This window comes from Castor canadensis, chromosome 4 (assembly GCF_047511655.1).
Source record: "Castor canadensis chromosome 4, mCasCan1.hap1v2, whole genome shotgun sequence".
In the NCBI taxonomy this organism is placed as follows: domain Eukaryota; kingdom Metazoa; phylum Chordata; class Mammalia; order Rodentia; family Castoridae; genus Castor; species Castor canadensis.
In genome coordinates this window covers 73207362-73332691 of record NC_133389.1, presented here as the reverse complement: position 1 = coordinate 73332691, position 125330 = coordinate 73207362, and the positions used below count along the sequence as shown (strand labels likewise).

The following is a 125330-nucleotide window of genomic DNA, read 5'->3' as shown; positions in this document are numbered from 1 at the left end:
CATTTGTTAATAGATCTAATTATGAAACAATTGAATGTAATTTACACTTATGATGAATGGAAACAGATTAAGGTTACTAATGCTTGTAATTTAATTAGACCTGATTAACATAACCTTTGACAAACTTTTTTCTTGAAAGTAGTGGCAGAAGAGGTGTGGCAGAGAACAGAACAGAAGCCTTTTATTTCTTTACATTAACACTATAATAAGAATCATCCTAAAAATGTTTAAACACATGCATGTTTTTTACATGTTTTAAATTAGGTATGCCATAAATGTCAATTTAAGCATGCATAGATTCAAAAGCTCAAGAACATGTGAAAATCAATGTCCACAAGTACATTGATTAGTTTTTTTTTTTTTAATTTTAGGAGCAGATTTAGATGTGTCCCATTCTGTTTTTTTAGGACTCAGTTTGGGCAGCTTAACAGCTGAGGCAAGAGTCAATTCTAGGAGAGTATTTTGTGTCAGTCTCATTCTCCAATAAAACTGTTGCCATAGCTATCAGACTTTTGTCTCTAATAAGTTAATCATAAAATGGCTATACACAAAACTTACACAAGGAAACACAAAAAAATTACATTAATTTTGAGTGCATGCTTAGATATCGAAGGCTTTAGATTTCCCTCTAGAGTTTGTTTTTAATAATTTTTAATAATAGTTTACCTTGGGCTATATAACGTAGTGTTGGCATCCCATATCCCTGTCAGGACAAAGGATACAGGATGCACAGGGGGTTTTACAAGTCTACCATCTTATTTTATGCTAAAAAATTCACTTTTAAATTAGAATTTGTATGACAGGCTGGGAAAAGGGCAGAGTGCAAGGTAAAAAGGATTATATCTCCATTGAGACTGGTGACAGTAAGCATGGAAAAGGTAGAATGAATTAGCCCCTCAAGAGTTAATTTTAGGTAAGAGGCCCAATGAAAAAAGTCCAAATGCCTTATTGAATGTGTAGCAGAACTCAGGAAGGCTGCCCCTTTGTCTTTAGTTAATGCCATGACTTAGAGAACTGAGATTTTACTTTTAAATACATGGGGCATTTTAGACAGAGAATCAAAATTTTATATTGGTTTCTCCAGCCTGTGCTCACAAGAGTCTGAGGTTTTGGGTCCATCATCCCAACTGCATGGTGCCTTGGCCAGGAGAGTGAAACAGGCCAGCCCAGGGTCACCACTGCAGTGACCTGCATATGACTTGATCCCCCTCTTGGTCTTGACATGTCTGCAATGGGAAAACCACTCACCTCAAAAACAAGCCTTAAAGGAGAAAACTGTTAGTAGAGTGTTTATGCAGACTTACAGGCTTAGATTTAGGTGGGAGACCAGGAAACCAGGAGAGAAAAGTAGTTCCAATCATAGCCTCCATTCAGGGCCCAAGAGTGAACCTGGGAAGAGCTGCTGCTGTCCACTGCTTTTCAGGTTGTGATAGTAGAGATCTGGAGTCAAACCTATAATTTCCAACAGTTTGAACAAAGGGAGGGTCAGGACTTGTGATAAAAGAAAGGCTGAAGATAAGAGACCTATTGCCATTTGCCATTTTTCACAATAAAGTTGTCAAGGTCTCAGAGGACGTTTGGATTAGAAGTTTTAAATTTTGGCCATTTAGAGGAATTATCTAATTTGTTTTGAGGTCAAATTTTTATAGAAAAACAAATGAGGTTTTTTGGTTTTTCATCACCCTTTAGGCCCAGTTTAGTAAGATTATGTAGAAGACACCCAAAGGTAAGTCAGAGGAAATCTTTGAGTGGGTATTACCCATGGCTGAGGTTAGGAAGTTTTCCCTAGGGTGTCCCCCTGAGAAACTTGCAAAACCGGAAAAACAAATCTGGGGCTGTAGGAAGATGTCTCTAACCTATGTAGCTAGGGGCCAGACTCACAGGGGCCAAATGGCCAGAAAGGTGAGAGGGAGAAATAGGAATACTGCAGGTAAGAATGGGTGGAAACTGACACAAGGAGGTGACATGGGATGCCAGGCAGAGAGGCCAGGTCTTACCTTTCCCTGTAGAAATCAAGCCAGTGTTGAGTATGTGGAGTGGAATTGGCAAAGGGCCCTGCAGGGGGTTGCAGAGGAATGGGAAGTTAGGAGCATAAATATGAGCAAATGATCAGGCCCCAGAGCAATGTGACTATTAGGTAGAAAAAGGCAACTATCAATGTTTTTTGGGCCCAAGACCAATCAGAAGGAGTGGTTGCACCTAGTCCTAGGCCAAAAACAATTGTCAGTAGATGGGGAGGCTCAGCAAAAAATATAGTCATGTTAGAGTCATAGAGGACAGTGAGGAGGGAAAGAAGGGAGAGACAGAGAGAGAGAGGTTTGGAGGGAGGTCAGGCAGTCTGGGGATAGAGGTGAGCACCAGCCGCATCTTTGTTGGGAACTTACATGCCTCTTAGCTGTAGTGCATTGACTTCAAGTCCAACTGAAGACCCCACAGGGGTGCACCATTGACCACATGAGGATTGCCACAGAAGTGTGGTAACTCCAGAAGGGCATTACCCCTGCTCAAAATTCTCTCCAAGGTTTTTAGCACCAAATGAAAGGAAAGTGAAGAAGCTGAAAAGAGAGCCATACTGAGAAAGAATCTGCGACCTTCATAAGCAGCAGGTCTTTATTAGGGAGAGGAGACCTGAGAGGGACCCTCAGCCAGCAGAGTAACACTTGAGAGGGGCGAGAGCATGCCTTTCTTACAGGCTGAGGATTTTAAATATCCTGTGGCAGGAAAAGGGAGGTGGGAGGGGGATGGGCATTAGATGGTTGGGAAGGATGATGGGGGGAGGTGCTGGACATTAGTGGGAAGGTCATTGGGATTGGACAGGTATGCCTGTTGTTTTCTTGACATTCCAGCATTTGCATTGTTTCAGTGTTTCTCAACATTCCAGAGGTAATACTTGTTAAACACTGGCTTATAGGAGAGATTTTATGTTTTATCAGGATAATTGTTTATAAAATTTATTAAGCTTCATTTAAAAGCTATACAAAAGTTTACAGGGCTAAAGTTATATATATAATACAAAGTGACTAAATTTCAGTCAATAAAAGGAAAAACAAGTCCATTTGAGGTACTTGGCAACTGTCTTCATAAGTTTGTAAGAATTGTAAAAGCTTTGATTTTTGTTACTGGTGTTCACCTACATCTATGCAGCTGTGATGTTAATTTTACTGTCTTTAAATGTTAAATGCATTTAAATTCTCTTAAGTATGTCTTTCAAAATTATAAACAGTGCCATTTAATTAAGGATTTGACATTGGTCACCCATAAAGTATATCAGTAATAAAAAAAATTGTAACTTATTTAAAATTCATTTACTCTAAAGACAAAATTTAAAGGGGAAATTTATTGTATTGATAAACTGTCATCTTTTTACATTAAAATACAAGTTGTAAATATATACTTGAGATAAGTGTAAGGAACTGTCAAACAGAGACCACAGCACATGTAGAAAACAAAGATTTATTGGGGGCCAGACTGCTGGGCTGACTTTCAGGTTCAGAGTGCAGCAACCCAGGTAGATTGGGTGGTGGGCTTTATAGGAGGGACCATCCATCAAAGGGGGGGAGGGTATCTGTTTCAGAGAACTGGGTTGTTGGGCCCTGATTGTCAGTGATCACCAGGTGGAACTTCTCGGTACATACAGCTAGTTGAAAAACAGGAAGTTTTCTGCAGTTTTGTAAGCAGGGAGATTTTGCAAGCAGTTATGGGCCAGGGGACCTGGTTTCAATGATAGCCTCAGGACTTTCCACCTGCCCTATGGATGTCAAAGACCTAACATTCCAGCCTTTTGTTGGTAATATGGGCACCAATCGATCTGGCTCCTTCCTGCTGAGTGGGGGCATTGGGGAGGGTCTGGCTGCAATTTATGAGATCTCCAGGGACTGGAGGTGGGTGGCTTCCCTTTGGCCTCATTTGAAGATAAGGCCAGTTGTTAGTAGGCCGGAGAGGGTTGTAGTAGCATCTGGTGGAAGGTCTGTCTGCTGAGCTCCCCTAGGTGATCCTGGAGGCATATAAAAAGGCAAGGGATGATAAGGAGTAGGGAGAAAATTGCTGCCAAAGTTCACAGTAGGGGTAGGAGCCAATCGGTGTGTTCCCTGAGAAGTTGTCTTAGAAGGTTAAGGTAAGGTAAGTAGTCAACCAGAGGGGCTGGGTCTGTTGGGGGCAGATTGCCCAAGAGAAATGGGCAGCCATGCATGATTTCAAAAGGGCTTAAGAAAGAGGGGCCTCAGGGGGTAGCCCTGATCCAAGTCATTGCCAATGGCAAGAGCCGGGTCCAGGGTAAGTGGAGCTCAATAGACAGTTTTTTTTAGATGTCCTTTAAATATTCTATTTATTCTTTTCATTTTTCCCAAGGACTGGGGATGATAGGGAATGTGTAAATTCCCTGTTACTTCTAGAGTGGAGGAGACAATTTGGGTCACCTTAGAGATAAATGCCAGGCCATTATCTGATTGTAGGATCTGGGGTAATCCAAATTGGGGGATAATGCCCTTGATTAGATGAGTAGATACTACTTTAGCAGGCTTCTACCCACCCTGAGAAGGTGTCCACCAAAGTTAATAGATACTTAAGCATGTGGGTAAAATCGACCTGTCAGTCTTCTCCAGATATAGAGTCCCAGAGCTGGTGGGCCAAGAAGGTTGGGGGTGGTTTGAGACCACCCTGAGGAGAGACCTGGGCACTCAGGAGGAGCCATCCCTGTGATCCTGGTGTGGCTCCCAAGTTGGTGATTTTGGAGGCTTCCTGGGTTAGTAGAGCTGCTGCAGCCAAAGTACACAGGCAGGGCTGTCAGCCTTTGATAACCAGGTCGAGCTGTTGGATAAGTAGGCTACAGGGGTGAAGGTGGGACCCTTCATCTGTCCCAGTACTCCTAAGGCCATTCCTCCTTGTTCGGTGACATACAGTTTGAAAGGGTCTCCTAGATTTGGAGAGAGAGACCTGGGGCCTGAAGAAGGGCATGTTGGAGTTTGAGAATGGTAGTTTTAATGGTTTTAGCCAGGTCAAGGGGTTCTGTTAGAGGGCCCCTTGCAGCCTCATAGAGAGGCTGGGCCAAGAGAGCTAAATTGGGAATCCATGTCCTTATGTAGCCAGCCAGACCTAGGAAGGAAAGTATTTCTCCTTTTGTAGAGGGGACCACTAATGACCTTATGTGGGCATTACAATCTACTGTAATTGTTCTGGAAGTTGGTGTAAGGAGAACACCCAGGTATTTTAACTGAGGCTGGGAGAGTTGAGCTTTTGGGGGTGAAATGTGATAGCCCCATTGTGCTAGGAAATTGAGTAATAAGACAGTATGGTTTTGAAAGCTGGTGAGGGTTGGACTACAGAGGAAGTGATCATCTACATACTGGAACAGAGTACTAGGTTGGAGGTCAAGGGTGGATAGGTCCCATGCCAGAGCCTGGCCAAAGAAGTGGGGGCTATCCCAGAAACCTTGGGGAAGAACTGTCCAAGTTAGCTGTTGGGCCAGTCCTGAGGCTGGATCCTCCCAAGTAAATGTAAAGAGATTGTGACAATCTGGGTGGAAGGGGATAGTGAAGAAGGCATCCTTGAGATCAAGAACAGAAAAGTAAGTGGTGTTTGTGGGGATGTGAGATAGTAGTGTGTAGGGATTGGGAACCACAGGATAGGTCGTAAGTATAGCTGAGTTAATGATTCTTAAGTCTTGAACCAGTCTATATGACCCATCGGGTTTTACGACAGGGAGGATAGGGGTGTTAAATGGAGAATGTGTAGGCTTAAGAATTCCCTTATGTAGGAGCTTATCAATGAGGGGCTTTAAGCCCCTCTTATCATTAAGAGATATAGGGTATTGAGGTCTACTTGGGTGTAAGTTGGGGTCTTTGAGATATATCATGACTGGTGTATGGTGGGAGGAGACAGAGGGGGAGGAGATATCCCAGACAGTCAGGTCAACAAGATCAGGGGGCAAAGGGAAAGAGTTTGGGGTTGGCGAAGGAGGACAGTTGCTGAGTACCATCAAAAAAGGGACATGGGAGTGGTCCGGTGTGGTGGATGGGGGTCTAAAGGAAAAGGTGAAGTGAAATTTGGAGAGAAGATCCCTTCCCAACATAGGAGTGGGGCAGGAGGGCAGAATATGTAAGGAAAGAATATGTAAAGGGAAAACCTGATATATGGCATGAGAGTGGACCAGTAGCCTTTGGCTGGTGGAAGAGACAGTCCACCCCCACCACGGAGATCTGTGAAGGATAAAGCTTACCCAAAAAGTCAGGTAGCACCAAGTAGGTGGCCCCCTTGTAAGGAAATCAGTCTACCTGCTACTTGGACAGTTACCCTGGGCTTCTCCAAAGTGATCTTGAGGGGGGCTGAGGTCCCAGTGCTGTGTCAATCTTCTGCCACCAGGCCCAAGAGGTCCATGAGGCCTTTAGTCTGGTGGGAATGGAGATGGGAGACTGACCTACCTTGTGGAGGCAAAGAGGGGCACTCGACCTTCCAGGGTCCAGTCTGGCCACATCGTGGACAGGGTCCTGGTGGCTGGTGAGGTGAAGGGCAGTTTTTTGCCAGTGTCCCATCTGGTTGCATTTTAAGCAGGCCCCTGGAGGCATGCATTGTCCAGCCTTTTTTGAAGACAGAGGAGGTGGCCTTGGGGCAGCCTCCAATAGCTGGGCCTTACTGTGGTCTGGGGCCTCCTTTCAGATGTTAAATACCTTAAATGCCATTTTCACAAGATCTCCTTGTGGGGTTTGAGGGCCATCCTCTGCCTGTTTAAGTTTTTTCCAAATATCAGGGGAGGATTGGGAAATAAAGTGGGAGTTGAGAATAAGCATTCCTTCCCTTGAGGAAGGGTCAAGCTTAGTATAGCGGGTTAGGGTTTCTGTCAGGCATCCCAAAAAGTCAGCAGGGTTTTCAGTTGGATGCTGGATATCTTCTCTAAGTTTATCAAAATTAAAGCAGATTGTAGCCCCACCAGGAGGCAGGTGAGCCTATAATTTTGGGCAGCCAGCTTGGTGGGATCTTGATAGTCCCAATGTGGGTCCTCGCCTGGCATTGTTGTGGATCACACTGGGAGAGTGAGATCAGTGCGATGTACATCATTAGCATGTGCCTGGGCCACCAGCCAAACTCTTTCCTTCTCCAAATTTAGGGTAGAGGAAAGGATGACATATATGTCATGTCATATGCTTGGGTTAGATATTTGAATTTTTTTTTAATGTAGGAGGCTGTATCATTAGAGAAGGAGCCAAGCTTTTTCTCCATCTGTGAGAGATCAGTCATAGAAAAGGGCACATGGACCATGATAATACCATCAGCTCCTGCCACCTCCTGGAGAAAGTATAGATGGGCTGGCTAGGTTTGGGAAGAGGTGTGGGAACACGTATGAGACACTGGCAGAGAAGAGAAGACACTGGGCGTAGGAGGGGTCGAGGTTGATGCAGATTCAGGGAGGACTGATCGTGCAGGGTCAATAGTGACCACCATGGAAGGGGAATACGGTGGTGGGGGTTTAGACAAGCTGGCGGAGGATGAGGGAGGTGGTGGGTTAGAGCAGCAGGAGAATGGGGTAGAAGAAGAGGTCGGGGTGGAGGGTTTGTGAGAAGAGGAGCTGGGAGGTGGGTGGACTGAGTCACTGAGGTCATAAGTAAGGGAGGAATCTTCTGAAGGGGGTGAGTGGAGGGGGGAGACACAGACTTTGAGGGAGGGTTTGTCACAGGTGAGAAGAATTTGGAAGGTGTGGCAAGATTTAATAAGGGAGGATCGAGATGGAAGATAGAAAACAGCTTGGACATATGGGAGTTTGGACCATTTGTCATTGTGGTGGCAGAAGTTGTCCAGGTCAGTAAGAGTGTGGGAAGTCAAAAGTGCCATTTTCAGGCCATTGGGATCGAATGTCTACTTTGTATTGAGGCCAAACAGTGTTACAGTAAAAGATTAATCACTTGGGCTTAATACCCTGTTGGAGACCAAGTTTCTAGCTATCAAATTTAGAGTGTGTGGTCCCCATGGTGTAGTTGGAAGAAAAGAAAGAGAGATAGAGAGAGTGAGAATGAGAGAGAGAGAGAATAAGAGAAAGAGAGTGAGAGAGAGTGTGTGAGAATGAGAGAGAGAGAGAGAGAGAGAAAGTGAGAGAGGTAGGTGCCTTGGTGAGTTTACTCATCAGGCCAATATAGATCTAGGTCAAGATCTAGCCTCCCTTATGTGACTCAGGCAAGGACAGCAGAATTGTCCAGTTGCTGTTTGGTTAAAATAAGCTAGAGGGGACTGTTGAGCTCTCACTCTAGGTGGAGGAAAGGAAGACAGAAAGCACAAAGGTGGAGGAGAGAGAGAGAGAGAGAAGTGCCACCAGAGCAGATTCCCAGAGGCAGGCATCCCTGACCTGGGTCACCATCTGTAGAGAAAGCCCAACTGGTTAGCCAGGCATCCCTGAGCTAAGCAGCGGGCACCCCAGCGGGTGTAGGAGCCATACCTGACCTAGCACTATGATTTCTGAGAGAAACAAAACAGGCAGCCCCGAGGAGGGTGACACTTACTGAGTCCGAGGAGAGGAGTAGATTAGATGGAGAGTAGTGGAAGGGAGTCTAGTGGTGGGTGGGAGAGCCAGCAAGGCAAAATGGGCTGGGATCTGAAGTCCATAGGCACGTGGGGTCAACTAGGCAGTCTGGGTCTGGGAGAGGGCAGGACACAAAAGCCAAGGGACTAGCCCAGGGCAGGGGGCATCCTGTTAACCTCTCTCAGGTTTCAGCACCAGATGTAAGGAACTGCTGAACAGAGACACAGCACGTGTAAAAAAGAAAGATTTATTGGGGGCCAGTCTGCCAGGCTGACTCTTGGGTTCAGAGTGCAGCAGCCCAGGTAGATTGGGTTGTGGGCTTTATAGGAGGGACCATCCATCAAAGGTGGGAGGGTATCTCTTTCGGAGAACAACTGGGTTGTTGGGCCCTGATTGTCAGTGATCACCAGGTGGAACAGCTTGGTACATACAGCTAGTTGAAAAATGGGAAGTTTTCTGCAGTTTTGCAAGCAGGGAGATTTTTGTAAATAGTTATGGGCCAGGGGACCTGGTTTTAATGATAGCCTCAAGACTTTCTGCCCACCCTATTGACATCAGGGACCTAACAATAAGGAGGACTTAATAGTACTAATTAATGCTGTCAATCATAATTATTATTCTAAAATGCATATACAATAAACATTTAAAAACATTCTAACTTTAACTGTTCTCTGTTGATAAAATTAGGCTTACTTACAGCCAAAGGTTAAAAAGAATGTGTCGTTAAGTGCAGATATTTTAAATAGGCAATTTAATTAGAGTTTTTATTCTAACAAGTAACTATTTTCATTTTTAAATTAACAAAACTTTGTTCTGTATAGCTCAAAGTAGTATGTCAGATTCTAGACTTGTTTAAGGTTCTTTCCAAACTGTAGTTTGGAAATAATGTAGTTTCCCCTTTATGAGGAAATCCAGGATCTAATTATGAACACCTGTAGTAAACTGTCTTGGAATCCTCTAGGGAAGAACATTTCACAGTGGTTCTCCTGGTTAATGCCCATCCTAATGCCTGTATTTCTTGCTCTCCTATTCTTAAGCTTCCTCCCTTGTATCATAAGAACAATACAAGGATTTCTTTTAGACCATATGTCTGCTATTGTTAACCAAAAATTTAACGAGTTGTACCTCCAGGGATACCAACCTCTCCAAAACTGCCCGGAAAACTACTGTGAAGGTCCCATCCAGGACGCCACAGGAGCCTGAGGATCCTGCCCCACACAACGCCCCCTGCCAGCAGGAAGCAGTTAAAGAGACCTATGCTTCGCCCCAATTCCTGATCCTCAGCCCCTACCCTCATCATTATTAAAGAAAAAATGGGGGAATGATAGAACAATAATGCCGCCATTTTATAAATTAGCAGCACCTCATGGAAAATGGAGCCATTCCCTCCCCCTTAACAAGGTTTCCCACGCTTCCAAAAACAAGCTCCACTCAAGCTCCACCTCCATCAGGGACCCCCGGTGTATGCGCCAACCCCTTACCCTCCCTCTCCTATAAAAGGCCATGCCTGGCCTGAACCCTTTCCCTTTTGTCCTTTCTTCTTCCTGCACTACCTCGTACCTGCCATTAAACCCTGCCCTTGGATGTGAATTTTCTTTGTGTGGCATTTTTCCTAACAAACTGGACACTAACAAAGCCCCTCAAAGCTTAGAGGTTTACTGCTGTTTGCCCTAGCCCTAGTAATCCTAAATTTAAACAAGCCTCTAAAACTAAAAGACAGGACATTATACTCAAAGAGAAAAAGTTCTACAACCTACTACTAATTCTCCAAAACTATCAAGTGATGTCATACTGAGGGAGGTTAACAAAACCTTTTAAATCCTACCTTAGCTTGATTCAATTTGGACACCTGTCTCTCAGGGGGAGATGCCTTTTACTCCTATAACAGATTGCTATTTTGAGCCTGCTTGTTGCATGTAACATGTCTTTGTGTTCCATTTGAGAGACCCTTTAGAGAGACCATGTGGTCACAGGGAATGCTGCCACCATGATGAAGCCACCATGTGCTCAATGCCATCTCGCCACCGCCTAGGGACAGGTGATGCCATTTTGCCATCCTCTAGGAAAATTACAACTAACTTGTGGTTGAAATTCTCTATATTAATACAGTTTATATACATGTTGTTTTTCTGCATTGGTCTGTTAAGGATTGGACGAAGGGTAGACTGTATTGGAGAACTCTTATAAACCATTTAGGAATCCAGCTGACTAATCTACTAAAGATAATGACAAAAATGATTTGTTTAATCAGAGTACACTCTAAATTAGTGTGATTGCTTTGTGTGTTATTGTGTGTATGTCTTTATCTCCTGTCAACTATGGCCACTTAATTTTTACTTTTTAGAGCTCATTATGCGTGCTTATATTCTTTGGCATGCCTAGATCATAATATCTGTGTGGTGTGTGTGTGTGTGTGTGTGTGTGTGTGTGTGTGTGTGTGTGTAGATGTCTTTAGGATGCTTCTTAAGCTACTTTTGTAAAGTTAATGTGTACAACTGTCTCAAAAGTTATCTAAAGTTCTAATTCCCACCAGGACTAACTATTCTCTGCCTTAGAAATGAAACAATTATAAATAATAATCTCAATCTGTTTCATTTACATTTTTACATTTATCTCTTTTATAATTAGGTTTATTGTCCCATATGTTGTAGATTGCTATTATTAAAAGATGGTTTAATTCAATTTTCTTCCTAAGTCTTTTAAAATATAAGGTTACTGAGAGTTTTATTAAAAACAGTGTTATCTAAATTTAAGTTTTTACAAAGGTTGTTCCAAGATATAAATTGAGATCTTAAAGCTTATAAGTTTATATATGTTTGATTGGGTTGTCTATAATTTGAAGTTTGTCTAAAAATCTTCTAAGGTCAAAATTTAAGGTAGTAATGTGTGTTCAAAGAAATGGGTTTCTTTTTTATTAAAATAACTATTAAGATCTTTTGGTGCTGTAGACTGATATAAAATTTTACCAAAACCAAACAAAAGCTCACCCTCCAAATATGATAATAAAATCTTAAGTTTTTAAGAGTCTACAAAAAGATAATTAATCCAAAAATACTAAATTTTGCACATCATTAACGCCCAATGACTGAGCCTGTTATTTTTGGACTCCAGGGACTACATGGTAGTTAACAACAACCCTGCCATGGGTCCCACGTCATGCTGTTAGTTAACATCAGCAGTCTAGGATTAATTTCTTAACAATGTGTAAGTCATGGGTCTCAGTCATTGGGTCACCTAACTTTATATTTACCCCCTTATCTCTGTTCCTGTATCTAATCATTTGAGATATTAATCTTAATTGGTTTATTATTTAAAAAATGTACATGTTTCCCCATTTTTCTCAGTTTACAAGCTGACTACAACCCCATAGCCTAATATTAAAACTAATATGTGCAACAAGTTTCTATCAGCCAAGCTTACCTTGGTGTGATTTGGATTCTGTACTGGTTACAAAAGTTCATATTAAGATGTTTCCCTTTTAACAATCAACAGATTGTACTCCTTTATATTGTTATCTTTTTATTTTACATGTTGATTTTGGTATCAGCCTCTTCGTCCAGTGTATAATAATTCTGATGTTCTAATAGTTGGGTTGGCATTCAGGATCAGCATCACAGTGTACTCTGCCACTCACTGGCTCCAGAGATGTCTGAAAGAAACAGATCAGAGGGATCTGTATTGAGGCTTTCAAAGTACCAAAAGGATGTTTTATGGGTCTCAAAAACTCTTGTTCTCTCTCCAAAAAGGCAATTTTTCCTCCTTTCCTTTTCCTCTCTCTCCCTCTCCACCAGCCAGCATAGGGAATCCCACTGAAGAGCCCTTGTGCAGAGGTGGAGTGGTGAATGGATTTTCTCCCTTTCCTTCCATCTCTGTCTTTCCACCAGCCCATGTAAGGGAAGTCAACTTATTAACTTGGCTGTAAGCACTGGGAAATACTTTGATCCTACTAGCCAAAAATAAGATGACTAGTTCTTGTCATGGCCTATTTAAAATTACTTATTATCCTTTACATCCTGCCTACACCCTAAGATATTTTTCTAATAACACTACATAAAATACTGCTAATGCCTTGTATCTAAATGTTGCAAAGTCATTTACAGAGTTAAAAATGTATACATGTAAACAGCTACAGTTCTTTTATCTAAGGTACACTCTATCTAATAAGGTCTTTAACATTCTGCCCTTTATAACAAATGCTAAAAGTTCTGCCACTTAGGCCTGACATCTGCCACTTAGGCCTGATATCTGTTTATCAGCTAAACATTCATTTACCTGACATCTTCATCATCTAAACATTGGTTTATCTGACATTGCTAGATAAATATTGTTTTAAATATATGATATACAATTGAACATCAAAACAGGGGCTATATAAAATTTCTGACACTGCCTTCCCCTAACCATTGGAAAATTTAGGGTTATTAATTGTCAGTACTGTATTCACTAACTTGTTACTTCACCTAACCAAAATTTAAGGTTTAAGTTGTAATTAACCTTGGTTACTTTAAGTTTTGTCATTACACGTTGAGCACATGATAAAAGTGAGAGCACACAAGGGAGGGGTGAGGATAGGTAAGACAACTAAAAAATTAGCTAGCATTTGTTGCCCTTAATGCAGAGAAACTAAAGCAGATACCTTAAAAGCAACTGAGGCCAATAGGAAAAGGGGACCAGGATCTAGAGAAAAGGTTAGATCAAAAAGAATTAACCTAGAAGGCAACACACACGTACAGGAAGTTAATGTGAGTCAACTCCCTGTATAGCTATTCTTATCTCAACCAGGAACACTTGTTCCTTCCTATTATTACCTATACTCTCTCTTCAACAAAATTAGAGATAAGGGCAAAATAGTTTCTCCTGGGTATTGAGGGGGTGGGGGGTGAGAGGGAGGGGGTGGAGTTGGTGGTAAGGGAGGGGGTGGGGGCAGGGGGGAGATATGACCCAAGCCTTGTATGCACATATGAATAATAAAACAATAAAAAAAGTTTTGTCATTACAGTTCTGATCCTTCAGGAGCATTTATAGACAAGGCCATAACAAATGGCTCTGACAAATGCTTACTATCAACCAGGACAGACATTCTTATATATAGGGGTTGTTTTGTATTTTCCTTGTAAAAGCTTTACAACTTTTACCTACTGACACTTTATGACAATTTAAAGGTGTCAGTGCATCCCCTATGGGACAAACAATTAGATTAATTAAGCCCAGCCTAAGAGCCTTTTTTGAAATAGATCTTTTTGTTGCTTAATTTGGCCAAAAAGATCACATTGGCACTGACTTCTGATCTGTTTGATGTGTTGCTTCCCCTCCTATGTAGGACAAAATCTGACTTTCTGGACTTACCAGGAGAAGCACTCCTGTCTCAAGAAACAAAACTGGCAAAATCTTCAGAGAAACAGTTTGAGGACACGACCCCCAAGTGGTCAGCATCCCCCAACTTCTCAGAGGAACAAGTGGAATTTAGCCACCTGAGACAGTTCAGAAGAACTGCACAAATGAGGGGACTTCTCCAGATCCAGATGGAGTCAATTATGCCAGACCTCTAAAAGTAACCAAAGCCGAGAGATTTTTAAAAGGGGGGTTCTTATGCATGTGCTCTAACATTTAAGCCTTCTAGGCTTTCAGCAAAAGGCAAACTCATGTCTTTGGCCAAGGCCTTCTGTTTAAGCAAAGGCAACCTTTCAATGGTATCTAACTTCTGCTTAAGGATGCTTGTGAATCTTCTTTCTGTATAGAACTGACTCATTGATGTTTACTCTCTAGTTGGACTGATACCTGCTCCTTGGTACACCTGGTCCCTAATATAGTCAGCCCACTATAATGACATCCAAAATAGAGAGATATCTAAGAGTTAAAAATAGGTACAGGAATGAACACCTATAGGCAAATTAACCATAAGACTGTCACTTTTCAAAATTACTTTGTCCTTCCTGCCACACCTGGCAATGGTCCCATCTGATGCTCCTATCATTGTTGATGTTCAGGTCAGGCTTTCTAAACCAAATTTCTCTCTTTCAGGATAAAAGCCTTTAGGACCCAAATCATGAGGCAACAAGGCTATAGATCCCTACAAATGAATGAGATCTCCATGAGGAACTTTAACTATGCTGGGCAATAATTCAGACACCTTGTGCGCCCCAAGGGAAAAAACATAGGAGAGACAATTTCCCTTTATAGGCAGGGTCTGCTGCCCCTTGTTAGCTCAAAGCAGATATTGAAGTTGGATTGCCCCCACCCTTCAACAACCCCCCAAAAATTTTTTTTGGAATATTGTCTCTCAGGGGAAATTTGAGGCAGGCTAGAAGTTGGAAATATGTAGGGCTCATGTAGGTTGCCCAGGTATGGCCCAGACCACCTGCACCTCACTGAGAACCACCCTTGTTCATTATTGGGTGGGAGTCTCCTGGATCTTCCCTCCCCATCGGTTATTGTAGGTTTTAAAATCATCTAAAAAAGAAAAGCGCACTCTCTCTGCCAGCGGACTCCACCTGCACCCCACCATGCTCCCTTTGTATTTCACTTTCCCTAACTTAATAAATCCCATTTACATCCACATTCTGCTTGGAATTTTTTCACACTGGAACACAAGAACCAAGGTCTTCTGAAAACACTGTTTTGCCCTCAAAAAGTCCATGCAGTATCTCACTGGCATGGGAGGGGATTACTCCTTTCTGCTATCCCTGCCACTGTGGCTCCTCTGAAGAGTCATCACAGGACACAACATCCCAGCTGACTGTCAATGGCATAGTTTGTTCCATAATAGGTTTATGGACCAAACGTGAGTCACACACAGTCTCTGCCTTGAGGGAGCTTGCTTAGCAGCTGGGAGGGCAAGAAAGGTATGCAGCAAGCCCATGGGCAGAGAGGAAGTCTTTCCAAAGTCCCCACAAAATGCCAAGGAGATTCCCAGAGAGACAGGGGAGGAAGAGAAGGGGGATCCCCAAAGAAACCTGGGATTTACAGATGGTTGGGAGGATGCAGAGACCACAAGTAAACTGAGGCTGAGGATGGTGGGAAGAGTCCAAGGTTCTGGAGGCATGATGTTAGGTCTTGGGTATGAGGATATGAGTTGATCAGGGCATTATCAAAATGGGCTATTTGCTGCCACCTTATGGCAAAGCTCGGAGAAAAGGAAAGTAGGATAATGCAGTGGGTTTGGAAAGACATGGCGCAGGGCCAAGTGAGTGCCCAGCCAAGCAAGTGCAATGGTTACTGGCACAGTTTTAGTGCCCACCACTGACCCTCCCTGCAGGTCACTTTGCCTTTGGGTGATACTGGCTACTTATCTGTGAGGCAGGGCTAAGCCCAGTCTGTGCCCAGGGCAGCAATGCAATCTCAGGGGGCTCCCCAACTCCACACACCCTCAGACCACTCAGTGCTTTACCTTCACTCACGGCACTTTCATCTTTGAACAGGAGACTCCCTATCCTTGTCTTCTGTGGACCCACCCAATACCAGGCCCAGACTGAATACAAACTACTTTCTGCACTCTGTTGAAACAGTTTGAAAAGAGGAAGGTGGGTGGTGCTTAGGGCTGTGACCCATCAGGAGGACAGCAAGGGGCAAGCAGATGCCAGAACTGGGTGTGCTATGGAAGGCTTGGCTTTCCTCAGATTCAAGCTTCTCTTCTGCAAAATGGAGTGCCCATTTCTGTTAGATGGTATGTCAGAGGTCTTAGCACTGATGTCCCTTGTCCTGCCCCAGGTGCCCTCAGAAGCAGCCCCACACCCAGCCTCTAGAAAGTTCCTTTCACCTCCCAAGTTTTCCTGAAGCATGTGTTTGTCTTCAGACCACCTGCCATCTGGGCTCTAGTCCTGCTCAGACTCCTGCCTTCTGGGACACCTCTATACCCCATATGGGAGCCTCCTCTGAGGCCATCACCAGGTTTCTTCCCCTACCCACTCTGTTCACTCCCTCCAGTTTCCCTACAAAATTCCCAATCTTAGATCTACATCTCTGATCATATTGGGGAGTACTACTTTTCTTACAGTTTTTTTTTAACTTGGTAAAATTTTATTTTTCATTTTTGAATTTTCACACTTTTCTTGATCATTCCATGTAGGGTGAATCTAGAACTCTTTAAAAGACACACAAAAATCTAATACATCAATAACTGGGTCTTTTCTTTCTTGCTATACTGTTTTCACAACCATGAATGTGTTTGCTAGGGACATAACTGTCTAAGATGCTAAGAATACTGGTAAGGAAAAACAAAGTAAAGAGCTACCGGACACACAGACAGGTTTGATTTCACGCTTGTTTTCAAGTGCCAAGTATTAACTGCACATTTTTCTTCAGCTAGAAAGAATGGATTTTTTGTTTGGTTGGTTTATTTTAAATCGCTGCATGAATTTTTCTTGTCTCATTTCTGCGGATGGGCAAACATAAACTCCACAGCTACATGGAATGTCAAAGGTTAAGGGGCGACACTGTGAGACTGACATGCCTGGCTTCTCTACTCTCCATTGTAGTGTCCATGCAACTTCCCTGCATTATAGGGCCTTGTTTAGATCCGTCTGACAGCTGAGCTGGATGAGCACACTTGGGAGATCTGGTGACAGGCACTAACAAGCAGTACCACAGCTGCATGCAACACAGGGACAAATCATGGGTACCTAAAAGTGCATTTTCAACTCAGATCGTGGTATAACTGTGTTGAGGATTGGAGGATGATGGGGCGATGGTGCTAGGAGCTCCTCCCAACTCTTTGAAGCAAGGCTTGTTTACCAACGTGCTTGCCAATGTTTCTCACTCCCTGCCCATACAGCATAAAAAGTGAACAAAAGATAGACAAAGAGAGGCTCCCAAAGGAAAAGAATGTTAGGCAGCAAAATGACATAAATTTAAAAAGGGAAGAGAAAACCAGCAATCAACTGTCCAAAGGGATATAGGAGGATGTTAAATTTCAAAACTTAAATGCCCCAAGCCAGGAAGAACTCAAAGACTGAGCATTCTTCAAGTAAGAGGCCATCTTCACAACACTGTTCTTTAAAGGCATGATGAAATGTGTTGAGATTATTTTAAGTAGGTGGAGGCCAGTGAGGCAGAATGATGGCAGGGATGAACCTAACCTAAGTGCATTGTAAATGTATACAGAAATGTGAAAATGACACCCTTCTATAACCAATATATGCTAATGAAATGTTTTTTTAAAGGCATTACTCCAGGAAGCAGATAAGACCATTCATAAGACACACTGCTTTTTTTCCTTTAGCTAACTAGTAATAAGGAAAATTGATCCCTCTGTCTTTACAACTTGCAAATCAGCAATGTATTTATGAAGGAAAGGAGGTTTAGGACACACGTAGAGCACCATGACTTTTTCATGGTGTCACACATGGTTCTGTGCCACAAAAATGTTCAATTTCAGGCTGAGTTTTCTTGATGGAACATACTGTAGACATTTGTGGTCATCAACTTTTGAGTAGCAACAATCCAAAACTGGTGAGGTGTATATAAGCCCTGACCCACAGAGAGAAATAAATGTGAAATACCATTAAAGTTGAATGCCAAGTGATAAGTGCCTCACTGAGTCCCAGCGTCACAATTAATCTTTAGAACTTTCTGTACAACTTTACAACAGAATTGTATTTCAGTCACTATTTTGATATCAGAGTAAACTTTCCAAAAGTTACACATAATTCAAGTTTATTTTTATACCAGTAAGAGTCCTTCTAAGTTACAAAACCCCATAACCACCATGCTCAGCTTGAAAAAAACCAATTAAACACACAGTAATCCTGTCAATGTTAATTGAAATCAAAACTTCAGAATGTTGTGGCATTTGTGTGGCCAATCTGAGTTTTAGATACAAATACCAGCTGTTTATCCCATGGACCATTTTTTTCCAGGCTGAAGCTGTGAAAATTCAAAAGTCAAGGCACAATATGTATTTTTTATTGCACAGAGGGTACGCAGAGTGACACTGAGCAGGTCACAAAGCATGACACCCTCCCTGACAACCCCTTTTCCTCTGACGTTTATGGAGCAAGATTGTCCCTGAGTAACCACGTGATGAGGTGCTGTCTTTGTAAGGTCATGCATTCAGTGTGCCCACCTCAGCAATTGCTTCATCAAATGTCATTTTGTTATGGTGGTCTAATCTCAGGTGTGCTGAAGTAGTGTCTGCGAACTTTGTCTTGTGTGATCAAAGCATAAAAGTCACAAAAAAACAGAGTGAGCAATCGAGCAGAGTTTTATTTAAGCATAGAGGAAAAGCTAAATTTTATTTAAGCAAGGAGAAAAAGAGTAGAAAAGTTTCCATATACACGGGAAGGATCTCAAAAAGACTGGGCCCTGAAGGCTCTTTGTCTAGGGGTTTTTATAAGGATTTTATTTCCTGCTTGGAGGGAAGCTGGTTGTATCTCTGTTTTATTGGTTTATTCATGAGATGTATGCCATCACCAACCAATGTGTTCCATGGGGACACTGTGCATGCCCCTCTTTCCCTTTCCAAGGGGCCCTGAGTTCTGGTGGGGCATCCTATCAGGGCCCACCTAGTCATGTGCTGTTTATGCATTAGCAGTTTCAAGACTCCAGCCAGCAGTTTCAAAATTACCCATTCCTCACTCCTGCTTATCTCAACTCCCAAGCTTGCAGCATTTTCAAGGCTTCTTGGCCTCTCTGCCAAGGACCCTTGCCCTAATCTTCCTGACCAGTCTCTAATTCTTGGCTTCCTGTCTCAATTTTGCCAGTCTGAAGGCTTCTCAGTGGAGTTTAGAATCTCATAGGAAAAGATGGAGAAATTTGGTGTCAGAAGTCACGTTGGGTGTGTGGGCTGCATTTCTTTCTTACCAGTTTCTAGCACTTCCTGGTAAGCCTGCTAGGAGTTCACACAGTGGTTTGCTTATTAACTTCAAATGCTACCTTGAAAAGGCACCTAAATTGCCTCTTTTCATCTTCAAGTAAAACACTCTACTTTCTGGTTGTATGGCATTAGAAAGAAGGTATTTGTCATTACAGGTGTCCTGTGGCTCCCCTCCAGACTCTCACAGCACTCTCCCATCTGCTGCTTCTTGTTCCTCTCTGCTTTCTGCTCAGTGCTAAAGATGACATGCCAGGAGAGCTTGTGGGTGACAGACGGAAAGTCGGGCCCTGTTCTGCCACTGCCTTCATGGTGTTCCTCCTGCTCAGCAAGTTCGGCTCTCTGCCCAGCTCACTGGCGCTCATGGCAGCCCTGGGGGCTCTGTACGTGTCTGCTCTTGGAAGGATGATTCCCTGCACCTCAGCAACCTTAAGGTTTGTAAAAAGGCCTCGTGACAAGCCTGGACACGGAGAACCTGAGAGGCTGAATAACATGCTGAAGATCGCACAGCTAGAAACTACTGCAGGCAGCAATGAACAAAATGTACCTGCCTCCACCCTTAGTGCTCTTTCTGTTTCTGGACTCACAACACTTTAGGCAGGGGCCAAAATCTCTAGAGACCCTGCCTAGGGAACCGGAAGGTGACAGGCAAAGGCCTTCCAAGGAAGGTCCCTGAGCAATGTCCGCTTCCTTCCCAAGCCCATTCCAACCCAAGTCCTTCTTTTGGTTCTTAAAAAAATGTGTTAAAATAAATTTACCATTTTGACCTTTTTTGTGATAGTGGGGTTTGAACTCAGGGCCTCTCCACTCTACCACTTGAGCCATGCTCCCAGCCCTTTTATACTGTACTTATTTTCCAAATAGGATCTACTGCTTGTTGCCTGGGACACCACGATCCTCCTATCTTGCCTCTGCCTAGCTGATTACAGACATGCACCACCACATCCCACTTTCTGTTAAGATTGAGTCTAGCTGACATTTTTCCCTGGACTGGCCTTGGACTTTAATCCTTCTGCCTCTACTTCCTGTCTAGCTGGTATTAAAGGTGTGCTCTACCATGCCCAGCCCCATTTTGACATTTTAAGTATACAGGTTAGTAATATGTATATGCACATTGCGTTCATCTCTAGAACTTTTTTTTTTGAGGTAGTGTCTCTCTATGTTGCCCAGTCTGGACAGGAACTCTTGGGCTCAAGTGACCCTTCCACCTCAGCCTGTCAAGTGCTGGAACTGTAGACATGCACCACTACCCCTTGCCATCTCCAGAACTTCTCATCTCCCTAAAATGCAACTCTGTTCCCATTTAATATGGACTCCCTTCCCTCTGCCCCTAGCAACCACCATTCTACCTTCTGTATCTACAAATACAACTTCTCTAAGTACCTCACATAAGTAGAATATATAATATTTTTCCTTTTGTGTTTGGCTTTTTTCACTTAGCATGTCTTTATGGTTCATTCATGTAACATGTGTCAGAATTCCATTCCTTTTCAAGGGTGAATAATATCCCATTGTATACAAACACTACATTTTGTGTAACCATTTATTGGTGGATGGACACTGCATTGCTTCCACTTGCTGGCTGTTGTGAATAGTGCTGCTATGAACATGAGGGTGCAAATATTGCTGTAAGACCCTGCTTTCACTGGGCACCAGCAGCTCACTTCTGTAATCTGAGCTACTTGGGAAAAATCAGGAGGATCGTGGTTCGAAGCCAGCCAGGCAAATGGTTTGCAAGACCCTATCTTGAGACCTATCTCCAACACAAAACAGGACTGGCAGAGAGGCTCAAGTGATAGAGTCCTGCCCAGCAAATGTGAGGCTTAAAGTCCAAACCCCAGTACCACCAAAAAGAAGAACCTGCTTTCGACTCTTTAGGGTGTATATCCTAAAGCAGAATAACAGTCTATGACAAATGCCATCATACAGCCATTTGACCATCTCTATATCTCTACATCTTTGGAGAAACATCTGTTTAACAACTTTGACCCATTTTAAATTAAGTTGCTTGAATTTTGTTGGCCAGTTGTAGAACACACACACACACACACACACACACACACACACACACACTCTAGATCTTATCCATTACCAGATGGATGTTTTCCAAATATTCTCTCCCGTTCTGTGAGATGCCTTTTCATTCTGTTGATCAAGTCCTTTGACACATTAATGTTTTAATTTTTTTTTTTGAAATCTGCCAACCGTTTATTAGAAAGAATGTAGACATTAAAAAAAATCCCCACTGTCATGAATATAAATTGAGGTTTTTCAGCACAATTATAAGCTGAATCAAAAAAAGAAATAAAAAAAATCCAATAGTGTATTAACATTTTCTCACTCATTTGCCATACTGACAGTGCAAATACAAATCTGGTCTAAAATGTACAGACTCTCAAGCAACAATATACAGCTTTCTTCCTCCTCCATGCTAAGAGATGGAAAAGCTTAAGGGCCAAACAATACTAAATGTATCAGCTTCAAAGACCATCTAAGTTAGGGCATTCACTAGTTTTAGCTAAGATACATCTGGAACACTGACAAGTGATCACTTATGTACAATAATGTGAAGGAAATTTTTTTTTGAAAAATAAACTTCAGAGGAACAATCTGGAAAGAGACACCAGAGGAATGGCCAAGTTATCAGTTTAAAGTATCAGCCAATTGTTTCAGCCACTTTTGAGTCTGTGTTCTAGAATCTAACATTTAGTTATCTTTCTCTAAGCTGAGAGCTTCCTATCAAGTCAGTAACTATGTTATGAAGTAAAGGAGACTTAGTGAAATATCTTTATCACAACTGCTGTATCAATTGCCTAGGACTCAACAGCTTCATGAAGTCTGGGATATGTTCATGCATAAGGATGTTGCCTTAGCTGACTTAAAATTGCCCCATACAATGGTACATTATCAACCCTTAGTGAAGCCTTTAAAAAAAAAAACCAAACAGGTTGAAAAATGGGTTATAGGAGGCAAAAGCAGCATTTGCCTTTAGAGCTATCAATTCAGGAATTTCCTCAATTATGAAATCTTGCAGAAGTTATCTTTCTTTCTCAATATCCAGGTGATGACAATATTTCTTACTCCAGATCTGGCATTTTTTCATCATCACTGTCTTGTGAATCATCATCTGCTCCATCTACTTCTGGTAAATCTACATCCTCATCACCACCCATGTTGTTCATCATCTCAGAGAAATGATCAAAATTAGACATGTCTTCATCTGAATCACCTTCCCAGTCTTTCCAATTATTGAAATCCACACTAAGCCAATTAAGCTTTGCCCTTTCTTTTGTTAACCTAGGCCATGACTGGCCAGATTCTCCTTTTCGTAAACAACATAAAATTGATCAGTCCATTCTTTTATGCTTGGAATCATTTGGATCAATACAGTGAAAAAGATCAATTTCATTTAAATGTTTAAAATTATCACTTCCTCCAAGACAACTGAAAATTAGTTTGGACTTTTCAAAGTTTACATTAACATCTTTACTATCTTCAACACAAAATTCAATGAAGACATAGTCCCTTTGATCGTACCATTTTGCAGAAGCAGGCTGCATGGTGAATTGGGCAGGGGGACCCGGCGAACGAGTGGGCGGACCTCTCTGGCTTCGGCTGCTGCAGAGTTGACTCCTCTCCGGTGGCAACTCTCAATGTTTTAAATTTTGACGAAGTCCAATTTATCTATTCAGAAATGAGACTATGGGGCCCACTCTCTACTGTCTTTCAGTATAATTCTTGAATTCCTCGCAAGTGCAATAAATGAAGAGAAAAAATACGGGAGGCACAAGTAGGAAAAGTTGAAGTCAAATCAGATTATCCATATTTGCAGATGATATGATCCTATGCTTAAAAGACCCTAAAGACTCTGACCAAAAAAAAAAAAAAAACTTCTTAGAACTGATTAATGCCTTCAGCAAGCTAGCAGGATACAAAATCAATATATAAAAATCAGGAGCTTTTCTATATATCAACAATGAACAAGTTGAGAAAGAAATCAGGAAAATAATCCCACTCATAGTAGCCTGAAAACATATAAAATACCTAGGAACAAACCTAACTAAGAAAGTTTCTGCTGGGTATTGAGGGGGTGTGGGGAAGAGGGAGGGGGTGGAGTGGGTGGTAAGGGAGGGGGTGGGGGCAGGGGGGAGAAATGACCCAAGCCTTGTATGAATAATAAAACAATAAAAAAAAAGATCAACCATCACAGATATACAATACTAAAAAAAAAAAGAAAGTTAAAGACCTCTACAATGAAAACTATAAAACATTGAAGAAAGAAACTGAAGAAGACATTAAGACATAGTTGTATTATTGAATCAATAGAATAAATATTGTTAAAATAGCTATATTGCTAAAAAACAATCTATAGCATCAGTGTGATCCCTATTAAAATCCCAATGTCAGTCTTCACAAAAGTAGGAAACTTAATCCTAAAATTCATAAAGAAACACAAAAGACCCTGAATAGAAACAATCTTCAGCAAAAGAGCAATGCTGAAGGTATCACAATACCTGACTTCAACTATACTGCAAAACCATAGTAACAAAAACAGAATGGTACTGGCACAAAAACAGACAAGTAATGGAACAGAAGAACCATAAATAAGCCCACACAACTACAGTCATCTGATTTTTGACAAAGGAGCCAAAACCTTACATAGGAGAAAAGATAGCCTCTTTAACAAATAGTGCTGGACAAACTTGATGCCTATTTGTAGAAGACCCCTATCTGTAACCCTATACAAAAGTCAAAATGAATCAAAGATCTTAATGTAATTTAAGACCTGAAACTTTGAAAGCAGTAGAGGAGAATACAGGGACCTACAATAGGCAATGACTTTTGGAATGGGACTCCAATTGCTTAAGAAGTAAGAGCAAGAATTAATAAATGGGATTACATCAAATTAAAATGCTTCTGAACAGTAAAGGAAACAATTCCAAACAAAAGATAGAATGTGAGAAAATCTTTTCAGGCTATTCATCAAAAGCACTAATATCCAGAATAAATATATAGCTCCAGAAATTAAACGCCCAAAGAATAATCCAATTAATTAATAAAATGAATTGAATAGACAGTTCTCAAAGGAAGTGCAAATGGCTAATAAAAACATGAAGAAATATTCATCATGCTTAGCCATAAAGGAAATGCAAACTAAAACAACACTGAGAATCCATCTCATCCCAGTCAGAATGGCGATCATCCAAAAAACAAACAGTAGCAAATGCTGGTGAGCCTGTGGGGGAAGGAACCTACTTAGGTGGGGTTGTAAATTAGTGTAGCCATTATGAAAATCAGTGCGGAGGTTCCTGGAAAAAAATTAAAATAGAGTATGATTCTGATATATCACTCCTAGGCATATATCTGAAGGAATGTAAGTCAGAATATAGTGGAGATAGTTGTACTCCCATGTTTATTACAGCACTAGTCACAATAACTAAGCTAAGGAATTATCCTAGGTGCCCACCAACAGATGAATGGTTAAAAAATATGTGGTTTATATTCACAATGGGGTATTATTCACCCATAAAAAAGAATGAAATTATGTCATTTGCAAGAAAATTGATAGAACTGGGGATCACATTGAGCAGGGTAAGCCAAGCTCAAAAGACATCTATCACATGTCTTCTCTCATATGTGGAATCTAGACCTAAACAATAGCAACAAAGTGACATGATTGTGAAAGAGGGACTGTTTGGTGGGGGACCTAACAGGAGGGGGATTAGAAAAGAGAGAGTGATACAGGTGAATATGACAGAAGTAATATCTATATATAGATCTATAGCCATCTATCTATCTATCTATCTATCTATCTATCTATCTATCTATCTATCTGAAAATAACAGTGAAACCCTTGCCAAAGGGGATGGAGAAGTAGGAAGAGGTTAACCAAAGTACATTATATGCATGTGTGGAAATGTCACAATGAAATTCCTTGAACGATTAGTTTACACTAAAAAAGTGTGCTAAAGAGTGGTATTTTATGGATTCTTGCTGGGGAGTCTCATTCACAGCTTAGATGAGTTAGATGTTGAGATTGTGGACTTTGAGCTAATGAAATAGTAATATTTGGGTTTGGATGATGAGATTTTCGTTTTGATCGGATATTGTAATGGAGTGAAACTCTCGAAAACTTTGGAATGTGGTGAATCCATTGCCTTTGGGAGGAACACGTCCTTGGAGGCTGGTGGGAGGGGCAGGGCATCATGGCCCCTCCCACTGACCTTGCAGCTCCCTGTGATGGCAGCCTCTTGTACACCTAAGGATTCCACCTCGGGATCTCCAGTTCTAGTGCCAGGTGATGTGGCCTAGGGACTTGGAGCCCCTGGACGCACAGAGGCGGTTTGCTAGCCGCCAGCGGTTGGCTCCGCGTGCTGCCGGCTCCTACGCAGAGGCAGGTGCTGACCAGCCGAATGGGGGGCTCCAGTGCCCAGCAACCAGGCCGAGGTGGGCGGGGGGCCTGCGTCCTGGCCTCCTTCCTGCTCTGGTTGCACCTCGAGCCCACCAAGTCCACCCCATCTTTGTCAGAGGGTAAGTGGTCAGGGGCAATGGTGGCCCCAGACGAAGGAGGCAGTGGTGAAGTAGTAGGAGGTGGGGTGGCTGGGGGAAGGTGTGCCCTTTGACTGAGTGACCTCTGTTTTTTGCTGGATCTTCTCCTCAGTACAAAGGCCAAGGTCCTATAGGAGCCTGTCTGGGTGGTGATCCCACACTGTCTTCATTGGGTTAAGTGGGAGAATGCACCCACCCAAAAGATATAGCCCTGAAAAACAGTAACATTCTCCGGCCAGCCTTCAGTTCTGGTCTTCAAACAGAGGCATACTACTTAAGTGAAATAAAGTCTGAGAAGACCCTAACCCAGGATCCACCTTCTTGCCTGGACCTCTGCTTTAGGGGGCTACTTCTGCCTAAGAGGCGGCCTTAGGATAGTGTGTGTGTGTGTGTGTGTGTGTGTGTGTGTGTGACAGACAGTCCTACCTGGGAAGTGAGAGGAGCGGCTGTGGTGCCCCTGGGTCCTGTTGATGCTGACATTTGCGGCACCAAGGGCTAGCATCCTGAACGTAGGTGCTTCATGGCTGGGATTGTCTCCACAGTATGTGGCAAGACCCGATTCCATGGGAAGATCTTTGGTGGTCAGAAGGCAGAGCCTGAGCGGTGGCCGTGGCAGGCCAGTCTGCTGTTACGTGGCAGTCACATCTGTGGAGCAGCCCTCATTGACAAAGCCTGGGTACTCTCTGCGGCCCACTGCTTCCAAAGGTGCGTCTTTCAGGGCCAGCTGTTAGGAGGGGCTACAGGAGAGAGGCACAAAGTGGGCTAGAGAATAGAGGGCACCCAGGCTTTTCCTGCCAGGCTTTATTCTGGGGTAATTATTGTTCACAGGTGTCCCAGTGATGGCACCCCATACCCTTGAGTCAGCAGTATCTCTAACGGTGTGCCATCCTTGTTTGTCATCTGACACCCATCTTCTGCCCATCTGTGTTCCATCTCCCAGAGACTACACACTTCATCTCTCAGTCTGGATGCCCAAGATAGTGTTGTGGTCACAGTGACATGCACATTAGTTTTAAATAGCTACCTGGAAATTCATTCATTCTAGTTGATTGTCAATAACTACTGGAAAACAGATTTTAGTTCCAAAGTTTCCACCTCTAGTTTTTTTTTTTTTTTTTTTTTTTTTTGATAGTACTAGGTTTTTAGCTCAGGGCTTTGTGCTTGCAGGGCATGTACCAATTTAGCCACACCTCAAATCCTACCCCCCGCAGTCTACTCTTTATCTTCCAAGAGCATTAGAAATTAAAATCCTACCCCACTCAAGGGGACTTTGGTATATGTCGGTTCCAGAAGATGTCAGCAGGTCCGTTTCCTCTTTGTATGAATGGTAGTATGTCCTGTTCTTGGCCACACACATAACACAGGCTCCATGGTAAGTCAGAATGACAATCCCAGGTCCCAGGTCCCAGATCAGGGCAGTGGTGGTCAGGAACATTGTGGAGAGTCACCTTGCCTCCTCCAGCCAGGAATCTCCACAGGCAATCTAGGGCATACCTACTGGAGGCTCCCTGGGTCCTGGCCACCCACACACTCCAGGACTTTCCTTTTTAGAGGTGTCCTGGGACTCTGTGTGTCTAACCTGCAACAGGAGTTTCCTGTCATTTCTGTAGTATTATGTACTTAGAGCTGTGGACAATACCACCCCACAGGCTGGAGTGGAGGTTGAAGCAAACAGTCTTTGTTTTAGGAGAGTAGACAGAGAGTCAGAAAACTGGGTGACTCCTTAGAGATATCCTAGGCTCACTCTGGGCCCAGGGGAGTAAGGAGGACATCACACTGCCTTTGAGGATCCATGTGGGTTCCACGCATATATTTAACACCCACCAGCACCAGGCCTCACAAAAGGTCCATGTAGGGGATATGCAAGGTCAATCTGAAAGCTTCTCATCCCACCAGGGAAGTGAGGCACAGGCCCAACACCCATGGTAGACTCTGCAGGTATATCAAGGGAGATGTGCAGGTCCATCCAGAGCAGGGACTTGGAGTTGGTAATGGTTTGGGGGACAAGGATTTGGGCATGGGGGGTCTGGGCAGGGGAACCACATAAGCAAGACACATGGATCAGAAAGTCTCTCATACTCAGGACAAACAAGAAGTTTCCATGGACTCCTCTGTTTCCCCACACATACTTGCTGAGTGCCTAGAGAAAGGCAACCCTTGGCCATAAGAGGGGTCTGGTCAGGGCTGGAAATGAGGCAAGGCTCTTGTCCTCCAAGATAAATGGTGCAGCTTAATGTATCCCCAAATGTTTCTTTCTAGCAATAGGATTTTCTTCTTCTTGGATTCTGGGCATGCTGGAAAAGCCACCAGAGGCTTTCAAAGGGCAAATGTCCTGAGGCTGTGGGCAGCTCTCCAGACCACCTTGAGAGAAGGGTCATTCCAATAGTAGGAAGGGAGGAGAGAAGAACCCCTGAAATAGTGGGGAGAGGAGGCCTAGTTACCAGACAGGTGGGTGGGCAGTCAGGGCTCTGGCCCAATATTCAGAGAAGCCACTCCCCAATAGGTCTCGCAACCCATCTGACTACCGGATCCTGCTAGGGTACAACCAACTAAGTAAGCCCACCAGTTATAGCCGGATAATGACAGTGAATAAGCTCATTGTCCACCCAGACTATGACAAGTACCACCGCCAGGGGAGTGACATCGTCCTGTTGCAATTGCATGTTCCTGTGGAGTTTAACTCCCATGTGCTTCCGGCCTGCGTCCCAGACAACAATACGAAGTTCACCCTTGAAAAGCCCTGCTGGATAAGTGGCTGGGGGATGATCACTGAGGATAGTGAGTACACAGGGAAGGCAAAGAGGGTGGGGGGATGTGAGGCCATCACGGGCCTTTCCAGTACTAAAACTTCCTCAGTCCATGCTTCCAAAAAAATCTGCAGTTTTTTGAATCAAAATTTAGGCTCTTTGACTTTGAGCCATTCAGGATTCCAGGGCCCTAAGGGCAAAATAGTTTCTGCTGGGTATTGAGGGGGGGAGCGGGAGGGGGTGGAGTGGGTGGTAAGGGAGGGGGTGGGGGCAGGGGGGAGAAATGAACCAAGCCTTGTATGCACATATGAATAATAAAAGAAAAATGAAAAAAAAAAAAAAAAAAAAAAAAAGGATTCCAGGGCCCTGAACGTGGTTGATCCTCCCTGACTCCAAGGTTCTGTGAGGGTCCAGCCCCTGAAGGGCCTCACCAAACACCTCTTGATCATCATTGCCCTAGAAGGTACTGGGTGTCTATCTGTAAGGAAATGAGCACAACCTGCCCTCTGTCCTGAGACAAGCTGGGGTGTTTATGGCTGAAGAACATTTGCCTCTGTGAACCTCACTACTCCTCCTTACTGCAAGTGAGACTTGTTGGTTGGCTTGTACAGGATCCCGGGTACCTGCAGATTCTGAATCCATGGGTTCAACCAACAGTGGACCAAAACCATTTAGGATGGGGGAAGGAAGAGAAACATCTTTTTTTCTTGTCATTAATATCTAAATGATAGAACATAACAACTACTTATATAGCATTTGCCTTATATCAGGTGTTCTAAGTCATCTAGAGATGATTTAAAGTATGCAGAAGGATGTGCACAGGTGTTATGCAAACACTATGCTATTTGATGTAAGGGACTTCAGCATCTGCAGATCAAAATCCCAGAAGCACCTGAGGATAGCAAAGGATCACTCTATATATTTTATTTTTTATCTTTTTTTTGTTATTGTGCTGGGTGTATATTGTGACATTTACAAAAGTGCTTGCAGTATATCATAGTTGAATTCACCCCTCCATCATTCTCCTTTATCCTCCCTCCCTCATTCCTGGAATAGTTTCAACAGGTTTCATTTTTCTGTTTTCATACATGACTACATAATATTTCTACCATATTCACCCTCCTACACCCTTTCCTTATATCCTCACCCCTTCCACTGGTACTAACCCCCAGACAGGACCTGTTTTGTCTTCCTATTCTCCATTTTTTAAAGAAGACATTTTTGTTCATATAAGATAGCTATACAGAGAGTATCATTGTGACATTTCCATGTATACATGTATTATAACTCAGACTGCTTCATTTCCTCTATTTTTCTCTTTTCTACCGTAGGTCCCTTCTTATGGTGGTTTCAACAGGTTTAAAAATTCTATATTCATTCTTGTATAGAGACTACATCAACCATATTAACCTTCTTAACTTCTTTCTTTTACCCTTCCTCTCCCTTTAGTGACCTACCCTTAGCACGCTCTGTTTTTCATAATATTGATTGTATTTATATTGGGCAAAAATTTTTGCCCAAGGGTGTTTCTTCGTTTTTGTTTCTATTTTCTTTTTGGCAATATTGGAGTTTAAACTTAGAGCCCCATGCTTACTAGAAAAGGACTCTACCACATGAGCCAGGCCTCTCACAATTTCTGCTTTATTTTTGTGATAGGGTCTCACACTTCTTGCCCAGGCTGGCCTCAGACTGTGACCCTTCTACCTGTGTGTCCTCCATAGCCAGGATTACAGGTGTTCAACACCCACCTGGCTTGTTCTATTGGATAGGATCTGGCTTTTTTGCCTGGGATGGCCTCCAATCATGATCCACCCCCCAACCTCTGTCCCCCAAGTAGCTCGGATTACAGGTATGAACCACCACAACTAGCCCAGGCAAGTATGTTTGACATAGGAAAATAAAATGGTTAGTTAAGAAAGAAAAAAAAAAGGGAGAATTTAAATTTGGCATAATTTGTAGAGTCACAGTTTGGCAGAGCAGCTCCAGGAGGCAGCTCCAGGAGGCATTTAGAGGCAGGACTTTGAGGTTTGTGTCAGAGCCACCATGCCCGCTCCTGTCTTCTTAATGTCAATTACACAGCCTAGCCATCAGAACAGCTGGCTTGTCAGCATTTCCAAAGACACCCTCCTGGGATGGACCATCTCTCTAAGAACCAATGACAGGGCAAAGAGGATCTCCACGGCAGGCAGGAGGGAAATGGAGGGGGCACATGAAGGAAAGTCAATGGCTGGAGCAGCCACTCAGGCACAGAGCAGCTGGTCTCAGTGAGAGACTTGGCCTTCAGCCATCCTCTGTCATCCCTTCCCCAGAGCCCAGTTGCTGGACCCGGACCCAGGCCTGGGGTTTGCTACACACAGGCAGCCCTTGACTGCCTCTAAGGGCCACACACACACCAAGCACCATTCAGAAGTGAGTCTGGCTCCCAACACTGTTCTCCTGCATGGAGCCCCTGACCAGATCTGTGAGAGGCTTCTGGAAAAAGAATCCAAGCCTTCAGGTCCAGCTACTTCATGAGAAAGAGCTGGTCTTATTGTCTTACAACAATAAGGTGTACTGGCTCCGGGGTCATCCCCTACTGCTACACCCTACGCCCTGCCATGCTGGGGATCCCAGCTTCTACCCTCCCTGCCTTCAGCTGGGGCTCCGCACAGCAGCCAGGGGTTTACTTATTTGAAACCTAAGTAGATCTTTTTTGCTTTCTGTCAGTGTGTTTGAAAGGAAACCCCAGCCTCTGGCCTGGCAAGGAGGCCTTGCTGTGATTGTGCCTCATCTGTTTGAGCCCTCACTCTTGGACCTTTGTAGCCACACTCACCTCCCACCTGGCCGTATCCACTACAGGCACTTCACTTGGTCTTTGCATGTCCACGCAGCCTCCCCACCCCTGCACCTAGGGTTGGAGCCCTCTGTCAGCAAGCAGGCTGTACCTCACTCCTGAACCCTTCCCACAGAATTCCTGCCTCAGCCCTTTCAACTGCAGGAGGCCGAGGTCTTCCTCATAGAGAACCAGATTTGTTCAGCCTTTTTCCAGCCTCCAGAACCTGGTGTGAGTGGGCAGTATGCTGTGAAGGATGACATGGTGTGCGCCGGCACTGTTGAAACAGAAAAGTCCATCTGTCGAGTAAGTGCCCCCACTCAGACTCTCCTGCTGTGCTGTCCCTCCTCTGTCTTCTCTGTACCCTGCCTAGCTCCGTCTTCCACTTCAGAGCCCACCAAGCGCAGCATGCATGAAGAATTCTTAGAAACCAATACACTCATGTCACCAGCACCCAAAGGGTTGGTCCCATGCACGGCTCCTCCTGGCATTAACTTCCCCAGAGCCCTGTCTTGGCTTCTAAAGCACCATGATTTCATGCTGGCACTTTACCTGAAGGCAAATCATACAGGATACAGGCTTTCACCTAGTCTCTTTTTGGTCAATACTGTGTTTGCAACACGGAACCCTTCTACTGTGTGTATGCACTGCAGTTTTACTTAGCCATTCTTATGTTGGTGGCATTGGGGAGCTGTCATTTGAGGGTTTTGCATGTGGCTTTGCCATGGCCATCCCAGCATGCAGGTTCACATTTTGGTTGGGGATCTCTCTGGCAGTGGAATAGTCATGCCATGATTGTCCCAGCAGCTCTCCAACCTGGTTACGTCAATTTGTGCTCCCACCAGCCCACCAGGGAGCGAGGGTTCAGGTTGATAATATATTGCCACCAGTACTTCAGATTATATGCCATTTTCATTTTAACCATTATATGTGATTTTTAATTTGCATTTCTCTGGTAACTAATGAAGATAAACATTTTTTTCATATGTCTATTTTTGTGAAGTGTGCATGCAAGATGTTTTTTTTTTTTTGCCAAGTATGGGATTGTCTGACTTACATATTGAATCATAGGAGCTCTTTATATATTGTGGATATGAGTCCATAATTGGATATATATATATATATTATGAATATCTACTCTGCCTAATCTTTCCATTTCATGATGGGGAAACTGAAGCCCACAGAGGAAGTGGACACGTCAAGGTGAGGAAACATGACCATAGTCAAGCTTGGATAGGCCCTGACCACCTTGAGAGCTGTGGTCCCCCACCAGGTATCCTCCTGTGGCAGCCTCTTCCTCTTTTATACTTTTTTTCTTGTTCTTCCTCTTTCTTTGGATGTTCCCATAGCTCAGAAATATTCTACTTAGAATCCTGCCAAAGAACATATTATGTGCACCCTCCCTGCTCCCTGGGACCCTCTCCCTAGTTGCAGCACCTCTGTCCCTTTCTTGCTTCCTTGATTCTCACCCTCACCTCAGCCCACTTCATTAGGCATTTGTGTACATCTTCTATCAGATGCTGTAGGCAGCTCCTCCTGTGGCTCCTGTTAGGTCCCTAACACTGGAGCCTATGAAATGGGATCATTTCACTTGTGATGCTGGGGCCTCACCCATCTCAGGGCCCTGCCATACTTGTAGTCCCCACCATTCTTCTGGAACCCTGGAGCTGCCCTGTGGTTCCAGGTACTCCTTGGGCTGGGCCCAGGTGGCATCTCTTTTCCCCCTCATCACATCCAACAGTTTGGCATTTTCTTCAGTTAAGGAATTGATGAACTATTAGAGGCTTTATTTAGTAAAACACACAGGCATATGTAGGATGCCATGCCAGGCCAAGAATTCGGCCAAAGGCCATAGGCCAGGGCTGTAGGCTGGCTGCCCTGTGGGACCTTAGGAGCATCTTCTCCCATGTGGGTAGAAAGCAGAGGGCATTTGGAAGTCTGTGACTGCCACCCAGAGGGCTGGCCCTGGGTCCCCTCAGGAGCTTTGTGGGACAGGTTTCTAGGGTCCTGCCCTTGGAAATACTGATCCAGAAGGTGCCACCATGCCTGAACTTTGAAAATTGCCTACATGGATGCTATTTTTAAGATATGTTATATAAAGTGCCCCAATGGCAAAGTTGAGGTGACATGCTAATAGACTTTAAATATGAGTGGTACACTTCATGTACCAGTGCACATGTACCGGTGTTCATGTGGTACATCATGTCCTATAGTGTTGGTTATTTCAATAGTGCTACATTTATTTATCAGTACTGTTAAAAGTCATGGTCATGGAATTTTATTACAATTAGTAAAGTAATAAATTACATTAGAAAGTGGTTAAAGTTGACTACTAATTAGAAATATAATTTTGTATATATTAGTACCAATAGTAATGTATCAGGAGGTAATTTATCACATGCTAGAAAATAGTCCTATTTGTGCATATTTTTAACTGGTATGCATTTTTTAATTGATTCTGGATTCTGGTAGTTGTTTTATATCTTATGGATTTGCATTGAAAGTTATTTACTTTTCTGTTACAAACCCTATAATTTTTACTGACAAGTTTTAAACCATAAATTTCTAATACATGAAGGAACTAATAACAAAAAAGAAGTAATAAGTTCTAGTCTTCTACCACACAGTTATTGTAACTAAAATTCACAATAACCAGTTATGTATTTTATGGACAGCTGGGAGACAAGAGCACAAGGGCTCCAAACACAAGGGTTCTTCTTATCATTAAGGGTTTGTTCAGTGCATATTGTATTGCATTGTATTATCACACTGTGCTTTATAACGATGTGTGATAATTATGCACTAATAAAATTTTTAAGTGTTTAAATAGATGGAAATGCTAACTATCCTGATCGAATAATTACACATTATATATAATGTATCAAATTATCACACTGTAGCTCATAAATATGTACAATTAAAATAATAATTTATAAAAATCATTTCCAAAATAAAATTGCCTAGATGGTTCTATGCTTAGGCAGCATAGACCCCTGGCACTCACCTTGGCCTCTCTGTCCCAGACAATGCATGTCTCTTCCTGTCTCTGCCCCACTACCCTTGTCCTCTCTCTCCTCAGGGAGATTCTGGGGGTCCTCTTGTCTGCCCAGTGAATGGTTCCTGGTATCTGGCAGGGCTGTCCAGCTGGAGTGTGGAGTGTCAACACCCAATTGCCAGCCCTAGCGTCTTCTCCAGGGTCTCCTACTTCTTCAACTGGATCCAGGAGAACAAGGCCGCCTCACCAGATCCCGATCCCAACTTGGCCCCTCCTCAAGAAAACCCCCCTGCTCTGAAAGGCTCACACAATCAGGGCTCTGTCCTCAAGCCCAGCATCTGCATGGCCCTTCTGTCTTCTCAAACCCTCCTGCTGCTGCTTTTACTCAGGATTCTGTGATGGGCCCTCAGCCACCCAGATGCCCAGTCTTCTCCTGCAAACCTCACTGCACATGTCCTCCCAAGCTTCGGTCTCTGGCTCATCTATCCATCTGAGGCCACCTGTGCCCAGGCCTGACAAAATAAAAACAATGGAGGAAGGTTCTGGCTCCATTTCTGACCCATCAGCATTATCCCTCATGCACTGTTAGATTTTAAACTCCTCAGTATGTCTGGACAGGGAGAGCTAAGGCAGCAGCTAGGGAGCTGGGCTGCCCATGAAGGAGCTGAGTTGCTCTCAGGCAGCTGGATTCCACAAGGGTGTCTTCCAAAAGACAAGTTGCACCTCTAGGGTCAGGGCTACACTGTATGGTCATGTTCCTGGAACATGAAGATGTGTCTTCCAGGCTCACCAGTCACAGAGGTTGCAAGTAGGCTGTGAAGTCTCCTGAGCAATCCTCAGAGCTGGCGTATGGAATGTCATGCATTCCTCAGAGCCCTGTTCTGCAGGTTCAGTTCAATCTGCTGCCCCCTGTACCCACAATCCCACACTCCCCTGCCTCCATAAGCCCAGGCCCCAGTCCCTAAGGGCTTGCTTCAGCCTGTGATGCTTGAGGCTTGGCAGACCCAGTACTTGTAATTGTGTCTGGGTCACCGTACCCTAATTAGTCAGTGGGACTATAAGAATGACCTTGCACCACAGCCCCCCACCACCTGAACTATTGATAAGAAGGAAGCAGCCCAGGTCATTGTGGGCCCATGGTGCACTAGGTATGATCCAGGTGTACTGTACAAATTCTTTCCAATCTTGGTGTCACCCAAATAGCCCAGGCTCTTGCCATCAGGTGGGAACAAGCAAACTTTCAAAATCCTCTGCTGCTAATGCAGACTTCTTTTCTGATGTAGAGCCTGTTTTTCCTTCCTGTGCCCAGCAGAGTATCTGGATATGTTAGTCAGCTTTGCATTGCTATAGCAAAACATCTGAGATAATCAACTTATAAGGAGGAAGGATTTACTTTTCACCTCACAGTTTCAAATCTGTGGTCGCTTGGCTTTGCTGCTTTGGGCCTTTACTAGCACAATACATCATGGCAGGAGCATATGGTGGAAGAGGTCTGTTCACTTCATAGCAGCTGGAAGCAGAGAGGAAGACAAAGCTGGTAAGGGCTGTGATCCTAATGACCCCTTCAAGTGACCTAACTTCCTTCCACAAGGCTCTAATATAAGGGCCTCTGGGGGACATTTAAGATCTATAGCACTGACTTTATGAGCTCAGCAGTTTCTGGTAGTGAGAAGAAAACAGCACTCTCCCCCTGATGGTAAACATAGTTATGGGGTCCATGACAGGGGTTTGGGGCCTTGAGTGGGAGTCAGCTCTTAGTTGGTTCAGATTGGAGTGTTGGTCTGGCCCTGTACACAGTAGCCAAGTTATGAAATTAATCTGGGTGCCTACGTGCCTGTAAACAGATGGATAAAGAAACCATGGTATAGATACACATGGAGTACTATTCAGCTGCGACCAAGAATGAAATCATATTGCTTGCTAGAAAATGGATGGACCTGGAGATCATTTTTTTTGGCAGTATTAGGGTTTGAACTCATGAGTGCACATTTGCTAGGCTGGTGCTCTCCACTTGAGCCACTCTATTAGCCCTGTTTTTGTGTTGGGCATTTTCAAGATAGGGGTCTCATGAAGTATTTCTCTAGGCTGGTTTCCAACTGCAGTCCTCCTGATCTCTGCCTCCCAGTAGCTAGTGATTACAGATGTGAGCCACCAGCGCCCAGCTTGGAGATCATCATGCTAAGCAAAGTAAGCCTGACACAGAAAGACAAGGATCTCATGCTTTGTCTCATATGTGGAATATAGAAATGAACAGATTGCTATAACAAAATACCACAGACTGGGTGACTTACACTTGTCAGATATTTATTTCTCACAGTTCGGGAGGATGAGGAGTCCAAGAAGCTGACAGCAAATTCCTGTGTTTGATGAGGGTCCACTTCCTGTTTCATAGATAGATCTTCCTAACTCTGTTTCCATAGGGAGGAAGGAGAGAAGGAGTTCTCTCAGGCCTTTTGATAAGGACATGAATCACATTTACAAGGCCTCCATCCTCATGACCTAATCATCACCTTCAAATACCATCACCCTGGGGGTTATAATCTCAACTTATGAATTTAGAGGAGAGGGACAAACATATTAAAACCATAGCAAGTAACTTGTACTCATACTCTCTAAATATATCCTAAGTAGCATTCCTCTGTGAATTTCCTTCAGATTTTTATATTTGGTTTAATTTTTACTTATGTATGGACCTCAGGTTTTGAGAAATGATGTCATGTGATCCCAAACCCTCATAAGGCTCTGACAAGGCTGGAGAAACCCCCAAGGCCTAAGCAACATCCAGTCAGGCTGGGACCCAATAACGTCCCTGCTTGAATCCAGGTCTTCCTGAGAACCCACAGGAACGCAAGGCTGAACCATGTGAGAGCTCACTGCTTGCACAAAGTAGAGCTTAAACAACTGTTCCTCCCTGTCCTCCCAAGAGGCTGAGCAGGGGAGAGCAAGGCCACTCCATGCTATTTCATCACATTCGGCACTTGACTGGGAATACTTCCTGTTAACCTTCAGGGATTGGGGGCTAGGGTTGGGTCCTGCAGGGTAAGGATACTCTTCATAAAGAATACAGTAAGTGGCATGCTCAGAAATCATCACATGGTGGTCTCACAGACCCCTATAGCTGTCCCACTACTATCCAGTCAAGTAACTACTGGAGAGCTTGGTCAAGGTACTAGGGCTTTCTATGGGATGAGTGTTTATCCCCTGGAAGATATGTTCAGGACATCCTTCACTTGCCTGTGTGGAATTTTACCACCCTCCTGCTTCTCCTTGCACATTCACATTTAACAGTGGCCAGTCCTAAGTCTCCTTGTTTCTGCTGATTTTCCTGGAGTGCCAAAAAGAACCATGGGGGAGCAATGGAGATACATGCACACAATTGCCTTCCCATCTTCACACAACATCCCTTTTTCCTCTTCCTCATCAATTTTTACTTCCTTGATTCCTTCCCTTCAGTCTGTAACAAGAGAATTTTGGAAACTGGCACTATTTAGTGCAGGAAAACCTTGTATGGGGGGTGCACAGGCCAGAGCCACACTCCACAGGGTGGGCTCTGTCTCTTCTGATGCCCCGTTTAGCTCTCTGCCTAGCACTCAGGGCTGCACAACATTATTCATTGATACAGCCTGGTCTTCAAAAACCAGGGCAGTGTTAAGAAAGTGGGTGAAGATGGCCATAGAGAGATTTTTATAGTCATTAAAGACCCAGTGATATCAACTGTCTAAGTGAGACTAAGTCCTTTAGGGTGAGAAGCATAAAAGAAGGAAATAGAATGAGGAAAAGCCACAGAGAGGGGCTTGTGAATAATGACTAGAAAGAATAAAAAAGAGACAGGGAGAAGAAATAAATTGCACACAGGGTGCTCTCTCCTTGTCTGCACCTGAGGATGACTGAGCTGACCACTCACCTAATGGGCATTTCCTGGTCACAAATTCAAGTGCGAAGCACTGTGAGGCCCTGGGGCACTCAAATAGAAAGGTCAACATCCAGGTCCTGGAGGGATTTGCAATAGAAGCCACTGATCTAGGATATGGAGCAGGCTCACACAACTCGAGCAGAGCAGAGGGATTCCTCCCTGTCATCAGGAGCCCACCCTGTCATTCCTAACTGTGGATGAGAGCCCAGGCAGCCACCTAGGCTATTGTGGGGCCCAGGGTCCATGGATGAAACAGGGTTCTTCCCATAGTTGAGCTAGACTTCTGTCCAAGGGTGGCTTCAGTAGATGTTTACAAGGGCCGAGCACTGGAATGGGGAATGAGGAGGATGACATTCACTGCAAGGATTCCTGTCCCTAAGAGGATACAGAGAACCTAGGCCTGGGAATTTAAGACTCTTTCAGAGAAACTCTCAAACTGCTCTCCAGGCAATAAAGGGAGCAGCAAGGGCTCTGACTCCAGGGTGGCCTGTGTCCCTTTGCTGAGCTCACTCTAACTGCAGAGCCCCACGCCCTTTTCCTACATTGCCAAAACTGCCCTGGTCCCAGGAAGGTGCAAGTCTGCTTTCTGTGCAAACATGTTTCTGGGCCAGTTGATTCTCTGGCAACAGTACCTATATGAGGACTGGTTGTCAGGCAATTTTCAGAAGCAGGTGAATAGTAAAAAGTGTCCCCTATGTCAGCCTGGGGGAGAAATGGCCATTCCAGCACAACTCTGAAACCCATCCTTGGTCAGTCTGTCCTGGAGACCTGCCTTTTCCACTTCACACCAAATCAACGAGATTGCCAGGGGTATAGGAAAGTATGTGGTGTGTGGCACAGGTGACAGAGAAGACGATGGGACAGGAAGGAAACTCCTCTTTCCAGACTTGTGGGACCCAGGCTACCTCATGCCCATTCAGAAGGAGCACAAACATCACATCGTACACACAGGCAAGGCTGGTGTGTATTTGCCTGTTTTACTGAACTGCTGTCTTGAGGGCCCTCCTGCTCCATTCCTGGGGTGCCCTGTCATTATAACAGGAACTCAGAGATTACTTTTGTTAAAAGCACTTCCTTCCCTTGGGCCTGCAGATGTCCAGTGAGTGGCTAAAAACAGGACAGAGCTCAGCAACTCTGCCTTCATTTTCTGTCTCCTTTGTAACTTTAAACTTTGGGTCAGATTCCTGCTGAGCTCTGCACATAGACATGCTAATCACTTTAGGAGTGTCTGTATAAAAACTGGTGAAACAAGGTTGATTAGCCCTAAATTTACTTAATCTATCTCATTCCCATTAAGACACCAAGATAGGAATAACTACGTCATTTTCAATAGATTGTTCATACCAGCTTTTACAGCATCCTGTCCCATACTCCACAACCCCTTACTAACCCCAGCAGCACCTAACAGTCTCCAAGTCATTGCCCTAAACTTGTCAGAAACAGTAGGGCCTTGCAGGCAGATCACCCCATGATGAGCCTGCCCACTAAGCAGGAGCATCATCTCACAGGGGAACTGAATTGCTACCTCTTCCAGGATCACAGGTCTGACAGATAAACATCACCAGAAGCAAATGGAAACTGTGGCCTGAGCAGGCACAATTTCCTTGACACTGATAAGACTTTGTGTGAAGAGTCCCAGGATGATGTTCAACCTGCTTATCTATGCATACCTCTTGTACCTTACCCTAATTGTTCCCCTATTTAAACCTGAAGTTCGTGTCAGTAGCCTTAAAAACAGGGCTGAGAACACTGGGTTCCCTTGTCTTCCCAGTGTGGCTATACTGAATATTAAATTCCTTTCCTACTTCACCATTATTTTTTTTAGTTCTTTGGGGATAAGTGGCCTGACCTGATTTCTGGGACTCCCTGAGGTCAGGCCTCCTATGGGCTAGGACTACAGTGACAGTGTCTTCCTCTGTCTCTCTATATCTTTTCCCTCTTAGGATCCTTGTCCAGAGCTCTGGGTGCTGCTGTCTCCCATCAAGCCTACCAGTGTCATCTCTGAGTTCTTAGAGCCTCTTGTGAGTGTCACTCATATTTCTCTTCTATCAAACACAGCAGGATTTCCAGGACAATTTGGTCTTAAGAATGGAGTTTCTGGAGTAAATGAGTGACATTTTTCAATCCAGCAAAGCTTTGTGTTTTGTTGAGGAGGGTGGGGGAAGTATTGAAATCTTCAGGACAAGGAAAATCTATTCGAATATAATGTGTTTCACACATATTCATGACCTCAAAGGAAGCTCAAACCATAATTTTTCCCATTACCCAAACTAGCCAAACCTAAACCTGCTTACCTTGCCTCACCTGTTTCTTCCCATAATAAAGGCTCTTGTCAGGGCTGGGGTACAGCTCAGAGGTAGAACACTTGCCTAGCATGCATAAGGCCCATTCCAGAACCATAAAAAACAAACGAAGGAAAACAAACAATAAAACAGCAGCATGAACACTTCCTTCCTGACAATAGTTTCTATGTTTGCATGTCCTGGTTAAAACAAGTCCTAGACATATTTTAGGACAATCAGTTGCAGCAAAAAAGTCACTCCTGTTGAGAAGCAAGTGACATTCTCATGAGTGCAGTGCCGAAACTCAAAGCCAATAGAGTTGATTAACATGATTCATATGAGAGTGAGGGATACCTTAACGGTAAATCACATATCAAATTTAATAGCAAGAAACTTTTGAGGAAAGAGTGAATTAGGATGTAACTCCTAATCATTGTTAAATCAGAAGTATGTTGAAAGCCAGGTGTGGTGTATGTGCTTGTAATTCTAGCACTTGGGGGGATGAGACAGAAATATCACGAGTTCAAGGCTACATGGTGAGACCCTGTCTCAAACAAACAAAACCAAACAAAAAAAGAAGCAAATCAAAGTTACAGGTTGGGTATAGATATAAGATTTGGTAAAAAAAAAATCTTACAAAAAGTAAGATGGGATAGAATACATGTGCAAGACTCTGGGTTCAATTCCAAACAACCCCTCCTCCATCAACAAAAGCTTACGGGTGATATGGAATTTACAATAAGGGGTATAGTATATTTTAGCATTACTTTAATTCTGTACAAAAAGACAGTCCTTGATATCACTGGTTAAACTTACAGTTTTTGACTTTACAATTGTGCAAGAATAACGGGCATTTATTAGAAACCATGCTATAAATTTTGAATTTATATCTTTTTCCCTAGCAATGTGTGGTCTAATTCTCTCTTACAGCTCCCAGTCAGCCCTGAGGTCATAGGGAAGCAATTCACCCTCTACAGTGTCCTTGTGACTAAGTTAGGAATGTTCTGTGGGTTGGTGTGTTCCATGCATTCTTACAATAGGTTTATTGAGATGTGATCACATTGTAAGTCCAGGAGCCTCTCTCTCTACTTTATATCAGAAACATTTACATTAAATGGATATGGCACTTATGTGACATTCATCTACACATTAGAGTGCATCCCTGCTAGGAGTGCCCAGATCTTTTCCAAGCTCAGCACCCCACTCAGTTGGTGGTGTTTTGCTGCCAGGATCCATCTGGAAGAGGTGCTTAAACTATTTTTGTTGAAAAGCATTGATTCCTTACTTGGGCCCACAAATTAACTAAAAGCAGGAGAATAGCTTGGCATCTCTGTCTCCATTTTCCTTTGCTCTGAGACATTCTCTCTTGTAGCCACCTTAGAATCAAGAAAGGACAGGACTGATCAATAATATCTTTATAAGGTACTGAAATGACCCCTAAGGAACAGCAGAGCCTTGCAGGGCTGTTAACCCCTCCAAATGAGGACAATTACTTACAATGATGAGGCTGCACCCTGCAGCAGGAGTAATCATCTTCTGGGAACCAGATTGTTCCCCTTAAGTGGTAACAGTGAAAACTTCTTCAAAACTCCCCAGGAACAAGGACTAAGATAATGGTTAACCAAGTCACTCACCACTGGAACACACCTGTGACTGAGACTGTTTAACTATGCATACCTTTGTCCCCAGTTCTTTTGTCTACTTAAATGTATAGCTATACTCTGAAGATGGCTGAAGATGGTCTGAGTGCTTACTCTGCCTCTCCCCAAGGAGTGTCCCTGGCCATGTAATAAATCTCCTTTCTCTGCCCTTCACCATGTCTCTTTATTTAGTGTATAGGAGCACTGGACGGACCTGATATGCCGAAGTCCAGGTTTGTACCTGGGGTCACAGCCATCTCAGTTTCTGGACTGTTGGCCACAGGGAGACCTGGCTCCCCAGCAGCTGAATACTGCCAGATCAGGTCCATCATTTTTCTTTCCCACTAGGTGAGATGACAGAAGCCTGTGCATGTACAGCTTATTGAACTTAATTTTAAACATTCAGGGCTGAATTCTACAGAATTCTGCCCATCTGCCCATGTAATGTGAAGCTGCAGAGTGGCTTTCATAGAAAATATGAATTTTTAGAAATTGGAAATATACCCAGAGGCTGGTTTTTACCACTCTCAGCCAAGAGTTGGTCTGTATAGTCAGGAATGGAAGACCCCATAGTCAGCAGCCATTTGCTGGGGCTCTGAGGTAAACTCTAATGCAAGAGCAGGCTGGCCCTGTGACTGGTACAAATTCTCTTCTCTTAGTCTTTTCCCCACCCCCATAGAAAGCATGTGTGGACCTGTGGGCTTTTGATGACAGATCTGTTTTCCTAGGGTGTGCTGGGGTAGACTGAGCTGAGCAAAACTGGCAAGGGAAGTATGACTTCTAACAACAATCTAGAGAGAAGGAGCTGCCAAGAGAGGAGAGGAATGAGTCACTCTCTGTCAGGGTGAGTAGGCTCAGAGATAAGGCAAGTCTAGGAAGAGGTTCAGAGACTGCAGACTAGGAGGGCTGTGTTTGTTCTCAACAGCAGGGGATAAACAAATAATATCTGGGACACTTCCCTAGGAAGGCTTTCAAACAAGGACTCAGGATTGCTCCTCTGTTTCCTGAGAAATTTCTCCTTTTTTAGTGACCTCTCTGGACTCAGGTATGCCATTTACAGGGGAAATGCCTTTTATTTTCAGATTCTACAAGCACTCTAGAAAAAGCAGTCTAACTTTCACAACTCCTAGATTTTTTTCTGAGCCAGGTGGGTAAAGACCTCCCAATTAGTTGGTCAGTAGATACACAGATGGATTGATGGATGGACAAATGATGACTGTGGTTTTCTTGCTTGTAGTCAGAATTATGGGCTAAGAATGTAGTTCAGTGGCAAAGCACTTGCCTTACCTGTTAGAGGCTCTGAGTTCCATATCAGCATGAGAGAGAGAATGAGAGAGAGAGAGAGAGAGAGAGAGAGAGAGAGAGAGAGAAAGAAAGAGACTGACATTTACTAGAGGGATCAATATTTCTGTCTTTTAAATTTTATATGTAAACAAATGCTTTAAACCCTAAATATTCATACTAATAGTGAACAGACCTTGATTTTTTTTTTACCCACATTATAGCTTCTCAAATGTGGAACCATCTCTAATTCAGTTTCCTAAAAGAAGCTATTAAAAATAAGACAATGTGTCTTTTTTGTCTGTCAGGTTTTTTTTAGCACACAGAGGTGTGCTAAGTTGGTGTAAAAAAAAATAGAAATTTTGTAAACATGAATTTTACATATGACATAAACATATTCATCCAGTTCTTAGGATTAAATTTTTAGTTTGTCATTTCTTTTTATAATTAAACTATAATAGAAAGTACTACTCAGAATATACTTGAAGACAACTTTGAGCTCAAAATTTTTATTGCCAAGAAATATTTATGTTTCAAAACTTGAATTTTTACTGAACTCATGGAAAGGCCCTTTTGTAAGTGAGAGTTTCTGGTTGCCTAGTAACTTCTAACTTGTAAAAACTTAGCCTTCCCTCACAGAAAGAAAGGAGAAAAAACTTTTCAAGTCAGTGAAAGATACTCTTTGTTGTTTCAGGAGTAAATTTACATGTGGCTTTTATCAAACACTTAAATGTATATAAATGCAGCAACATGTTTTTAAAAATGCGCAATTTCTTCCCCAAAAAGTTACTTGCCTTTTCAAGTCTTGACACACATTTGAGATTCTCTTATACCTAATATATAAACTCAAAGCTTTATATTCTTTGTGATAAATCCTGTTTTACAATACAAAACAGGAACCAGCATTCTGATTAGACTTACTATATCAAGATATGTTTCAAGTAGGAATAATGGAGTTTGTTGAACACTAAAACTATGAAACATTTATTTTTTATATTTAAAAGATCGTGGATTTAACTTATGAAAATCCAGGATAGTAATTTTTACTTTTTTTTTTAACATAACTAAATTTTTGTTTAAAAAGAAAGAAAAGCTATTTTATTTAATACTTAAATTTGGAAAATTTGATGGAATATTAATTTTAGAAAATTTAATATGAAAAATTTTAATAGTTTCAGAGTTAAGACATCTTTTCTCCCTGGTTGTGGAAGAAGAAAGCCCTTTACCATTGTAGAACCCTGGCTGTAAGCTCCATCTTCTTCTTTTGAGAATTATATTTGGTAGTTATAATTACAGAAACCAGTTTGTCAGTTTGCAGGCAGATTTAGCCCAGTGCTTATCATTTTGGGTAGATGGAGATGTTCTTCCACAAGGGGTGAACAGTCTCTATCACTGTAAGACTCTGACCTTTACATCTGTTTTATCAGTTTTATTTTTGTACAGTATTAGTGACTTAAATTATTTTGTTGTCCCATTTTTGTAAATCAAATGAAATGAGAATTTTTACAGTAGGTATTTTGTATATAAGGACAGCTATCTAAATAAAAATGATTAAAAATCTTGAATTTTAACATTTTTCTCACGAACCAATTAGCTCCAAGTGTTACCAGTCGTGGGTGAGGGTTGTGAGGAGATCCCTGAGAGTTCTCCACTTGGTCCTTTTAGGTACTTAGTCCCTTTTTGTTTTTGGAAAGTTCTTTCCACAGGTTTGGTTTTAGACTGGGGTTCAGATTTGGTAAAGGTCCGCTACAGAGAAGTGGTGCTGCTAGAAGACTGGGGAAGCAGGCCTTGGAGCTCTTTAGGCTAAACCCCTACCCGCCTGCACTTTGAAGACTCTTCCACCTCTATGGCGATGTGACCCCAGGAAGAAGCTAATTTGCCACTGGAAAAAAGGAGGAAGAGTTGGGCACCAAGCTGCTGTCTCCAGCCTTGGCTCCTTCCCTCTCCTGCCTTCCTTTCTCTACCCAGAGCATTTTTAGGCAGCTGCTCTTTGCCCAGACCCAGAACAGTGTTCACATACTGCCCACTGTCCCTCTCCAAGGACACAAAGGCCCACCAAGAGGCCAACATGTATTGCCTTACAGTGACGCATGCTACTGCAGGGAGGAGGATGTCAGGCTGCCCAGAGAGGGCTATTGTCTAGGAGAGGATGAGGCAGGAGAGCTAGATGAAACAAGGAAATTAAAAATAGTAAATACTTGGGCCACACGCAAGTTAGAATGTAAGTACACAACAAAGGAACGAGCAACAATTCACATTACAGTTACACAGATGTTATATATACTATCAAGTTAGCTTTTTCCTTTGGAGTACAATTTAGACTCTTTGGCTAAGAAAGATAATAGGTGTACAGCACTGACAGGAGTCAAATTTCAGATCTCTTACAAGTTAGGGGGACAGTGTTAGTGATCCCAAATACCCTTATTTCCTAAGGTACAAGTGTGTCTCATATATATAATAACACTCATTTGGCTAAGATGAATAATTGTAGGCCAGTGTTTAAATAGCATGATTGTCCCAATGGCAGGTTTCTTTTTTTTTTTTTTCCCCTTATTGTTACTGACTACAAACAGCAGAAATGTCAAAAATTTCATTGACCATTTTTATATGTCAAAGGTTTACATGTAATATATTTTGAATTAAAGAGAACATTAGAGTCCATTTTACATGTACTAAATTTACATGTTTTTAACTCTGAAAATGTTTGCACAATATTTAAAGTTTAGACACACTGCTCTATATACTTCTAGTTACAGACATACAGGGCACTACTTGTGTTAGAATTACTTAAAATAATATTTGTTTGTTTCACCACAGTTAAAAGGTGGTCATTTAAAAGACTTTTACATGAACTCTGATTCAGTTAAGGTTTAGTTACCTAAGTAGTCAAAAGTTTGACAAGATTGACAAAAAACACAAGCAATTATCTTGATAAAATACAAAAATCTTTCCTTTAAATTAGTTTCTTATAAATGTTTTTAAGAACAGAACAATATTGAGATAGCCTTGTTATTACAGACAAAGAGAATGAAGTTTTAGCTCTCTAGCAGCACACTAAATTTTGGCCTTAGACTATTCCTTAGGCGATTTTTAAATTATGAGCATCTTAGTCACACATACACACTTGATGAGCTTTATTTTTATGTATTTTAAGACCTTTCTAATCTGTATTTAGAATTTTACAAAATTTTGAATTTTGGCAAAATTGTTTCTTTTCCCAATGAAATAAAATACTCATATTTCAATGAAGACCCAGGAAGAAAAGGAATTTTAAACTATTTCTCTGTACAATAGCAATTTATAAAAATACATTTGTTAATAAATCCAACTACAAGAGTTGAATGCAAATTACACTTAGATTGAAATAGATTAAGGAGGCTGCCCATGAAATCCTTTTTCTTCAGTTCTAAGGTACAGGATAAGGTAGTTTGATCTAGTTGGGATAAGAACATTGGAACACTGGCTTTCTTAGAAATAGCAGTAGAAGAGATGGGGAAGAGAGAGAAGAGAGAACAGAGGCATCAGTTTCCTTAAATGAACTCTCCAGATGTTCACATACACATATACGAGTATGCAAAAAAGTTTTAAATTAGGCATGCCACAAATGTCAATTTAAGCACCCATATAAGAGCTCGAGAATATGCAAAAAGTTAATTTAGTGGCCACAAAGATATTGGCCAGTTATTTCTAGGAATTACAGTGGCAGATTGAGATGTGCCCAATACCATTATTCTAAGACTCATTTTAGGAAGTTAAGAGTCAAAGCTAGGTTTTAGGCAATTGAGAGAGCACACAGAGAAATCATCCTTTTGCCAATTTTTGTTGTTATTGTTGTTAAACCAGTCAGCTAGGGAGCAAGATGAACTTAGCATTTTTCATTCTTAAGCAAGTCATAATAGAGACCTCCAACACAAACACTTTGGTTTCTTTTACATCCCTTCCCTATCAATCGCTAGCACAAAATTCTCAAATGAGTCCAAATGCTCAGAGAAGCCTCTGAGGAAGGCATCCAAAATTCCTTGTCAAACAGCAAAAGCCCAAGTGGTTCGGATGAACCCCAACAGCCCACAAGAGCCTCCAGACAAGGAAAAGGAAGGGGAAGGACTCAGGTGCACCAATCAAGGAGAACTCACCAAGGTCAGACTTTAGAGCCCCTATAGTCCAGATGCTCCTCTTTCTGCCGTACCAGATGATGGTAAAGAGCAGCTGATGCTGGCCAAAGTGGAAAGATAAGAAAAGAAATCCTTGGAATAAAAACAGTTCCAGCAGCAGCAGGGAACCAATTCTATCTTTCTTCTCTATCCAGGTTCCACTGGCTGCAAATGGTTACTAAAAGGGTTCATTTTCTCCCGACTGGCTTGTCAAAGCTGAAACCAGAGTTTTGAACCTCAGGCCCAAACTCCTGGGCTTCCACATGTCAGGTCTGGCCACTTGCGCCTATTTGCCAAATAAAGAGACATGGTGAAGGGCAGAGAAAGATTTATTACACGTAGTGGGACACACCATGGAAAGAGGCAAAGTAAGCACTTAACCCATCTTCAGGGTATAGACATAAGTGATAAGTTTAAATAGACAAAGAAATGGGGGAACGGGGAGAAAGTTATGAATAGTACTAGTCACAGCTATGGTCTGGTTGGTTAATATCTCAGTCTTTGTTGTGGGAGATGTCTAGAGTCACTGTCACCCTGAGGTAGTCTATCCTGAAGAGGCTCTAATGTTAGGGATAGTTTCCATCCCTTGTCATGAAGATGTTATTAGTTCTGCCCTTCCTGGAATCCAAACTGATTGCAAAGTACCTGCAGAGAGAATGGCTCAGAGCAAAGACAGACACAAAATGAAGGACAAGATGCCAAGCTTTTCTCCTGCTTTTAGTTAATTCCTGGGTCCAAGTAAGGAGTCAGTGCTTCTTAGCAAAAGCAGTTTAACACCTTTTACATAAAGATCCATTGTGGATCTTAAGTTCTTTGCATGGAAACCCAAGACCCTCATCCCTCCTCTGGCAACAAGGCCACATCTTCAAGGTATATCATGATTGCAAAGATTTCAGCGTGTACTAGCATATACTCTGAAACCATCAGTGGAAGACTTGTGATTGAATAGGCTCCAGACTCTTACAGTTCAGGCACATCTCAATTAGAGACCTTGAAATAAGGCTCAGGAAGCAATACTCTTTTGTGAAAATGTTTACTGCACAATACAAATATTCATCTAATGCTTTAGATTATAGTAAACTAAGCAATTGTACTATTTATAACATAGAAATATGTAAATAGAATACTGAGGTCAAAGGTGCTGACACTTTATAAGAAAACAAATGGTAGCTGTAATCCAGAGACAGCAGGGGGTACCAGAGGAAGGAAATCATCTACCTGTTATAAAAAGAATAAATGAAAAGTACGTGCTTTTTTTTCCAGAAAAGAAAGGAAAATTAAAGTGGATGCCCAAATCCTAGCTCTTCCTCTGGGACCTTGTAGCTCCTGCACTGTGGAATGAAGGTTGATTCCTTGCAATCCCAGCAGGAAGTTTCTGTCCACTTGGGAGTCTCAACCTCCATGGATGAGGCACTGCAGGAGGACACAGGGCATCAGAAGAAAACTCAGCATGCTATGTGTTCTTGGTCCACTGGTGTGAGAGGTGAGAAAGTCTTTCAGATCTGAACAAAGAACACAAAAAAGTACACTACTGCAGGCTTGGCTGTAAGGAATGAGATAGAATTTTTGTATCATTCTCAAAAAGGCTCTTTTGCTTTGTCCTTACTGGACTCTGCAGCTCAGCCCTTTACAGGACTGGTAGGTGGGAGGCTGGGGTCTGAGCGAGTGCAATGCATCCATGTGAGGGGATTCCACAGAGCAGCACATGCAGCAGGAAGGAGCCCTCTTGGAGCCCAGCTCAGGGAAGCTGTGCCTTCCTCTCTTCCTTTACATTTAATATTCCTTTCGGGAATTTAGTGATAAGAATGTTTACCTGGCATGCATGAGGCTCAGGGTTCAACCCCCCAGAGCTGCAATAGCAAAAGAAATTCTTTCTCTGCAGCCAAAGACAACTGGATTTTTGTGGAATATGAAGAGCAGGAGAATGGCTACATTGTTTTTAAGGGCCAAGAAAGAAACCTCAGCCTTACTTATTTAGCTGGTGAGCAGACCAAGGTGGCCTTTTGGAGAGCACTCTGTCCATGGGCATTTGGCAATCAGGACAAATAGATCTGATTTAAAACAGTACAGTAAAATAGAATAGCTTGTAGCCAACTGTTGCAAAGATGGTCCAACTCTTCTCCCCAGATTAGTGTTAACATTTATTTGACTCCAGACAGCTTATTAAAGAGGAGGAAGCAGCCACCCACAAATGTATGACCATTCACTGGAGCATTTTAGGATTCCTGGGTCTAACCCTCACATTGAGACATGCTGCTACTCCATCAGTAAAAAATAAACTTGAGTATGTTCCCCATTCAGCAGTGGAGACTTGATTTGTCTATATCTTCTTTTTCACATATGTGCAAAGCTAGTAAATGTGACAAAGATAACTTCTACATCTAAAGTCTAAAAAGGTTCTTTCCATAAATATATAATGAAAGTCCAGGTCATAGAAATATGTCATCCATCAGTAGCAGAGTGTACTTTTACTGTGACAGTTCACCTGTTGGCATGTTTCACCCACCTCCATAATGACCAGGTCACAGGAGCCATGTCTGAATGCTTAGTCCCTGTCCCTCAGCCCTACCCTACATGGCTCCTCATCTGCAGGCCTCACTCATCTGAGTGCTAAGTCCCCAAGTCTGGCTCTCTGCATGCCCTGGACCCCATCCTAGAGCAGCTGAACAGGAACCTCTAAGCTGGTGGGACCCAACAAGGATCTTGATTAAAGTTCTCAATGTTAATGATTATATGAAAGAGCCAACCCTGCAGGCATGTTGCCAATTCCATTAATCTTTCTCACAATGAGTCCAGGTCTGGATGTTGGATCAGCTGGCAGAGAAGCAGGCAGATGAGGCAGGGCCCAACTACAGGAAGATTCTCCCCACACAGGCCTGCCTAGTCCTGCATTTTTCCTAGAGAGCACAAAACAATGAAAATTAACAAATTAGGATGCAGACAAATAGTGAAGGGACATTGCACATCTGTTGGTAGGTAAGCTGCAGTGGGATTGGTCCAGAAGCCAACTCCTTGTGGAACCAACACCAGGCACACTCCAAACCTGAGTGCCATTTCCCTTATCACCCCACCTTGGGAGAGGCTTGTTCCAGAGTAACAAAATCCCAAAATGAGGACCCTAACATCTGGGACAGGTGAGGCTCCAGAGAAGCTGATACTGACAGGTAATCACACCTGACAAGAAGCTATTCAGAAGAAAAACGGGCCAATACTACTGGCCAGTGTTGACATCCCTTGGGTGGCCTGTTTGGTAGTTGCTTTCTGTATTTAAACCCTAAGTCTACTATTTTATTATCTTTGTGAACTTGATTATATAGAGTCAGCCTTTCAAACAAGGGTCCCCAAACTGGAAACATGAGCACAATGGGGCAAGCCTCCCAAGGATCCTAAGCTCAGCTCAAGAGCTGAAAATGAAAATAATATTTATTTCAAAAATACGCTTTCTTGATATTTGCTGTATTTGTTAAAAGATAAAAAAAAAATCAATGACTTTATGCCCCACCACTATTTTGTATTGCACAAGAAAGGAAACTCTGCTACTGATAACTTATTACTGTGACCTGGGGTATCACATATTTATCAAAAGGTTCTTCTTACTTTTGACATAGCAGAGATCTTTGTCATGTCTATTAGTCTTTGCATATCATGAAAAGGTAGACTTAAATGAATCAAGTTTGTGTATGCTCAGCATAGCAACTGTGTCTCCACCACTGAATGGGGAGCATGCTTAAATTATTGTTTTACTGATGGAATTTTTTGGAGACCACTGTGGATGAGGGTAGCATTTCTCAATGTGAGGCCCAGATCCAGAATTCCTGATATATTCCAATTTGTAGTCACCCCTGGATGTTCCTGGGAGACAGATGGTTCCTCTTTTGGCCTTGTGCCCAGACAAGCTTTCCCACTGAAACCACATCTATCATGGGGGATGTCCCAGGAGGACTGGACATAGGTTACGTGTACACAGACTCAGAACTGGTTGGAACAGACCTTTATAAGATCCATTCTAGTGCATCCTACAGGCCCCTTGACTGGATCTGGCATGTTTGCCTATTTATTGTTGGTTGCTTTCCTGCCAGAACTGGGTTTGTAGTTTTAAGGTAAAGCTTGACATGGCCCCATTTCATATTCACAATACATGCCTTTCTCGAATTTCTACTTCACAGTCGTTACAAAGATTCTAAATTTTAGAGAATTAAGTTGGTTTTTTTTTTCCCCTTCCTCTTTTTAACTGTTTTTGCCACTGCGGATAGAATAACATCAACCATGCAGGGTATACTACCACTGAACTACAGTGCAAACTTAAGAGTATTCAATTGGTTCTTTTGGTGGTGGTGGTGCTAGACCCAGGGCCTGGCAGATGCCAGTCAGATTTTCTACCACTGAGCTATACCACAAGCCCTTAAATTAGTTCTTGATGTTAATGGAAATTTATTCTTGATTCTTTGGGGTCACAGGTAGAAAGAAGCATGGTGTCACACACCTGTTATCCTAGCACTCTGGAGGCAGAGGAGGATTATGAGTTTAGGGTCAGCCTGGGCTACATCTTGAGACCCTGTTTCAAACAGCAACAACAAAAGGAGGAGAAGAAGAAGGAAAGGAAGAGGCAGAAAAAGAGAAGGAGAAGGAGGAGTAAAGAGAAAAGAAGGGTTAAAAAAGAAAGAGCAAGTTATCCTCTTGCTCTAATGAGGAGACTTGAGCTGGCTAAAAGCCTAAACAAAGATCCCTGCTAGCTGGAAGCTTTTCATTCTTGGGCTTGGAGAACACCAGTCAGAGCAAGAAGGGCCCCTGGAGACTTCTTGGCTTGAGGGCTCCCCAGAGTGTTGTGGGAGGTAATTTTGTAGCATGTCATTCACATGTCATCCCTCCCAGCCATAGAAGTCCTTTCAACGTATTATAATTATACAGTAAACAGTTTTTTGTTCTACTTTCCATATACTCTTTAAAACCATCATAATACCCTATCAAAGTGTTTAAAACTTTTTACCTAGTCCCTATAGGCTGGATTTAAAACATGGGTAAATTGTCAATATTCCAAAAAGTACCATCAAAAATATCTTAATTCTTTTCATATTGAGAACAACTGTTGAACTGTTTACTATCTATAGGAGTTAACCTTTCTGAGCCTGAGCTTTCTTGCACTAAAAGGTATAATATCTGCTTCAGAGGCCATCATGAGACTTAGATGGGACATATGGGTACAACAGGTGTAAAGTGCCTGAAATACCATGACAGCTAACAAATGGCAGTCAGCACCACCATTATGGGCCACCCTTACACACAGCACCACCACCACAACCACCACCACCACAAGAGCAGTTGTCACCATTGTAACTTGCCCTGAAGCAGGATCAGTGGGTCAAAGAGCAGCTATGAAAGAGGACTACACAATTTCATCCAGCTTTGACAATAAGAAGCCACATTTTCAGAAGCCATTGTCACTGTCATTGGCAAACAGTCTCTTCTCTGGATGTTTCCAAGGATGTGAAATAGTAATCAGATATCTTGGAACCCAGTACCTGCCCTATTGGCCTTGCATAGGAGGCTGGGAATGACCTCAGTTAGCTCCTTTCCCACGCTGCCACTTAGGAAGGGAGCAACTGCAGGAGAGAACTGACCTCACCTGTGAGACATCAGATTTGCTCCACCTGCAAATCTAATGCAGGATCCCCAAAGTTTATGCCCTCAGGTCTCCGGAACTTAGGAGGAGCAGCTAGTGAACTGGAGACATGGCCCAGCAAATGGAGGACCCATAGAAGAGTGTTTTGGGGGAAAGGTGTTCTGAATAAGGGGGAAGAGGTGAACAAATTAGGATAGACAGGATAGATTTTCCTTTATGGCACCATGCAGAGCTAGGTGATGAGAAGGGAAGGCTTTAGCCAGGTTGATGGCTGTGTCTTCTTCATGATTAACAGAATCATTGCACTACCCAGAACAGAAGGTGTGGGAAGTTGAGTTAGGAGCGAAGTATTCTGTGTGCTCCTGCACCAGTGGACCCACCAAGAGTGAGAAGGCAGGGGCAGGGAAATGGAGCTGAAGGGCTTCCCACTGCACTGGTGCGGCCCTCTCCACGGTCTTGGTAGGGCTGCCTGAGGACTAGGAGGTGGTAAGCTGGGTCGAAAGAGTGTGAAACCATTAACTGTGCCCTTCCACAGGAGAGGTAGTCCACTGAAGTAGAGGGACGGTCAGAAAAGTGGCTCAGGAGCTCTGGCTTCATGGAGTGTTCCCTGAACACACTGCATAGCCAAACCACCCAGGGATGACAGTCAGAGGAGATTTGGGTTGAAGGGTGGTGGCTTCACTGATTGTCCACGACTGCTAGTCCTGGCCAGCCCTGCACAGAAGAGGGGAAGCTCGGATTTGGGGAGGAGAGCAGGATACTGAAGTGAAGTGCCGCCTGCATTTTTGGAGCCCAACCCTTAAAGGGTTCCTGCTCCAGTGCTTTCCTGGGTTCACAGCTGAGGGGGACAGTGTTGTCTAGGGTATGGATATGCTAGTGATGGTCTCAGCTAACTCCCAGGTTTAACTCTGTTTTGTCAGCTCCTGAAACTCCACTCACTGCAAAGAATGCATAAGGGCACTGTTTGGAAATCATGGATGTGATAAAAGTTTTAAAACTTTTTTGTAATAACTCACGACTTCCTTGGATTGATATAGTTTGCTCTTTTCGATGTTGCCTGGCAAAGGAAGATGCTCTGGTGGATAAGGGCGCACAAGGAAGCGCAATAAAGGCGCAATTGCACGCGTGTGTGAGCCAAGAGCAGAAGTCGCGGGGCCTCTTACCACAGCGGCCAAGCTGGCGAGGGAGGCAGTGCAGTGCAGCGAAGACGCACCGGCAGAGGCGGCAGCCGTGCAAGGTCCAGGCTCCGTGACCCAGGGCGCCGCAGTCGCTGAGGAGGCGGGGACCTGGCGTTAGTGCGGTGGTCCCGCGCCGCCCTCATCCCCACTCTCCCGCGGCTCCCACCCCCCCCAGCACCCCCCCACCCCCACCCCCACCCTTGCCGCGCGGCCCCGGTGCCCACCTGCGCCGCTGGTCGTGCTCGCAGTAGCGGCCGGTGAAGTGGGCGGGGCACACGCAGAAGCTGCCTAGCACGCAGGTGCCGCCGTTCCTACAGCAGCGCGGTCTCGCGGGCGCACCTGTGGGGGTCATCCGGACATCAGTCCCCTACTGAGAGTGTTTGCTAGGGTAAGCCTTGTTGGTAATTTAGGGATTAAAAGCAAACTACCAGGAATGCGGGCGTGGTAGGGGAGAGCCCCACGGCTCCCTGCAAATTGGATTTTCTCAATCCTTTTCGTTCGCATATTGAAGTCAGGCTGTGCCTTCAGAGGACAGTGATTAAAGACAGGCCTCCCAGGCGGACCACCCAGGGTTGTGAAGACGCCAAACCCACCGCCTGGAGGACTCATGGGGAGAGGAGGTTGGAGCCTGAGTGTCTGCTATTAGCCAAGCCAGGGTCCGCTATTATCTTCGTTTGGGACATTTGTTTTAAATACATTTAAGTCACATTCTAAGGACCTGCAGGAAAACTGCCATTGGATAGCAAATACAACGTTTTTGCTAATAAAATAGTGAAATTTGTAAGAGCGAACACTTCACTAGGAAATATTTTTACTTCCTTAACAATTCATGCTATGAAGACGACCAGATGTTCTTTTGAGTTTCTCATTTTAGCTCTAAATTTATCCCACTTTGTTTTTCCAGATCCTATATTCAACAGAGCACTGATCAGGATCACCGCAAAGATTTCTTGGGCAGCGCTAAACTCACGCTCTTCCAAGGCCTTGAAATTGGGAGGAGAATCCTGAGGCCACCAACCCTCCTGCGTTCCATGCTCTTTCCTGAAATCACTCAGGGTCCAGCTGAGTGTGGTCTGCTGCAGGTTTGGAGCTGTAATATTGCTGACTTCTTCTTTATCACCTTTGTGTTTCTCTCTTTGATAACCTTTCCAAAACATTAAAAATATGAGACTAATAATGACTGAGAAAAAGGTATCTTCTGCAATTAAAACTAAGACTAGGAGAAAATGCTTCTTACTGTTTCCCAAATGGATGATCTGTAATGCCAAACTGATCATAAACGGAAGCCTAGAATATTTAAGGAAAATTATTGAAGTTTGAAATACAAAAAGTATATAAGCAGAAATTCGCACATATAAAAATGTCTTGCAATCATTACACACAAATACATTAAACATTTAACACAATAAAATGCAATAATTTTGTAACTTTTGAATTTTGATCAATGCTGTCCTCTGTTAGAAGGATGTTGAGATGGAAAATGGGTACTTCCCTTTGATGAGAAACTGCAGTGGCACATGCATTGCGTTATATCCTAAGAACCTTAACTCCCATCTTAGCTCTAAGTGGATGACTTCTGTCCTTACCTGACATAATGGCTCCAGGTCATTTTCCTACTGACACCTCCAGTTCTCTATCCATACACTGAAGATCAGTTTCCTAGGAAGTTGAGTCTGAAAAGTTTTTGCATTGGCAATATTTATCTTTACTCCAGGCATTGATGGGAGAAACTGGAACAGGACATAGAATGGATGCGGTTAGGAGACAGACATTCTCTTCCCTCTGCCTGGCCCAAAGACAGAGCGCTGAGATGAGACCTTCAAGTACTGCTGTTGAAGCTCATATGGGGAGGGCCTGCTGTGACCTGGAGGAGACTGAAGGACTGTTCCTCAACAAATCCTGGCTGGGGAGGGGGTGGGGCACAGGGTGATTCCCTCCCCAGCAGTATTTACAGTGCTGATAGCCTCAGGGGTGGCCAATCCCTGAGGTAAAACATTGATGACCAAGAGGACAAGCCTCACTGAAAAACTAACAAAATTAAAAGATTTAAACCCCAACATAAGCATTGAAGATTTGCCCATCTGGGAAAGGGAGTTGGGTGGTGGAGACTGGCAGCTTGGGGAGAGGATTTTCTGTCACTTGTGTTGGCTGCTGTCTGGGAAACTTAAACAATAGAAATTTATTTTCTCACAGTGTGAAGACTGGAAGTCCAAGATCAACATGTTGGAAGATTTGGTTTCTTCTGAGGTCTCCCTCATTGGCGTATAAATGGCTGTCCTCCCTCTGTATTCTGTAAGGTAGAAAGAGTCTAAATGTCAGTGTCTGTTAGTAGATGAGTAAACAAAACATGGCATATACATACAATGAGATTTTTTCAATTACACAAAATTCTGATACATGTTATAATGTGGATGAACCTAAAAACATTATGATAACGTGAAATAAGCCAGGTTCAAAAGGACAAATATGGGGTTGGGGTGTAATTAGTGGTAGAATGCTCATTTGGTATGTGAGCCCCTGGGTTCATTTTTTAGCACCCCTCCAAAAAAAGAAGGAAGGGAGGGAAAGAGAAAGAAGGAAACGTGTTATGATTTCACTCAGATAAAATATTGTAGAAAAGGAAAATTCAGAGACAGAAAGTAGCCCAGCCAAATGACCTAGGAGGTTAGAGGGCAGCCATTTTTTATTCCTCTATAGATCCCAAGGAGCAGCCTGTGTGTGGACAACCAATGCTTTAAAGTCATTCTCAGAGAGGTCCTTAACACCTGATTTGTTGCAGAGCATTTTCTTCAGTGATTTTTTTTTTTTTTAATGCTCTGAAAATGTGACAAAAGCATGCATTTTATGAGTTAGAACCTTTCACTGGAGGCTGGATGGGTGGCTCCAGCCTTATCTGTTTAGAAGTGATAACAAGACAGAGGACTGTCTGCCTTCCTCCCCCCACCCCAGCTGTTGCCAGGCAACTCCTGCCTGCTGGGCCTTTTTGGTGGCAAACATGGCAGTACCTCTGCAGTGAAATGCAAAGTTCTCTTTATAAGACTTTAGAGTAGGGTAAATGAGACACTTAGGACCACCAAAGGCCTGTTGGAGAGCTAGTGACAGTATGGTGAAAACCAGTTTATCAGCAGCTTTATCACCCCAGGCCCTCAGCCCTGACACTCCTCAGCTGACTAGATCTTAACCAAACAGCCAGAGAAGGGACATCCCATGACTGCTTCTTGCCTTTCAATCCTGTCATGTCAGCAAGATATTTCTTTCCTTTTTCTACAGTTTCCGTTAATAAAGTACAGACTTGTAAAACCTCAGCTAAGAAGCTTTGAGAACAGTCCCTTGCACCACCACCACAAAGACAAAAGCCTTTATTTGACGTATGAAATATCGTAGTGTTTGGGACTTAATTTTTACAATGCCAAGAAGAGTGGGAGGAATTAAGATTGGCAAAGATGAATGCTTACTTGGTGAACATGAGTTAACCAATCAGAAAATTCTCTCAGCTTTTGCATATGTTTGGAAATGTCCACAATGAAAAGTTTAAGAAGCTATGGGGGGTATTAGATTTTAGATAGTATTTTAAAACTGTAATAGTGTCAGAAAGCTTTGATTCCTATAGCATTCTGTGAAATGAACAGTTTTAAAGTCTACAAAGAAATATAATCACTTATATATGGTTTTATTTTAATATAAAACCCTTTTAGATCATATAGTAGTTTACATTAAAGTCAAAGTGTACTTTTTATATGTAATTAAATTGTAAAACAACCAGTAATAACCATTAAATGTGAATACTTTTTATATGTAATTAACCAGTCATATCCATTAAGTATAAAAGCACAGTTTTCATGACTCCAATTGCAGCCGTCTGTGGATGTCCTGAGGTGCCGTTCTTTGTCAGATCTGCCCTATTATATCTGCTGGTCTCATCCTGGTCTTGGAAGCTTACGGAGCCTTTCACAGGGAAGCCCCATGCCAGTGGAGCTCACCAATTCCCTAGTGGTTTAACAGCCTCTTTATTAAATCTCACATTTAAAGGTGTAAGAAATCAAATCAATATTCAAAGACTTTCAACTTTGAAGGAGGCGTGCTATTTTTAGAAATCAGTTTTCATATTAAAACCACAGAACAATTGCCATGTTAGAGTTGCAAGGTGGTCTCTTTTAGTGGTGATGAAAGGGCCTCACTCCCTAGTTTAGAGCCTTGGAAAACTGAGCCTTAGAAAGTGCCCACCCCGCCGCCCTGCCCCACCTCCCAAGTCTCAGCTGGCTCTGTGGACTTCTTATAATATCTGTGCGTTTCATGTTTTTCAAAGATCAGACTGCTAAGGGACTTGACCACTCAAAAGTTTTCGTTTCCTCACCTTTTTTTTTTTTTTTTTGTGGGGGTAAGAATGGGGCTTCCCCCACAGGGGTGCCATAGTAAATGTGTAGAACTACCACTATGCTGGGGACAGCACAAAGGCTGCATCTGAAGAAATAAGGTTGCACCTCAGAAAGCAGGGCTGAAATGTCCCCTTTGCCTTCATGCTTAACATTTATGATGTCTGGAACACAGGCCAAGTCCCATACAGCAGCATCCCTCTCCAGCTGGGCCCTCTCATCATCTCCATCATCTCCCCATACAAGAGTAGGCAACAGAAAATCTGTACTTTCCTATGAAAGCTTTTTTGTTTATGTTGGGGTTTTAATCTTTTAATCTTTAGTTTGTTTTTCAGTGAGGCTTGTCCTCCTGGTAATCAGTGTTTTACATCAGGGATTGTCCACCCCTGATGAGGTAGGCTAGGTTAGGGATAGTCTGGGACTGCTCCCCCTCTTGACTCAAGAGCTCCTCCTCTCCTTCCCCTAACCTTCAGGTTAGAGGAGCTAGATGATGACCTATTGTCTCCCCACCTCCAAATTCAAGATGGTATAACAACGACCTTCCAAAAGACCCCAGCCCTTCTTCCCTTCCCTCACTTGGCAGAATAGATGACTCCCCTTCCTTCAATAAAGCTATTCTCCCTCACCCCATTCATGTGTTTTGCTTGGATTCTTCCATTTGGAACACAAGGACCAAGATCTTTGGGAAATACCATTTGCCAATAACATAAATAACACAAAAAGCCCTGCAGATTTACTTCCATGAAACATGGTCATTAAAAAAGTGAAAAGCATAAATCCCCTGAAGAGAGAGAGTGACTTGGTTTTCCCGGAGCTGTGGAGGAAGCAGGCAATAGTGTACTGAAGAGCAGGTGGGGTACAGGGGCCCAGCTAGGAGTGCCAGCTGGGAAGCTGGCTATCTTGGGTGGCTGGTGACAAAACAAACACGGGGAGTGGGAACCACTCCCTCAATACAGTATCCTCAGTACAGAGGCTCAGGTGCACCTGTACCTCAAGTCAGGTTTATCTTCCCACCGATCAGAGCCTGATTAAAGAAGGGGCCCTTCCCACAGGGGCTTCCATTTCCATAGGAGAAACAGTCAAAAAGTCAACAGTTGATCCTGTTGTGTCTGAGCATTTTGATGAGGGGTGAGGGGGGTGGTGTGGGAGGATATTTGGGACCTGGTGTGGTGGGTGGGGTGGTAGGGGAGTGGAGTCCAACTTGAAGTGTTGAAACAGGAGACTGACCGTAGGTAATAGGGCTCCTTCCCATCTCCCCTTGCTTCTCCTCCCATTCTCTGTCCAACCACCATCACCACCTTCCTGTTCCCCTTTTTTCCCCTTTTACTCTCTCCCCTCCTCATCAGAGCACTTCATTCACTTAGGATTAAATTCAGATTTAGAACATATTAACACAGGATTTTAAGTCCTAGTGTATGTGAGGGTCTCTCATGCTCCCAAACCTAGGACAGACCTCTGGCTTCCCATAGGCTAGGAGAGAGAGGGTGAAAGGCCAAAGTCTTCATCTTTTTAGAACTTTCTATCAGAAGTGAGTCACAGTCCCACACTTAGGGCCATGATACACCAGGAGAGTGCTTGGGCCCATGTTAGAGACTGACTGCCATACACAGGTTGAAAGTGTTTGCTTTGCCACATTTGCTATTGTGTGTTTCTGCTTTTACTGAAGAAGATTAACATATATCTACATATATCCCCCCAAATATTTAAATATTTAGGATGTCTGAAAAGTATGACCATTTTCCTATATAATGTGTACAATTATTCTGAGCTGAACTAATAATAATTTTCTAAGGTCCTGAGAGATCCAGGGCTGGTTCCATTTGAGATAGGGTGCATTTTATCTCAGAATCTCAAGCTGCAAGTACTGTGACTACCTGAGTTCATATCTCAATCCTTTTTATTGAGTGTTTTCAATTTTTAACTTCTAAATTTATAAATCGATTATACTCTCCGTTAATTCCACTTATCAAAGGTGACTGTTTTGTTTCTGTTTTTTGCAGTGTTGGGTATTGAACCCAGATCATCACACATGCTAGGCAAGTGCTGTACCATTGAACTACAGCCCTTATCAAAGATAATGGATTCTAAATTTTGATAGGAACTGGGGGGATAACTTAGTGGTACAGCTCGTGCACAGCATATGCCAAGGCCCGGAGTTCAATTCCCTACACCAAAAGACAAACAAAAATAGATGATAAAATAAAACTTGATAAAGCAAAAGTCTAGTTTTGCCTGGATATCAAGAATCATTTAAGGGCTGGCACAGTGGCTCAAGTGGTAGAATGCCTGCCTGGCAAGTGTGAGGCTCTCACACTTGAGTTCAAATTCTATTATTGAAAAAAACAGAAAATCATTTAACTGAAAACATTTATGTGGGGCTTTGGTATATATATGTATCTTTTAGGTCCCTTAAAAATCATTCTTCTATATGAAATACTAGTATATGAAGTATTTCTATTTGAATCCATAATAGGAAGTATCTTTAAGACTAATATTTTATTGGCAGATGGTGATGCCCCACTAATTGAACTTCTGTGAATCAATTATGTTTGCTCATAAGTAGTTCTTGGTGTTCAAAGAACTTGATATTTGCCCAAGACTCAGAGGGCATCTGGGGATAGCTCTGGGATCTAGCCAATGGGTCTGGAGCTTCTACCCCTATTTAAATTTGAATTGGAAACCAGTTTGGAGAAAGGGGTAGATTTTACCATTAAATGGCCAATCTATCAGTTTTAATGGTGGAGAACTACTCAGAACCGAGCCCAATTAAAGAGCCAATAAAATGTGCAGCTGTTTTTGCGGACAACTTCAAGGTTTTAAAATAAAAAATAAACTTTCTTTTACATATAATGCTGAGGCAAGTTTTCCTTTCTTCAGGGTCAGTTCTAACAAAGGACATGAGTGGGCTGTTTGGAACAGAGAACAACAGAATTTAAATGCCTCTTATACACTTGATTCACATAACCAGAACCCCAACAAAGGACTCAATTTTGATTAACAAATCCAAGACTTCCTATTTCATCTTACTTTATGTTTTGTGGTGCTGGGGATTGCCTCCAGGGCCTTATGCATGCTAGGTACCAGTAGGCTAACTCTCTAGGCCAGGACTTCCTATTTTGGCAAAGACAACAATTCCCAGGTATTGGAGGGCTTCTTAATTACTGATTGTGTGTTTCAGCTGCGTGTAACTGTGATCACACAATTGTGTACTTCCCTGTAGTCCCTCTAGCCACACATGTCCACCTTCCTAATTCAGTCACAAGTGCTCCAAACGGCCTGTTCAGGCAACCACCTTGCTTAAGGATTGATGTGGACAAAAGTGTTTCTATGATCTGTGTTGAGAAAGGGATATTCTTGTTTCTATGACTCACTTTGAGGGAGAATGAAAGGAAAGAGACAGGAGGGCAGAAGGTCAGAGAGACCTTGGTTCTGAGGCTGCCTCCTAAGTTCTTCCAAAGTCCTTTAGCTCAAAGTATTCAGTACACTAAAGTGCCATACTGTGGAACATCATCTTCCAAGCCCCAACAAGGGTTAATTAACTCTGCTAAGTGGAACTCAGAACTGGACTTCTCAAGAAGGTCACTGGTCATGACAAGAAAGTTTCAGGGTAATAAAGAGGTTAACAGAGGAATTAGAGTAGTTCAGTCAGTGAAAGTGAAGGGAGTTTTGTTTGTTTGTTTGTTTTTGTTTGAGACAGGGTCACTACATGTTGTCCAAACTGGCCTCATTCCTAGGCTCAAGTGATCTTCCTGCCTCAGCCTCCTGAGTAGCTGAGACTATAGGAACATGCCAGCAGATCCACTGGAAGAGAGGTATTTAAGGTGAGTAGATACTGCTTTGAAGCTACTTTTTTCTAAAAGGGAGAAGAAAAATGGAAATTAAGCTGAAGAGTGATGGGGTAGTATAGTTTGGATCTGAAAAGCACCCCAAGGCCCACATATTAAAGGCAGGTCCTCAGCCCATAGTACTATTAGGAGGTGGGGTATAATGGGAGGAAGTAGGTTACTGAGAGTGTGTCCTCAAAGGGGTTATTGGGACCCTGACTTTATCCTGTTTTACTCTTTTGCTTTCTGGCCTCCATGAGGTAAGCAGCTTTCCTTACCACATCATTCCACCATGAGGTACCCCACTGCCACAGGCCCAAAAGTAATAAGTCAACCATTCACGAACTGAATCCTCCAAAACCATGAGCCAAGAAAACACCTCTCTTCCTTCTAAGTTATCTCAGGTATTTTGTCACAGCAAAGGAGGCTGAATAACATTTGGGGAAAAGAAGGTTGTGTTAGTCCCTTTCTATTAGTCACTTTCCTGCAATCAAGCCCCACCTCCTGGTTTTTATCACTTCCAATAACATCATAAAATTATGAATCCATGAATAGATTAATACGTTGATAAAGTCAGAGCCCTCATGATCCAGTAATTTCTAAAAGCCCTATTAGTTGGCAAATAAACTTTATAACACATGAGCCTTCTGAGCACGTTTCAGATTCATAACATAACAAAGATACTTTAAAGATGGGCCAATAAAAAGCATGTTTGTTCAGCCTAGTAGAGAGGAAGGCAGAGATGTTCAGCAGTGACATGGAAGGTGCTTGAAAGACATCCTTAAGTGAGCCTAGTTACTTCACAGGAATAGCAGGGAAGACACTGTAAACCAAGAAATCATAAATGAGGCAAAAACAAATGCAAAATGAGATGAAGTTAATTAGTTAATTAAAGGAAGATTAATAAAAGTTTGAGAGACTATAACTTGAAAAAAAAAAGTGCAAAGATAGTTTTATCAGGTGCAGAATAGATTTGCAAATAAGGAAAATACAGCTCAGTTCAGAAACCCCGTAAGTGCTCCAGCAAGGCAGGACTAAGGCTTTTATAGCTAAAAGGAACATTATTTGGAGAAAGATAAGTAAATTGAGGTAAATTCAGTGGGTGAAACTACTGCAAACCACGGTTGCTGTAAATTTTGGGAGTCCACTGGAATGACCTTGCAATGTGCTATTAGATTCTAGAAAATTGCTCCCTCTGGAAGATTCAGTTCTTGACATAATGTTGTACTGGAAGCAGTGAGGCTCTAAAGAGGAGGTTTCCAAAGGGAGGATGTCTCTATCTGGCCCTTGGGTGTTGAGTTTATGATGTTGTTCCAAAAAAAGAATTGTAAGATAGAGAGCAAGAAAATTTATTAGTAAAGCAAAGCAAAGAAGGGATAGTTACACACCCAGACATTGGTGCAGACACATCAGATAACAGGCAATGAGGGCTCTAATGTCAGGGTTTACTTATGTGAAAAAGTAGGTTGTGAGTTTGGTTTAAATTTGACTCCTCTTTGTCCTGGGACTCCTGGTAGTTTAATCATTCTTGATGTTACACTATTTTAATAACTGGGCCCAGAGATGTCAATGTTGATCTGTTCATTAAATTTAAGTCATTATGACATAGATGTCTGAGCATTCCTTTAACCAAAGGATGAGTTCTTCTAGATGCTCCCTTCAAGATGTGTCCATCCTTGAGAAAAATATTCTTCTTTGCAAATACTTTTTGTGGCCAGAGGAGTCATTTTCCCATGTGTTTTTCCCCTGGTAAATGTCTTTAAGATATTCTTGCTCAATTCCCAGAGCACACTAGTCATTTGAGCCAGCGGGCAACATCAGAGGGAGAAAGCTGATCTTTTCCCTCCCTCCCTCCCTCCCTTCCTTCCTTCCTTCTTTTCTTCCTTCCTTCCTTTTTCCCTCCCTCCCTTCCTTCCCTCTCTCTCCCTCTCCTTCCTTCCTTCTTTTTCTTTTTCTGTATTTCCATTTTCTTAACTAAATGTTGCAGCTTATTGAGGGAGCATAAGATTTAAAGCAAAGAAAATAGTGCCTTTGTGCTTTTAATTAAGCTATTCATCAATACAGTATTTTTCTCTCAATTCCTGGCTGCTATTTCCCATGCCTCTGATCTCTCCTACTTCAATGTCTATGTTGCAATTTACCCCTGTCAGAAAAATCTCAAAGGTTTAGAGAAGGATTTTGCTCTCTTTTTGACCATTCTGTAGACATTTTACTTTTTATGTTATTGACACATTGCAGTGAGAGGCACCCTGCAGATTTATTTTCTGAGAAAATCAGTGTAAAAGTCATCAGCTGAGTAATGGATGGATAGGAAGTATTGGAGGCCTTACCAGAGAGAGGGAAGAGTGATCCTTAGAAGGAGAGAGGAACACAGTGGGACTGCCGGCAGCACCAGGGCCTCCTCCTCTGTGCTAGTGATGGTGAAGTCCCTGCTGACTCTGTAAAATTGGGACACAGCTTTTAAAATCTGACAAGAGAGAGGATTCCAAGATGGCGGCTAGAGGTAGGAAGCAGAAAGTGACCCTCCTATGGTGAAATCTTGGAGAGACGCTGGAGACACTTTGCCGTCATAATCACCGAGAAAAGGCATAACGTTGACCCCTCCACACCTCCAGCCAGCGCAGAGAATCTCCACTTCATGTTAAATGGAGAAACCAGGAGGGCCCCCGGGGCCGCCAGTGGCCGGCGCCCATACGGCTTGGGAAGACGCGGACCAGGTGAGCTTCGCGGTACCGCGGTAGCCCCACAGACAAGCCTGGGCCAGAGCAGCATAGCCCCCTGGACAGACTGACCTCCACCCGGGAAAAAAAGAGAAACTGAGTAATAAGCAATAAGAACAATTAAGACACGCTGGAAAGAGGGTGGGGCGCCCTGAGCGCTGAAGATTGGGGGAAGGGAACCCTTCCCGAGACTGTAAATAAACAAGCCAGGCGGCTGGAGAGCCTCTGGCGGGAGCGGGGTGCGTGCCCAGCAACCAGGAGCCGGGAAGCTTGTGAGAGGAGGGAAGACCCACTTCCCACGTGAACTGTAAACAAACATGGCGGCCGGCAGGAGCAGCAGCACCGCCCAGTAAGCAGGAGCAGGAAAACTTCTGAAAGTGGCAGTGGGAGGAAAACTTCAGAGGAGAGGGGGGAAGACCCACCTCCCACATGAACTGTGAATAAACACGCAGGCCTGACTATGCGGGGGCAGTGTCACCTTTCCCAGTGCTTGGAAAGGGGAAAGCCTGTATCAGAGGCTCCTGCACAGGAGAACTCTGAGCAAACAAAGCCTGTGGGACCAGGGGAGTGCTAGCTCACCCCAGAGATCTGCATAAATAACGCCAGCTACAGGCTGAGAGCAGCAGGCAGGCAAGCCACAGTTGCAGATACCACTCTCAGAACTGTCTCCAGATGCTTTTTTTTCTTTTTCTCCCTACCTTTGATGAGAGAACAACCAAATTACACCTGCAAGCCGAAAAACTTACTGAAACTGTATTGCATTTGAACTGGGGACACTTGGTGGGGCTTTTGTGTGTGTGTGTGTGTGTGTGTGTGTAGTTTTGTTCTACTTTATGCATCCCCTTTGATGAGACAACTACAGAACAACATCTGAGGCACCAACTCCAGGACTGGAGATTGAGATGGACACCCAAATTACTAAGACTGAAACTGCATTGCATATAAACTTGGAAGTTTTTTGGTTTTTTTTTTTTTTTAATTTTCTATTTTCCATTTTATTTTAATTCATTTTTATATATAGATATTACTTTCATTTACTTATTTTTTATTTTTTTTATCTTTGATTTTCAATCCTCTCTCTGTCTCTCTAATGTCTGTTCAGCTTACTGTCGATTAGTACACTAACACTCCCTGTTTATACCTTTGAAACTCTCTTGTCTGATACCTTGTTCTGCTTTCTCCCTCTTGTCTGTATATTTGTTTTCTCCTTTTCTTTAACTTCTTGCTTTCCATCTCAGCTCACTCTTCCATTCTAAATATTACCATTGTTATTATTACAAGCTAGAAAATACTTAATTACACACAGTACAGGGACAGTAACAACACCAAGGACAATGACGGGAAGACAGAAAAAACAGGGAAACCAGTTTCCCCACAGCAAAAAATTAGTACAGGAACCAGAGGGGAATGAAGAGAACAGAAACTCAGATCCAGACTCCAACAAAATGAAGATAAACTATGCCAAAGGACCCAATGAAGCCCACAAGAACAATTTAAAAGAAGACATACTACAAGTACTCAATGAGAATTTTATAGAGATGATACTGGATAGGGTCAACCAAAATGTACAGGAGACACTCAAGAAATTCCAAGACAATAAAAATAGAGAATTTGAAAAAGCAAAAGAAGAAATAAAGGAAACCATAGAAGCACTGTATAAACACCAAAGTGAAAGAGAGAACACGATGAATAAATGGATAAATGAACTCAGGACAAAAATAGACAACAATAAAGAAGAAAACTGACAGGATATGGAAACCTCAGAAAAAAGAATGAAACAGAACTGCAAAACAAAACGGAAGGCCAATCCAGCAGAATAGAACAAACAGAACACAGAATCTCAGAACTTGAAGATGAAATGGTAATTAAAGGAAAAACCAAAGAACTATTAATTAAACAACTCAAGACCTGTGAAAAGAAAATGCAAGAACTCACTGACTCCATCAAAAGACCAAACTTGAGAATCATGGGCATCGAAGAAGGAGAAGAGGTGCATGCGAAGGGAATGCGTAATATATTCAACAAAATAATAACAGAAAATTTCCCAAATCTAGAGAAAGATATTCCCATACAGATGCAAGAGGCCTCCAGGACATCAAACAGACCAGATCAAAATAGAACTACTCCACGACATATCATCATTAAAACAACAAGTTCAGAAACTAAGGAAAGAATATTGAAGGCTGTAAGAGAGAAAAAACAAGTAACATACAAAGGTAAACCCATCAAAATCACAGCAGACTTCTCAACAGAAACATTAAAAGCAAGAAGAGCATGGGGTGAGCTCTTCCAGGCACTGAATGAAAATAACTTCAACCCCAGGATACTCTACCCAGCAAAGCTATCATTCAAAATAGATGGAGCAATAAAAGTCTTCCATGATAAGCACAAACTAAAACAATATGTGACCACAAAGCCACCATTACAAAAGATTCTGCAAGGGATCCTGCACACAGAAAGTGACACCCAACTTAACCATGAAAAGGCAGGCAGCACCAAACCACAGGATAAGAAAAAGCAAGACAGTAGAGAGTAACATCAAGTTAGGTACACACAATCAAACCTTCAAACAACTAAGATAACTAAATGGCAGGAATCACCACATACCTATCAGTACTAACACTTAATGTTAATGGACTTAATTCACCCATAAAAAGACACCGTTTGACAAAATGGATTAAAAAAGAAGATCCAACAATTTGTTGCTTACAGGAGACTCATCTCACCGACAGAAATAAGCATATGCTTAGGATGAAAGGCTGGAAGAAGATTTACCAAGCCAATGGCCCCGAAAACAAGCAGGAGTAGCAATACTTATCTCTGACAAAGTAGACTTCAAACCTACATTGATCAAATGAGATAAAGAAGGACATTCCATACTAATAAAAGGGGAAATAGACCAAAAGGAAATAATAATCATCAATCTGTACGCACCCAATGTCAACGCACCCAATTTCATCAAACATACCCTGAAAGACCTAAAAGCATATATAAACGCCAACACAGTGGTTGTGGGAGACTTTAACACTCCATTATCATCAATAGATAGGTCATCCAAACAAAAACTTAATAAAGAAATCCAAGATCTAAAATATGCAATAGATCAAGTGGACCTAGTTGATGTCTACAGAACATTTCATCCAACCTCTACACAATATACATTCTTCTCAGCAGCCTATGGAACCTTCTCCAAAATAGATCATATCCTAGGGCACAAAGCAAGCCTCAGCAAATATAAGAAAATAGAAATAATACCGTGCATACTATCTGACCACAATGCAGTAAAAGTAGAACTCAACAACAAAAGTAAAGACAAAAAACATGCAAAGAGCTGGAAACTAAATAACTCATTACTTAATGAAGAGTGGATCATCGATGCAATAAAAGAGGAAATTAAAAAGTTCTTGGAAGTCAATGAAAATGAAAACACAACCTACCGGAATCTATGGGACACAGCTAAGGCAGTCTTGAGAGGAAAGTTTATAGCCATGAGTGCATATATTAAAAAGATTGAAAGATCCCAAATCAATGACCTAATGATACATCTCAAACTCCTAGAAAAACAAGAACAAGCAAATCCCAAAACAAATAGAAGGAGAGAAATAATAAAAATAAGAGCTGAAATCAACGAAATAGAAACCAAAAAAACCATACAAAGAATTAATGAAACAAAAAGTTGGTTCTTTGAAAAAATAAACAAGATAGATAGACCCCTGGCAAATCTGACTAAAATGAGGAGAGAAAAAACCCAAATTAGTAGAATTAGGAATGCAAAGGAGAGATAACAACAAACACCATGGAAGTCCAGGAAATCATCAGAGACTACTTTGAGAACCTATATTCAAATAAATTTGAAAATCTAAAAGAAATAGACAGATTTCTAGATACATATGATCATCCAAAACTGAACCAAGAGGAAATTAATCACCTGAATAGACCTATAACCCAAAATGAAATTGAAGCAGCAATCAAGAATCTCCCCAAAAAGAAAAGTCCAGGACCTGATGGATTCTCTGCTGAATTCTATCAGACCTTTAAAGAAGAACTGATACCAACCTTCCTTAAACTGTTCCATGAAATAGAAAGGGAAGGAAAACTGCCAAACACATTTTATGAAGCCAGTATTACACTTATCCCAAAACCAGGCAAAGACACCTCCAAAAAGGAGAACTATAGGCCAATCTCCTTAATGAACATTGATGCAAAAATCCTCAACAAAATAATGGAAAACCGAATTCAGCAACACATCAAAAAGATTATTCACCACGACCAGGTAGGCTTCATCCCAGGGATGCAGGGGTGGTTCAACATACGAAAATCAATAAACGCAATAAACCACATTAACAGAAGCAAAGACAAAAACCACTTGATCATCTCAATAGATGCAGAAAAAGCCTTTGATAAGATCCAACATCATTTCATGATAAAAGCTCTAAGAAAACTAGGAATAGAAGGAAAGTTCCTCAACATTATAAAAGCTATATATGACAAACCTACAGCCAGCATTATACTTAATGGAGAAAAATTAAAACCATTCCCTCTAAAATCAGGAAGCAGACAAGGATGCCCACTATCTCCACTCCTATTCAACATAGTACTGGAATTCCTAGCCAGAGCAATTAGGCAAGAAGAAGGAATAAAAGGAATACAAATAGGTAAAGAAACTGTCAAAATATCCCTATTTGCAGACGACATGATCCTATACCTTCAAGACCCAAAAAACTCTACTCAGAAGCTTCTAGACATCATCAATAGCTATAGCAAGGTAGCAGGATATAAAATTAACATAGAAAAATCATTAGCATTTCTATACACTAACAATGAGCAAATGGAAAAAGAATGTATGAAAACAATTCCATTTACAATAGCCTCAAACAAAATCAAATACAAAATCAAAATCAAATGTTAGGTGTAAACCTAACAAAAGATGTGAAAGACCTCTACAAGGAAAACTATACACTTCTGAAGAAAGAGATTGAGGAAGACTATAGAAAGTGGAGAGATCTCCCATGCTCATGGATTGGTAGAATCAACATAGTAAAAATGTCGATACTCCCCAAAGTAATCTACATGTTTAATGCAATTCCCATCAAAATTCCAATGACATTCATTAAAGAGATTGAAAAATCTACTGTTAAATTTATATGGAAACACAAGAGGCCACGAATAGCCAAGGCAATACTCAGTCAAAAGAACAATGCAGGAGGTATCACAATACCTGACTTCAAACTATATTACAAAGCAATAACAATAAAAACAGCATGGTACTGGCACAAAAACAGACATGAAGACCAGTGGAACAGAATAGAGGATCCAGATATGAAGCCACACAACTATGAGCAACTTATCTTTGACAAAGGAGCTAAAAATATACGATGGAGAAATAGCAGCCTCTTCAACAAAAACTGCTGGGAAAACTGGTTAGCAGTCTGCAAAAAACTGAAACTAGACCCATGTATATCACCCTATACCAAGATTAACTCAAAATAGATCAAGGATCTTAATATCAGACCACAAACTCTTAAGTTGATACAAGAAAGAGTAGGAAATACTCTGGAGTTAGTAGGTATAGGTAAGAACTTTCTCAATGAAACCCCAGCAGCACAGCAACTAAGAGATAGCATATATAAATGGGACCTCCTAAAACTAAAAAGCTTCTGTTCATCAAAAGAAATGGTCTCTAAACTGAAGAGAACACCCACAGAGTGGGAGAAAATATTTGCCAATTATACATCAGACAAAGGACTGATAACCAGAATATACAGGGAACTTAAAAAACTAAATTCTCCCAAAACTAATGAACCAATAAAGAAATGGGCAGGTGAACTAAACAGAACTTTCTCAAAAGAAGAAATTCAAATGGCCAGAAAACACATGAAAAAATGCTCACCATCTCTAGCAATAAAGGAAATGCAAATTAAAACCACACTAAGATTCCACCTCACCCCTGTTAGAATAGCCATCATCAGCAACACCACCAACAACAGGTGTTGGCGAGGATGCGGGGAAAAAGGAACCCTCTTACACTGTTGGTAGGAATGTAGACTAGTACAACCACTCTGGAAAAAAATTTGGAGGCTACTTAAAAAGCTGGACATCGATCTACCATTTGATCCAGCAATACCACTCTTGGGGATATACCCAAAAGACTGTTACTCCAGAGGCACCTGCACATCCATGTTTATTGCGGCACTATTCACAATAGCCAAGTTATGGAAACAGCCAAGATGCCCCAGCACTGATGAATGGATTAAGAAAATGTGGTATCTATACACAATGGAATTTTATGCAGCCATGAAGAAGAACGAAATGTTATCATTCGCTGGTAAATGGATGGAATTGGAGAACATCATTCTGAGTGAGGTTAGCCTGGCTCAAAAGACCAAAAATCGTATGTTCTCCCTCATATGTGGACATTAGATCAAGGGCAAACACAACAAGAGGATTGGACTATGAGCACATGATAAAAGCGAGAGCACACAAGGGAGGGGTGAGGATAGGTAAGACACCTAAAAACCTAGCTAGCATTTGTTGCCCTTAACACAGAGATACTAAAGCAGATACCTTAAAGCAACTGAGGCCAATGGGAAAATGGGAACAGGTACTAGAGAAAAGGTGAGATCAAAAAGAATTAACCTAGAAGGTAACACCCACGCACAGGAAATCAATGTGAGTCAATGCCCTGTATAGCTATCCTTATCTCAACCAGCAAAAACCCTTGTTCCTTCCTATTATTGCTTATACTCTCTCTACAACAAAATTAGAGATAAGGGCAAAATAGTTTCTGCTGGGTATTGAGGGGGGGGAGCGGGAGGGGGTGGAGTGGGTGGTAAGGGAGGGGGTGGGGGCAGGGGGGAGATATGAACCAAGCCTTGTATGCACATATGAATAATAAAAGAAAAATGAAAAAAAAATCTGACAAGAGTCTGAATAGTGGAGAGACATTATCCAAGTTCAGCATCAGAAACAAGTCAGTTAAAATGCTTACAGGAGGAGGATGGGAAATCTGGTCACATATTGAGATGATCATGTTAACAGCAAAGATCCAGAAGATCTTGGCCTTTGTGCTCTGGCATGGAAGATTCCAAAAGGACACATGAATGTAATGGAGTTTATTAAAGTTAGGGAAGAGAATTACAAATGGGCATGATGGGACCATGTAGAAGCTTCAAGTAGAGAGTCCTTCTCTTTTCTGGTGCTTTTAAAACTTACTCTAACCTGTGGGAAGGGAAGCATTGGTGATTCCTAACCACCAATAATCCATGAGTGGGGAGGGGCATGGGTGGTCCCTGTGCCAGGTGGAGGTGGCTTGAGTTGTCCTTGAACCAGGGTATGAATAACCTACACACATTTGCAGTTGAAAAAAAGACTGAGAAAGGGGAATGTTTAGTCTGAAATACGGTGTCAAGTAATATATGTTCTATGAGTCCCAAACGTTCCCTAAGTCTTGCCTACTTCAATCGGACAGTGAGGGTGGGGATTCTTGCTAAGGTGACTTAGCAGGGTTCTTATTAAAACCAGATTTTAAGTAAAGTGCAGAAATGGGCTTAGAAAAAGTTTCAGGAGCCTGCAAAAGTATAGTCAAGCAGAGCACCTGCCTGTCCCTTTAGAGGCAAAAGCACAGTGTCTGAGAGGCTGCATGAGGTGTAGAACACCAACTGCAAACACTTAAACATCAGGGTTGCTTTAAAAAAGCCCAAACAGCATATTGTTAGTCATTTATGCTTTGCATAGCCCATGAAACTGCAGCCAGATCTGTTAGCCATAGATAAGACAAACCCTGGGGCTACAAAAGGCCTGGAGTAGTGCTGTCTTTCAGAATTCTGTGACCCACAGCTGAACTGACATCACCTGCATCTATCAGCCCCTCCCACCTCCATTCTTCTCCCTCCCTTGTCATGTCCTTGACCTCATTGCCTGCTGGGGATGGCTCAGCACCATGGTCTCCTAGAAGGTTTCCTGACAGGATTTTTCTTCCCAGGCAATTCTGTCAAAGCACCATCCAAGTAGACATTATGTGGTATGCCTCCTCACCATTTTCTTCTTTTTTGTCTAATCACCCCACAAGTCCCTGAACTCACTCTCACCTTATTAAACAGATTCAGCATCCTAGTTCAAAATAAATTTTCCACATATGTAAGGGTTTATTTCTTGGATCTCTATTCTATTCCACTGGTCTATGCTTATCCTATGCCAGTAATACACTATTTGGATTACTGAAGCCTTGCAGTAAGTTTTGAAATTTGGTAGTGTGAATCCTCCATCTTTGTTCACCCTTTTCAAGATTGTTTGGGGCTGGGGATATAGCTCAGTGGTTTAGTGTTTGCCTTGCATGCATGAGGCCCTGAGTTCAATCCCCAGTACCACCAAAAAAAAAAAAATTCCTGATTTCAAGATTGTTTGGCTATTCAAGTTCCCTTGAGATTTAAGGATGATATTGTGTATTTTTGCAAACAAACAATCAACCCCCCAAAAAACATCACTGACATTTTAATAGGAGGCAGTTTTTATCTAAAGGCAAGGGACAAAGTATAGGCATTAAAAATATATAGCTCTGCTTATGTCATAATACAATTGTAAATATTTTAGCTGCATAAAGTCCATATGAATTTTAGGATGAATTTTTCTATGTCTAAATAAAGTATTTGACAGGAACTATTACATTTAATTTGTAGATTGCTTTGGGTGTGTCTCAGTCCATTTTGTACTACTGTAATGGAATACCACAGGCTGGTTAATTTATACTGAACCAGCATTTAGCTCATGGTTCTGGGGGCTGGGAAGTCTAGAGGGCAGCATCTGGCTGGGGCTCTCTTCTAGCATGATTCTATGACAGAAAGCAGAAGGGTAAGAGCAAGTATATGAAGCATATGAGAGAGAGAAAAAAAGAACTCTTTCATAATGAACCCAATCTTGTGTTAATGGCATTAATCTACTCAGCATTCATGAGGGCTGAGTTTCATAGCCTCATCACCTCTTAACAATCTCACCATTTAATATTCTTATAATGACAAGTAAATTTTGACGGGAGTTTGGAAAGGCATTCAAACCAGTGGTATAATCACTTTATTAACATTATGTCTTTTAATTTGTAACTGATGTTTTTTGTGTTTGTGATGAGCTTCCCACATGCCAGGCAAAGCAGTCTACCACTGAAGTACCCCAGCATAGAATCAATTTTTGTGTGTTGATTTTTCTTTTTTTTTTTTTTTTTGTGGAGTAGGCAGTACTGGGGCTTGAACTCATGGCCTTATGCTTACTAAGCAAGTGCTGTACCACTTGAGTCACATATCCAGACCTTTTTGCTTCAGTTTATTTTTCAGATAGGGTCTCATGTTTTTGCCCAGGGTTGACCTCAGATCAGGATTGTCCTACTTCCACCTCCTGTGTAGCTGGGATGACAGGTGTTTGACTTGTTTTTTGAGATAGGGTCTTGCCAACTTTCTTCCACCCCCAGGCTGGTCTTGAACCTACTTCTCCCATCTCTACCTCTCATGTAGCTGAGATTACAGGCATGGCCCTTGTGTATTGTTTTATATTCTGCAACAATGTAGAATTCATTTATTAGTTCTAATAGTTCTTTTGTGGATTTTTAGGTTTTTGTATGTTTTTGCTTTCTTTTTTTTTTCTCCTCCTCCTCTTCTCCTTCGTGCTGGGGATCAAATTCAGAGCCTAGAGCATGGTAGGAAAGCACTCTAGCATGGAGTTAAACTCTAGTCCCCTTAAGTTTCTTATTAGTGACAGGGTCTCACTATGTTGCCCAGACTGGCCTCAAACTCATGTTCTTCCTGCCTCTACCTTCCAAGGAGCTGGGACTATAGGCACATGCTACAGTGCCCTACTCCTTCCTTCCTTCCCTCTTTTCTCTGTCTCCCTCCCTCTGTCCCTCCCTCCCTCCCTCTGTCCCTCTCTTCCTCCCTCTCTCCCTCCCTCCCTTCCTTCCTTCCTTCCTTCTTCCTCCTCCTCCTTCTCCACTTACTCCTCCTCCTCCCCACCAGGGCTTTGAGCATGCTAGTCAAGCATTCTACTACTGAACTGCACCTCAGTGCAGAAAATTTTATGTTTTCTATGTATGAGATTATGTCATCTGCAAATAGATAATTTTACTCTTTCTTTTCCAATTTGGATGATTTTATTTCTTTTGTTGCCTAATTGCTCTAGCTACAACTTCAGTACTATTTTAAATAGAAGTGGTGAAACAGGAAAAATACCATGACATATCATGGGAAGACATTGGATTTTGTCGTGCTTATTTTCCTTCATTCCATTAATGTGGTGTATTGCATTCACTTATTTTCATATATCAAGCCATTCTTACACTCCTGGGATAAATTTTACTCAGTTAAGGATATAATCCTTTTAATATTCCTCTGAATTCACAGTTCTAGTGCTTTGTTAAGGATTTTTCTTCTATATTCATAAGAAATATTGGCCTGATGAGTATAGCTTTGGTATCAGGGAAATGATGGTTTCATAGAATACTTAGGAAGTACTCCTTCCTCTTCAATTTTTTGAAGGTGTTTCAGAGAATCAATATTAATTATTCTTTAAATATATAGTATTTATCTGGTCTGGAATTTTCCTTGATGAAAGTTTTTGTTATGATTCAATTTCTTCATTGGCCTAGTGAAACTTTCTATTTCTTCTTAATTCAGTTGTTAGTGTTTCTAAGAATGTATCCATTTCATCTAGGTAAATGTATCCATTTACCTAGTTTATTGGTGAACAGTTGTAATAAAAGGAAATAAAAGATTGGAAAAGAGGAATAAAACTGTCTTTTTTTAGACAGCATGCTCTCATATATAGAAGACACTAATAAGTCTACTAAAAAAATTACAGGAATTAAAAAGTTTATCAAAGTTGAAGAGTACAAAGTCAATATACAAAGATCAACTGTATTTCTGTACTCTAGCAATGGATAATCAACTACAAGAAAAGGTTATATTAAAAAGAATTAACCTAGAAGGTAACACACACGCACAGGAAATTAATGAGTCAACTCCCTGTATAGCTATCCTTATCTCAACCAGCAAAAACACTTGTTCCTTCCTATTATTGCTTATATTCTCTCTTCAACAAAATTAGAGATAAGGGCAAAATAGTTTCTGCTGGGTATTGAGGGGGTGGGGTGGGGGAGAGGGATGGGGGAGAAATGACCGAAGCCTTGTATGCACATATGAATAATAAAACAATAAAAAAAAATTAAATGAATATCATTCCATTGTCAACAACAACAAAATAATAAAATGGGAGGGTGACATGAGCAAAGTGGGAGAATAGGCAGCTCCAAGCTCCTAATGCACTGCTGAACCAGAAACATTGAAAAATGACCAGAAATTGTTAGGCAACTTTGTCATACTTTTGGACTTTGTGTCAAACAGTCAAAGGCAATAAAATGAATGCTCAATTAAGAAAAAAGCAACTAGAGGGTGGCGGTGTAACTTGGTAGTAGAATGTTAACCCTCAGGTAGTCTCCAGATAGGTTAGAGCAGCCATAAACAAAAATTTGTAAGGTGTGCTCTGCTACCTCCATAGCCAAGGACCCAGGGTTCCACACTTTGAACACAGGTTGCCATTTTTAAGACTGCCACTGACTCAGTGAGGCCAAGTTAGTCACAAACACCTTACCTACCATTTAGAGTTGTTCCCTTTCCCCCTCAAGATTTTAAACAGGGCTTTGCACATTAGTGAGGGTAAGCCAGAGAAACACATGTTAAGTAAAGTTAGGAGAGTTCAGAGGAGATGTACCGCTGCAAATACAGACATTCTCAACTTTGGCTGCATATTATGAATATCCAGCAAGCATTGAAATTGAAAAAAAAAAAAAAAGCACTGCAGCCCAGGAACACCTCAGCACCCAGATCAATTAAATGAGAGTCATCAAATATGGAAAGCAAACATCAGTAGTTTATAAAACTCCCTCAGTGGTTCTAATATGTATATAGGTGTAGGAACATTAAGGTTCTACAGTTGTTTTCAAAGTATTGTCCCCAAAACGTAGGTATCAGTATCACCTGAAGGTGAGGCAGGCTAAAAGTAGGAAAAGTTTGGGTCTGCTCTCCTATGGGTTGCGTAGGTTTTAAAGGCACCTGAGAAAGAAAAGCAGGCTCTCTCTCCTAGCAGACTCCACCTGTGCCCACTGTGCCATCTGCTCCTTCTTCCCTTCCCTCACCTAGGAGAACAGGTGACTCCTCTTTTCTCAATAAAGCTATCCTACCTCACCTCACCCACATGCTCTGCTTGAGTTTTTCCATTTGGAGCACAAAAACCAGGATCTTCTGATCACAGACGTACCAGCACCTTTAACATTTGTGACAAAGCCAGCCAGGAGAAACTGACTGGTGAGATCCCAAAAGGCTCTCTGTCAATCTTTATTTTAATCCATCTTTCTCTGTTTTCTGGTACCATGCCTCACCACCTGATGCTTCAGAACCAAACACTGCTTATGGCTTGGTTGGTAGGGACCCTCATGCTGGGACGCTCACCCGATGCTCTGGACTCATTTAGAGCCTAACACAGACAGAATACACCCTGATTGTCAGGACTCACATGCCTAGGTCATCACATCTATATGTCTGTGTGTGCAGATGTCTTTAGGATGGTTCTTAAGCTACTTCTATAAAGTTAATGTGCACAACTATCTCAAAAGTTATCTAAAGTTCTAATCCTAATCAGGCCTAATTTTTCTCTGCCTTAGGACTAAAGAAAATTTTATAAACAATAATCTCAATCTGTTTCATTCTGAGTGTAATTTACATTTAACTCTTTTAATGTAATTTTCTTCCTAAGTCTTTTGAGGTATAAGATTACTAAAGAGTTTTATTTAAAACAATGTTATCTAAATTCAGGGTTTTACAAAGGTTATTTCCAGATACAAATTAAGGTCTTAAAGCTTATAAATTTATAATTTAAAGTTTGCCTAAAAGTTTTTTTTAAGGTCAAGATTTAAGATACCAACATGTATTTAAAAATGGGTTTCTGTTTTATCAAAATAACTGTCAGGGATTTTTGGTGTTATAGGCTGATAAAAAATTTTACGAAAAACTAAACAAAAGTTCACCCTCCAGATGGGATATTGAAGTTTATTTACCAAGCCATGACTCTTATTAGTCATTGAGTTTCCTAATTTTATGCTTACTTCCTTATCTCTGTTTCTGTATTTAATCATTTGAGATATTAATCTTGTTGGTTTATTCTTCTCAAGTTTATAAGCTGACTACAACTCCATGGCCTGATGTGAACACTGACCACAAGCAATAGGTTTGTACCAGCCAAGCTTATCTTAGTGCAGTTTGGGTTCTGTACTGGTCATAATAGTTCTGATGTTTTAATAGTTGTGTTGGCATTCACGATCAGCATCCCATTTAGGAACCCTCATGCAAGTGTTCTCCAAAGTGTGTGTGACCCTTTGGAGAACAGTAGGAAGTCAGTGGCCCTGCAGCTTGTTCATGCAGAGACATCTGTAGAAAGACTTTTTAGGCAAGTCAGGTCAAGAGGACCTGAAGTTGAGACTTCCAAGATATAAGGGGGATGACCTGAGGATCTTGCAATCAGTCTTACTCTCTTCAAAAGGGCAACTATTCTCCTCCCCTTTCTTTCTCCACCAGCCAGGATAGGGAAAGCCAACATATTTACTTGCCTGCTAACTTGTGTTAGCAGATGCTTTGATCTTGCTAACCACCCCCACCCAAATAAGATGACTAGTTCTCTTCATAGCCCATTTAAGATTATTTACTATTCTTTACATCCTGCTTAAATTAGTGTCATCCAGACACAAAAACCTAAAGTATTTTTCCAGTAACACTAAAGAAACTAAGTTTAAACTAAGTAAAATTCCTTAAATGGTTCTAATACTCCTAGTGCCTTATTATGTATATCTAAATGCCATAAAATTGTTTATAAAGTTAAAAGTGTATACATGCAAGCAGCTGTAGTTCTTTTATCTAAGATACCTTCTAATAAGGTCTTTGACATTTTTGTTCTTTATGACAAATGCTAAAAATTCTATCATTTAGGCCTGAAATGCTAAAAATTCTATCATTTAGGCCTGACATCTGTTTGTCAGCTAAACATTGGTTTAGCTGACATCTGTTCATCAGATGAATATTGGTTTACCTGACACTAGATAAACATTGTTTTATATATAATATATGAATTAAACATCAAAATGGAAGCTATTTAAAATTACTAACACTGCCTTCCCTTAACCATTGAAAAATTTAGGGTTTTTAACTGTCAGTACTGTATTGACAGTGCTGATGATCACCAACTTGTTACTTTACCTAACCAAAATTCAAGGTTTAAATTGTAATTAACCCTGGTTATTTTGAGTTTTGTTCTTAAAGTCCTGATCCTTCAAGAACATTCACAGGCAAGTCCATAAAAAATGACTCTGACAAGTGCTTATCTATCAACCAGAGCAGACATTCTTAAGTATTGGGGTCATTTTTGTATTTTCCTTGTAAAACTTTGTAACAGCAATTTACAGGTGTCAGTACATCCCCTGTGGGACAAGCAATTAGATTAATTAAGCCCAGCCTAAGAGCATTTTTTTTTTGTAAGTCTCTTTGTTGCTTAATTTTGTTAAAAACAAATTGGCACTGACCGCTGATCTGTTTGAGTCTCCCTCCTCCATGGGACAGAATTTGACCTTCTGAACTTTTCCAGGGAGCACTCTGACACTGAGGAACAGAGCTGCCATACTGGCAAAATCTTCAGTGGTGACTATTCAGGAAAACAGTTTAAGAGGATGCGACCCCAAGTGGTCAGCATCCCCCAACTTCTCAGAGGAACAAAGGGAATTCAGCCACGAAGACTGCACACCAAAAGGACTGCACAAATGAGGGGACTTCTCCAGAACTAGATGCAGTCAATTATGCCAGACCCCTAAAAGTAACCAAAGCCGAGAGATTTTAAAAAGGGGGCTCTTATGCATGTGCTCTAATATTTAAGCCTTCTAGGCTAAGGCCTTCTGTTTAAGCAAAGGCAATATAACTTTCAGTGGTATCTAACTTTTGCTTAGGGATGCAGTGAGCCTTCTTTCTGCACAGAACTGACTCATTGAGGTTTACTTTCTAATTGTACTAACACCTGGTCCCTGGGCCATCTAAGAGTTAAAAATAGCTACAGGTATAAACACCTATAGACTCCCTGTCACTTTTCAAAATTACTTTGTCCTTCCTGCCACACTTGGCAGGGTCCCATCTGATGCTCCCATCAGTGTTAAATGTTCAGGTCATGCCATCTAAATCAGATTTATCTCTTTCAAAATAAAAGCCTTTAGGAACCAAATCACGATACAAGACTATTGAGCTGTACAAATGAATGAGATCTCTATAAGCAGCCCAAATCTCCATAAGAAACCTTATCTATGCTGGACAATAATTCAGACACTTTGCATACAAATGAGCACCAAGGGAAAGAAATAGGAGAGACAATTTAACTTTATAGGTAGGGTCTGCTGCCCCTTGTCAGCTCGAAGCAGATACTGAAGATGGATCATCCCTCTTCAACAACACCCCCCAAATTCTTTGGAATATTGTCTCTCAGGAGTTTGAGGCTGGACATAGGAAAAGTTTGGGGCTCATGTAGATTGGGGATGGCCCAGACCACTCTCACCTGGCTGGGAACCGCCCATGCACCCCTTCCCTACTAGTTCATTATTGGGTGGGAACCTCCTGGGTCTGCCCTCCCATGGGATAGTGTAGGTTTTAAAGGCACCTGAGAAAGAAAAGCAGGCTCTCTGTGCCGACAGACTCCACCTGTGCCCACTGTGCCCTCTGCTGCTTCTTCCCTTCCCTCACCTGGGAGAACAGGTGACTCCCCCTTTCTCAATAAAGCTATCTTACCTCACCCCATCCACATGCTCTGCTTGGATTTTTCCATTTGGCACACAAAAACTAGGATTTTCTGATCACAGGCTGCACCAGCGCTGGTAACAAAGGCTTGCTAGAAAGGTAAATGCTCAGCCTCCATCCCAGAACTACTGAAACTGAATCAGAAATCTGGAGGTGAGGTTTGGAGATGTAGCTCAGAAGTATTGCACTTGTCTAACATTTTTAAGTCTTGAATTTGATCCCCAGCAAACACACACAAAATCCAGGGCTGGTGCCATGCAATGTGAATTTTAATAAGCCCTTCAGGTTATTGTGATGCATACTGAAGTTTGAAAATGCCTGGGCTAATGCAACCAAGAATCACCACCACTTACAACAAGTTTCACCTGTTTCTAGGAATTAACTAATGTGGATTGGGAATTGGAAGATGGTGTATTAGAGACACCCAGCACTTCGCTGCATCTCCACAAATCTCAAGTAAAACATCAGGTACCTGCTTCCAGAGAGAAGTGTGTGGCACAGAAAGCAAAAAAGGGCAGCAGTAGTAGAAGACAGAGACCAGGAGAAGCCCAGAAATATTAGCCTTTAAGTTAAACAAAATAAAGCAAGGACCCTCACATACAGTGCTAAGCAAAACTGCAGGAAAAAGGGAGAATAGCCCCAATGGGGAGGCAAGCAAAAGTGAAAGGGAAGGCCTCCTTGGGAAACCCCACAGGTGCACAATCTGACATTCTGCAAAAATAAAATCTAAGTTGCAGTGCTGCATCCTATGCAGCAAGCAAATACTGGAGAAGGTACCTGCAGCACTTTCAGACTCACTCACTGGGAGCCTAGAAAGGGGTCATCATGGAGAGGTCTTATAGATAAGTCTTTCTGCTTGGAGGAGCAGAAGACCTGCATTTTTATACCTCCAACCCCCAAAGCCTTCCCTGTTCCATAGACTAAGCAAGCCACCACCCTGAGAATCAGTATGGACCCAGAAAACTGGTTGTTACTTGGATTCAGATTCATGGACACAGAAGTACTTAGGAGAGAAACGCAAGCTGGAGCTGCCACACTGCCACACTGCAGAGAGAGAGAGAGAGAGAGAGAGAGAGAGAGAGAGAGAGAGAGAAAAGCCATCCCCAAGCAATAGGTGGAGCCACAGAAGGAACTCTGATGGCCAGAGATTGGAGGAAAACACCCATTAGTCTTAACAGGACTCAGCTTGCCAACAGCCCTTTCTGGTCTAACTTGTTTTCACTTCAGAGAATAAAAATGTCTGTTTTGCCTACAAAGTAAACAGCAAAAAAAAAAAAAAAAAAAAAAGCAGGGGGTGGGGAATCTACCCACTTTCTCAGCAAGGAAGAAATATTGATTTTTTTTTGACTGTTTTATCTTTCTTTGTACTTATTTATTGTGTTCTTTCTCACTATTATTTCTTATATCTTTGGCTGGAGGAATGGCTCAAATGTTAGAATCACTGCCTAGCCAATGTGAGTCCCTGAGTACAAACCTCAGTTCCCAAAAAGAAAAAGTACAAATTATTTATTAAACCTTCATCCTATATATGTCTCCCCTATTTCCTATCTTTTTTTCTTTCCTTTTTCCTATTCCATTCTCCTTTTTTTAATTGCTTACTTAATTATATTTATAACTTTACTAATATTTAAATGCATAGTTTCCCTATAAGTATCCTACTTCTTTTCTTTTCTAACCATATAAGGAGTGTAGTTAATGTTTCCAGGGTTTCCTTCCTCCCTTTCTCCCTCCCTGCCTCCCTTCCTTTTTCTTACAATGTAGTAACAAAAACAGCATGATATTGACTGTAGTGAGTTTTCTCACGATCCTGTTCTCCCAACCTAACTGGGGGTGACTGGAGTAAGGACAAATGATAAAAGACAGATGTGCAGAAAGTTGGGGCCAGGTGTGCTGGGTGCTCGGATGGAGATGCACAACAGCTTTGCTGCTTTTTCTCTGTAATAACTCTTCTTTTACTTTGCTTCTTTTCTCTATCTTTAAAACCTTCCTTCTAAAGTCTTTCTTCTTCTGTTCTTTAAAAGTCTTACTTCTTCACTATTCTTTAAAACCTTGCTTATTTTCTATTCTTTTAAATCTCTTACCTTAGATTCACACTGTCCCATGTTTTCTTTAGCTTTTCTTTAGCATAATCTCTCTTAGAGTCTTGGCCCTCAGACTTGCACTGTCCCATCAGACTTGCATTGTCCAAAGTTTCCTCTAATCTCTAGCATAACTAAGTAGCCCACCAATCAATCAGTAATTCCATCTCCCATCAAAAAGCCTCCCATCAAAACCCCTGCATCCTCCTTCAGCAAGTTTTTTATATGCAGTGGTAAACAAGGAAGTGGAGCAGCAGTTCTCAGGGAGGGGTGTGACATTGTAACAGGAGAAACATATGTTCCTACTTCTCTGAATGTAAACAACTTAGGAAAAGTAGCTGTGCTGCATTTTGCCTTTGCTCTCTTCTGTGGCTGGGGCCATGCCAAACTCAGCCTGTAGATTATTGAGCACAACTGTGCTTATGTCAAGTTCTCATTGGCTTCTCATAATCGGCTCCCCACATCTCCCCCTTTCTAATTTCTTAAATGGTCCTGATGAAACCCATTCCCCAATTCAAGGAGTTGTCTTGAAACCATGCCAGCGCTGTTGGGAGTCATTCTCTCAAGCACAAGGTAAAACCTCTTTGACTACAAGCCACCTGCAAGGCAGCCTGTAGGGGACTCTTAGCAAGAGTAGGAAGTCTCTTGGCCCATGGAGGTAACCCCACATGCATGCATGGTGCCCTGTACTTGATGAGCTGGAGCATCCTCCTGACCCTCCTCATCTGATACTGAATCAGAATCAGAATCTCTGGACTGACTTGTACTTTTTAAGGTGGGACTGATGGTTCAGCATCTCCACCACCTGCAGCATCTTGTTACTGCCTCTCACACTCCTACATGACTGGTTGTAAGGGGTGAGTCCCACATCCTGGCTCAGTTACCAAGAAGGAAAATCTTGTATTTCTTATTTCTATTTCCTTACTTTATTATAACATCTATTATCCTATATTTCTTCTACCATATTTCTTCTTCTACCATAATTATTATTCTACTGTTCTTCTGTCTTTTTCTAGTGTATTGTACCTTATATTTCTTCTTCTACCCTATTCTACCTTATATATTTTTTATATTTTTTCCTTTTACCTAACTTCTTTAAGATAGCATTTTTAAAGCCTATATATAGAGTTTCCCAAGTTTTTACACCTGACGGTATTCAATTCACTCTCCCTCTTACTTTGCTTACTGTTCTGTTCCTTGTGTGTTTTTCATTTTTCTTTTACACCACACTTCCTGGAGAGTGTCTCCTTGTCTCAGGCTTTGAGTGCCCCCGTAGTTAGATCCCTGTTCAGGCTCCATCTGTAGAGAGCTTTCTCACACTCCTGTTCTCCATACCTGATTGGGGGTGACTAGAGATGCAGAAAGGACAAACAATAGAAGACAGATGTGCAGAAAGTTGGGACCAGGTGTGCTGGGTACTCGGATGGAGATGCACAACAGCCTCATTGCTTCTTTTCTCTATTATTCTCTTACCTTGTTTCTTTTCTCTATCTTTAAAACCTTACTTCTAGAGGTTTTAAACCTTTCTTCTTTATGGACATGTGAACCAATAAAATAGAATAGAAGACACCAAAATAACCATGTGCCTACAGCCATCTGATTCCCAACAAAATTGGCAAAACATACATTGGAGACAAGACAGCCTCTTCAACAAAGGATGCTGGGAAAACTCAACATCTACATATAGAAGATTGAAATTCTAGTCTCTTGCTCTGTACAAAATAAATTCAGAATGGATCAAAGACCTTAATATAAAGTGGTAAAATTTTGAAACTACTAGAGGAAAACATTTGAAGATATAGGCAGAGATGAGGACTTTCCGAGTAGGACTCCCATAGCTCAGAAAATAAGAACAAGAATTGACAAACAGGATTGCATAAAAGTCAGAAACTTCTGCCCAGCAAAAGAAATGATTTGTAGAATGAAGAGACAGTCTATAGAATGGGAGAAATCCATCTGACAAGTGATTCATATCCAGAATACATTAAAAAAAAAACCTTAAAAACAAACACCAAAAGAACAATCCAATCAATAAATGGGCAAATGAATTTGAATTGAACTGACAGTTCTGAAAAGAAGTACACATAACCAATAAATGCATGAAAATGTGTTGAATATCCTTAGTCTTAAGAAATGCAAATCAAGCGGACAAGGAGATTCCATTTCACCCTTGTCAGAATGGCTGTTATCAAGAAAACAAAACAGTAAATGCTGGTGAGGATGCAGTGGGATTCACTGTTGGTGGGAATGAGAATCAGTTCAGCCACTATGAAAAATAGTGTGGCAGTTCCTCAAAAACCTAAAAATGGAACTACCATATGATGCTGCTATTCCACTCTTGGGCATATAGATATATTCCTTTAGATAAAGAAATCAAAGACATAATATAGTAGAGTTACCTACACATCTATGTTTATTGCAGCACTATTCACAATAGCCAAGGAATGGAATCAGCATAGGTGCCCATAAGCAAATGGATGGATAAAGAAAATGTGGTTTATATACACAGTGGAGCTGTATTCAGCTACAAAGAAGAACAAAATTGTATCATTTGCCGGAAAATGGATGGAAATGGAGATCATCATGTTAAAAGAAATAAGTCAGACTCAGAAAGACAAATATCATGTTTTCTCTCATATGGGGAATCTATGTATTTTTTTTAAAGTGGCAGAGGGGAACTATTTTGAGGAGAGTGTCAGCAAGAGGAAGGTGGGGGACAAATGTGCTGGGGGTGAACATGATCAAAGTACACAGTATCCAAGTTGAAAATGTCACAATGAAACCCATTATTTTGTATAATTAGTTAAAAGTAATAAAAAAGAATGTGGATTGTATCATGTAATATTCAGAGGTAGAACATACTCTCAAGTTATCACAGTGTATGATTCTTCCCATGTCTCCCTAATCACTATAACCGATCCTTCTCTGGATTTGTACAAGTCACTTATTATTAGCAAATAACTATGTTTGTGGTATTAAAATCTGTGGTGAATGTTGAATGACCAAGCTCCATTGAAAACAGGAAAGAACACCCCTTGTTAACAAGTACTTTTCAATCTAGCATCTCTCTTAGGTTAAATATGTTGGACTTATCAATGAATGTCATGTCCTGCAGCTTTCTCCCTACAATTTCTTCTTCCTTTAGTATGATTCATCAATTGTGATGGGGAACTGAGTTGTACTTCGTGCAATTATGTCATGATTACAGCTGGTCCATGTATGATGTTCTTTCCATGAGCTCAAAGTCTCATGGCCAGTGTGAGCAGATCTCTTGACCTGACTGGGAGCAAGTGGGGACTGAGAAAAAAGACACTGAGACAGACATATAGAAAAGCTTAGGACCAGTGGGTCCAGCACTCCTAATGAGAGATGCCAGTGACCCCCTCTGCCTTCAAGTGCATTTATTTATACAGCAAGTGTGGGAAAGTGGGGTGAAGTGCAGGTCAAGTTCTCGTGGGTCCAGTCACATAGGCAGCAGGAACAGTGCTGTTGTGGTATGGTGTTACTTACTGCAGACTATCCTGACTACGTCAACATACCCTGTTTTCCCTGCAAGGTAGTCTTGCTGAACCTTGCCTCCCCTTGGCTGGGTCCCTGCCTATCAGCCAAGGGGTCCTTTGACAGAGCCATGCTCATGCCAAGGCCTATCTTCATTGCCTCAATCTCCCTTCTTGCAAGGGAGCCTTGCTGAACCTTGCTCACTTCCTTTGTGCTGGGGCCTTCCTTCTCAGCACAAAAGTCCTTGACATGGCCTTGCACCTGTCAAAGTTCTTTCTAGTCTATTTAGTTACTGGTCTCCCACAGCAAAGAAAATTATGTATAGGATTGGAACCTTTTCTTCATCTTTGGTGAATCAATTTATCTACCATTTCCAACTTGAAATAGAATGCTACTTTGTCAGTCTCTGGAGGACACAATCAGTTTTTATGCTAAGAAATGGTCTGTTTTCCTCAGGCAGGAATAGTTTTGTCTTAGTGGTAAATTAGGAATTTCATTAGGTCTGCATTTTCTTTTCTTTACAGTTCAAGTCTCTTCTAAATCATGAATCATGATTTTATTATTAGTCTTTTAAATCTCCAGTTTATTCTTAGGTTGGCTGCATAGTATATATTCCTATTTGTATTCATCTTCAAGATGCTATTTTCTTATTAACTTTGATGTTCATGTAACCACAGGGGACTAACTTTAAATTTTTTAACATTCAGCTTTAGAAAAGGAAATAATTTTGTCCCTAAGATGAAAATTGTCTTTGCCTTGAAATGTTGAATCCCTCAAACTTTTTCCAGTACAACTCTATACTCCATTTAGTAGAGAAACTTCACAGCTTACAATTATGCACCTACACCTTTTGCTGTTTGACTGTGTATTCTTAAAGTAGCTACAGAAGTATCCCTAATTACTAAATTTATGAAACAGGAAAATGTTCACTGTTTCAGATGCACAAAGCTACAAAGAAGAAAAGGATAAAAAGTTCCTGGACTTCAAAATCAGCTGTCTACAGGGTTTAGTGGTATTCCAATCAACACCCTCCAGAGTGCTGTCACTGTGGCTGGGGCCTGAGTGAGACTTATTGCTCTCAATAGTACTTTATTATCTGAATAAGAAAATGACAAGTGCATGGCTTGTTTTACTAGACTAATTTCTCCTCCCCTTCAAATCTGCCTCCTTTGGGTGCCCACATTTAATTGTTTTACAGCAAAGCGTGGCTGTTATTTTTTAAATCAATTTCCTGTGAAGGCTGGGAAGTAGTTTTCCTGAGCAATGAATTAATCAATGACTAACTGTCCAGCTCCCATAAAACTACCTCAAATGTCACCCCATATCCACCACACTACAAATATCCTGCCTTACCATATGCATATGCCTGAGATATTGGTTATGACTGATTAGTATTATTTTTTAGTTTTCATTCTTGATCAAAATTTTATTTGTTAGAGTATATTTTTAGGTTGACTAGAAATTGTGCAGAAAGAACAGACTATTGAAACTTTTAGAATAGTTATGGAGTATCATGATTGGATTGGGCTAGTGTTTAATTGTTCAATGGAAATTAGGTTTCAACGAGCAGCATCTTTTTGTTGTCCTTTACATTAAAAAAATTTTTTTTAGTATATTGTTGTACTGGGGGTACATTGTGACATTTACAAAAGTTCTTACAATATATCATAGTTGAAAAAAAATGTTTTTAGTATATTGTACTGGGGGTACATTGTGACATTTACAAAAAGTCTTACAATATATCATAGTTGAATTAACCTCCTCTATCATTCTGTCCTCCCTCCCCACATTCCTAGAATAGTTTCAACAGATCTCATTTTCCCATTTTCATGCATGAGTATATAATATTTTCACCACATTCCCCCTCCTACACCCTTTCCTTACATCCTCCTCCCCTCCCATTGGTACTAACCCCCAGACAGGATCTGTTTCACCTTCTTGTTCTCCATTTTTGAAGAAAGACATTCTTGTTTAAGACAGCTATACAGGGAGTTTCATTGTGACATTTCCATGTATACATATATTATCACCCAAATATCCTTTACTTTGTGTGTGTGTGTGTGTGTGTGTGGCACTGGGGTTTGAACTCAGGGCCTTATACTTGCTAGGTAGGTGCTCTTAGTGCTTGAGCCACTCCACCAGCCCCCTACGTTGTTAAAATGTAAAATGACTATTATCTTTGAGAAAGCAAATGAAAGTGCAGCCTTGAAATTCAGGAGACACTAACAACTGTTTCATGTTACTCTCCTGTTAGGTATAAAGAATGTCAGCCTCAGACATGAGGACTCTGAGTAGAATGAGAGAAGTCAAATTCCCTCTTTTCCTGGGCTCCAGCTCATACTTACCTGTGCTGAGGCTCAGAGGGAGCATTGAAAACACTAAGTTGACTGAATAATCTCCATTTAGCTAATTTCTGGGAAAAGTAGAGCTAACATATTAAAAAATACTCATCATGGAAGAATTTATCAGCTGCCTATTCACTTTGTTAGGTGGGGAAATATTATTTAAAAAAGGAAAGAACAGTGGGGTACTTATGTTTAGGGAACATCCATGGCTACCAATACATTGTGACATTCAACTGATCTTTCAAAGGTTAGGTAACTGTAACTGCTGTAAGAAGCTACTACAAATTTAGCATTTTAAGACAACAAAAATTTATTCTCTTACAGATCTGCAAGTCATACATCCCAATGGGTCTTGCTAGGTTGCAATCAGGCATAAGCATGGTTATGTTTTTTTCTGAAGACTTTAGAGGAGCATTTGTTTCTCATTTGGGTTGTTGGCAAAATTGAGTTCCCTGGGGTTGTAGGCCTGAGACTCCTGTTTCTTTGCTGCCTATCAGGTGAAAGCCATTTTCAGCTTCTAGAGGCCACCTGCATTCCTTAGTTCCTGGCCCTCTTCCTCCACCTTTGAAGTCACTATGGCAGGTCAAGAGCCTCTTGCTGTGAATCACCCTCTTCCTCTTCCATTCCATCTCTGATCACTGTTTCTGCTTCTCTTTTCCTTCTTTTGATAGCCATGTGATTAGATTCAGTCTACCCAGAGAATCCAGAAATATCTTTCCATATCAAATCCCTTAATTTTATCAAATATGCAAAGTCCTTTTGCTACAGAAAACACATTCACATGTTGCGAGGGTCAGGGTGTGGGTATCTTTGCAGGGGCAATATTCTGCTATGACAAGTTTTCAAAAATCTAAGATGGAAAAGGCTACTGAGAGGGGAAGACATTTCATCCTGACAGCCCTGTACTAGAGTGTTTGTAGTGTCACCAGAAAAAATGGTTTAGGAAAATGGCTTGTTTTTCCAAATGTGAAGAAGTTATAGGCTCTCTTCAGTGCTAAAATCTGAGATTCTAGGTATCTGACAATTCACACAACTGCTGTGAAAGAAATATGAGAGTTGTCAGAATCAAAATGGATCAACACACAAATGAACAAAGCTGGGAGGTTATGAAGAATGGGTTCTTTCACATTGCTATGCTTTGAATCTGAAATGTTCCCCAAAGGCCCATGTGTTGAAAGCTTGATTGCCAAACTGTGGTGCTACTGGGAGGTGGGACCTAGTGGAAAGAAGTTAGGGCATTGGGATTGTGCCATGAAGGGAATATTGGGAATCCAGCCTCTCTTCTTCCCTGCATTTCTTTGCTTCTCAGCTGCCATAAGGTGAGTGACCTCCTCCACCAATGCACCTGCCATGATACACTGCATTGTCACAGTTCCAAGGCAACAGAGCTGAGCAACCATGGACAACAAATCTCTGAAACTGAGGCAAAAATAAACCCTTTCCTTTATTTAGTTGATTTTCTCAGGTATTTTGTCACCATGACAGAAAGTTGACTAGCACAAACTACTTCTTGACAATAACTATCACAAAAGACTGCCAGAAGCACAAGTTTGTACTGAGGCCACTGTAACCTTACATAAACAACAACAGCTTCTATAAGAACATCTGCCTAAGAACTGTTCAACCTCAGACTGAGGTCAGTCTAATTATGAACCATGCAACCAAGGATTTTTGCTTCAAAATATCTGATACTATCCTCTCCAGTTTTGTCTGTAAAAACTTCCCCTCATCTCAAGCTCTTTGAATACACCCATAGTTCACTATGGCAAGCATATCTCTCTTGAAATGGTCTGCTATTCCCAAGTGAATATTATTATTCTTTGGAGAATTTTTCTTTGATTTTGTTCTTAAATTTAGGTTAACAGTGTCCTCATTGGTGTCTCTAGTTCAAAGGATTTCTTAAGCTGTGCAAGATATGTAACTCAATATGTATAGATGGAAATATTTACTATGGATCTGAGTGAAATGAGATTTTGAAGTTTTCTACTCTGTGAATAAAATCTTGGGCTTTTACCCAGTTTACCATAGATAAAAGCAAACTAGAATGAAAGACTACTTTTTTTGAAAAGCAAAAGTAAATGCAAGGGCTGTGGGTGTGTCTTTAGTGGTAGAGTGTCTGCCTAGCAAGCACTAGGCCCTGAGTTCAAATCACAGTACCGCCAAAAAAACCAACCCCCCCTCAAAAAACAAACAAACAAACAAAAAACACCAAACCCTCCTCCAAAGCAAACATGAAGTGAAATATTAGAAAAAGACAAAAGAGCCTGTGGTATGATGACACATGCTCATAACCCCAGTACTTGGGGGGCTGATGCAGGAGGATTGGGAGTTCAAGGCTCTTTCGTAAACCAATCCAAACCAAACCAAACCAAAACAAAAAGACAAGAAGCAGGAAAAGGAGAGTTTTAGGAGCAAAATTCATTGTTATTATTATTATTATTTGGTTCAGTAAGCTAAAAATGTATAAAACAAGTTATAGGAAGTTGGAAAGAATTTAATTGCAATGCTAACTGGGCCTTGAAAATATCCATTAATAAGCAAAATACAAGCCTATTTTTAAATAGTAACTCTTGCCTTTCCATGCTACCCAGGAAGGAAGGGGCTCATACTGTGCTTTGTTTTTTAAATTTTTATTAGCACATTTTGGTTGTACAGAGGGGGTTTCATTGTGACATTTACATATGTGCTTAGAATGTATCAGAATTAGATTTACCACTCCATCTTTCTCCTTCATCCCCTTCCCCTCTTCTTAGAACAATTTCAACAGGTTTCATGGTTCTATTTTCATACAAGTATATAAAGTACGTTGACTATATTCACCTTCCTCCATCCTCTCCTTCTGCCCTCCCCACCCCCACTGATACTCACCCCCAGAGAGGACCTGTTTTTCCTTCCTGTCCTTCAGTTTTTAAATGTACATTAATTGTTCAAGGGGGTTTTGCCTTGGTATGTCACACATTTATATATCGTACTTGAATCGGATTAACTCCTAATTACTCACTCTTCCTTTATTTCCCTTCTCTCTTATTATCCAATAGCTTTCAGTGCATTTCTTTATACCATCTTCATACTCAGATACAATGTATTTCAGTATTATTCATTCACTATCATTTTCTTTTCCTCTCCAGCCTCCCATGACATTACTCTTGATCTTTGTAGTAACTGCAAGGGAAACTTTAACACAGTGTCTGGAACCTTTGGTGTCCTGCAAATGGAGGGGGATGCTCTCACATTCTTTGGAGCAGGAACCCTTAGGTGGCAGCAGCCTTGATTTCTAGACAGAGCTGTACACCTACAAAAGGAAAAGTGGTATCTAGGTCATAAATCTGCAGAGGACCTGGGAGAAGCCTCTGCTGGAAGCTCATGCCAGTGTTGCCACTGAAAATTCTGCTGGGGTCAGTGCCCCATCCTCCAGGAGTCCTGGATGTGGACAGTGCTGAAGTTTGCCACTGACAGTAGAGCCACTCCCATTGCTGGATGCTTCCCTCCTGGAATCTTCACTAACCAGATTCTGGCAACTTCTGGGAGCCATTTCTTCTGATGTCTATGGTTGCTTTGTGCAACACAGATTCCCCTCTCCATTCTGTAGGCTTTATCATCCCATATAATAAGAGGGCTTACTCTGTGGGTCTGATGTGGTAGATGCTGGTCCAGGAAATTCTGCACATGCATGCAGTCATCTCCTGTGAACATCCATGGGAGGTCAGGCCTGACTTCTACTTCTACAGAGATCATAAGGAAGAGCAGGACAGTGGTGAAAAGGCAGGGGAACAAGGAGAGATTTCAGGGTGAATGTGCCATGCCAGTTCCTGAGTTCACTTCTGCTCAGGCTGCAGGTGGGCAGGGGTCCTCTGTGCCTGTTTAGCGGTTCCCTAGTAAAGATTGGAGCACCTGCAGGCCACAGAAGACTGTGTTGCAGCTCCCACTGCTCAGGACACTTTAGCAATACAATGGAAAATAAACACTGCTTTCTAAAAAATTAATTAAACAGAAAGTCTTATTTTTTCAATTTTTTCACCTACCTTTTAGATTATTTGCTGCTGCCCAGCATTGCCAGAATGGAAAAGATTAAAATTCAAAATATGGTTTGTAATGAGTGTGTATTGCCTTCACACCACTGTAACACTGAAAAATCATGAGTAAACTCATAAGCTGGGTGTCTTCTATATTTCAATTTGTGATAGCTTTGAAAAATTATTCAAAATGGAAAAGAGGAATAAGGATTGAAAAGCAATATTATAAGAGTGTATAATAAGCCACACAATGGTGGTGCAGACCTATAATTCTAGCACTTGGGAGACTGAGGCAGGAGGCCAGTTTGAGGCCATCCTGGGGTACATAGCATGAAAACTGTCTCAAAGGGGAAAAAAGTAAATAAAAAAATAATAACAAAAAGACTATTGCAAAAATAATCATCAACTGATACTGAAAATATATTTCAAATGTTTTTAATATTCTGATGAAGATCAGAACATGAAATAAGTGTATAAACTCTTAAAAGGCAAAATTACAAGGAGTCTAGTTTTGTAGATCTTAATTTGGTTTATTTGAAATTTTAGACACAAATAGTAGTCTGGACCAAAAATAGTTCAGAAAACTTGCCCCAACCACAAGCAAAAGCAGGTTATGCTTTTAGCCAAAGAAAATGAAATAAATAACATATGGAAAATTGAAGCAAAGTAAAGAAAGAGACAGGCCCATTGGTTAGAGCTCACGTCTGTCTTATTTGAACTTGGTTTCAGTAGATGGGTGTTTCTGATTGGTTGAGACTCAATTGCTACAAATAGGTTACAGTCCATTTGCACACTAAGTTAAATTACAGCTAACTACATACAGTGAAACCTATAGGCTAAACTTCATACATGGATAGGAGACAGCTTTAAGCCAAACAGTTCAATTTAACTGTAGTGGTCCTACAAATATAAAATCTATTTGAAAAATATTTAAAATGATCAGATTTAAACCACAATTCGGTTTAATGTTCATCACTTGAAGCTTTTGAGTAATGTAGTAAAAGACTACTCTAAATGCCTTAGAAAAACTTTTTAGTGACCCAAAGTTGGAACTTTTTCTCATTTAGAAGTCATATTCATGAAAGAGCTGTCATTGATTCATAAACTCCAGGAGTTCAAGATGCCCATATTCTCCTTGGGCAGCCATCCAGAGCACATCCCATGGCCACAGTGGCTGGGCTCCTTTTTCAAAACACTCCTGTCTTAAGTTCCAGGATGGGAGCCAACAGGAGACCCAGACTTCAGCTTCCCTGCCTGACCTATGGGACATACTGGCTGACTGGTGTTTGCAGAAGGGGCAGCAAATTTTAAAAAGAGAAGGCTGGGCCCAGGTATGGTGGCGAAAAACTAAAAGCAAAAGCGCTGGGAGCTTGGCTTAAGCCAAGCCAGCACAAGGTCCTGAGTTCAATCCCCAGTACTGAAAACAAAAATGACACATTTAAAACTCATGATTAGCAAAGACTAACAGCCAGAGATCTTTGATTGGAGATTAAAAAAAGAAAGAAAGAAAAAGAAAAAAAAGAAGGAACACACTATAGATAGGGTCACAGATAATATTTGGGGAAACCAGCAGAACCAGTATCTTCCCCCACAGATACTGAGAGAAGTTACCTCTCAAGGTTTCTGGGAAGACGTAACAGAGGAGAGAAAAACTGCTAGACATAGGGCCCTAGGACCATCAGTCACAACTGGTTCCCAGCCTCCTCCTCTCCTCAGTGGCCTGATATCTATAAGGACAGTTTGCAGAGACTCAGGCAGCCGACACATCCCTTAGAGGGATGCTACAGAGGCTAAGCAGCTCCCAGCCTTAGTCACTCTGTCCAGATGCCCAGACATGGGGGTGTGGAGTGCACAGGTCAGGGGCCTTCTGAGGTCTGTAGGGTTCCTATTCTCCTCTCCCCATAGGGTCATCTGCTTCCTGGCTGAGACCCACCAGCCACATGGCAGGGCAGAGACCTTCAAAAGACAGGAAAAGCTCATGTTCTTGTCCCCATGTCCTACCCAAAACCCCTGAGGGCCCAGAGAACCTCTGACTCTGCCATTGGGCTGGGCTTATCATCTCCACTTAAGAAATTTTATCTAATGAACACATTAATACAAAGAAAATTGTTTCCTCATATACTTTCTTTTTTTGATACAAGGCCTTATTATGTAGCCCATGCTGTCCTAGAGTAGCTGGGATTACAGGCATGAACCACCACAACTGGCTTTAGCATGTGCTTCCTAAATATTTTTGCTGTTGTTACTGAGCTCTATGTGCAGCCTTCAGACCTCTCATCCTATTTAATACTATAAGGGTTAGTTTAACAAATGAATCATTCTTGTCAAGAAGGAAAGAGACTATTTGGCACTCTTTCATTTCATGAGAAAGCTAGTTCTGTGAATCTTTAATCTAATACGTGTACAACTCTAAAGATAAGCCATTTCCCAGTTTTATGGGAAACAGTTTATGGGAACAGCCCAGAAATGTTCTTGAACATATCCTTTTTGAAAAGGAAACCTCTGGGGAAGTGGCACTGCACTCTGCCTGTCACTGTATGTTTTAACCTGAGTGCTATGGCTGGAGCTGGAACCATCTACTAGGAAGGAAGATAATTGGAGTTTTAATATTTCCCGGATAAAGGCAATTAGCTAAAACAAAAGACTACCTGGATACCAAATGAATTTAAGATGAACTCTAGGAAGCAGCCTGCAGCAAATGGCACTAGTGCTCAGGCCTTTTTACGGGAAGACAAGAGGCCATTAATCTTGAGACATTATGACTGCTGTGGTTAAAAATTGGAGTGCCTAGAAGAGTTGTGGCAGCTGGCTATGTAAGTGGGTGGGATTTCTATCAGGGTTAGCAGTCTTCACAAGTACCCACCCTGTTTTATACTGGATGTGCTTATTCCATGGACAAAGCCATTTTCCTCATTTTCCTGTGTTCTGTAGAGAGGACTCTTTCTGTAGGAATTTATTTTCCCAACACCACTCTCATTGTCCTCATTTGACAGGTGAGGAAATTCACCTGGATGGCCTCTGAAGGAGAAACAAGCTAGTTGGTGTTAGAAGCCAGCTTCCTTCCTGATATACCTTGCTGGTTGATCTGTGGCTCTTTCAGGTTGTGACTCCATTTTGAGCTGTGAGGTTGGAGAAAACCAGCATGGAGGAAGCACTTTGTAAGTATGAAGTGCTACAAAAGAAACACCAGTAAAATGTGTTGACTCAGGCCATTTGTTTAATATCTGAGGGGTAATGAGTTGTGATGAACACAGGAAGACTGAAGCCCTCCTGTGGTAGGTTGGGTCACTAGGGGTGGGGTGAGGGAGATGACTGATTACCTGACTGTCCTATAAAATGGAAACAGCAGCCAGCTACAGTAGGAAAACCAATTATTTTGTCAACAAAGCCTTAAAGTTACTGCTACCCACAAGACTCTGGGGGTAGGGATATGGATAGGAAGACGCTGGGGCAGACCAAGTTCCCCACTGTTGATAAGTTATTAGTGAGTGAGGCTGCAGATAATGGAGACAACTCCAAGTTCTTTAGTATTAAAGCTGCTTTCAGGCCACAGACCTAATTTTGAAGCACAAGGCATACCTACTTGGAGAGGATATTTATGTGTGGTTATAAGGGTGTCCTTATTATCTAGCAATTTTTCAGCAAAAGTGTCTTGCCTGCCTTTCTGAGAATGGCCAAAAGTCATGCTTGTCAGCCCTGGCTCCATTACTGTCACCTATATGGTGCAGGCTCAGCCACCCAGGAAGATGAGTAATTGCTCTGAAATGAGTCCTAACAAGGGTGGTTTTTAAACCTCTCCAGCTGATTCCAATCTGCAGCCAGGGCAGTCATCCAGTTGCTAAGCAATGTCTGTCCCTCTTCCCCAGAGCCCTTCAGTCAGCAGACAGTCCTTTGTGAGACAGTGCACACAAAAACATTTTTAATCTGAGAAATTGGGGATTCTGGGGCAGAATGCTGTCCAGTACAGGCTTGACTTTAATGGTCTAAGATGGTGCACTTGGACCAGGTAGGAATGTAGGAGACATCAGCAGAGGGAAGGAGACCTTCTGCTCACTGTCTGAGGGGCAGAGGCTGTGCAAACGTGATAGGTGACTGGTGAGTGGCTGAATGGTGGGTAAACCTAATCAATGTGATTCCCAATCCTTCCTAAACCCAATCTATGTGACTACATAGATTGCCTTGAAAACCACGAGGCTCCAACAGGGCTTTTTTGTTGATTTAAAAATATTCAGGACATATTAAATGCACTACTATGACTCCAAATTGCCATTTAGCATGCTTTGTATTTTAGGGTATAAAACTAACACCCCTCCTACAGAATGTTAAGTGACACCCAAGACAGCCAAAACCTTCATTATTCAATATCCCACTATTTTCTGATGGTACCAAAATATAAACAAGCAGTGAATGATTTCACCTCTAGAAGAATCATTTACACTTAAAAAATGAGATTCCTTCTTTTTAAAAAAATGTTTCTAGAGCTACTAAAAACTTGCATTTATGAAACTGTTGATAAATCTTCCTATGATCTTACAAGGGAAGGCCGGAGCAAGATTAGTCAGACGGGCTTCTCTCTCCTGTGGTTCATCAGAGGCGACCGCACTCTCACGTTCCTGTTTCCGCCTTTTCTCCGTTTTCCTTTTGCTCTCCTTTTCCTTTCTGTTTGCACTTTTTTTGTTCCTAGATTTATCCTTTTCCCGCTGCGTTTTTAAAGCTTCATTTCCACTTGTGCAGTAGCAGGTTTAGCTGACAACCTCGCCCTTCGGAGGAAACCTTTCTCTTGGAGGCGCGTTCGGGAGGCAGGCGACATGCAGAAGCTGCGCAGCCGCAGTCCTCTCCCCGCGCGGGCTTCAGAATAAAAGTCTTTACACATCTGGGTTAAATGTTGGTGACTCGCTCATGCTGTGGCAATTTGTCATTTGGGCAAATACTGCAGTTCAGCAATGGAGTTGAGAAATGGATCACAAGTGAGAACTGAAATTCGGAAGTTGGAGAATGAAACCAGTTATAACACAGGAGATGTTAGCTCATCTTCTAACATTATTTTTCTCCTAAGTAATAAAACTTAAAAAGCACCAAGGATTTAGGAACCCCAGCAGTGCTTGAGCCCTTAGAGGTGTAAGCTATCCACTCTATCTATACAAAGCTAACAAGTGTTAAGCCTGCTTCCTTCCCAGAAATGTTGCTTGTCAGGACACCATCTAAAGGGAAAAGGCTTTGTGGCAGATAAGTTACACTATTTTCAGTGGAGCTGCTGTCAGGGAGCATTCCCACGATCCTGCAAACTTGCGGAGGTCTTGATTAATACAGTATTCATGGCCTACAGTTTGTAAGGAGGGGAGCCCCGTAGCACCCCACTATAGACTCTACTCTCACCTTGATAGCATTCTGTTAATTGGCTCCCAGATATTTAGAAGTCCATTAAATAACAAGATCATATATAGTACTGAGTTACAATTAGATAGAAACAAGAAGTTCTGGTGTTCTACTGCACAGTAGTGACGATAGACAGTAACACACATTTTGAAAATTGAGAAGAAATGATTTTGAAAGTTTTCACTATTTAGAAATGATAAATATATTTAACTTAAACATCATGCAATGTATACATGTGTTAAAACAAGATGTGTTAATACAAGATACCCCAATAATACATACAATTTTATGTTTATATGCATTCATTATAAATACATTCTTAAAAAGAAAAAGAATTTTTTTGAGTTAAGAAGATAGCAAAGTCATCTACCACATTTTCCCTCTCATGCACACAGCTATCATGAGGGACCTTGTCAAATACCTTGGTGAAAACCTGGAACACAGTGTTTCCTGAAGTACGTTCCTCCCAACAGATAGTCCTGAGAGTAACTCCGTGGAAAGAAGTTCTGTGGTCTCACCACTCTGGAGAACTCTGCATACTATATATCACTCTTTTGGCATGTTAAAGGTTGTGTGCCCATTTGAAAATAAAACTACTTAACAAAAAACTTCCCCTCCCCTCCTTTTATGTATTATCAGTTAAAGTCTATGGTAGGCAAAATACTGGCCCTCCAAAGATGGTCCCATCTGAATCTCTGGATCCTGTAAATTACTTAGATTATGAAGCAAAGGGGAAATGAAGACTGCTAACCAGCTAAGAGTTGGAGGTTACCTGAGTTATTTGTATGGGCTCAATGGAATCACAGGAGCCCTCGCCTCTGGAAGAGAAGTCAGAAGAGAGGCAAGGACAGACACAAGGTCAGGTAAAGATATCTGAAGATGTTATGCAGTTGGTTTTGAAGATAGAGGAATGGGCCATGACAATCCCTATAATTTGGGAAAAGTGAGAGAGATTCTACCCAGAAACCTGCAGAAGGGAACACAGCCAAGCTGATGCCTTAGCCAACACTGAATCCTGCTATTTTAAGCCACTACATTTGTGATAGTTTGTTTCAACAGCAACAAGAAGCTAACACAGTATCTTGCAAGAGGAAACACTGGTCTACAAAAGGCCTCTTGCCTACCTATGAAATAACCCAATCAAAAAAAGAAAGCGGACACATGACTTAAATATGTTTAAAGTAGTTGTGGAAGGCTGGATGAGAAATTTGTAACAGCACTTGCTGGAAGAAAGGCCTGTGTCTAAGGTCTGGACTAAGAGACTTCTTGTACTGTACATACTGTGTGTGTATTCTTAAGCATTTTTATAGTTTCACCTTTTACCATTTCCTTCACCATGATCATGTGCTTCTTTCCTATAAAATGCAATCAAATAAAGAATAAAGATGATGTATCAACCTCAGATGCAGGTCAAAAGCCATACACCTGGCCAGGCACCGTGGCTCACAGCTGTAATTTTAGCTACTTAGGAGGATTGAGGTTCAAGGCCAGAACTGGGCAAAAATGTTAGTGTGACTCCCACCTCAACAAATAAGTTGGGTATGCCAGCACGTACCTGTAATCCCAGCTATGTGGGAGGCATAGGGAGGAGGATTGCAGCCCAAGTTGGCAAAAACGTGAGACTTCAAGTGGTAGATCACTTACCTGGCAAGTGTGAGGCCCTGAGTGCAAACCCTAGTACTGAAAAAAAGAAAAGAAAAAAGCTACACACTGAGGAAAGCATGGAGATGCCCTCTGAATCTCACAGGAAGCAATATTGCCATCTACCTGTTGAATTTCCACTGTGCACCTCCCTTTCAGAGGCATGATGCTTTTTGTTGGATTGAGATTGCTGAGGGTCAACATGGTATCTGGGGTCAGCCCACCTGGTCAAGAGAGCAAGCTGAGAATTCTGGTGTTATGGTTTTACACTATGTTCCCTTACAGACAACCAGTGCATTTTCTAGGCCTCTGATTCTTTCCTAAACTTGAGGCTTGCCTTTGGACACTTGACTTTCTGCCAAGATGGAAAAGCAGGTATTGAAGATGTGGTCCTAAGTCCGGGTTTGGTATGTCATGCCTGTAATCCCAGCTACTTGGGAGGGGGAGATCTCAGTCTGAGGCCAGCCCCATGCAAAGCAATGAGATGCTGTCTGCAAAAAAACCAAAGCAAAAAAGGGCTGGGAGTGTGGCTTAAGTGGTATAGCACCTGCCTAAAAGCTCTAAGTTCAAACTCCAGTACTGCAGGAGAGAGAGAGAGAGAGAGAGAGAGAGAGAGAGAGAGAGATGTGGTCCTAAGGGCAACATGAGATGTTTCTGGGAGTGAGGGTTTTTCAGCATGGACCAAAGTCACAACAACAAGTAGTAAAATTTCCTTCCATGCAACTTGTTAACAATGGGGCAGAATTTGTCTGCCTGGGACATTCCTATCATTGTGTGTGAGGTGCCCTCAAATGAGCTCACAGACATCCTCCACTGTTACTGAACCAGCCACAGCAACTGCTGTGGTCAGAAAAGAAAAGTCACCAGCTTGTGTTCCTTGTTGCCACAGTGTGAAGTAGCTTCACAAATTCCCCATTTCCATGTCCTATTTTTAATACCACAAAAAAATAAAAGGTTAACTATGAAACACTCTACTAATGCAAAAGAAATCTAATAAGTAAAAATTTAAGGGCTGACACTGAATTAGAGAACTATCTTTTTTTGTTTTATTCATATGTGCATACAAGGCTTGGGTCATTTCTCCCCCCTGCCCCCACCCCCTCCCTTACCACTCACTCCACCCCCTCCCTTTCCCCCCCCATCCCCCTCAATACCTGGCAGAAACTATTTTGCCCTTATCTTTAATTTTGTTGAAGAGAGAGTATAAGCAATAATAGGAAGGAACAAGTGTTTTTGCTGGTTGAGATAAGGATAGCTATACAGGGAGTTGACTCACATTGATTTCCTGTATGTGTGTGTTACCTTCTAGGTTAATTCTTTTTGATCTAACCTTTTCTCTAGTTCCTGGTCCCCTTTTCCTATTTGCCTCAGTTGCTTTTAAGGTATCTGCTTTAGTTTTAGAGAACCATTTTTTAGTGCTGTGTTTCAGGCCGTCTATGTCCCTGACTTTTCCTTCACCTCTTACCCTGTAGAGGGAAGTAGTGAAGCCAATGATGTGACTGGTAAGGCATTGACTGGTACATGCACATCCATCAGTTACTGTTTCTTAATTGTTCTCAAGCAGAAGCTAGATGTGCTCTGGAGGCTGGGGTCAGTGCTGCCAAGTTTGGGTGTCATGATGATCATATATGCCACTTATTTCTGAGAGCTCTCCTAGAGCTGGCTTCAATCTAAGAGTGTTAATTCCTGAGAATATTTATCTCATCCATGACTTCAATTTGGGTAAGAGACTTTTGTTGTTGTTCAGTGCAGAGGATGAAATCCCAGGCCTCATGTATGCTGGGAAAGTACTCTACCACTGAGCTGCAACCTCAGTGCAGGTAAGAGACTTTTTAAGGAAAGAAACCATCTATATTGCTTTTGCAAATCATCTTTGCCAGCCTGGATCTCTAGCACTGGGCTTGCAAGAACCCCGTGAGCCATAAGCTGGAGCCTCCAGTCATTTGAACCTTGCTGATCAAGACACAGGGTTTAGGGCAAAGCCACAAACAGGCTCAGAGTACCTCTGTTGACTTGAGTGCTATGTAATCTCAATTTATCAAGTGAAACAAAAGTGTCAAGCCAACATGCAGTTCCTCTCCTCTCTTGTCATGTTTCCTGGACTGTGATGTGTGTGTAAGGAAATTAAAAAAAAAATAGGCCCTGAGGAGTGTAGCTCAGTGGGAGAATCCTTGCCCGGCATGTGTAAGACACTGGGTTCCATCTCTAGCACCATCAAAAAAAAACCCCCCAAAAAAACAAAAACCAAAGCCAAAACCCAAAAAAAAGAAAAAAAGAAAAGAAATCATCAAATCATTGATAGTGTTTATGGTTTAATATCCCCACCAATATCCTGTTGAAATATTATGCCCATTGTGAGATATTAAGAGGTGGGGCCAGTTAGGGCCTTTCAGAGTTGACTCATGAGAAACAGAGCCCTCATGAGCGGATTAATCATGTAGATTAATGGATTAATGGGTTCTCTCTGAAGTGGGTCTGTTATAGGAGCCTGTTTGGCTCTGTCTCTTGTATTCAGCCCTTTTGCCACGGAATGTTCTTTATCACCTTGGGACTCTGTAGAGTCCAACAAGCAGGAAGACCCTCACCAGATGTGGCCCCTGAAACTGGACCTCCCAGCTTTCCAAACTGTGAGCTGAACCTTTATTCTTTATAAATTATCATCTGTAGTATTCAGTTAGAACAACAGAAGACAGAAAATAGAGCCTGCATAAATATCACAAAGTTGTGCAGCAGTGACTGAGACAGGGAAATGTGCCTGGGATGGAAGGGTCCTTTACAGATTTTGTACATGCCAGCACAGAGGACAATATGTGCCTGTGAGGACACAGACACCCCTTTGCCTACTTGCCTCCACCCCTTTTCACCTCTTTACATGTTATCTCCTGATTAGTTAATATTAGAAGTGTTTCCTGTAATTCAATCTTTCCTTTCCAGGAAGAGGTCATTTTCACGAAGATATTTGCATTTTTCTGTGGTCATTTGCATCGTGCTGGTTTGCCTTTGGCTTATGACACTCACAGAAGCATTTTCCATACTGCAAATATTCTCAAAATACTTCCATTTATAAGGGTTGGTTGTTTCCATTAAAAAAAAATGAATAACTCTTATCTTTTGTTGAACTTTTATTTTCAAAGAATAAATTCTTGAAGTGGTATATACAGGTCAAAATATATAAATGTTCGCACTTCTTAACTTCCCCCACACACTAAGCTTGAGACACTCTTACCTCATAACATGATAGTGACTGACTTCTGGGTAAGATAGCAGATTAGAAGCTTCTTCTGTATGACTCCATGAATAAGGAGAGTCAGGGGACAAAGGAGAGACTGCATTCTGAAGTGAGGAAAAGAACCAGGAATCATGAAAAAGGACTCAGGACAGCTGAAAAGCAAGGAGAGACAGAAAGTCCACAGAGTGAACACGGGGAAACAGTCTGCTGCTTCAGTCCTGGCTCTCTAGGGTGTGTGGGGGGATACAAATCCACAACCACAAGGTAAACCAGGCAAACCTAGTGCAATAGTCACAGGATAATCCCAAGATTCTTGTAAAACTTAACTCCAGTGTGGGGATTTGGTGTGACAGTGACTCTTCCTATGTGATAGGTCATCATTGGAGAAGAAATCGTTTTGTTGTTTTCCATATTTCAGAGAGTTAGCCAGGCCCCATGTTGAGAGGCTGCCTATTGTTTGAGACTGAGCTATTTTGGAGACCTGGAAACAAGGAACAATCACAAGTCAAAGAGCCTGGGGAAACACTCCCACAGTGTTTGAGTGGGAGACAGCCATGAAAGGCAGTTATGGAGAGGGGAAGGGTGCTCTTAGACGTTTAGGCAGTGAGAAGCTCTGGCTGTGAAGAGTGTTAGGTGATGGTTCCACTCTCTGTGGCAAAGAGTGAGCCCCACTACCTGTGAACATAGCAGAGGCTAAGATCTCCCACTTGGTGGCCAGCAGACAGCGTGGCCTCTGGTACTGCTTCCCTGATCCATGTGGTTTGTTATTGGGTGGGACTGAGAGCTCTGAGCCCAGGTCCAGGAGATCACTCAATTTCTCCAGCCTCCTCTTTCCTCCAGGGTGGTTTACTGCTGAGGAAGATCTGAAAGCTCTGAGACTGGCAGGCAGAGTGCTAGGTTCACTTAGTTCTCCCCATCCCTCATATCCCAGTGCAGATCTCAGTGCTCTGTTTTCTTCTCCTACTCTCCATTGCACTCAGGTGACACTCCTAGGCTTTGAATTTTATCACCCCAGGGTGAACAAACTGGGGGACCTGTAGAGCATCTGGGTTCTTGTAAAACCCCCAGACCACTAAGTTCACTGGGGCAAAAAATAGCTCTAGGTATGCAAAACAGGGAAGCTTCTAAAGCTGACAACTGACCCTTGAATGGTCTGGTCCTTAGTCCACATACAGTACCAGCCTGAACAATGTTTTTTATTTATTTTTTTTATTGTTTTTACATTTACTCTCATGTGTGTACATTGTTTGTGCCACCTCCCCCACTTTCAGGCAGAATCTGTTCTTCCCTCTTGCAGCCTGAACAGTGTTATCACTGTTGTGGCAATGTGTTTTCTCTTCTCTGACTGGTACTGGAAATTAAGCCTTTGAGAGAAGGCATTAAGAAGACTCCTGAATAAAACTGGAATAGATATCCATCAACATAGGTGTGCAAATTGCAACTTAGAAAGAGATGAAAAAGCAAGGCAATACGATGTCTCCAAAAGTTCACAACTCTTCAATAACTGAATCCGAAGGTATTTGTAGTTTTTTAAAAAAGATCAACAGGCTGGATTCAGTGGCTCAAACCTGTAATCCTAACTACTTAGGAGGCAGAGATCAGAAGGATTGAAATTTGAGGCCAGCCTGGGTAAAAATTCACAAGACTCCATCTCGAGTAATGGCTGTGTGTGGTGGCATGCACCTGTCATCATAGCTCTGCAGAGAAGCACAGATAGGAGGTCATGGTGCAGGCTGCCCTAGGCATAAAGCAAGACCCTATCTCAAAAGTAACCAGTGCAAAAAGAAAAAGATCAACAAGCCCAAAGAGGACTCAGATAGATGAATAAAATAAAGAAGTCAATTTAAGACCTGGATAGGAAAGTCAACAACTTGGATGAGAAATTCAACAATTTGGATGGGAAATTCAGCAAAGATATAGATTCTAAGACAACCAGACCGAAATGAAGGTAAACAAACAAATAAAAAAAATGGAAATCATGGAAATGAAAAGCTCAATAAATCAAAGTTTAAAATGAAATGGGGAGGGCTGGCAGAGTGGCTCAAGTGGTAGAGAGCCTGCCTAATAAACATGAGGCTCTGAGTTCCAACCCTAGTACTGCCAAAAAAAAGCAATGAAAAGCATCACCAAGAGACTAGACCAGTCAAAAGAAAGAATACCAAGAAGACAAGGTTGAGGAATTACATTAAGAGAGCAATAAAATAAATTAAGCACCCATGACTATAATATCCAAGACCTCTAGGATGCAATTAAGAGACAAAAATCTATAAATCTGTGGTGTGGAAGAGGGGACTAGATACAGACTAAAGGCACAGAAAACTTATTCCGGAAATTATAGCAGAAAATTTCCCAAATCTAGCGAAAGAAATAGACATCTGTACATGAAACAGTTAGAACTTCAAGTAGACATTACCAAAAAAGAGCCTCTCCATGTCATATTATAGTTAAAATGCCAAGACTGCAGAACAAAGAAAGAGTACTGTACTGACAGCTGCAAGAGAGAAGTGCCAAGTTATTTACAAAGAGAAACTTATCAGAATAACAGCAGAAACTGTAAGGTCTGGGAGAGTGTGCATTGATGTATTTCAGGCCCTGAAACAAATAACTTCTAACCAAGACTGGCAAGGTTATCTTTCATCTGGCAAAGTTATTTTTTAAAATAGAAGGAGAAGTAAAGACCTAGTAGGACTAGCATAAACAACAGCAACTTATGACTACTGAGCCAGCACTTTAGAAGATATTTAAGGGAATGCTAGACACAAAAGAGGAAGAAAGATATACATAAGTACAAAAGCTCAAGTAAGAGTAAATTTCATTAGTGGAACAGATAAATAAGAAGTAGAAAATAATCAAACATTACTAACTCAGCAAGCCAGCAAACCTCTAAGAAAAACAGGGAGGAAAGTTAGTACATACTATTCAGTAATAACCCTAAATGTAAATGGACAGGAGTCTCCAATTAAAAGACACAAATGGGTTGAAAGAATTAAAAATTAAGACTCAGCTATTGCCGAGAAATGCACCTCACCAGCAAAGATAAATACAGACTCAAAGTGAAAGGATGGAAAATGATATTCCAACCACATGGAATCTGAAAGCAAGTAGTAATAGCTTTACTTATGTGTGAGAAAGGGGACTTCAAGCCAGAATTAGTAAGAGGGAATCAAGAAGGTCACTACATATTAATAAAGGGAACAATACACTAAGAAAATATGACAATTATAAATATATATGCACAGAATGTTGGTGCACCCAACTTCATGAAACAAACACTAGTACACATAAAGAGGATGATACATCTCCAATACAGTAATAGTGTGTGACTTCAATATCCCACTCACATCGAGATATAGATCTTCCACATAAAAAAATCAACAAAAAAATGTCAGTGTTAAACTCCATCATAGAACAAATGGATGTAGACATATTCTTAATAATAGCTATTATTCTTCTAAGCAGCCCACAGAACTTTCTCCAGAAGAGATCACATTTTAGGTCATAAAGTAAGTCTTAACAAATACAAAAACTTGAAATAATTTCTTATAATTATCAGATCATGATGGAATAAAATTAGAAATTAGTAACAAGAAAAACTACAGAAACTCTACAAACACATGGAGACTGAACACCCTTTTGAATGATCAGAGGGTCATTGAATAGATTAGGCGGACATTAAAGATGCTCCTAGAATCAAATGAAAATGAAAATACAGAATCTTTTGGATGAGTAAAGGAAGTTCTAAGAGGGAAGTTTATAAGTATTTTGTCTACATTAAGAAATTCATATATAGACTATTTCACTATTAATTCAGTTTACCCATGTTATGGTATTACCAAATAGGTAATAAAGGTTAATAAATACAGTCTACAAACTAAATGAAATTAAAAAAAAAAAAGAAATTCATAAATTACCTAATAATGGAGTTCAGGGTCTTAGAAAAACAAGAACTAGTCAAAACTCAAATAAGTACAGGGAAGGAAATAATAAAGATCAGGTAGAAATTAATGAAGTGGAGATTAAAAGAGCAATAAAAGGATCAGTGGAACCAAGAATTGGTTCTTTGAAAAGATAAACAAAATTGGCCAGCCCTTAGTTAAATCAACCAAAAGAAAGAGAAAAGAACTGAATAAGTACACAACAAAAGACACTCAGACCAATTTCTTGATGAATACGGATGCAAAATTCCTCAATAAAATATTTGCAAACCAAATTGAACAATACATTAATTGAGTTGGTTTTACATAAGGCATGCAAGGATGATTCAGTGTATGCAAATCAATAAGTCTAATGGAGCACATAAATAGAATCAAGGACCAAAAATTATGGATCATCTCAGTAGATGAAGAGAAAGCTTTTCACAAAAACTAACATCCTGTCAAAGTAAATGCCCTGAAGAAACTAGGAATAGAAGGATCATACTTAGCACATGCTAATAAAGCTCATGTATGATAAACCTATAGCCAACATTGTATTGAATGGGGGCACACTAAAAGCATTTCCTCTAAAATCAGGAATGAGACAATGGGGTCCACTCTTCACTCCTTTTCAGTATAGTTCTTGAATTAGCCAGTGCAATAAGTCCAGAAATAGAAATACAAGATACAAATAGAAAAGGAAGAATCAAATTACCCTTATCTGCAGATGATATGATCCTGTATTTAAAAGACTCTAAAGACTCCAACAGAAAACTCTTAGATTTGATAAATATACTTTTAACAAAGCAGCAGGATACAAAATCAACATAAAAAATCAATAGCTTTTCTATATACCAACAATGAACAGGCTGAGATAGAAATCAGGAAAATTAGTCTCAAAAAATTTAAAATACCTATGAATAAACTTAACTAAAAAAGTGAAAGACCTATCCAATGAAAACTAGAAAACAGTGAAGAAGCTACTAGAAGATGAAAAGACCATTCATGTTTATGGATCAGAAAAATTAATATTGTGAAAATGGCTATACTACCCATTGAAAGCAACCTACAGATTCAATGCAATTCCCATCAAAATCCCAATGTCCTTCTTTGTAGCATTGGAAATTCAATCCTAAAATTGATGTGGAAGCATAAAAGACCCCAGATAGCCAAAGTAATGCTGAGCAAAAATATCAGTGATGGAGGTATAATAATACCTGACTCCAAATTATACTACGGAGCCATAGTAACAAACTGAGCATGGTACTGGCATGAAAACAGACACTTAGTCCAATGGAATAGAGTCAAAGTGCAAGAAATAAACATACATAGCTACGGCCATCTGATTTTTGACAAAGGAACCAAAACATAGTTGGAGAAAAGATAGCTGCTTCAACAAATGGTGTTAGGAGAACTGGATATCCAGATTTAGAAGGCTGAAACTATATTATTGTCTCTCACCCTGTACAAAAGTTAAAAAATGGATAAAAGCAGTTGGAGGTGTGGCTCAAGTGGGACCATAAAAAATCCCTCAAACTAAAACCCCTGAAAAATTGATCAAAGACCTTAATGTAAAACCTGACACTTAGAAACTACTATTGGAAACATATGGAAAACACTTGAAGATATAGGCATAGGCAATAACTTTCTGCATAGCACGCCAATAGTTTAGGAAATAAGATCAAGAACTGACAAATGGGATTGCATCAATTTAAAAATCTGCATAAAAAAGGAAATAACTTTAAGAATGAAGAGACAACTTACAGAAAGGGAGAAAATCTTTGCAATCTATTCATTGGGCAAAGGATTAGTATCCAGAATACATAAAGAGCTACAAAATTAAACAGCAAAAGAACAAATACTTCAATTGATAAATGAGCAAGCAAATTAAACTGAGAGTTCTCAAAAGAGAAAGATAAATGGCAAATAAATACCTGAAGTAATGTTCAACTTCCTTAGCCATAAAGGAAATGCAAATCAAAACAAAACTGAGATTCCATTTCACCCCAGTCAGAATGGTGTTCATCAAGAAAATGGACAACAAATGCTGGTGAGGATGGTGGTGGTACAGGGAGAAGATACCCTATGTGCTATTAATGGGAATGTAAATTATTGCAGTCACTATGGAAATCAGTATGGAGGTTGCTAAAGAAAAAACCTAAAAATAGAACTACCATGATTCTGCAATACCATGCTTGGGCATATATCCAAAGGAATTTAAGTCAACATACAGTAGAGATATCTGCATACCCATGTTTTTTACAGCCCTATTCGCAATAGCCAAGTTATAGAATTAGCCTACGTGTCTAAAAATTAATGCATAGATAAAGAATTTGTGGTACATACGTACAATGGAATATTATTCAGCAGTAAAGAAGAATGAATTATGTTGAAGGAAAATGATGGAACTGGAGATTATCAAGTTGAGTGAAAAATGCCAAGTTCAGAAAGGCAAATATTGCATATTTTCATTTACATACAGAATCTAGACCTAAAAACAATGACATGATTGTATTAGGGGAATTGTTTTAGGGGAGGAAAATATTGGGGAGAAGATGATCTGGGGTGAACATGGTTGAAGTACATCATGTATATGTATGAAAATGTCATAATGAAATCCACTAAAATCTGTTAAAAATGGGGGAAGAGGGAGTGAGCTAAGAAAGAGTAATAGCAGGTTGCATTATATGTATGTTTGTAAATATCATAATTAAATCCTTTGATATAGTTAATATATATCTAATAAAAACAAAATCAATACAAAGAAGTCAGTAGCTTTTCTGTATACAAATAATGAACATGCTGAGAAAGAGGTCAGGGAAACAATCCTATTCACAATATCCAGCAATAAACCTAATCCAAGAAATGAAAGACCTCTACAGTGAAAACTATAAAAAGCAAAACAAAACTGAAGATTTGGAAGACAACACTAGAAGATAGAAAGACCATACATGTTCATGAATTGGCAAAATTAATATGGTGAAAATGTCTATGTTACCAAAAGTGATCTACAAAATCAATTCATACCAATCAAGATTCCAATGTCATTCTTCACAGAAATATACAGAAATATTTTAAAAATCCTAAAGTTCATACAGAAACACAACAGACCCAGAAAAGCCACAGCAATCCTGAGCATAAAGAGCAATGCTTGAGATATCATAATACCTGACTTCAAACTATACTACAGAGCCATAGTAACAAAAATAGCATGATTCTGCACAGAAACAGACTTAACCAATGGAATGGAATGGAACAGAATAGAATAGAAGGTCCAGAAATAAGCCCCACAGCCATAACCATCTCACTGAAAAAGTTCTGAACATTTCCAATTGTGCTAGACAATGGGTGGGAAGACAAAAATCATATTATTTGTATATGCGAAAAATTGAAGATCAAAGACTTTGAATGACTGTGGAGACAGGGATATCTTTTTTTTTTGAAATTTTTTTGTTTTATTATTCATATGTGCATACAAGGCTTGGGTCATTTCTCCCCCCTGCCCCCACTCCCTCCCTTACCACCCACTCCGCCCCTCCCTCTCCCCCTGGGATATCTTTCATCAACACCACTTCATTTCATTTCACTGGATCTCAATAATTCTGGGAGAAAGACAAAAGCATGTCTGACTCCTGATGGGAATGTGTAGTGATACAACCTTTTGGGAAAACAGTTTGGTATAACCATGTCCTCCCCTCTCCTAATCAGAAAGCATTAGAAAATACCTGTAGGTAGATAAATTTGGTTTATTCTTCATTGAAGTGAGGAAGAATGTACTACATGGAGCTACTTGTACTATGAGAGTGTTAGAAATAATTTGTGGTTGCATTAGGGCTTGGATTGGGAAAACTGGGGGAGGGTCTCTGGCTTTGCTCTGGATTGGATGCTGTCAAGCAGCAGGGGCAATTCTATGATCTAGCGTCTTTTTTGGAAGGCAGAAGGAAGGAAGTGTAGTGTTGCAACTGATAAAGTAGTAGCCATCACTCAGAGCAGGCAGCACATGTTGGGTGTTTTGTGGTCTGAACAATGTGCATGTTTCTCTGTGCTCAGATGTGCGTGAAGAGGGACACTTTCTTATCTTCTCCATCACAGTCAGAGTGGCTTCCTTGATGATGATGTTCTCCGATGTTGCTTACTTTCAATAGAATGCCGGGGCCAGCACAGCAACTAAGAGATAGCATAGATAAATGGGACCTCATAAAACTAAAAAGCTTCTGTTCATCAAAAGAAATGGTCTCTAAACTGAAGAGAACACCCACAGAGTGGGAGAAAATATTTGCCAGCTACACATCAGACAAAGGACTGATAACCAGAATATATAGGGAACTTAAGAAACTAAATTCTCCCAAAACTAATGAACCAATAAAGAAATGGGCATGTGAACTAAACAGAACTTTCTCAAAAGAAGAAATTCAAATGGCCAAAAAACACATGAAAAAATGCTCACCATCTCTAGCAATAAAGGAAATGCAAATTAAAGCCACACTAAGATTCCACCTCACCCCTGTTAGAATAGCCATCATTAGCAACACCACAAACAACAGGTGTTGGTGAGGATGCAGGGAAAAAGGAACCTCTTACACTGTTGGTGGGAATGTAAACTAATACAACCACTCTGGAAAAAAATTTGGAGGCTACTTAAAAAGCTAGACATTGATCTACCATTTGATCCAGCAATACCACTCTTGGGGATATACCCAAAAGAATGTGACACAGGTTACTCCAGAGGCACCTGCACATCCATGTTTATTGTGGCACTATTCACAATAGCCAAGTTATGGAAACAGCCAAGATGCCCCAGCACTGACGAATGGATTAAGAAAATGTGGTATCTATACACAATGGAATTTTATGCAGCCATGAAGAAGAACGAAATGTTATCATTTGCTGGTAAATGGATGGAATTGGAGAACATCATTCTGAGTGAGGTTAGCCTGGCCCAAAAGACCAAAAATCGTATGTTCTCCCTCATATGTGGACATTAGATCAAGGGCAAACACAACAAGGGGATTGGACTATGAGCACACGATAAAAGCCAGAGCACACAAAGGAGGGGTGAGGATAGGTAAGACACCTAAAAAATTAGTTAGCATTTGTTGCCTTTAATGCAGAGAAACTAAAGCAGATACCTTAAAAGCAACTGAGGCCAATAGGAAAAGGGGACCAGGAACTAGAGAAAAGATGAGATCAAAAAGAATTAACCTAGAAGGTAACACCCATGCACAGGAAATCAATGTGAGTTAATGCCCTGTATAGCTATCCTTATCTCAACCAGCAAAAACCCTTGTTCCTTCCTATTATTGCTTATACTCTCTCTACAACAAAATTAGAAATAAGGGCAAAATAGTTTCTGCTGGGTATTGAGGGGGTGGGGGGAGAGGGAGGGGGCGGAGTGGGTGGTAAGGGAGGGGGTGGGGGCAGGGGGAAGAAATGACCCAAGCCTTGTATGCACATATGAATAATAAAAAAAAAAAAAATAGAATGCCGGGGCCAGAGCCCTGCAAGTCAGAAACTGTTCTCTTTCCTTATTTCCTTTTAACAAAAGTAGTCAGCATTTGGAGATCAACCATAAGCAAATAGATACACATGCAAATGAAAATGAATGTCTACCTCAGCTTTATTATTAATAGAGAAAACAACCCCAAACATAGGCACAGTGAAGGAGTTCTGCCAAGCAAATGTGTACCCTGGGTCACGTTGGGTAGGGCATAGTGCAGACAAGGCCACAAAGCACTTGATCATGAGTGGCCACTGTCTACCTGATGACTCATGTTCCAGTTCTCATAATGATGTCTATAAAGATTGCTCACTGGCCTAAGACAATTCAAAGATAAGGCTAAAATACAGAACTGAGGCATACAACTATAAAAATCCCATACAATCAACAATATATAGGAAATTTGTTCAACTGCTACTGCTTGAGTACTAATTCCCTGGGGGAGGGTTCCCACTCCTAGCCCATATATTTTCTTGGTGACTGATGGTAACATTAAAGGCAGATGACATAGGATGTCCTCGAAGGAAGTTGGGTAAGCCCGTGGGCTTCACCAGGGTATCATTACCATCTGTTCAGGTCCAGAAATTGGATTTGTTTTCCTCAGACGCCCAAAACTGGTGACACTTCTGAGGGACCAACTAATAATAACAAAGTTTATAATTCAGCAATTGTCAAGACTTGTTACCTATAACCCTGTAAGAGGTGCTCAAATTGCTTTTGCTGAAAAGCACTCCTTACTCCTAACTTGGGCCCACAAATTAAAAGTAGGAGAAAGCTTGGAATCTCTGTCTCCATTTTATACCTGTTCTTTTTGTCTGAGTTATTTTCTCTTGCAGCCATGTTGGAATCAAGGAGGGATAAAGTAACATCTTTATGCCAGGAGACTAAAACTTCCTTTAAGGAACAGCAGAGCCTTGCAGGACAGACTACCTGTCCTAAATGAGGCCAATTACCTATAATGATGAGTCTGTACCCTGGAACAGGATTAATCATCTCATGGGAACCAGATTGCTCCCCTCAAGTGATGACAGTGATAACTTCTCCAGGCCCTTCTCCAGGATCCTTGGGTTGAACCAGAACACACCTTTGACTGGGACTGTTTAACTATGCACACCTTTTGTCTCCTGCCCCTAATGCTTTGTCTGTTTAATGCTAAAGCTCTTATTTGGGATAAGTGCTTACTTTGCTTCTTCCCATGGTATATCTGGGCCATGTAAAAAATCTTTCTCTGCTCTTCATCATGCCTGTTAATTTGGCCTATAGGGACGAATGGATGGACCTGACATGTGGAATCCCATGGGTTTTGGCCTTGGGTCCAAAACTCTGGTTTCAACCCTACTTTGTTAATTGTCAACTAGGGACAGACTTTGTCAGTAAGAACTACAACTTGGCAATGCTAAGGATCTTTTTGGTACCAGAAAGTACCTGATTTGACCTCACAAAGGACCTGGCTGAGCCACCAATCCCATTTGTCTGTGCTGGACATAGGCAGTGCCTATCCAGTGAATCATTGTGAGTATACCGAAGTGTTCCCTGGAATCCTACGCAGTGCTGCCCCGCCCCCCACTGCCTTGCACCCTGAGTGTGCCTAGCCTGTGATTGCTCATGTCCTTTACTGCCAAACACCCTGTGTTCCAGATTAGAGACATCTAGTGCCTTGTAGGTTCCTGAACAGATTGGTTCCCCCCCCCCCAGTTTCACCTGTGCCAAAGAACCCTCTTCCCCCAACCCCCACAGGTTCACCTGGGCCACTGACCTTCAGGGTATGTTCCCCTCACCTTCCTTCCACAAATTCAGAGTGCCAACTTTGTGGATGAAAATGTTGGGACAAGTCCCAACACCAAAGCCACTGAGACAAATTCTGTCCCTAAAACTGGGGCACACCCTGGGAACCAGAAACAAGATTGGTGATGCTGATACTTCCTAATTTGCTCTGTCCTCCTGGCACAACAGGTTGTGTGCTCATCTCCTGCTTTCCTGACATGAACAGATTCCCTCTTTGTCTTTAAAACTCACAGAAAACTGGGCATGATGGCACAGGCCTCCCAACACTTAGAGAGGTTGAGATAGGAGTATCGTGAATTCGTGGCCAGCCTGGGCTAATAGCGACACCATGCCTCAAACACACACACACACACACACACACACACACACAGGAATTGTAGAGTGTGAATAAAATGATTATTTGGCCAGACCCACCAAGAGTCCTAGACCCACTTGTTCCAGCTCCTGTTGCTTCGAGGAACAGAGACACTCTGAATAAGCACACTCTGGATTGCTGTGTCACCTGCTTCCTGAAGGTCCTGAGTGAGTCATTCAGGTTTTTTTTGCATTTGCATCTCCATGTCTCTTGTTTTCCCTCCCTGCATTGGTTGGTTCATGTCCAAGTGAATTCAGTAACTGCTCCTTGCATCCTCCTCTCCCTTCTCTTCATCTAACTCTAACAGGTTATGTCCTCAAGTTCATATTAGAACAAAATATCTACTTGTCTTAGTACTCCAGATCTCAATTGCTCAAAAGAACCATGACATAGGCCTCTTTTCCAAACTGCATGTATCAAGAAACTTAGTACTTGGGGAACATGCAAAATAGCTGATGGTAGAAGTATGTGGGGTTTGGAGGGTGTAAGGGCAGGAAGGAGCCAAAAAGTTTTAGAAAATAGCGACTAAACATATGTTGTCTTCTTCCAAAATGGAAAAGTCATTCTAAAATTGTACTTATTACTCCCCAAGGGCACAATCAATCCTGGTGAATTGCCCTTAATTTGAAGTATTTTGCAAACAAAATATAACCCCAAACATTTGAATGTGCCTTTCTGGGGAAAAAAATGACAAATAAAATTTAACAACCTTGTATGGGAAGTCAGACACTAATGATGAGAGCTGTGCACTTAGTTGGTCTTAGGTCTAAGTTTCCTGAAGTCTGATTATTCTAGTGTAATAAAAATCTACCTCAACTCAAATTGCTTCTCCTCACCAATCATCAAACCATCTGAAAAGCAGGAAAACTTAGTCTCTTGGGGAACAATTCTTAGCAATTTATTCTGCTGTTGATGCATGTAGCCCATCCATCAGTCTGCTTGTGGGGTCAAGTTCACCTATCCAAAACAAAGGCTTCTGAACTAAGAGTTGCCAGGAGCTATGTGGCAGCAACTTCCTCAACATTCATTCTCCACATTGGGCTACAACTTTGTATTCTAGGGCTGAGATGCACTTTGCTCAGCTTTAGGGAGGGACACTTTTGTCCCAGGTTTAGACAAAGCACGAGATTCCCCCATTTTCCAAATGTCAACACTGGGATTGGCCAGTAAAAAATAGGCATATTTTGTGGAAAACAGATGTTCCACCAAAATATTTCAAGTAATTGTTGCTATTTTGGATTGTTGACTGCTTTATTTAAATGCTTCTTTAGACATGACCATGTAATTTGAAACTTTACCTGCTAGTTGAATGGATGGTTATCCTGAACTCTGGTTAGACTTGTTGAAGGTCAAAGTGGAGAAAGCTCATTTTTAGAGATCTTACTCACCAAGATTTTTCTTTTCTTATTAAGTTCAGTAATATTTACTGACCCAAAACTCCATGCTAAGCCCATGGGGGAACCTAAATATTTTTAAAAACAGTTCCTACTCTCCAAGAAAAGTTAAAGAAGATAATGTGAAAATTTCTATTTCTGGTGCCTAAAGCATTGCTGGGGGCTGAAAAAGTCACATAAGTTATTGTCAGTTATTGATCTGAAAACAGAAAGACAGATTTCTTGCTGAAGTCCTCCACAAGGAAAGGCTGCAGAGCCAGGGTTTCTTGAGCTCCAAGGAATCTCACTGAAATCACTTCTCAAGTACATTTTGGATTTATGTTGGAAACTCTTCTGAAATTGGAATGTGGGTATGGCTTTACAAACACTCATCTTTCTCTTACTTTCTTAAGGATTCATGCCCCACTGACCAAGTTATACATTCTAAAAGAATTGTGCCACAAGATAAATAGAACAATTCCAATTGAGTTTGTTCCAGTTTAGTTTATTCACATTTTCATAGCCATGTATAAAATGGCTTTCTGTCAGTGGGATTGAAAACAACAAATTTAGCCACAGATGGGGACTAGTTCTTTCTTGGGACTTCACAATCTAAAAGGACAAACACACACCATAAACAAAACAGAAGTATAGTCAGAAGATGTTGGAAACAGGAAGGAGGGAGGATTAAGTCCTACTTGCACCCAGAGTGGCACCTAATATTCTCTTACTTAGAAACTGATGGCTCCGTCTGTGCCTGCTTTGTGACTGCCAGCAGAAGACAGGAGATTACAGGGTCAGAGACAAAGGAGCACGAGCATGACACTTGCATTGGTTTCCCTGACCCCACACCCAGGATGATGTCTGAGCTGAGAACAGTGCTGTATATACTGAGGAGTGATCACAGGAGTGGAGTGCTGGGCAGGGCATGTCAAAGGCAGGTATCACCTCCTGATAAGTTTCCTGAGAGCTCAAGAGGGTCAGGTCTTGCACTCTTGGAGTGCCCCATGTTTGAATTCCTGTGGCTGCCACAACAAATGACCATTAACGGCATGGCTCACAGCAACAATTATTCTCTTCCAGAAATCTAAACTTGAGGCACCTGTAGGTTGTTCTTTCTGAGGGCTGTGAGGGAGAATCTGCTCCATGCCTCTCTCTGGCTCCTGATAAAGTTAGCCCCTGATCATTAGCTAGTTTGTAAACATATTTCACCAATTTCTGTCTCCACCATCAACAGCCTTCTCCTCTCTGTCTCTATTTCTCTCTTTTCTCTTATAAGGCCATCAGTCATTGGATTTAGGACCCATCTTAAACCCAGGATGATCTGATCTCAATGTGCTTTGCTTACTTTCTTACTTACATCTACAAATAAGTTCTCCTCACAGGTTCTCTTTCCAAATAAGGTCACCTTCACAGACTCTAGCAGTCAAATCTTTTTTGAGTGACACATTCAATCTACTATCCTTAGCAAAGACATATAGTAGAGGAAGCAACCCACAGAGAACTGTCACTCCCACCCTGAGTAGAAGAAACTCAATTGTAAGGTATTGCCGAATAAAGATCATGCCACACGTGGAAAGGAGATTTATTAGGAACCAGACCGCAGGGCTGCCCTGCTCAGGTCAGGGAGCAGCAGCTTGGCTGAAATGAGTAGTGTGCTTTATAGGAGGGTCCAAGCCATGGGGGAGTGAGAGAGTTTCTGGCCTCTGATTATCTGTGACCACCAGATGGAACAGGTCAACATGCATGGCTAGTTAAGTAACTGGAAGTTTCTGAATTGTTTTGCAAGCCAAGAAACAATCAGAGAAAAAGTAGGGGAGTTGGGCAAGCAGTCATAAATCAGGGAGTCTGGTTTCGGTGCCAGTCTTGGGAACTTCCGCCCACCCCAAGAATGCCAGGGACCTAATATCAATGTCTAACAAGAAGATGGTTTTTAAGTCAGTCTGAGGCAATGATTAACATGAGCAAAGACACATAAGGGCACATTTGAGATTTACTAGAAATTAGAAAGCCTGGAAATATTATGTCATAAATCAACTTGTACTTCTTCTACCAAGAGGTTGGGAATGTAGCTATGAACAGAACAAAAATTCCTGTCATTGTGGAGCTTATACTCTGGGCAGGCGAGATCAATGGTAAACAACATTAAGAGGTAACATTTCTAATGCAGTAGAGGCAGAATATGGGAGAAACCACCCCAAGCAAAGAAAGTAACCAGGTCTAATGTGTGGGGAGAGTAGGTTTGCCATCATAGAGGCTAGTGGGTGTTAAGTCAGCAATTGTGAAAGCTCTGAGATTTAATCTTCCCTGATGGCTAATAAGGTGACTTGTACGGTTTAATATTCATATTCATATACAAATGCTCTTAAATTTTAAATGGGGTTATGTCTTGATTAAGATTATAAGTTGAAAATATGAGTTGAAATGCATTTAACACACCTAACCCAACAAACACCATAGTTTCATAGGAACATCATGGCTTAGCCTAGCCTATCTTAAAAGTGCTCAGAACATTTATGTTAGCCTACAGTAGGCAAAGTCATCCAATACCAAGCACATTTTACAATGAAGTGCTGGTGAGCTCACATACACATGTAGGTATGTGTTTTGTAGACATGATGGAATAATACAATACACAGTATCTGAGAAATGCTGACAACAAAGGACATTGCGGAATACAGTTGCTTCTGTTCATGATCACGTGGCTGACGGAGCAGTGGCTGCTGCCATTGCCCAAAATCAAGCGAGAAGATCGCATTGCATAACACTTGCCTGGAAAAGTTCAAAATTCAAACTAAAAGTACATTTCCTACTGAATGTATATCTCTTTTACATCATCACCATTGTAAAATCCAAAAATTGTGTAAGTTGACACATTGCAAGTTGGGGGCCATATATATATATATATAAAACAGCAAACTTCTGAATCAGGAAATTAGACCGTTTATTTCTCATAGCAAACACTGCAACCAGAATGTCATCTTGAGGCAGTTTCCCACATCTTTATTCTCAAGAAGATTCGATTGTGTAGTGGGTGCTGCCAGTGGATTTGTGTCACAGGAAAGGGACCTGAAATTAGGAGAGTTGAAGATTTTAACAGAGCTGCTGCAGACCCATCCATTTTCTCCTCCAGAGAGATTATTCACTATCCTGGAATGGAAGCAAGGAGCTCTGGGATACAATGTCTTGGAATGAAAGTTGCTAGACTGGATATGCTCTATTTTCTGCTATTCAATCATCCCTAAAAAGTTAGTCTGTGCCCTGTGTTGAGAAGGCCTGGTCATGCAGGAACACAGGGATCCAGAGAGAGTCTACTCCCTGAAGTGGGCAGAGGGACATCATGGAGCAAGACTATCCCAGGAGGTAGAGTAAGAGAGGTGATAGTGCCCTTGGCTGGGGCCATGGAAACCTCAAACAGCAGACTGATATTTATTCCAAGCAAAAAGGGAACTAGGCAGGGAGTGAACAGTGGTCAGGCTCTTGGTGTTCTTGAAGGTAGAATTAACAAGATCTGCCAACAGATAACATGAGAAAAGGAGGATGCATGCAAGAGTTGGATGAGAACACCTGAAAAAAGCTGCCATTAACTTCTTTCCCATATCAGTGCAGTCAGACTGGGTAGGAACCTCAGGACTTAAATGTGGGGAATATTAAGTTTGAGTTGTTCAAGTGTAGATGTTGAGGTCTGAGTACTATGATCTATGTTTGATCTGGAGACAAAGAATTTGGAGTTGTTTTATATTTTGAAGGTTAAGGGCCCAGCACTCAGTGAGGAAGGTGCAAAGCAAACAGCAAGACACAGAAAGAGGGGCTGGAGATATGAGTGTGGGGTTCCAACAAGCAAAGGAGCCAAGTGTCCAAGAAGGAGGGTCAGATGCTATTGGGTGATGGTATGAGGGGCCTGGGAGTCAGCATCACAGAGGCCAGGGAGGACCTCCCTAGCAGCAGGCTCACAGGAGTGGCAGAGTGGTGAAGAGTGGGAGACTGCACAAGGTCAGTTTTGAGAAAACAGAAACAGAGTAGCACTGGAATGGGAAGTGGGGTCTCCTGCAGTGAGGCAAGGTTTGAATGCAAATTTTGGAGGTAGTTTGGAGTAAGACAGGGAAGGAAAGCCATCCCTAAAAGATATGATTTCATATCCCTTACCACTAGGTGCAGCTGGAGCCCATTCGCCTGGTAAAAAAACAAAGAACCTACAAAAATGTACCCATGGAGGGACAGGGAGATTTGGTCATATGTTACCCCATCATTCAGTGATTGAAAGCTGCTAGGAGCAGCAGAGAGGAATTCATCCCAAGGCACTTCTGATGGACAAATAATGTAGGAGCAGGCTGGCCCTTGATCTAGAGAAGGGCAAGACAGCAGGGGATGCGGGCCCAGGAAAACTTCAGGTAAGAGGACTTGGGGGCACAGAAGAACATGTGTCAAAAGTCCACAAGACTTGAAGATGACTAGAGCTGGTTTCAGGAGCATTTAAAGTATTCCCTAGAGCTGGGCAACAGTGCCTCACACCTGTAATCCTAGCCACTCAGGAGACAGAGATAGGAAGATAAAATCCCTTCACACACAAAAAGAGGGGCCTGGTGGAGTAGCTCAATGTGTAAGCACCGAGTTCAAACTCCAGTACTGCAAAAATAAATAAGTAAATAAACAAACAATGTGTTCCCTAGCACAAAAACAGACACGTAGACCAATGGAATAACAGAAAATCCAGAAATCACCCTGGGGATGTAGCTCAGTGGTTGAGTGTTTGCCTAGCATACACTAGGCTCTGGGTTCTGTTGGGTCTGGAGACCTAAGGCAGATGAGTGAGTGTCCCATCCCCCATGAAAGGCAATATCATTCCTACATCCTGAGGAGATGAAGGCCTGCATTTCTATATCCTAAAGGAGAGATACAGATCTGCCACAGGGCTGATGAGCAAAATGCTCTCAAGATTGTTTCCCTTCCCCCAATAAAGGTGCAAACCAAACCAGTTTATCTGGGAAAGCCCACAAATCCATGGACAATGAGAAAAACCCCCAGCCCAGAGTTAGAATGTCCATAAAAACCCCAGCCTTCACCTGTGCACCCAGCCACCGGTTTCCAGGCTCCACTGCAGTACCATAGCTGTAGCCTTTTCTTTCTCTCTAATAAATCCTACTTTATATACCAGCTTTGGGTTATCATTCAGCTGCCTCACAAGCCAGTTCTCTGGCTTGTGAAGGCAAGGACCCTTGACACCAGCACATAACAGTTCTATCTCTAGTACTGCAAACAAACAAACAAGCCAGACACCAGCCCACATAGCTGAAAGGAAAGTGAGGAAAGCTGAAGCACCTTAAGAAAAGGAAAAGGAGAAACACACCAAGAAAGAATTTGTGACCTTCACAAGCAGCAGGCCTTTATTAGGGAGAAAAGACCTGAGAGGGACCCTCAGCCATCAGAGTAACACCTGAGAGGGATGAGAGCATGCCTTTCTTACAGGTTGGGGTTTTTAAGCATCCTGTGATGAGAAAGAGGGAGATTGGAGGGGGATGAGCATTAGGTAAGGTGGCTGGGAAGGAGGTTAGGGAGAGGCATTGGTGGGAAGGTTATTGTGACTGGGCAGTTTTGCATGTTTTCTCTGGCTCTCTTATTGGATGTAGCCATGTTTGCATTGTTTCAGTGTTTCTCAGCATTCCAGCAATAGCTACAGCCAGATTTTCGACAAAAGCACCAAAAACGTACGTTGGAGAAAAGACAAGCACAGTGAGGCAGGCTAGACTTAGGGAAAGTTCAGGATTCTTCGAACATATATAACTTGATACTGTATTTCAGGTTAAACATAATTCTCTTTCTCTAAGCCTTCTTTTCAATTGTAAATGTCACTGGAGCAGGGACAACTCAAACTGCCCTCACCAGGCCCAGGGACCACCCATGCCCCTCCCCACTCATGGGTTATTGGTGGTTAGGAATCACAAGGTTCTTCTCTTCCCATAGGTTAGCCCAAATTTTAAAAGCACCAGAAAAGAGAAAGACTCTCCACTTTGGGCTTCCACCTGACCCACCATGGGCTTTTGTAACTCCCTTCCCTATCTTTTAATAAACTCCAATACACTCACGTGTCCTGCCTGGATGCTTCCATGTGGGACACAAAGAATTCAGAAATCTCTGATCAGAGACTGCACCATTGCCATCAACACCAATGGACTTGTATTCAGCCATAAAGAATGAAATTATGTCATTTGCAGGAAATGAATGAGACCCAAAATCATATGAAGTGAAATAAGCCAGACTGAGAAAGAAAACTGTTGCATATTCTCTCTCATATGAGGTCATATTCTCTAGACCACAAAAAGAGAAGGTAATAGGGGTTGAATATGATCTAAGTACTTCATACTCATGTATGAAAATGGAATGAAACACATTAAAAAAGTACATCATGCCTAATTATCCTTCAGAAAAGCCATTTATTGCTCATCACCAGAGTATAAAATAAATTGGGCATTACCACTGCTTTTAAGTTTACTTTCTTGGTAGCTTAAAAAAAGCTCCTTATTGTGTTTAAATACACACACACACATAAGGCTGAATATCTATTTAAATGTTTTTTGCTTGTTAAGTCCTTTATGCATGTTTTTCTTTGTGGTGCTGGGGATGGAACTCAGCCTCCTTTACCTGAAATTCAAATGTAACTGACATTGCTTTACTCTCATCATATTCTAGTGATAGCCTACAAGTACAGTGGTGGAACTTGTTATGAGGTTCTGCAGTCAGCACATTTGGCAAATTTGCATAAGTAAAAAAAGCTATTTAAAAGTCCTTTAAATAGCTTCCAAAATTCAGTATGCATGCCTTTCTGCCACTGACCCTATATGGCACAATGAAGTTAAGAGCCTCTCAAAGAGTTAAAAGTCATCCAAACCATCTTACTGTTTATTTGTAGGAATGGAGGGTAGGGGTGGGGAAGGGAAAGTGTTTGCTTGCCTGCGGGCTTTATTCTGTTTTATATGGCATGCTCTAAAATGTTCAATTGGGTTGGGGGGGGTATAGAGGTATAGACCAGTGTAAGGCTCTGGGTTTTACCCCCAGCATTAAAAAAAAAAAGTTTACAAAAGTTTATTGGTAGCTTGTGGTGGTAAAATAAGATACAACAGCGGAGCTCACCCCAGATAGGTGTTACATTCTAATGTCAACTCTCAGGAAAAACATGAAAACAATTGGGACTCCCTGCAATTGTTTTCATACAGTATCCCTGTGATTTGTGCTCCCCAAATCCCTGTCTATATTTTATTGTCAATAAACATCTTACTTCTAAATTACTCTTAAGTATTTTTCTTCAGGGGTAAGTTGTATATTTTGGATCTCTCAGTAGCAGCCATGATGAAGAGCCTCCTGTCTCTTATTGGGCAATAGTGATGCATGGATGACATGTACAGGAATTTCAGGTGCTCAGGGTTCTTGAGCCCACTCTGAGGATGAAAGCACAGGTAGACTCCAACAGCAGAGGTCAGAAAGATTTCATTTGTAGAAAATTTAGTTGGAGAAAAGTGAAGAGAAAGACTGCATATTGGGGAATGCAGGGGGACCCGGAAACTGGTGATCCTGTGGGTCAGGTTGGGGATTGGGTTTTATAGCCTTTTTTTGCATTGCCTGGGGGCAGAGATGTCTCTCAGGTGCAGACAGAGGTTTCCTGGGAAGGAGAGGTATCTCCTTGATCACTTATCACCTTTTGGGACCTCCTGCATTCCGTCCTTTAGTCCTTCATTCCCCCCTCTCAATGGTCGCCCTAACTGCTGTTAGGGATAGGGACTGATGAGGTCTATTCAGTAACTGCTTCCTGCTGACAGGGGGCAATGAAGGGCCCACAGCGTAAGGGCTGACCATGAGAGGGGTCGTCAAGGGGACCATGGTCGTAGGTCATTTTCATCTCCACCAGAGGCATTTGTTGTTTGATGGATTCTAGGTGAGAAGAAACAAACTTGACAAGTAAGTTTAAAATGCAAGGCCCAAACACGAGCAAGAGAATAATGGCAGCTATAGACCCCAGAAAGCGTAGGAACCAAATACTGGAGGGAAGCCAGGATTTTATTTGTTCCCATACCTGAGTAGAAACCTGGGTTTCAAGAGATCGCTCATGGAGCCATGTAGCCTGTTGGAGAATGTAATCTGTGATAGGACAATAATGTTGCCATTTTGTGAATCAGCCAAAATGGCAGCCCTGCCCTTAAACAAATTCCTGCACTCTAAGACAGCCCCACCCCTACTAGAGACTACCATGCATACTCTAACTTCCTTAACCTTCCCCTTCTATAAAAGCCACTCCTTGCCCAGACTCAGGGCTGCGTCATCTTTTCCCCGGCCAGCCTGGCAGTTTGGGCCTGCCATTAAATTTTGCTCTATGGACGTGAGACTTTTCTTGTGAGTTATCTTTGTGAGTGGCATTTTTCCTAACATTTGGTGCCATGACTGACCTTGTTCTCCCAGCCTCCCCCACCCCATCCTGCTCTCTCTCTCTCTCAACTCCCATTTCCTTCCTCCGGGATCTGAGCTGCTTTACCAGGACCCCCACCCTAAAAAAAACAAAAACAAAAACAAAACAAAACACCACTCTCTCACTAGCTCACAGGGGAGTTCCTCCGCCCCAGCACACCTCCAACCACCATCCACCACTGGCCAATCTTCCCTCAAGGTCCTCTCTCCCTCTCCTCGCATGCTGAGCTGTGGTCTCTCTCATTTCCTTGAAAACCCTAGCTCTAGGTCGCAGCTCGCTCTTGTCCCTGGGAACTGGGTTCCCCACTAAGGACTGTGGACCCTGCCCCATGGTGAAGACGTTTCCTCTGGGTACTCCACATTTCTCTCTCTTTCCTGAGGACCTGATATTTCAGGGACACCAGCCATATCTCTCCTCAGGTCAGGCCTTCACCATGGGAGTTGAACCATCTCAAATTCCTTCAGACTCCCGACTGGGATGTCTCCTGGCCAACCTTGGGCTCCTCCACCTAATGCCTGA

At 41.7% G+C, this 125330-nt stretch overlaps 3 protein-coding genes, 3 long non-coding RNA genes and 1 pseudogene across 7 annotated transcripts in view; 4 read left to right on the top strand and 3 right to left on the bottom strand.

Moving 5' to 3' along the window:
• Positions 1–3718: 3718 nt before the first annotated feature.
• On the top strand, positions 3719–15007 carry LOC141422542 (uncharacterized). Its single transcript, XR_012447160.1, has 3 exons — positions 3719–3787; positions 10447–10541; positions 13824–15007. It is a non-coding gene; the product is annotated as an uncharacterized lncRNA (long non-coding RNA).
• A 6521-nt stretch (positions 15008–21528) lies between these two features.
• LOC109699683 (prostaglandin E synthase 3-like) lies at positions 21529–22884 on the bottom strand. The gene is given in 1 exon segment (XM_074069539.1): positions 21529–22884. A coding segment is annotated over 1 exon segment (483 nt). The 5' UTR covers positions 22871–22884; the 3' UTR covers positions 21529–22387.
• A 2839-nt stretch (positions 22885–25723) lies between these two features.
• On the top strand, positions 25724–34812 carry LOC109699686 (serine protease 40). Its single transcript, XM_020184526.2, has 5 exons — positions 25724–25841; positions 26402–26564; positions 28363–28637; positions 31555–31724; positions 34498–34812. The coding sequence occupies exons 1-5, from the start codon at positions 25724–25726 to the stop codon at positions 34810–34812; spliced, it is 1041 nt and encodes a 346-aa protein (XP_020040115.2).
• Positions 34813–48002: 13190 nt separating this feature from the next.
• On the bottom strand, positions 48003–56250 carry LOC109699684 (cryptic protein-like). Of its 2 annotated transcripts, XR_012446908.1 has the most exons (7): positions 56065–56250; positions 55716–55765; positions 55449–55622; positions 54703–54817; positions 54464–54570; positions 50466–50577; positions 48003–49182 (listed from the first exon to the last, which is right to left on the bottom strand). XR_012446908.1 is itself a non-coding variant. In XM_074069538.1 (6 exons), the coding sequence occupies exons 1-6, from the start codon at positions 56085–56087 to the stop codon at positions 49073–49075; spliced, it is 579 nt and encodes a 192-aa protein (XP_073925639.1). In that variant the 5' UTR covers positions 56088–56250; the 3' UTR covers positions 48003–49072. The 2 variants fall into 2 exon arrangements, 1 of the variants encoding a protein (XP_073925639.1); XM_074069538.1 differs by lacking the exon at positions 50466–50577.
• LOC141422362 (uncharacterized) lies at positions 54740–56327 on the top strand. Its single transcript, XR_012446909.1, has 3 exons — positions 54740–54866; positions 55383–55560; positions 56193–56327. It is a non-coding gene; the product is annotated as an uncharacterized lncRNA (long non-coding RNA).
• Positions 56328–90424: 34097 nt separating this feature from the next.
• LOC109699681 (small ribosomal subunit protein uS2B-like) lies at positions 90425–93148 on the top strand (annotated as a pseudogene).
• Positions 93149–123906: 30758 nt separating this feature from the next.
• The window catches only part of LOC141422361 (uncharacterized), a 1854-nt gene continuing 430 nt past the window's right edge, over positions 123907–125330 (bottom strand). The window contains exons 2-3 of the long non-coding RNA XR_012446907.1: positions 124422–124486; positions 123907–124279 (exon numbers count right to left, since the gene is read on the bottom strand). This is a non-coding gene — a long non-coding RNA (uncharacterized lncRNA). The remainder of the gene's footprint in view (positions 124280–124421; positions 124487–125330) is intronic.

Coding starts and splice junctions, on each gene's coding strand:
- LOC109699686 (XM_020184526.2), top strand. CDS start 25,724: ATGGGGGGCTCCAGTGCCCAGCAACCAGGCCGAGGTGGGCGGGGGGCC. Junction 25,842..26,401: donor CACCCCATCTTTGTCAGAGG/GTAAGTGGTCAG, acceptor TTGTCTCCACAG/TATGTGGCAAGACCCGATTC. Junction 28,638..31,554: donor GGGGATGATCACTGAGGATA/GTGAGTACACAG, acceptor CCCTTCCCACAG/AATTCCTGCCTCAGCCCTTT.
- LOC109699684 (XM_074069538.1), bottom strand. CDS start 56,087: ATGACCTGGAGCCATTATGTCAG. Junction 55,623..55,715: donor GATCATCCATTTGGGAAACA/GTAAGAAGCATT, acceptor TGTTTTGGAAAG/GTTATCAAAGAGAGAAACAC. Junction 49,183..54,463: donor TCGCCAGCTTGGCCGCTGTG/GTAAGAGGCCCC, acceptor TTCTTTGTTCAG/ATCTGAAAGACTTTCTCACC.